Genomic DNA, 144,179 nt, shown 5'->3' on the forward strand with positions numbered 1-144,179 from the left:
GATTGTTACGTAGAGCCCCTTTAAACTAAGAACTTGTCCACACATACAGGGGTATTTTTAAACATGCTTTTTTTTAACAGTATTTTTAAAAAAAATATCTGTCTGCTGTCAAGCGATGTCAAAAGCAACAGGTGGCGATATAACCTCTATCATAAGGCCATGTTGGCCAATCAGAAGCCTGCCAAACAAAGGAGACAAGCCAAAAAACTCCTGTCTACACACAAACACTGAAAACAGCGTTTCTGGATATCTTCACCCCGGCAGGGCTGAGGCTGAAGCTTTGGCTTAATTAATTGGCACCTACCCTTTTTACACTAGTCATTTCTTTAAGGATCCCTTTACATTTATATGTAAAAATATGTATTTCTTTTTATTGCATATGTGCCCAAACGTCTTAAAACACCAATTCATATGCACACTTCATGTTCATCATCTTATCTTTTATATTTTTATTTTATATTTAGTGTATTACACATTTTTTAAATTCACTTTCCAGACTTTTCCATACATGAACTCCTTTAACTGTCTCTTTTTCACTTTTCTTGCTAATCTTTATTTTGTAAATATGCAAATTCCTCTGAGTTAACAGTGATGGGAAGCAGATCTCAAAATTTGAGAGCATGTGAGTTTATAAATGATAAGCTGGTCGACAATCAATGCTATAAATAATCCCTCTCAGTCATAACATATGACCCACTAAGTGTGTGGCGGTGCCTGCATCTGCAGAGACCTCCACGCTCTGACTGTATCTTTCTTATTTTCTAGTTTTGATGTGTTGGATGGTGGTTAGCCAACCCAAAGCATCAGTATGCCTATTTGACAACCTGGGAATGTGTCTCAACACCGCCGAGTCTTGGATGGTGTGTTAATGAACAGCAACCGCCAAATCTTGCTTTGTATGCCTTTAACATCTGGCAAGCAGACAAAATAAAACACAACGCTAATTTTGTTGACATTTACATGGGCCTGTAGGGCTCACTGATCCACACCGACATTATAATGATACATGGTAGGATTTCCTTTTAGGCTACAGTTGCCAGTAAATTTCTAGTTCATTTTCTTGCTCCTTTTTAGCCCTTCTGTCATAGTGTCAGGAGGAGTGTGGACTCATTTAAACCCTGGCAAGTGATAGAGTCATATATCCTGTTGACAAAAGTGATTAAAAGACAGCAGCCAACACATTTCGTTCCCAAGAGATAGTGGTTGCGCAAAGAATTTGTCATCCGGGGTTTAACATTCTTGAGGTCACAGTGAGAGCACAGTGTCTTGTGTCGCTGATTGAGGCTGACGGCCGAGTTTGCGTCGCGTTGTATGCATTCAAATTCATTTTTTCTGTCCCACACTCTCTGTCTTTGCTTCGCTGCTATCTCTACATTCCTCTGCACACCACAGGTAGGCGTGTCTGAGCTTTGAAAAGTGAAAGGGAGTGGGAATGACAGGGAGTAGGGAGGGTCAGACATGCCAGGGGGTCAGAGTGAGGCAATGTTTCAAAAAAAAGTGTGTGGGCTTAACCCAAAGGTTGAAGAGAAAACAATAATGTGAGAAAAGCAGCAAAGACAGATGATCCAAGTGAGGGAAAGATATGAAATATATAGCCACAGAAATGATCAAGAAATCATGCTTGTCTCATTATAAAGTTTTACAGCTTTTATGATTGACTTTGCCATAAAAACCTATTGTGCCCTCTGGTGTTGTCGCCCTGAGCTAAGACCATTGAACACACACAGCTACTACACTACCTTGCATATTAGTGTGAGAAGAGCGAGACACAGGAGGTGAGGGAGGCCTGAACTGCACTGACGACTTCATGAAACCAACGCCCCAAACTGGAATTTCCCAGTTAAGTTTCCATTTGAGCGTTACTTTCCTGTTTTAGTTCACAATCAAACTTTTCAACAAACTTGGCATGACTTTACCGTGCTGAATATTTTGGAGAAACCTCAAAACCTGCGATGATAGTCACGTCCGCTGTAGGGACAGTAACTTGTAAGACCAGCCTCGCACGCTGGACACACCCAGCCGCAGAGCAGACAACACCTTTACCTTTACTTAAGCTCAGGTGGGTTTGCTCTGTGTTTTCTTTCCAAACAAAAGACGCAGCAAGACCGAGCATGTGGGAAAATGTTCAAACATCGGTCTAAATATAAAAGCTCTCGTGCCATTACAGACGGAATGAGCAGTGGGACAGTGAACCTTACTGTACTGAGATGGTGAGAATTAAAGGTGGAGTCCACACTTCTGAAAGGTGGTTGATTGATTGAGTTTATTCCAGTTTACTCCACCTTTTATTTGAACCAGGCCATTAATCAAATCAGAAGATCTCCAACAGGGAGGGTTCGGCCTTATTACAAGAAAACCTCAAACTCACACTTGCCTTTAAGTTATTTTCTGAGGTAGTTGTGCGGGGCGTTCTTTACACATGTCTCAAAGGTGTGGCAAATACTACAGGGATGGATTATTTCTGCAAAGATTTAGTGATACTCATCACTGGAGCCACCCAATGACTTATCCTCCTTTATCCCTTCTTTCTATACAGTACTTTCTGTCTGTATTATCCTTTCAGGTGTACACAGGGCATTTTGATCTGAACAGGTAAAAGTTTACCGACTATCTCTGCAGCTGGGGAGTAAATATTTAACTTCACATTTGCTTTCTGAACTCTGCTCCAGTGTGGGTCCCTCCTACGTGCATTTCCTGGTTGCAAAGATGTGCAAAGATGAGTCTGTCACTCATGTTACCAACGTGACATCTGAAATACAAAACTGAAGCCAAAAAAGAGACACACTAATACATCTGATTAGTCAAAAACAATGCAAGGCCAACGGCAGGTTAACTCTCACACATCAGTGATTCACAGTGACGGAGAGAGACACGCTGACGCTTGTAGACCAGCATGTATGATATCATTTCCAGACACTCGCACTGACATCATTTACTGAGTAAACAGTGAAAAATACTCCTGACAGCTGGTTTATTAACGTGCAGAGACAATTAACATCGTCTCACTTATTAACGTTGTGTCGTGATCTGAGTTTCCCCGGCAGCCTGTTAACATGCAGGTGGTTCCTCAGACTTTCCACTGCTTCATAGAACAATACTGAAAAGGAGACGTTTCACGAGAGCACTGGTGGGTCTGTCATTAACCTCAGCACATGTGAAACTAAGGTCTTCACAGTGGGTAAACATACGTTTGGTAGGAAAGAGAGGATGTGATGTAATGGAGGAAGAAGTACCAATACTATGTCATAAAAAATAATCTGTTATAAGTGAAAGTCCTGCATTCAGAATCTTAAAGGAGACATATTATGCTCATTTTCAGGTTCATAATGTTATTATGGGGCACTACTGGGATAGGTTTACGTGCTTTAATGCTCAAACAAACGTCAGTCCCTGTATTTTATATGCTGATCCATAAAAATGCATCATAATGTTTTATGAAAATAATCTAAATCTGCAAAATAACTACACTGTACATTTTAAAAGTTGACTTTACTTTAAAAATAGTAAAGAAAAGTGAGTATAACCTCAGAATTACCAGTCAAAATAAATTTATTTTGGTTGTACAAGCTAAAAAGTTTTCACAACTTAAAGTTATTAGTCTATTTTATTTGGTAATTTGGAGGTAATCAGTTTATTTTAAGTAATGTCACTTTGTCAGCTTTTAGTTTAGTAACTAAAGCACTCAAAAAATAAATGTCGAAAAGTGAAAAGTACTTGATTTGTCTAGTAAAAGTACCTCAAATTATACTTTTAATTGCACTTACTTACTTTCACCACTGATCGATGCCATGAGTCCAGAAATAATACATCTTTAGTACATTTTATCTCAATGTAGTCCTGGTTAATAATACTAAAATCCCCCTTTTTTCTTTAATTAATACATTTATCTTTTCCCTGACACATTGTGAAATGAATAGTGTTAAAAATATCTGGATCAGCCTAAACTCCTCCGGTCATTAAACCCTCCTGAATTCCTCAGTATATTAGGGAGGACGTGACCTCTGTCCTCATCTGGGGAAAAAAAAATCAAAGGCGCTTTAAGAAAACTTTTCCTTTTACAGAATTTGCTTATCTGCAAGAGGATTAACTCAAGGCTTTTAACAGTATTTGTGCATGAGTGCGTGCATCTTTGTTTGGTCTTGCCCAGTTTGTGCACACTGCACATGAATCGATTGTTACCCCTCTTTATCTAAGGTGACATTAACCCCACAGAGTAATAAATCACATGACAGTGCACCACATCTCCTGGACTTTGAAACCAAAGTGCACTAAAACTGTTTATATAATTGCGACATTGTTCTCCTGTGGATGGCTGCGCTTTCATTTTATAACAAAACTTTATGATTCAGTTGAAATCTGTAAATCTATTGTTATGACGAGTAGGGGCTTGGATACAGATGCAGATACACGCTGTTATCTGTCTGTCTATTCTCACAGCCGAGCAGTTTCGAATTAGTCACTGCACAGTGAAAGCTCTGACAGGCACACCTCCTGATTTTCATTTGGTTTTACAGCTCATGTGTAACCAGCCGGTTTATGACACACAGACAGACGGACAGATAGATCATCACACGCACACACACACGCACAAGCACTGTGACTCATAGCAATGCCTAAGGGTGGGTCCTGGACACACCTGAATTAGTTGCTAGGGAGGGGAACAAGCAGATTTGAATGATAACAAACAGCAAGGTAAGATAGGACATGACGGTACAACAGTCGACTGGTTTCTGTTGGCGCACGGCCCAGTGATAAACTCTGCACACACTGAGAAAGCTGCACTGTCTGGCTGGCTGGTGAAATGAAAAGGTTGTAGATAAATATGTCTGGTTATTTAATGGGGTTTTTTTTATTGTTACCTTTCAAACAATTGAGCAGCAGCCAAAAGAAGGTGAGGACCATTTCATTTCACAAAAGACATTTATAACTGTAACACTAAAAGGAACATTATTTGCATCTAACAGCTTCATTTTACACATAACCTGAATTTTTTTTGTAGGATTTTTAAAACCTCCTTTCAACAAACAAAGTCTCCACTGCAAAAAATACATAAATTATAAAACTGTTTATGATGCATGATTGCTGCAAGATAAAAAAAAAAAATACAAAGGCTGCAATGACAATAGCAGTGCTGTTGCTGCAGTTGGCCTGCAGGGGTCATCAGTGTGTAACAAGACACAACAGGACACTGCAAGTCATTGAGGGGCCCTCAGGTCATCACTCATGGGACTGCTAATCTGCCATGGTTACCTGAGAGATGTGTGTTACTTCTAAAAATGTGTGTTAAATGAACTGGGACCACATCAAGGTCTGCTCCAATGTCACGTGTAACAATTGCAGCCTGTTTTTTCATAATGATTAATCAAAAAAAGAAGAAGAATCACAGTCTAAAATAATCAAAAACAACTACATGAAATGTCTTCACATGCAGATCTTTGAGAAGCTAATACAAAATTAAATGTACATGATTAAACACATTAAATCATGTTTAAAAATGTACTTCCACATGATGGCCAGGAGGGTGAAGCATTGCTAAACATACTGTTTGTGTAGCTGAAGCAGGAGTCCGCCGTCACATGTTCAGATAAATATAGGCTGTCAAGCTGGTGGGTGTAAATCAAACCTGACCGATATTGAGCTCTTTCTTGTCATAAATATTGTTCTGTTCATCTTATTCACATCAGGCTTCCTTAAATCCGTCGGAGAGTTGCGACACAAAATATGATTCAGGGCATCTGCGTTCAGGTCAAATCTGAGTGTTCATAAAAAATCAATGATTTAATTCATGACTATAACAAAGTGGAAAGTTTTGCGATGTGACGCCTTCATTATATTCACAATAATACAGTAGTTGTATTTCTTTCAGTGAAATGTGGGCAAGTGGTTGTAAATAAAAAAAATAATAATAATCTTATCTGATAAAGATCAACTTTATTCTGTTGATTAAATGTGTAAACAGCATGTGAGTGAAATGTGATGAGTTTCTGTCATGAATGGACCCTTGTTCTAATAGGGCGATCCTTATAAATGGTTTATACGTTGTGGCTTTTTGATGGGGAATCAATCATTTATCAATGCTTTAAAGATTCATTCATTAATAGAGAAAGCTTTAGGGCTGCCAGGTTGTAAAAAAAGGTTGTAATCCTCTTCCAGCATAACCTCTTCATTGTGTTTTTTAGTTGTTCAGGTCATTAGCAGGACTCCTCCACGTGTGTTTAGTTCATCCACTTACAGACTGCACAGCTGAAGATCATCTGGAACAAAATCAATTATTACTGATTAACATTTCCAGCTCCAGACTAGATCAATTATTATAGTAGAAGAACCTCATTATTAGTGACCTGCTGACATTTATAATCTCCTGATATGTTGGCTTATTATTAAAGAAGGCACTACGTCGTGAATGTATGAAGAAATACAAACTCAGAAATATTATTTTTTTCCATAACTGAATAAACAAGCTGTTGAGAAGACATACTTTTTCTAAGGCTCTCTAAGGAAGGTGACATATTTCCCCTCAACCGATACACATGCATTAACGTATGGAGTGACGTCAGAGTGAGAGGGCTGCCATGTTGTCAGGCGACCCTGAGCAGTTAGGGGTTCGGCCTCTTGCTCAGGGACGCCTCAGCAGCACACAGGAGGTTAACTGGCAACCTGCAGCTACCAGTCTCAGTATCAGTCTGACTGGTCCATGCACGACTTGAAACAGCCGAGCATAAAACCTTTGACTACCAACTAGAGCCTGACCGGTATATCGGCTGGATGATATTATCGGCCAATATCAGCTTATCACAGATGTATGAGTTTTAAGAGTTTTATGTAACTGAATGTTATTTAACATTATTTTAATTTTCATCAAATTATCTGACTTTGATTTTTTAAATGGCTTTGGATATTTTTACAAGCCTGTTGTGGGACTGCTTTTACTTTGACAGCATTTCTCCTTGTTATTGTTCTTCCTTTTCTTTGTTGTGTTTGACTCGATGTCTTTGTAAATGAGGGTTACACCTCAGTGATCTCTTGAGTATAAATAAAGGTTGATACTGATTGATATCGGTGTCAGAGTATATGTTGCCGCCTAAAACTTAAGTTTTTTTGTTAGAGATAATAACACAGAAAAAGATACTCATGGTAATATGTAATTCTTAAATTCACAGTAAGTTCACAGTTTGCAGTGCGCTGGTGTCATTTAAGCCAATAAAGTTTATTGTTAAACTGTAAGATATCCTGTCTCCAGTACATATCTCCTGAGGGTTAACTGTATATCAGCACATCTCTCGATATTTGAATCTTTACCCTCTAATTTCAGTATCAGTGTTGGCCCCCCAGTGTCAGTCGGCCACTGTTGTCTAAATCTAATGTTAACACACTGTCTGAATGCTGCCTCCACACAACAGACATAATTCATTTACGCCTGCATGAACCATTTTTGCTCACATCTGATATTTTATGAGTTATTACAATTTACATAAAGAATAATACAGTCATTTTGCATTGACCTTTGCTTTCATCTAAAGCAGAACTGCTGTTTTTTATAGTTTGATAGATAGAAATGGGCATGGACAGAGCTAGTTCCTCCTCCTCCTCCTACCACCTGCTGATCTGTACTGTGCATTAAAAATCTAATGTAGGCTGTGTGTGTGTGTGTGTTTATTCACTACTTATGTATCTTTAATGTACAGTATTTGGGGGAAATTACACAGAATCCAAAATGCTGATTCTTGTGAAATTCTTGCAAAATTGTTTTGGAATCCAAATCCCTCAATAATACTCAGAATTTGTGCCTATTTCTGGTTGGATTACTTTTTTGGCAGCACATACCACGGCTGCACAAACACAAGAACAGCGTGTTCTTTTATTCAAACACATGCAAATAAAACTTTTCGTGTCTTTTTTTTTTTTTTTTTGCTGGATATGATTAAAAACAGAAGGAATTGGGTCATAATAATGTTCATGACTTGCTCTCCTCCTGCAGAGAGAAAGAGAGTGAGCATTTTCCATTCAAAGTGGTTACCGGTGGTTACAGGTGGCCATATTGGGGTAGAGTCAACAGCACACGAGCCTTTATGGGCAGGTGTGTTACCTGTGGCTCCGTCAGGAAGCGCTTCTCAGAGCTCTCCTGCCACAGATGACCGACGGACAGAGGAAACCAGTGGATCAGACGACGGGGAAACACCATGAAATAGTTCTCCTCGTCTCTGCTCATCATTGCTGCAATCCGCCTTTTGTTGTCGGAGCTTGAGCCCCGCAGTCAGATCCCGCACGGGCTGTTTTTTTCCCCCTCTCTCTCAGTGGCAGACGGAGAGAGAGAGAGAGAGAGAGAGAGAGAGAGAGAGAGAGAGAGAGAGAGAGAGAGAGAGCGAGAGAGAGCGAGGGAAGCGCTTCCTGATAATAGAGAGGTGCGTCTTATTTCCATTCCAGTGATTGACTGCGCACGGCTTTCACCGCCGGAGCTGGGGGCATTGACGCATTGTGGAGTCGACAGGGGGGTAGCAGCACTGCAAACCCCGGCTTCGCAACACAACGGAGGCATCTATCGGTAAGACCGCGATGGCCGTGGTGCAGCTCGACACGGACGACCATCAACCGGAGAACGGCTTCGTGTCCCCCGAAACCACGTCGCCGGGGCTGCTGACACGCATCGACGGCTCCGTGCTGCCGTTCCTCGGGGGATTCGGGAAGTACCAGAAACAGCTGATCGTGCTGACATGGATCCCGGCGCTGTTCATTGGATTCAGCCAGTACTCTGATAATTTCCTCCTCGCCCAGCCGAACAACACATGCGTCCAGCCTTTGGCGAACCTGACCAACAGTAATCACACCGCGGGTCACTCCGCGTTGACGGACGGTCCGAGGCACCAAAAGCCGGCGTACATTTACGCCAATGGGAGTTACGGCAGCCACAACGACACGCACAACATGCAGTGTCGGTGCAGCGAGTGGACCTTCGAGCTGCACACGGGACTCATGCAGAATGTGGTCACCAAGGTAAGCTGTCCATCTTGAGGGATGGGCATCCCCCCCCCCCCCCTCTCCATCACATTGGGTTGTGTTGTGCATGTGTGTGATACCCCCATCCGCTCCAATCCTCTTTGGATCGAGCAGTACGAGGGAGAAATAGTGCCACTTATCAACACTGCACCCTTTCATTCTGCAGCAGCAGCAGCAGCAGCACTCAGATCATATTAATATACAACAATCGCCTTATTTGCCTCCATGATGTGCGTTTTTCCTCCACGCCGGCACTAGAGTCTCCTCTCACATTGAACCTGAATGCATCAGGATATTGTATAGGTGCTGCTGACAGTGAGTCATCATCGCAAAAGCATGACACAGAAGTGTGACCCGTCGCAGAGAGACGCCACCGTTGGCACACTGGGCACAACATGCCAGGGCTGGTGGAATCTGCCGGTTGTCGTAATGCACATAATAGACATGCAGCCCTTTTGATTTGGAGCAAAGGTCATTAGTGCGCTCTCTAGAATAGTGCAACCCCATCCCTGGCCAAACACCACCCGCCCTACAGCTGCCCTAAACAAACACCAGGGAGATATCCTTAAAGCTTTCATTCTGGGAGCTTTTTTTGTGTGCAAAGGAGTGATGCCTTTACCTCCTATCTGCAACAGAGCAGGCTGAGGAGACGGTGAAGGCCCCGCAGCCATTGTAGTTGGTCTGCAAGCTGGAGCAGGAAGGGGTTTTAATATCTCATTACGCCCATCAGCTCTTCTGAGGATGCTGCACGCTCAAGATATCAAGTTTTCATTCGGTGTGAGAAGAAAGGGGTGAGACTTTGATCCACAGGGCTCTCTGGGTGAACTTGACAGCGATATCGACAGGGTGATGTGATTAAAAGACACAGTAGAGTGCATACCTCCGCCAAGGCCCAACAGTCCAATTTTGTACTCGCTCGTAGATAACAGCCACCGAAATCTGAGAGATTAAAGGGGCACTATGATGTTTTCCAGAAGAAATTCACACTCAGAATTTTAATATTTACAATATTAATGAGGTGCTAATACAAACTCAGAAATATTTATTTTTTCCAGAACTGATTAAAGAAGCTGTTCTCAGAGTTGGAAGCTAGAAAGGTGGCAGGGTCCGCCACATGTGTTGTCCTTTAAGGTCAGTTTGTTTATTTGGTTTATTCAGTCATGAGACAAAGAGAGTTTTTTTATTTAGTTTGTTTAGGCATTAGTCGAGAAAAGATCTTTCTCTTTTGATTAAAATGTCCTCTCAAACTACATAGTGCACCTTTAACGTAAATGTTGAAACACACCCTATCTCCCAATGGTCAAGAAAGTGAGAACAAAATCCTGTATCTGTCCCTTTTTAATCTGGATCAGCACCAGAAGTTAAAGGGGTCTAATCTGGGCTGAGATCCATCCTCCATCCAAGTTTCAAGGAAACCCGTAGTTTTTGTGTAATCCTGCCCACAAACCAACCAACACTGGTGAAAACAGAAGAATAGATTTTATTCAACGTTCAGTTTTGCCGTCAAAAGTCTAAAATGTTGAGGCAAACTCACAATATAGTATTTTAATCTGCAGCATCTTCAGCACTGAAGAGTTTGGCATGCGTGCCATAATCAAAAGGCTTATCGGGGAGAGTTGGATCTGAAGCCGAGCTTTGAAGCCTCTCCGTGCTGTCGGAGGGGGTTGTGGCACCCTCAGCTCGCGTCCACTGTTATGCCAACAGCCCATCTGCTTATCGCTGATAATGTCCCCATTTAAATAAAGCAAATAAAATGCAGCTGCGGCTTTTTAATTCAGCTACGAGCCAGAGGGGACAGTTTAAGTGTTGATTTCATTTACTATCCGTAGGGTGATTTGGGAGGGGGTGGGGTTGCATGAACTAAGGCCAGGCTGATAAACTGTTCATATAAATGGATGCATTTGAACTACTCTGGACCTGCAGCTGAATGTGAAGTCATACATGACGGGGGAATCGATTGGGTGGGTTCGGCTTACTAAGAATCGAAAAATGTCAGTTCTCTCAAGGGTAAGAAAGGCAGAGAACTTTCCAGTACTTAAACACTGCTGGTCCTCCTCTCATGCTGGCGCTGTAACCTGTACATGCTAATATTTGTGTTGCTTTTGCACGCATACAGAGAATGTCATGTTGACACTACCACCACTGCAGATCGGTGACAGGCCCGAGCAGTTGGTATAAGTGTCTCTGGCTGTGTGCTCGTCTTCCCTGACCCGTGCAGTCCACATTCTGACAAGGTCGCTGTCAGGAGAAATTGAACCAGACGGCATCCAGACCAGTCCCAAAACAGGAGCCAAAGAATTGAGCAGAATCTACCTCTCTGACTTGTCTCTTTTGACAGCCCGTCCCTCACTCTTCCGAGGCCTCTTCTCTCCACCACATACAGCACAGAAACGTCACACTACAGCAGGAAGTGATGACTTGGCATTTCTCCCCGTGTTTGGATTGCATAGGCATAACTGCACATGACTGGGCTCGGCTATCTGTGACATACGATCCCTAAAAGGCAGAGCAGAGTGCCAACACTGAGGAAAATGTGTTGGTGTCTCTGTCAGAATGTACCAACGCATCCTAACCCCATACAGGACACTCCAAAGTGGGTTAAGCCCTCCAGAATCAGTGGCACAGGAATACGTTTTGGCTCGCAGGGGTCAGAAAGAAGGCTTTGGCGGAAGCGGTTGGAGGCTGAGGTGGTGAAGGATCCAAAGTGGTTAATGTGGAGACCCATCCTAATTGAGTCTGAGCTCTCCTCAGGGTCCATCTTAATTGGACTGAGCCTCAGAAATGAGAATGTATCATTACTCAGAGACAGATAGAGTCTCTCTGCAGCCTACCCTACTCAGCTCCCGTTCAGATGAGTAGCAGCTGCACACGCCGACCAAAATAGTGGCTTAGGAAACTCCTCAAGGCAAAGCTTCACCTCTACACTACTCCCTGTGAAACTTTGGTTCTTGTATATTGATCAGAGACACTAACTGATAGGGACTGATGATGATTATAACATCTAAACCTAAATATGGGATTCCCCTTTTGGACTAATATGACACCATCTTACATTTGAGCTCATTTTAATCTCGACTAATGACTAATGTTTTGTCAGTGATGAGAAAATAGTCAAGTTAATGTCTTCAAATTGCAAATTTTCATCCGACCACTGGAAACAGACAATGTTCTGCATTTTTGCTTTATTTTTTTATAAACAGAAATCTACAAATGCAAAAACCGTAGGCAAAGGACTGTATTTTTGTACCGGAAGTATTCTGGTTTCCGTTTATAGTCCTTTTGTAGTCCGAGTAGTATTGACCAATCACAGCCCAGTCACCAGGATAAAATGTTGGCAGTGCACATTTCTGCAAAAAACTGATATGCTCACATTTTTATGTGTCACAGTACCATATTAACATTTCTAAAATAACTATCATAATCAATCACATTACATTTTACAATCTGGATTTCATGTCTGGAGGTGGAGTTCAACTGGGTGGGAAGGCTTCCAAGCCAGTGACCGCAGTTCAAAGATCGGATAGAAACATATGTATGCGTGAAACCGCTGGATATTTTTGAGGAGACCTTGTTTGTGGTGCCAAGATATTTTTTCTTACAAAAAGTCTGAACACCTCCAGCCTGTAGTGATAAGAAAAAGGTGTTCTTAACGGGACCTCAGGACATCTCAGGCCGTGTTTGTGGCGACCAAAGCAGGTGTTTTAAGCCAAACCATGATGTTTTTCTAACCCTAACCAAGTGGATTTTTTTGCCTAAACCTAACCAGACCACAAGCACAGAGTTGTCAAAAGATAAAATAGAAAATTTAACCTAAAGAAATGTAAAGTTGGGATGGGCTTTAGGAAACCAAACTATTTTATTACATTTCATAGACCTAACAATTCATTAATCATGAGAATTAATGGGCTTCTTGGTCAAATTGGTTGTTTCATTGTTGTGTCATCAGTCCTTCAGTATATAGGTGGTAGGTCTGCAACTAAAGTTTATTTTCACTATCGATTAATCTGCAGATTTAATTATTTAGTCTCAAACCCAACGACTCTTCATTTACTGTCACAAACGACAAAGAAAAGCAGCAAATCCTGACATTTAAGAAAGTTGGAACCAGTAAATGTTGAAATAATTGACTCAAGCTATTAATCTTTCCTCAAGATAGGCTATTAATTTCAATCAATCAATTGTTGCAGGCCTAATATCTAGTACAGTTAAACAATATGCCAATACCATTTTTGTATGTTGAGCCAGACTATTGTCTGAGAATGATAAGGAGGATATGCTGTAAAAGCACACTAGTGGGTACACCCAGACCCGGTATCACTGTGCTGGAGGTTGCACACCCATAGATCTGAAAGATGATACTGTGGTCGAAAAACCCATGCGGGCCTCTCTGCTCTTGTGTCCCTTCATACTGTTTACCCAGCTGGTTGGCTCCTTCCACAGACCCCTGATCAGTGTGGGACACTTTGAAACGGTCTCAGCTGTCGCAAGGCGATGACCCCACCGCAGATACCCAGTCAGCACACAATGACGCTTGCAGCCAAGAGATAAAACTCTGTCTGAGGCCCAGTATGTGGTGTGTGCGTGTGCTGCAGGCTTGTTTCTGATAAGTTTTGCAACAGGGAGGGGTGAACATTATGGGGTGTCTGACCCTCGGCAGATGTTTAGTTTTGTTTGTAGGATTGTGTGATGGAATTCAAGCTGTAGGAGTGTCGCTCCATTGTCGATACATATCGGGTCTCTTTGGCGACAGATGTGTGTAGTTATGATTCTGAACTGTCAACAATAAGAGGCGATGAATAATTGATTGTTAAAGGATTGTTATTTAATCATGTGTCTCAGTTAGTCACTGTCAAATATGTGAGCATTTTCCATTTGATGAGTAGTGTAGGCCTGATGCTACAGTTGTATGACAGTTACTCGGTCACGCCTTGATAACATCAATGTGCTCTGAGGCTATAAGTCCCTAAAGCTACATGTGCATTGTCAGATAGCTTTGTATTGTTTCAGTCGTGACTTCTTTTTACCAAAACAACTGCAGTGGAAAAAAATATGTGTTGTTTAGATTAGAGCTGCAACGATTAATGGAGTAGTCATTTTCAACTTTTAAATGAATCCCCAACTATTTTGATCGATTTATCCTTTTTCTTTTGGGGGAAAAAGGCAAGAATTTGCTTTTAGAGAAGTATTTCACCACTGCAAAGATGGCTTTTGCATAAAATGTGGCTGTCTCTCTGGTAGAAAGACACAAATATTTTTGAAATTGGTGCTACAAGACCAGAGAAAACAGAGACAAAGGGCTGAGGTATTCACTTTTGCTCAAAAGGCAGAAAACCTACGATAACAGGAAACGCTAAGGTGGCCGGCTATTCGCACTACCAATATCCTATCACATCTAAACAGGACACTAAATATGTTTTTTCCTCCTCAGTAAAAAACAACATGGTGGCCCCTTCAGTTTTGGCTTCTATATTGCAGCTTAACTGCAATAAACCAGCTTTAACATTTTTTTTATATGAGCTGCTGAACAAAGGCGCACCTGTGCTACCAACGGAAACGTTCGGTTAACAGACTTTCGGGTCCATGTGCAACCAAAATAGTCGCACCCTGGAACCCTGGACTGGACTCTTTGTGCCCATGGATGCGCGCTTACAAAATGCGGAACAACATTGTAGCGATGCTAAGCTAGCTGAAAAAAGTTCCCGTTTAAATGAATATTTCCTGGTTTCATTACTTCTCCATGACAATAAACTGAATATCTTTGGATTGTGGACGCAAAAAGTCACGAGACATTTTTTCACCATTTTCTGGAATTTTTAACTAATCGATTAATCAAGAAAATAATTGGCAGATTAACTGACGATGAAAACAATTGTTAGTTGCAGCAGCCCTTGTATCGATTAATCTTTCCGCTCACCCTCCTTTCAAATCATTTCGTTATTCTCTCTTTCCCTCACCTAAGCTCCCACCACCACACTATAGGATTCCAACCCTTCAGTGAGGCAGCGATGCTAAAAACTTGCACTTGGAAGCAGAAAGAGTCTGTTGCTGGGCAGTAACTATGCAGCAGTCTCTCCATGTGTTTCCTGCCTTCCCCTCACACCTGCTTTTCAGCATCTCCATCCCTTTCTCTCTTTAACCGGCATCCTTTCCACGTTTTTCTCCATTCTTTGCGTCTCCATCCATCTTTTTGAATGTTCTGTTTCTGCATTGTATAATTCTCCCTCCGCTTTGTGTCTTCCTCCACCTCCCTCCTCACCCTTTTTCCTCCCCCTCCTTTGAACCCCCCAACCACCCACCCACCCACACTCTGTAGTTCAACGGGTGCAGAAATGTGCAGTTGTAGTCGAGAGCGTCTTCATCGGAGCTAATGAGTCTGGCTGGTGCACACCGATCATCGGTGGCCAGTCATTTGAGAGAGGTCTGCAGACACCCCGGGGATTTTAACTCATTTTTCTGTCTTTGGCCCCTCACTGTTCAGCATTTTTCATCCGCTAATGGATTTTATATGCTTCTGAACCCAACTCTGCACACTGACTTTCTATTCATTACTCCCAAAATGAGCAAGACAATAGCGAGGGAGCGACTGGCTGAAATAATAGGGGCATAGCAGACGAGCTGCGTGGATTTGACTCACGCTCAGCTTGCTGGGATTTCTCCGCTCTGCTATCGCTGAAAGCCTGTCCATATTTTTTCCACTTGTGCTAATAGCAGTGTGGAAGCCCATTAACGATGAGCTCGGTCAGAGTGTTGGCCTAGAGAGAAGCCCTGCTTAATAATATATGCTTATTGATGCTTTCAAATATAACACATTAATACTTTGCCTATTAAAGAAACTACCGTGCTCTGTCCGCTCTGCAACACATTCCAGCAGCACTTAGCACGCGTGCATCATGGCTATGTGACTTTTTATAATGCTCATGTGTTACAGCACCGGGTCATCTGTCTTCGGTTTCCCACAGATGTGTTTTCAGCGCAGTCATCCAGCCGTGCCGTGCCGTGCCTGTCCCCCGTATAATTGCAGACTCAGAGTTCAATTTTAGTGTATATGCCGGTTTGTCACAGTTCCGGGGGAGGGAGGCTTCAGCCTTTGCTTGTGCAGTGATTGTGCAACAGGAACTTGTTTGCCTCCCTCTGTCTTTTTCTCTGCTGACATCGATACTGAAACCATGAATGAGTGGCATGCGTGGATCATGTGATGGCTGGGGTGGCTCTGCGTAATCCTGGAGCGTTCCATTCTGAACAGGTCACTATGGCAGAGGTTATAAGAGGGTAGAGCCTCTCAGAGAAAAATGTAAGAATTGACTGCACTTTGTATTCGAAGTATTTTTTGCGACACGGCAGTACACGGTCCCATATTTCTTTGTAGCGATAATAGAGCTGCGACGATTAATCGATCAGAAGAAAATTAGATGCCGGCTATTTTGATAATCGACTAATCGTTCCAGCAATTCATCAATGTCTTTGGACAAAAGAGGCGATTTGAAGACGACACTTAGGGAAATTGTGATGAACATTTTCCCCATTTTCTGACATTTTATAGTCTTAATGATTAATCGTGAGGATAATCTGCAAATCAATCAATGACGGGAATAACCGTTGGTTATAAATCATGTAAGATTCACAGATGAGGCGCAGTTGAAATCAGCGTTGTTCAGCCGATACACTATGCACCTGCTATGGCTGCCACGCCCCTGTCTGCTTCTTCCCGCTGCTTGTGTCAGCAGACAGCTGGGAGTCATATGGTGCCAGAAAAGACCCCTGATGTCCGCCTCCTCGCTGAAATTCATCTTCTGCTCCTCTCTCGGGTTCAACCGCTCAACAGGGATCATTAAGTAATGATGTCAGTGGTAGCTGGAGTTACAGATTTAGATTTCTTTGGGTGTCGGGTTTCTTCCTCACATGCATAAGGAGTGCACATAGTCCACTGGGCTTTACATTTGCTCTCTCTCTCTCTCTCTGGTATTATTTGTCACAACTACTGTAAAAAAAACAACTCGGGGCACGCTTGATTCATGCAATAGCAGGCACACGCTGCATTGTTTGCACTCGGCGAATGGCTTTGCTGCTGCGGTGGAGAGTTTCAGTCACAGAGGAAAATAAAAGAGAGGCAGAGTGGACTGTAATACTGTAAACCATTCCGACACACAGCAGGGGAGGTATGAATAAATAATAGAAGAAAAAAACGTCAGATGGGGAAATAACTGGCATAAGTACAGATAATTTAATGCCTGATATTGATTTGCAGAGAGCACATAAGCTTCTCATACCTTTCTGGTGGCACTGTGAGGCATAATTTGGGCTTTTTTTAATAAACATGCATACATTTACCAGTGGAGGATAACCCTACTGCTCTTAATACTTATTGTAGAATCACTTTTTTTAAGACTACTTGTTTTTTTTTAATGCTAAACTAGCTGAAAACATATTAGCAGGCTAGGTGAGGCAACACTTAGGCTTTCACTCGCATGTTTGTTACCCAGCATACATTTTCTCAGCACTAACGTCTGTCTGTTTCTCAACAGTGGAGTCTGGTGTGCGACTCGGCATGGAAAGTCCACATCGCAAAGTTTTCTCTGTTGGTGGGATCCATCTTTGGATACCTGGTGTTTGGGATCCTCGCCGACTGGTAAGAGTTTTGTTCTTGCATGACAGCTTTTTTTCCCCACATTGGAGGTGTGAAAAAAATAATGTCTACCTTACCCGTTTTAGGTTTGGCCGCCACCCAGTGCTAATCATATCGGTGCTGTTCATGCTGGTGTTCGGTCTGACTGTGGCCTTCTCCGTCAATGTCCCCATGTTCAGCACCCTGCGCTTCTTCGAGGGCTTCTGCCTGGCGGGGATCACCCTCTCCCTCTACGTCCTCAGTAAGTGTTTATCTGTCCGCTAAAAGTTCTGTGCTAGGCTAATCGACCGTTAGCTAAGCCCTGCCCCGTTTGTTACTCTTGCTATATCTGTCAAGCTCTCCATTGTTGCACCGCACATATGCAAGTTTTATAATGAAAATGTCCATTTAAAATTTATAGCTATTTTTTTAAACACTTTTACACAGAAGTACACAGAAGCAGGGTTCACACTTCTAGCATGCGACTGTCGATTTTTGTCTGCTGAAATGACGACTTCAGCTAACAGATTTTACCTGTAGCTAGCTAGCTAGCTAGCTGTTTCATGTTAACTCAAAGTGGGTTGACAAATGACTTTTTAATGTTTCCAGTTGACTCGTTTTAAACTAAAACCTTGTAAAAAAAAAGTTCTAAATGTGCCTACATGATACGGCCAATGCTAACAGACTGAGGATAAAGCTAACAGGTCCTCGGCATGAGTCAGCATTTTAGAATAGAGGAGACTTGGACAAGAACAGCTAATTGATGTTTGGCTAGCTTATCAGGTATATTAGGTTGGAGTTGCACAGGTGTACCCGTCAAATCCAATAAAGAATACGGCAGACATACTATGATTACTTTAAACTCTGATGTAGTCAATGTCAACGCCAATGTCGCCAGTAATACAGCAATAGTGTAGTTAGCACAGCTCCCAGTAAGTTAGCAGAGCATGCTAACATAACATCTTCATGCATACCATTTTAGCATGTTGTGAAATGGACCATTGACAGAGACAGTCCTGCAAAGCCTACTTGTGGTTACGAGCTATAATTACGCATTTCGCTCGTACGTTTGCCAGCTGATCAATTGACAACTGAATGCTTGATAATTGACTTTGAACACTTAGTATTTAACGCCGACACTCTCACCTTTGGTAATGATGCTAAACTTGTCCTCCGAGAAGCAGAGACGTTTCGCCCAAGGCTAGAGGCAGATGTGCACAGCAGCGATGGCGATATACTGTAGAAAATGCAGGCCTGTTGCATGTAACATGATTTACCTCCTGTCCAAACTGGTTTGTTTGGGACTCCGTGTCTAGCAAGTAGCAGCTTTTGTTGCACTGCAGGTTGTCAGGAACAGTGTTCCTTGTTGAGGCTGAGTAAATAATAAAACAGTACCTTGGCTGCTGTCTGGCAAAAGATACAGAAGTATCCGCCGCTGTACCACCAGGCTAGGAAGCGGCTTCTTTCCTCAGGCTGTGAGACTCACGATTCATCCTCAGCACTCCAGCACAAACGATATTTTTTCTTGTGTAGCACGAAAGGCACTACAACTTGCATTTCGTTGTTGCAGAATGACAGTTTTATTGTGATAATGCTGTGCATTCTTGCAATATTAATTTTGCCCGTACCGCCCACTAATATCCTCCCACTGGTGCTGTTCTCATTAGGACCAGACACACCTAATCAAAAGGATATTCCACTTTAATTGTCTCTAGCTGAGGGTAGCATTCAGCTTAAAGAAGAGTAATTGTGTTGCATTGACCTCCTAACATTTATTAAACGAATGCCATTGTGGGATAAATTCTCATTACAGAACAACTATCGGCCTCCTTACCCTTGAAGCGAACTCTTTAATTTTCATTTAGGTGTACCAGCGTTGCGTCTCTCTCTGAGATTTTAATCCTCGTTACCGCTAATCAATAATGTGATAACGGCAGAGGGGGTGTCGGGGTAGAGACTGTAATATCCTCAGAGATGAATCCTCTCTGTAGATGTGACCTTCTCTCTGCACAGTAAAGGTTTAAATAATTACTTCTGTGGGGAAAGTTAGTTTCTGAAGCGTGGCAGGAAGGGGACTTTTTGACAGCGTCCTAATAATTGGCCATAGAGTCGATGCATATCCTGGTGTTGGCGATGGATCCTTTAAAAGCCTCTTTGGCCGCGGTAATTGACCAGTGCAGACAGAGGTTTGCATGAATGGAGGGGAAAGGGAAGATGAGAGGGAGCAAGGGCGAGATGATGGAGGAAGGGGCCCTCAGTGTCCTTGTCATTCTAATTTACTCCACACTGTATACCTTGAAAAGCTTCGCTGCGCTCCCAAAATAGAAGGACCGTTCAGTCTGCGCCCGGGACAAAGGAAAGAGGGTGGGGCAGGAGGAGGGGAAAGGGCGGAGTTCAGCTGTACAGTACGGTGTCGCATCAAAATTAAATGAACTTGACATCTGCATCCATTGTTTGCACATTAGCCTGCAGTTTATGGTTCAGTAAATCAGTGGTTCTCTGGAAACCAGGTGGTTGGAACCACACAGCAGGTGGTGGGGTTGCACAGTCACATTTCAACTGTACAAGCTTAAACCTGCAATGTTAAAGCAACTGAGAAAAAAGTCCTGGTTCAATCCTTTTTCTGGATCTGCACCAAAAGTTAATGGGGTCTGTTCATCAAAGTTTTGTGGAAATCTGCTCAGTAGTGTTTGTGTTATCTTGCTTACAACGCCAGCTGACAAACGGACACGGGCAAAAACATAACCTCCTTGGTTATGTATCAGCATCAGTGCGAAATTAACATTTAGAAAAGGATTATATGTCTGCATCTACGAGTGGGCCATCGCTGTAAGAGTAGCATAATATGTTAATTCCACTACAGGAGAGACTTTATGTTCTCTGCAGTTAGATGGAAAAGCTGTGTGCTTTTATAGATGTCGGCCTCGGCAATTGCCCAAAACGAGCTGAAAAATATTGGCATATCAGGTACCGGCAAAAATCCAATATCACGCCTTACTATGCTTTTTGCTTTTTATCCAATTTTTTGCTTCTATTCTACGAAATTTCGAATAGTATCCAGCCTGTAAATTATGTCTGAGGATGAAAGAATCCTTAATTGGTTGAATTATGAAGTTGTAAATAGGTATAGCTTCATTTTAAAAGGTCCACTGCAAAGTTTTACAGTTTATATTTGACACTGCAGTATTTGGTTTCTGTTTCCGTCTTGTGTTATCTCGACTTATACAAATATATGTTTCTGTAAAACACAAGATCCATCTGACATCTGCTCTCTATAGTGGTGCAGTAAACAATGCAGCTTGCTGTTATATGAAGTTAGAATTAAATGGGCTTCTGAAGGCATGAATCATACGCCTCTTTAATGGTCGTCTGCCAGAGCAGCTCAGCAGTATTTGACCTTTCTGACTGATAAAAATGAATGCGATATTTGGATGCATCTGCAGCGCAGTGATTATGCTTTCCGAGAAGACTACGTTTGTGTCGAGAGTCCAATTATTATGAGACAGAGTAAAGATTTACCCCTTCGTCCTCACTTTCCTCTCATTATTCTCTCCGTAGTTTTAACTTTTGTGATTCACCTTCCTTTTTCCGTCCTTCCTCTGTTTCTCCGTCATTCTCTACCCCGTTTTTACATTCTTTGCAGGCTGCATGGTGAGAATACAGTCCTCCAAACTACAATGCAGTGATTGCAAAGTAAATCAAGTGGTCACGAACAATCTTTCGCAATTTTCTTGGTATTCCATTCTTCATTCTTGTCTTATGAAAGGTTAACACAACACCTTACCCTCTGCAATCACGCTCAAGTACCTGTGCTTGTGGAACAATGGATCGGTGGGCTCAGACGCTGCCAAGAATATCTGAAATATTCGGTTTAAAGTTCCTGTAGCTTTATAGGAAGGTAACTCTAGACTTAGTAACCTTGTCTGCCCTGACATGTGAAAGCAGAGCGTTTAGAAGCGTGACGAGGATTGAGGATTGTGGTTAGACAACACGTGTTGATCCGTTTGCTTCAACGGCAACAAAGAGTTTACGTTTCCTTGCTTCAGGCTGAAACAGGTTGTTAAAAAATTCAGGCTACCGGTTCCTTATTTAAAGAGCGAGCAGCAACATAAACTGTCATCTAGTCACTCAAATATTTCCTCCTTGCAGGGTCAAGGTTACTAATCAACCGTGTCCTCATGATTCTCTGTCAATCTCGTTTATGAGCAGCTTGCTGTAGTGCAATATAATAAAGTCAACTTGTGCAGGGCTTGACTGGACGGATGTTTGTTTGAGCTTTATGTTGCTCTACCGCCGCCCTTATTTCTGATCATGTGTGGCCTCCGTCACATGCTATTTACCCTGCAGCTTCTCTCTGTACTGACAAAACTCCGTGAGAGCCGCTCCAAGAGAGGCAACACGATCGCTCAATAACACATTAGCGGGTGGAATCAATCGCTTTTCTATCCATGCTAAACGTGTCAGTCATATGACGTTATTGCATGTAACGTTATGAACCACATTACCCTCCTTTGTGGTTTGCTTTGTTTGACTCTGCTCGCAAAGGAAAGTCGGAGCCAAATCCCAGCTTCGGCTGTGTTTGCACTGGAGACTGCGCGCTAATCCTCCCTTTCCCATCAATCTGTGTGCAATTAAGTCTTAGTTCATGGATCTTGACGGCTCGGCGCCATTGAACGCCATATTTTAATCTAGAAAACGGCAATATGGTGATAGCAATCTGTTCAGTTTTCTACAACCTCGTGAGTAATTAGAAGACGGCGCCTTCCTGACTTCACTGTATGTTAGCACAAATTGTGGCGAAAGGCATCGAGTCCATCGAGTTTTCAGGATATGGCTGAGCCTTTTTTCAAGAGTGCAGAGCAATTTGCGCACAGCTACAATCCGTTCCGCCAGAATGGCCTGTCACAGTAGGGCCCAGCACCGGGCCCAACATGGCTGATATAATGTGACACTTATACGCTAACTGCCACATAGAGACAGAAAAAGAAACTGCATAAGAGAATTGGTGGCGGGGTGGTTTCAGACAAAGGGAGAGGACGGAGACTAGTGACTAACATGATCAGAAAATAAACTCTGCAGGGGATATTACAAAGAAAGCAAGATTTTTCACCTCTGATTCTGAGGAGTGCCAGACTGAAAGGGCGGTGTGATACAGTAAACACCACCATCGCAACTGATAGTGAAGTGTTTCTGTAACACTAAGCCCTTTTTGATAAACCAGGATGATCTTACTACTGCATTGATCTACGATATGCTGGCTCCAAAGTATAAGGGCAGAATGGCAAAGGCTATGGCTTCAGAGAGTCATCTGATGCGGCGCTGCTGTGTGTGCTAGCCTTTTTAGCATCACAACAGCAGGACAGGCAAGGCTCATTATCAGCTCAGCATCATTGTGCTGCTCACTATTGCATTTTTACAGTAAACACACACCCCCCACCCCCGACACTCACCTACTACCCCCTCACATACAAACGCACGCTGCACTCCAGCTTGCTGAGTCATGCTAACTGGCTGCGCTGTGTGTTTGTGTGAGAATTTTGTGATCGGCTTGAGACGAGGTGATTGTGTTATCGGGCAGTGGGCCAGAGCTCGCTTTTTGTTTACGCGGGTCATATCGTGCATCCATATCAGCTGCCTGGGCCTAAAATCAGACACTTTTCGAAGGCATAAATTGCTTTATTTCCCTGAAGTATTTATTCAGTTTAGCAAAATGATTTCAGTGACAGACGTACACAGGCCCACTGTGAGAGGCAGGCTGGAATAATAACTCAGGTCGGGGATCTAACATCAGTCCAGGCAGATCTCCACATTCACTCTTTTCACAACAGACCACTCATACTGCGCTTTTCTTGTATTATATTTAAGATTAGATATGCATTTCTTTGCTTTCCACAGCATGATTAAAGCCGCTGTAAGCATTGTTTTGTCGTTTTAGCTGACTTCCTGTCCGTTTTGCAGTTAGCAATCCCCTCTCTCCTCTAAGACACCACATGGACGCAGCGGTAATCTCCAGACAGGTGCATCTCTCTGGGCGTTCACTGGCACCGCCTCTTCATGGAGCTCTCTGTCATGATTGGATAAAGTGGGCAGGGATAACATAACATGAGGGGAGACATGGGTTACTGACCAACACTCTTGGAATAAAGAGCTATTTAACACTAATTCTAATAAAAAAATACCACTCACAGCAGCTTTAAGTTTTTATAACATGGACTCAACTCGTGCTGAGGGCCACCCTTCTACGTTTTTTTTCCTTTTTTGAACACCGACCACGTCCCCTGCTTGTGAAGATGTAATTTTACAGCATTTAGCGACACTTTCCACCTGAACTTTCCCTGCTTCCTTCTCAGCTCTCCTTTCTCTCTCTCTCTCTCTCTCGTTCGCCACTATACTGTAGATTTGTGGGTTAAAGTGTATGTGTTCGTGTGTCCCTATGCGCGAGCTCAATGTTTTTCATCCAACACCTTTCATTTCATAAAGGCAACTGTTCGACGCTGTTAAGAGGCGGGATATTTACGCAGAGAGATCCGTATAATTGCCTTACAGGAAAGAGCAAATGTCTCTACACTCCTCTCGAGTGGAGTTCTTGCTTACTTTCCGTGTCTGAATAAGAGATGGCAAGCCCGTACATGTCCTGGGTGTGTGGGAGAGGAGTCTTTTAAGAGAAGGATACAGTAGACGTTCACAGAGAGAGAGAGGAACAAACAGAGACAAACAGACAAACCACATGAGTTTGTCATAGTCTCGAGACGTACATCATCAAGAAAGTTGTGACTTTTCTGTCTCTAACCTTTGACATACATGCTCATGACTGTTTTGCCTGTTGTGATGTGGAGCTAATGGAGGTTGTTTTGGGGACAAACTGACGCTAATGGCCAGCTGAAATTGTTGACACTTGCTGTATTTTAATGAGGGATGGCATCTTCTACTCTTGATAATGACACATTAATGATTTCCAAGGTGCTACTTAAAATAGCCACGGGATACTTCCCATTAAAAATCTCCACATTTGTTTTCTATTATGTTGTCATGGATGGACAACATTGTAGTGAAATAAAATAGATTTACAGCTATAGGAAACTTGGAAAAACATGTGAGGTTTTAAAAAAAACATTAAGAAAACCTCCAGATTTCCAGACAATGTGATTGTAGGGACATCCAACGCCAGATCATGGCCGCGTAAATAAATGTAGTGACCACTGCAGGTCACGAAGAAGTAAACACGCTTTGTCAGATGACAGAGGCTGACACCGAGAGGTCATTTAGCTAATTTCATACTTACCGGTTCCAAATTAACTTGGATAACCTCACCTGTTGCTCTGTACCACAAAAGACCAATAAGGAGATGCCCTCTGCATTAAAATGAACTTGTTTTTCAAGCCGATTCTGTTCTGTGGTTGTGTATTGAGCCCTTGCTCTAATGCACACCGCATGCGTTATTTTGTTGTGCCAAAGGGGTTTGGATTTTGATTAATTAGTGATTCCAGTCGCTGCTTATAGAAACTCGTCACGTATGGGAGAGAAGATGGCAGACGAGGAGGGAGAAATGGACAAAATAGTAATGAGAGACACAGACGGAGTTATGAATGTTTCTTGACTGAGGAGAAAAAGCTTTCTCTGTATATTTGTGTCGATATGGTGATATTGCTGATGACACAGCTTTTATATAAGCTTTTATTTAGTGTGTAAAAGCTATAAGTTGACTGCCCTTAGGTTATGTATGTTAGTTATCACCTTAGCTCAGTGAGGACACTGTACTGTAGATTTTATTGCATTTCAGTGTGGCAGTTTTTTGCTCATGTTATGCTTCAGAACAAATCCGAGCTTGATACAGGCTGTCCCTTTATAGCGTTCGACCCCTCAGGCAGAGATCCACAACATTTATTGAACATGGACACATATGGGAAAGGGATTTAAAATTCATATAAATCTAAATGCTAATGCAGGAGGAGGCTGAGAAGTGAAACTGCCAAAAGCAGACAGCGTGTAGAAATCAGTGCCATGTAGAGATAGCTGGCGGTCACATATATAAGCACTTGACCACCAAACGACTTATGTGCCTTACTCAGCAACACTCCTTGTTTTTTTATTTCCTGTTTTTTGAGAATTTGCGTGTAAGTGAAAACCGTCAAAAAATAGAGCACAGTAAGGGCATTTTTAGAGCGTTTCCTCTTTTTTTTTTTTTTTTTTATTATTTGCATAAGAATTTACAGTTTGGAATAAAACGGACACAATCACTAATTTATACCTTCTGTGTGCGTGCTCCTTTACTCAGACAGGATGACCTGTGATGTATGCTTCCTGCCGCAGTGCTATGCTGTGTTTTGTCAGGTCAGCCATGCCAGGCCAGGCCAGGCCAGGTCAGTCTCACCCTCTTCACTGTTCCTGTGTTATTCTGTAATGAGGTGCTTTCTCTCTGTGGTGCTCTCTTGAAACCACAGGCATTAATCTCTCCGCACACAGTTGAGGCAACAGGGGCAGCGCAGAAAGACGGAAGCTTCACGTGTATTTATCTTCCTTTAAGTCAATGTCAGAGTCCCGTTGGTTTATACAGTTTGTCTGCATGCCGCTATGCATTTAAACTGTCTGTGTGAATACGCCATTGAAGGGTATCGCTCAGTCTGGCCTGACCCGATTGATGCGTGCCAGATCTGGACTCGGAAGATTTTCATTTCCCATCATATGGCAGCCAAGTCCACCTTACAAAACTGCATAGATGTTGTGCTACCTTACTGAGGCATTCATTCTGAATGCTGAGAATGGTCTGAAAAGGATGAAGTATACAGAGAGGCATGGTGGGATATATAGTGTGGGCTGCACACAGACAGCAACTGCATTTCAGCCAATGAGAGGTATTTTCCATGATACACAGGTTGACCCGTCCACATCCTTCCCCACAGTCCGCTCTAGCCGTCTCCTGATAAATGGGTTAAGGTGCAGACTCGTTTTTCTTTCCTCCATGCAGGGTTAAAGTTCCCTTTAGTGCAGAGTTTGCAATTTTGGTTGCTAAGCAGACTTCCTCTCCTTACACGCCAGGGTCATGTACACTAAATCCAACATCTGTGTCTTTGAGTCTTTATTTAAAGAGACCATTTCCCTCTTCCGAAAGAAAACAGGTTGTCCTAAAGGTTGTTGTCATTGTTAACCTTTGTTGTTTGTGAGGGATATTGTATGACATAATCTCAAGATATCTCAAGCCACACATTCCTGAGTGAAGTCCAGTGATTGTCAGCGTGGGGCAACCTTTGCAACTTTCTTTTGACGAGTGTAAAAACAAACGAACGCCGTTTCAGAGCTGATATATCTGTGGTGCTTGTGCAACCCGGAACGTGGTCTCGTGTTTATGCCAGAGTGTAAACTGTGCAACAAACGCTCTGTTCCCATCTGGTATTTCCCCGTGAGCCAATAGCTTGGTTTTGTGCTGATCTTCCCGTGTGTGGGAGGAAGGGGATGGGAATGGTGGAGTGGTGAGGTAGTTAGGACATACAAACAATTTTTAAAGGAATCATCAGAGGAAAATGGTCTCCTTGTGGTGTTTTACGTATGGTTTGATGGCTATGAAGTAGATCAAAGGAAAAGTGCCTGTGGCTAGTTGGGGCAAGTTGGCATTCTTTGTCAGCTCTAGATAAGAGACTAATCAATGAGTATGACCTTATTCTTAGTCAATAGCCCCTTTTCAGCGCTTGGAAGAAGGAATGATACCTCAGGATATTTGTGTGCTCACACAGTCACCCTATATATAAACAAAATAAGTGAAGAAATACTGTGGAATTTCCCTTCGGATCATTCTTTGGAAGTTATTTTTAATTGTAAACAAGCTGCAGTTTGACAATATGTACCCAGAATCTCAATGATCTGCCATCAGAGGGATCTTATCACTGCACCAACTCCAGAGAGAAAATGGCTGTTGACCTTGTCTGTTTGTGCACCGTCATGTATTGGCTTTCTGCCATACCTTTTTGGATGATTATTTTCCATCAAAATGTGAAGGGTGTCTTTTAAATGCAGTGTGTCGCATTCTCAGACACTCCAGTTAACAGTTAACCATGGGTTGAACAGGGCTGAGCACTCACCCCCACACAGTTTGATTTCTGCTCCTATGTGGTCACTATGTTCAACTGAGGGTAGGTCAGTCTCTTTAGTCTGCAGTAAATCCAGGCCAAGGTTCACTGGGTCCTTATCAGGGAAGTGCTGCTTGCTGACAATGCTGTGCCGGCTTGTCACTCAGCAGAAGCACTAAATGATGTTCCCATTTAGAGTAAATTAAGACAATAAAGCATACTTAAGGGCGTGGCTCCACAGCGTGTCCTCGCGTGCTTAGTCGGATCCAATCAGGATATGCTCCTAAGCGCCACCCTCTCGTCTAAATATGGTCACTTCTGGCTTCTTAAAAAACCAAGATGGCTACTGCTGTAATGCCAGACTCTAGGCTCGTGACCTCATGGCGGGTTAACACTTAGTCTGGATGAGTCCCGTGCAGACCACACACATGAAAGTGACCCAGGTCTGTGAAACGGGTGACAAATTAAAGACCTGAATACATTTCTGGTTAAACGAAACAAACACAGATGCCCTCTATTACACTCACACATTACTCTAAGTGCCCTGGTTTGATGAGTCTGAAAATGATGGAAATGATGGAAATTATGTGAATTATAGCTGTGGCCTTAACAGACACCAGATCTCCAACCAATTAAACCCACATTGGGGATTTTGGTGGGACGTATTAAGGCATCACTATGCTAGGGTCTGAAACCTGCACCTTTCCCAAAATCAAGACTGGGGAAGGCTGCATCCAAAAAGTTTCCTACCTTTCCATCTCTGAAAAATCTGTAAAGCGCATTCTTCGTGCATGCAGCAGTTGGAGTGTGGAGATGTCAACGTAAGGCAGAGTGAGTGCATCACCATAAATGGCTTCAAAGAGAGACTGTCGCCCCTTTATAATGGCAGGCTATAAACACTCTTGCCTTCATTACAAGGATACCACAATCTTTAGAGAGCGCTCTCTACCATCTTCGAAACGCAAAAATTCATCCCTTCAAGCAGAGCTTTTAGTGACTCCTTTCAGCTCGCAGATGTCCTTGTAGGGGTCTCTACACTTTGATTTTCAGGCTGTGTAAATGCAGGGTTGGTCAGGATGTTCAGACTGAATTGCCATCTTATTTTAGTTCCTTCATTCAGCCTGATATTGTGTTCATATTTGCCAATTTGGCTGGGAAGGGAGGCTATTTTGTTTTGTTTTGCCATAACCAATCAGACGCCATCAGCATGGAAGCTGCGGCGATGATTGCGAGGAACTGTCTGACGATAGAGGAAATGTGAATTCCAACAACCTGCACAGCTGTGTCGATGTAATCCATTCTTTTCTCCATTGTCGTGGTCATTTTTCTTTCACCATTTTTAATGGGTGTGGCTCGATAGTCCGCTCTTACCCGTTTGTAATTCCTCCCACAAAGCTGTAATCGCTCGGATGTTTCTCCAACTGGAGGAAACAGACATTAAGAAGCAAAACACCAGACATATTTTAATTTCTGAACATATCCGATATGTGGGTGGTGATTCAGAGGTCTGGAACTATTGATGCTGAGGCACTGGAATTCATCGCAGTAGAGGCAAAAGACGTGGGAGGAGAAGAGGGAACACAGCTGAGAGATGGTAACTGCAATACAGCTGCACTTTGCTTTTCACCTGTGACACCTGCAAGAGGGCCTGTAGCTCCAGACTTGGACTGCACAGTCCCTGCGGGTGCTACTAAAAATTAATCATAATTATGGCATAAAAATTAGTCACTGCAAAGCAAACAACCTCTGCTATTCTTCGGTATAGAGAAATACCACAGTCTCCTTAGTTTGAAGTGAAACGTACCAGCCCGAGTGGCCAGGATTAGGCAGTGAAATCATAGCATGGGGCCATAAGAACCTCATGTGATCAGGAAAAGGTCATGACATTAGCCTGCGGGTACAGGGAGTGGCTGCACTGAGTGCCTTTAGTGGTCAACCAATCTCTTTCACTTGCAAAACAATGGGCCTCCTTGACAGAGCCGTGTCCTCGACAGAAGGCCAGTGAGCTACTGTGGCGTGTACCAGAGCGTCTGATTCATATTCTTGTTTTGCCAAAGTCAGCGAATCAGCAAAAGCCTCTTTGGGGATTATCATCATTATTAATTAGCTATTGGCTTGATCATTGACGTCACAGTCACTGTGTACAGATACAGTATGTGTCCAAATGTGTTTGTTTTTTAATAGACTGTGTGTCCCAGTGCTTTTGTCACCTCACAGATCCCCGGTTTTTGCATCTTTTCTGAGTTTCCCTGATGTGACATCAGAAAAGTTAGTGGTAGATTTGTGTCAGTGGCACACAGGCTGCAGCAGGGCATTGTGGGAATGCTGATCTAGTGGGTTGTGGAGGATTAGGGTCAGCAGGAGTAAGGAGCTCAGGCCTCCTTTCCTTTCCACAAACTCTGTCGCACATGCTGCAGCTCCATCTACAGAACATGTGCCATATTTGATCTAAATATGTATCACGCTTACTTTATTGTTTTCATATTAATCATATAGCCTGGACCATCACATGTGTGTGTGTGTGTTAGCACTTTCTCCATAGCTCACCACAGGATGTACTTTTTTCCCAGTCACAATGCAGTGGCCTGTTCAGCGCACATGACGCCTTATACATAACTGAAGAATTCAAATCCCATGCAGTCCGTAACCAGTGAACTGTTACTTTCCCCCAGCAGCACACAGAGAAGGGGTCTCGGGGTTAGTTGGTTCAAACTCAGCAGGTCTTGCACCCATCGCCCTGCTCTCAGCTCATTGGCTTTGTCATTCCAGCTGCGATAGTGTCTGTGAACAGAGAGCATTATTCATGTCCTCAGAAGGGGGCAAGTCCTAATTGAAATTCCGGTCTTTTCCACTGGAATGAAGCGGGCCCGCCGACACCCACTGTATTATGCTGGCCTTGTCACCTTGAAAGGCCCATCTGGAGACTGCTCACATTCCTGGGCAGCAGAAAGGACCCATTAGGAAAAAAAATAGTGATGTACAACAAAAAGGGATGAATGAAGCGGGACAAAAGATTCGGGCAACGCGAGAATAGCAGCATTACAGTAGTGTTCGCTTTCTACGGTTTGATGTGAAGCCATCCCCTACACTGCAGTAACTAAAGGGCTGGACTGTCTGTGGTTGCTGGCTGCCAGTGTGGTGTGCATGCTAATGGAGGGGTGAATGAATCAGTGCCATTCTGATAGAGGAGAATTGAGTACAAGGAACCTCTTTCTAGCTAGTTCAGTCTCACAGCAGCCTACTGTCTTGGTCTGTCTACTGTCTCTGAACAACAACTGTACATGCTGATTTATTGCCTTGTATTTAATGTCAAACCGAATCTGACATGCACTGTTGCTCTAAAAGTGACTTTGTGTTTGATACAAGGACATATCAATAATTGTGTAGTCTATAAAATGTCAGAAATTTCCCAGAGTCCAAAGTAACACCTTTTATATTGCTTCTTTTGTCAAACCAAGAGTAAATTTCTACTGATAGAAACCAGAAAAGCAGTAAATCCTTCCATTTGAGAGGCCTAAACCAGAAAACTTTCAGGATAAGTGATAAACATTTTTAAAATTGATAAAATGTTGTTTAAAGTTGATTCATTTTAGGAGCAGAAATGGACTGTAATATTTATAATTATGTTTAAAGGTGTACTATGTGAGAATTGGCCGCCTGTCAGATTCATACTCAAAACAAATGTGGGGGCAGCATATCACCAGAGTAGCCGCTAACTGCTGCTAACTGTAGTTGCCCCAAGGTAGTTAGCTCAGTTAGCCATGCAGCTGAAAATACAGAATCGCTGCGTTTTCGTTAGCTTAGCATTAGCCTTTTACATCTACACAGGAAATGGGTCCTCCTCCAGTGAGTTCGCCATGTTGCACTGCCATGTTTCTACAGTAGCCCAGAACAGACGAACCAAACACTGACTCTAAAGAGCGTCTGCCACGTTTTTTTGGGCGTTTTTAGTTGCCACCTCAGGGGAAGGTGAGATAAGAGGTGTTCAGTTTCTTTACCTTAAACGTCACAGTATCAGTACAGTTGTTCATAATGTGCAATGGCCAGGGGGAATATATGTCTGTTATGCATCAGAAAAACGTACACCTCTCCTCATGAGTATCGTCATCACTGTCGGGATCCATGTTCGGGCCTGTCTGCCTCACCTAGTCACAGGTTGTGTTGTGTCCTGATGGTTGATTCATCAACTCTGGCCTGTTTCTGTCAGCATGAGGAAAGAATCAGCTGATGTTGGAGTTATAGTTTAAATAGGTTGTTAGGTCTGTAGCACAGTCCAATCGGAAGCAATCAGCTGTATATCATCAGTACAGAGTGTGCTAACCTAGCTGACGTTTGTCTGTTGAAGCCTAATATCACTGACATAATATTTTGTAATTTGAGTTATGTTGTGTTAGTCTTTTAAATCTTCCTAGATGACATTATTTGGTCAGATATGCCAAAAATATCCCAATGTTATTATTATCTCTCATTCTCGTTATGAAAGGGCAAGCTAACGTTAGCAGTTCCAACTGGTAGCGACTGGATATAAATACTTGACTAGTAACAAATCATCTCTACCTGATCATTTTTTGTTGTTGTCATTGTTGCCATAGGTTACATGCTCACTTTGTTTCTTCGTGGGTTACAGAAAACCTAATAACACTTGTGCTCCCTCTTTCTTCCCCTCCTCTCTTTATACTCTCTGCCAGGGATCGAGCTGTGCCTGCCAGGTTGGCGTTTTTCCATGACCATGGTGGCCAGTTTTGTGGTGTTGGGTGGTCAGCTGCTGATGCCCGGGGTGGCATACCTCTGCGGTGACTGGCAGGTCCTCCAAGCTGTCATCATCTGCCCCCTCCTGCTGATGCTGTCCTACATCTGGTGAGAAAAAGACCCGAGCATCTGCTGCACTTTGGCACCGGCGCGTCTTTTTTTAAAAAGCATTTCTGTATTCTGGTGAAGTTTAAAAGGTGTTTTTCAGTTTAAGTTCTACATGAGACCTTCTACTGCTGAAATATGTGGTGCCATCTGTGATCAAACTCTACGTGTTAGATCCTAAGCAACAGTGTTTTCCCAGTCTAAATAAAACCCTGTTAAACCAACAATCCTTTAGCAGATTTACTTGATTTAAACACAGAGGTGAAGAAAGTCTTACCTCGAAGGACATTTCTCAGCAATGAATTCCCCATTGAATTAAAGTAATGTCTTTCGCTGACTCATTTTCACTGACCTCTACCGTGACTGCAGTCCCTTTTGCTAAAGCTCAGGCTGTAAATACTTGTGTGTTCGCTTCCATTTACCCTACGATGCTCCACAGCACTGCTGATGTGTTCAAAGCCAGCAGAAGAAAATCGAGGAATATAGATTTTCTCACACACCAGAAGCCTTGGCTTTCTTTAGTGGTGTACCTGAAGAACAAAGGGGGTTTCCACTCAGAAACAGTCAGAAGTACTCACTAATCAACATCAATACTGCTGATATCATGCACTTCAATCAGTGTAGGGCACAGAGGGCAGAACCGAAGGGGGACTGATGGGTGTTTCCACCATGATTATGTGTAGGAGTCGGGAACCTAAAGAGCACTTGACTGTGACCCTGAGGAATGAAAAAGCTAAAAAGGGCTACAGAACTCAAGGACATGAAGCTGGTTGTGAAACTGATATTTCGCACAAATATTACTGGACATTGGACAGTGGACTCAAACTAGCCAACACTGTAGCCTCTTTCCACATATGTAACAGAGCTGTCCACACAGCACCCACTGCTGAGATACACAATTGCATAATCAAGCTTGAGTCAGCCTTCACAAGAGGATTCTGGGAATTTCAAAAGCATGGACCCATGTTGACTTTCATGATCAAGCCAGACAGCGTTTACGGGCGCAGCTTGGACTCATCACTGATAAAATGGCTGACGCTGCGGACATAAAAATACAGCTGATTGGGCTGAAGAGTTCAACACTGCAGGTGATCTTAGTCTGCTGATTTGGGGAAAAACACACTTGAAACCACACCAGTGCAACATCATGAATCATGCACTTTTACTCACGCAGACATCTGCTCCTGAGAAATTCAACCAACAGGGGCAAACGAGGCATTGTTTTTGCTGACTTGTCCTCAAATCAACATATTTCTGCGAGTAGAAACTCGACCGCTCGGAGGAATGTGTGCCACATAACGCAACACAGCTACCTGATAATGGAGTGTAACAAATAAAAGTAGTGATAACAATGGCCGGCAGCCATGTGCTTGTTTATTGTTCCCACTGTTCCCACTGTTAAGACCTATGTGAGACCTTTCCACCTGTAAATAGTATGCTGGTATGTCTAAGTGAAGTTCAGAATACACTTTATAATCTCGTCTTTCTACATTTAATCCAAAATGTGTTGAAATGACACAATGGTTGACAAAAAACAAGGTACAAACTCCGATTATGAGAGATTTCAATCAGCCGGCTAAAATGAGGATTCATTTAATCTCCACTCATTTTTCATGTCTTGTTAACAAGGACATCCCTCGTCTTTTTGACAGGATCTTCCCTGAGTCACTGCGTTGGCTGCTGGCCACGCAGCAGTACTGCCGCTCCAAGTGGATCATGGGACACATAGCAAAGAAGAACAGGGTGAACATGGAGCTTGACGCCGATAATATCCTCACAGGTAACAAAACACATTACTCATTTTTCAAGAAATCTTCTCTGATTCCTCTTCCAAGCTTTTTTTGTTTCTCCGTTCTTCGTTGTAGTATCCCCCGGCTGTGTTTTTCCCTAAATAAGCCAGATTGGCAAGGCTATATCACTTTCCTGTCTGGTTGCCATAGTAACAGGTGTCGAACATTGCATTATGACACCCTAGAAGGTTCATTAATTTCATTACAGCTTGGCTGGTTGGACATGAGCTGACGTGTTGGTGTGCAGACGGCAGATGGACTTAGGTCAGGCACTTTGACCCCGAGGTTAACTGTGTCTGGACTCAGACCTGCTGGAGGCAAAGAGCAGAGTGAACTGTGCCGGTTTTTAATGTCATAGTAGATTGCATTTGTGCTAAGTTTTAAAGGGTTAAAGGGTCCATTTTGTAATGTTGTCACACACTTAGAATAACAAGTGGACAAACTTTGACAAGCACTGAGGCAATCTACTGGACCAACTCTAAAACATTCCGTACCTATTAGTCATTTAGAGCCCAAAATATGACATAAAAATACCGAAATTACCCTTTAACAGTGTCGTTTACTATGCTATATTTTCTTCATCTCTGTCCTGTCATTGCTCATTGTATTTATCAATACACTTAGAAAAATAGTGCCACTGCGGGGAAGAGGAAAGGAGGAACCACTCGGTGTGAAATTGACTGCAGAACTCAAAGACTGTTTGCTGATGCAGCATTAAAGAAAAGTACGCTGCTATAGACATTAATTTACCCACTGTTGTTTTTATAGTAACTGGATGTCCCCGGCCCTTACTGTAATATTTCCCACTATAAACCGCTCGGTGATAAATAAAGTATTGGGTACTAAATGTTCTTATTGCTGTCCTACAAAGCCAAAAATATGTTTTAGTCAAGACCAAAATCTGATTTATTGACGTTTGTTTTGCCCTTTAGGTTATAAAATGTATAATTATAAAGACAAAAGCATTTTAAATGTGCAGATAAAACAAAACACAGCTAAAAGTCAAACCACACAGTCAACTACACAGTTAGCGAAAGCAAGAGAGCCAAATCCTGCTAAAGCTAGCTAGAGATAGCCACAGTTAGCCATGACTAAAGCTACATAACTGTTAAATGAATTGACACATTTTGGTAAAGTAACATCTTGGTAAATTAGTTTGTTATCTTGTGTAATAAGGCAGAAGATAATTGACATTAGCTAACATTAGCTTAGCAGAGTAACATCTGGATCATTTTCTGACAGTTTAGTGTGGTCAAGCTAATTTTGAATCACCTCTTTAAACATATTCATGTATAACTTAATTTATTATATGAATTTTAAGGTTATTGTTTAAAGAAATAGTAAATAAATAGTAGGTGGAAAGCTGGAAAAACACATTTTGATCATATTTCCTAAAGCTTGCATCAGTCATTTTGTACAAAAAGGCAAAACATGAAGGAATCCTATCCATCTGTTATAGTTTACCCAGCCATCTTGAAAACTTTAACTTAAGCTTTTCACGAGTTCTTGCTCTCTGCCTTTGTAGGGCAGTATAGCAGAGCGCTTTTTTCAAGCATTGAAACATGACAGATGCATGTGTAACTCCTGATGAGGTCATCTTAGGAAAGCGAGCGCATGGATTTACATACAGTAGATCCCAGGAGGGATAGTCTTACACAGAGGTTGGTAGCTCGGTAAGGGAATCACTGGAAAAGCCTGAGCGATACAGCCCGAGATAACCTTGAGGCGGTGGTGTGGAATGCCGTCACATGCCTGAGTCAACATGAATATACTGTACCGCAAAGCCAGAGGTGTGTTTCTGTGGCAACCCGCAGTCCGATACCAAAACATCCAGCCATGTGCAACGCCTCATATCACTCGCAGCTCTGGGGTGTTGTCCTCTAAGGCACTGTTCCTGTTCTTCAGTGAGCATTGTCATACCTGTCTCACAAAGCAGCGGGAGACCAGTCATGTGGGATGAAACGTGCTCATTAAAAATACATGTGGAGTTTTTTTTCTGTGGTCACAATAAATCAGGGACGTCCTTGTTTGACTCTTTAGAGAGAACCCAGACTGCTGTCGAACTTTCCTTTGAACTGAAAGCTATCTGACATGATGTATTAACTAGAGCCTGAAGGGTATATAAAGCTTATATAACCTGATTACAGATGTATTGGAATCCATGTATATGTTGGCAGATAGGCAAATAAAATGCATTTTTTATAGGCTGAACCTTTATGTTTCTAAATACACGTGACATTTTTATTTGCTTTTTATTTAAATCACAATTTAAAAGAGATCTATTATGCTATGTTTAATATACGTTCTTGTGCATATAAATGACACTGAAAGTTAAAAAGGTACACTGCTCCTGAAACGCCTCATAAGTGGCCCTGCCTTTAATCTGTGACTCTGACATCACACTGTGTCACATTTGCATAATTTATGCCTAGCGGCTAGTTTGGCATGTAAGAATTGATTTAGCACAGCTGCTCTGTTGTTGTTGTTAGTGATGCTGGGTCAGGCGTGTGTGAGCTGACCAATCAGAGCTGACTGGGTCTTCGGGAGGGCGGGCCTTAAAGAGACAGGAGCCAAGTGTTTCAGACAGAGGGGGAATACAATACAATAAGCTTGTAAATCTATTCTAGTAGTAACCCAAAATACAATGATGAACCTGAAAATTAGCATAATATGTCTCCTCTAATATAATCTAATTTCCAGTAGAGTTTATTGCTGATAGGTTGTTTTCATCTTATGTTAGAGTCTAAATATTCTGCCTCAGTAGATATCTTTGTCAGAGACCTTCAACCAAACTTTACGGGGTAACTGGCAAAAGTTTCTCAATATCTCAATAAAAGTTGTGTTTAGTGATTTAGAATTAATTATATGTGCTGATACGACAACATCAGGAAAAACACAGACCAAAAAAAAGTGTCCAAGAGCGACTGAGGCAGAAACCTGCCACTGTATCGCACTTCGGTATATTCAAAATGACCACCATTTGCATATATTTTTCAGGCTCTAATCTGAACTTGTTTGCTTTTTTTTCCAGAACTGCAGAGAGCTCTTCAAAAGAAACCCAAAAAGACGTGCATTGTGAAAATGGTCGGGACGAGGAACCTGTGGAAAAATATCGTGGTGCTCTGCGTCAACTCGTAAGTGCTCGTCTCATTAGTACTAAGAACGTTTGCGTGTCAAGTTAAGTGTGTGGGAGGATCTGAAAACTGAGCGAGGAGGAAAAAAAAGGGAAATGCTTGTGTGTGCTTGTGTGTCTATGCGGGGCGAGGCAATGCCAGTCAGAAGCGCCATTTTGTGCAGCTAAGATGCCACTATTAAACCTGCAGGCTCTATACAGCATTGATCAGTAGCCCTCAATGCTTTTGTCCTTCCATATTTGTACTGCTCTCTCTTTTCATCTCCACTGGGATCTCTCCTCCTCTCCAGCTAGGCGGACCCAGCTTTGGCTCTGCCTCGGCGGCGCACGGTGTCCCTGACTCTCCCAGTCAGCATAAATTTTGCATGAGCTGTGTCCTTATGAAACATTAGACAACCAGGGGAGAGGGTGTGAGTGTTTGCTGCCATTTTTTTTTTGTGTGTGTGTGTGTATGCTTGTGGGGCGTGTGCTTGTGTGTCAATGAGTCAGTGTTTACATGTGTGCATCAGTTGAAATGAGAGAAGATGTGATAAAAACCTGGTCCCGCTTCCTTTTCCGTCTCCTCCCAACCTCTTCATCTTTTGCTTGGATCTCTCTGTATCTTCTCCCTTTGTGTTTAATCCCCTCCCTCTTTGTTTTCTTATGTTTCTCCTACTCTACATACTTGGACTACTAATGTCCTCAATCCTAGCCACTGTATCCTCTTATATGTTTTCCTACCTCACCAGTTTGCCATGTGTCTCTTCTTTACACAGGCTAACAGGCTATGGGATCCACCACTGCTTCGCCCGCAGCATGATGGACAATGAGGCTCAGGAGACGACCATGTTCCATAACTTCTATGCAGATTATTACACCATGGCGGGCATCGCGGTGGCCTCCTGCATGGCGCTGTGCCCGGCGGTGGGCCTGATGGGCCGGCGTGGCGGCCTTCTCATGTTTATGATCATCACTGCTCTGGCGTCGCTGCTGCAGCTGGGCCTGCTCAATTGTGAGTACTTTATGAGGAACGCGTGCCGGCTTAAGCATTCGACAGGATGATGTTTATTGGATGTGAATATCAGATTTGAAGAAACTCTATAACAGGCTTTAAACTATTTAAGGGCTCTTGGCTTCTCTTTAAAGAAGGATTAAATGAAAAGGCTGGTGCTGTTGTATATTTCAAGTTGTCAACAAATCCAATGAAGACACAAAACTAACAAATAACCGATGCTTCCTGTACTACAAAGTAATGTCTGTGTATCCAAAGCCTCATATGTCATATTTTTTGTGACATAAAGCTCAATTATTGTCCAAAAACGATTATTTAGGAAGAAAATAGTCACCTAGAAATGCACTATTTACCCATATTTAGGTAGCGGAAGCTTAAAACAACAGTACCTCCCTGTTTCAGTGAATTGTTTAGCCTTTTTGAAAATTAAGTGACTCTTTTTTAAAGTGTTATTATTGAAACAACTTGAATTGACTGTTAAACATGAATGAATACATGAAATGTAAACGTTTTAATGAAGCTGTAGGCAGAGAAACCTCTTTCACAGAGGAGATGACCAACTAATGTCCCATTAAGACTGGGTGATGATGATTAATAGCGACATGTCATCACTATTGTTGATTGACTTTCGGTGCAAAAGTCCGCATCTGGTTGTTGTTTGGTTGGTTTGTCATCATGCAGAAACTTACATCCCGTCACGTGGGGAAAAACCTTTCAGAAGGGATTTGGAAAATAGTCTTTTGACTCTAAAAAATACATACTTTGACCAAATTTTTTGATGAGATCATATTGCATAGCGTCTTACAAAATTCTGGCCGAATGAATAATTAAATAGTAATAGAATAAGTTATCAGAATTATTTTTCACTTCTGTCTGATAACACATAACAGTGGAGCACAATTCATGATATTAAACACTGATTTGATTCCCCAACATGTCATTTTGAACACATATGATATATATGTTGACATATTAAACATTTGATTTCCGTCATCTTACTCATCCAACGTTAAAACGAAAAGAATTGAAAAAAGAATCAACAGTTTTTTTGTATTCATCACTAAAACTGACTCGTATTTGAGACAGCTTGAACATTAGCAGTCAAAGTCCTGCCTCTCCTACACATGTGCTTTAAATGCTAACAGTCAGCGTGGTGAGTGAACTATGTCAGGGCTCTGTTAGCTTTAGTTGTTTCTAATGGAGTCGGCGAACATGATTACAAACTGCTGTTTTAGTCAATGTGTACCAAAAGAGAGCTGCAGATCAAAACAGTAAACAAGTCAGTGTATTCAGTTACAAATGAGCGTGACTTAATGTTTAACCTGAGTCAACACATCAAGGTTATGCTCATGTTTCACGCCCCCGTCTGAAGTTGTTTACGTGGTGAAAGTGTGTTGACAGGCTTCTGCCAACATGTGTGCGTGTTTTTGTTTCTAATGTTTGACTCTGGATTAAATTTATATGTGAGTGCATGTGATGCTTTAACTGTTGTGCTTCTCACTGATCCATATCTGTTTCTCTTTCATTCTCCTCTAGTGCTGGGGAAGTACAGCAACCATCTGAATATAGGTAGGATCATCTCTTTATTTCTAGGTCTTGTATTTGGGTTGATAAGCTGATCAATAACTGTTCTGCTTCTATGTTATCCCACTGTCATTTTTATCAGCTTCACATTCTTTCAAAGTGTGAAATGAATTGTTTAGCCTGCTGCTTTATCTTGATGAGGTTTCAGAACATGTGCTGCATTCAGCCGTCCTGCAGTATTTCATTAGGCGTATACAAACCCTGTAGAGACACATAATGAAGTCCGAGATGTAATTATGGCTAGCTTTTCACTTATTTATCCCCTTTGTGTTGAAGAGGGCGAGCCTCTTTGTTATAGAAATCTCACAACCAGCCTTCCTTCACTGTTCTTCTCTCTTTATCAATCTCTTTATTCTCTCCTGTCTAATCCCCCTGTGGGAAGCACGAGCTGATCACAGAGCACTCTCCTCTGATCCGCTTTCTGCCATCTTCAGCATGTCTTACTCAGAGAAAAAACACTGTAATCAAACCATCTTGGGCCTAAATGGGTTATTTCTGTGCAAGGCAATTCCTCAAAAACTCATCAACATAAACATTAGTGCTGGAAAACCATTATCTTTTGTTTGGCCGAAGTTTATTGGCACTTTACGTCTAGGTTTTCCAAATGCAAAGTTTGAAATACTCAAGTTTCTTCTGTGTGTTCCAGTTTCAGGAACACCTCATTCATTTGCACACACAAATGATCATTTATAAGCAACTGAAATTTTATGCCCCCAATGTTGTGCCAATTTTTCCCCATTGTATCGAACATGGTATCGAATTGATATTTATCAAGGTATTGTATTGAAGTTAGAAATTCCAGTATCAGGACAACACTACTTTGAAGCGTGTCTATACTTTGATTTAAGTTTTTTTTTAAGGGTGCATAAATGTAAGTGTTTAAACAAACAAACAAATCTTTCAATTTCGGTCAAATTCTGATTGAAAACATAAAGTCAGTTCACCAAATCATGTTGCTATAAATTACATTCAGACACCAGAACTCAATATTAAAAATTCAAGCTTCAACAGAACAGAGAATAATGAACTGAGCCTGAGGGAATCAATCACAGACCTCTATCCTGTCAGATTACTTTGTGTCAGTCACATGATCAACGACAGAAGTTCAGTTGAGTCACTGGAAATCACGGTGACTTCCTGAATTTCTGAAATTGCACCACTTGAAAACCCTGTAACCACAACTATAAAATATGACACATGCATTTAGACTGCAGTTATTAAAAAACATTTGAATGATGTATTGTAAGTGTAACTGTGGTGTTTAAAATTGAACATGAATTATTCAGCAGTGGTTAGGTATACAGTGCAAATGATTATGGCCTCTTTCTGCTTCTGTATATCCTCTATTCTCACCATTAGAATTCCCAGCATTCCTTTCTCTTCTCTTCATATCGTTTAAAAACATTTTAAAAACACAATAATGTATTTTTATTATTCAAAATAGTGCATGCTGTGCTTTTGGGAAATACTCTTTCCCTAAAAAGCAGAGAAATTCAACCCTCCCTTGCCCTTTATGTGCATGGACAGCGCTCTTGTCCTTATAGATTAAGTGTAATGGCCACATGTGTGTTTCTCCTGCTTCGTCTGCAGATAGCTCAGGTACGCTGAATAAGAACTTCTCCATCGCCTTCTCCATCATCGGCATGTTTTCCTCCCACGCAGTGAGCAACTTGAGCATCTTCTTCTGTGCTGAGATCACACCCACTGTGATCAGGTAAGCCCACTGGAACACAGGGACTGTACCGAAAATGTGCTTTTTACAGGAGAGTAAAACAGCTGTGTTAATGTGTAGCACATTCTTTGTCATAATAATGTTTCCATGTTCAGTAAAGTTATATACAGCATGTCATCAGTTCACAAGCACTGAGTAAATGTTTTAAGGCAGAAGCATTGCAGAAATTGAAAGTGCTCTTTCAACGCTTGTTTTATTGTCCTGATAAGCTTATAATTCAGTTTACACAGAGGTTGGTTTCCATTGCATCACATGTTCCTGCAGATGGATTAGCTGCTCCACCTCCTGTTAAACGAGGGTATGAAATTATTGAACTCCTGGAAACGACACTCCTCATGACTCTCACAGTTCAGTGTCAAATGTAATCCACATCTTGTACAAATTAGCAATGTCCGCTGAGAATATATGACACAGCACTGGATGTTCATTATCTGGGGGTTATGTAAAGGGTGTTGTTGCTCTGCTGACAGCGCTCCAAGGGCGACCTCTGGTGGTAAACTCAGTCAACTACGGGAAAGGAATGGCCCTGCATGTAAAGGGGGGCGTTTGGTGGTACTGCAGCACACTCTGCTGCTGTTTGATAAAATGGCAGAGAATCAACAGAAGCATACAGCAGAAATAAGGGCTTCTCTTTCTGGAAATGATTTAGGTGACAGTTTGTTAGGACAACATGTAATTCATGATTTACTGTAATGTTAGTGAACCATCCTCCCCTTTAGTTCTCAGGAGGTTTATGAGGTTTTTAGATATGTGTGATCATAAATCCTGAATCCTCCCCTGTAATAACATGTTCCATCTCATTGTAGGGGTGGTGGTCTGGGCCTGGTCCTAGCCAGCGCCGGATTCGGCATGCTGACGGCCCCCATCATGGAGCTCCACAATCAGAAGGGCTACTTCCTTCACCACATCATCTTTGCCTGCTGCACACTCATCTGCATCATCTGCATTCTCCTGCTCCCGGAGACACGCTACCAGCCCCTCCCTGAGACCCTGGCTGACGGCGAGAGCTACACTCGCCAACCCCTCCTTCCCCCAAGGAAACCTGGAGAACAGCGCCTCTTGCTGGCTCAGTCGGAGAGCAGCAGGGACTACACCAGGGTGCATGACACACCCCTCCACGAGGCTGCCACCACTGTAGTGTCCACCATGGACTCCACCGCCTCTTCAGCTGTCGACTTGACCGCTCCGTCGGTCGCGGATGTGTCCGCTCCAGCGTTCATGGAGGTGCACCCCTGCAAGACGCAACCTAAAGACCCCAACGGTCACTCAGTGCCATCTTTACCCACGACCGCCCTGGGTAAAGACGGAGCCATACATGCCAGTAAGGAGCACCTGCTGTCTTCCACTCCTTTACACAAACCATGCGTCACAGACCCACTTTTAGCCGATGCCGAAGAACCTCCAGCAACAGTCTTAAATCCTGTTGATCCACTGACGGATTCTGCCATTCCTGAAATGAACGACATTGGTCCTTCCCCGACAAAGGAGTCAGCTGTTGCCCCTGCCCCTCTAGTAGACTCCTCCGCTCCCTGTGGAACTGTGCCTGCCTCCTTATTGATCTGCACCACACCCATCATCGAACCCCCGCCAAGCTACACATTAGAATCCCCCGACCTGCTGGACAACGACATCGAGATTATCACCCCGAAATTCGATGTGCCTTTGCCCGAGGATGCCCACGCCACGTTAGCAGACTCCCCTACTCCATCTATGCACGACAGTCTCCCTCCATCCCCGACTCCCTCTCCCGTTCCCATGACAGACTGCAACATCACCACTGACCCTCCCCCCTCCATTAGCCCACACTCTGACATTCCCATCCAGTTAGAAATAGTAGACGAATCTATATCTAGAGACTCCCCCGTACCTCCTGTCATAGACTCCCAACCACCACAGTTAGACTCTACCTCTCCCTGTGTTAATGATATATCTCCTCCTTCCCCTACTCCCCCTAGTCCCATCTCGGTTTCCCCTTCACCCACTCCCCCTCCACCCATTGACCCCATGCCCTCAGCGGACTCTTCCACTCCCCCCATTGTAGATACTGTCAACACCGCTGCGCCGATTCCTACCATCCTCCCCGTCACGGACATTGTGCACACCTCCACTCCAGAATCGACCACACTCACAGACATTGTCGAGCCCGCGCAGGATTCAGCTGCTCCCCTCGCCATAGAGTCCATCACAGATTCAGGCTCTACAGAAGCAACTCCACCCTCTTTAATTGACTGCACCGTCTCCTCCCCCATAGACTCTGGTGTCCTCTCCATCAGGGATAGCGCCAGCACAGAAAACAACACTGTCAACGGCGTGGCGTCATCATGATGCAGGAAAAAAGAAGCTTTACGGCTGCAGAGGAAGCAGCCCCCACGCCACACGAATGACCGAGAAGGGGGGGGGGGGCGCGAACTGTCCTGCTCAGACTTCAGGAGTTGGAGTTGAGCAGACACGTCTTCTTAGGGAGCTGCTGTACGTTTCTTGATGTCCCCCCCTTCCCGAAATTTAGCCAATAAACGAGACCACGCAAGTGAGAGAGTGCCAGAGGCTGGTTTGTGACAATGTGACAGTATCTTCTGCTCTTTTTGAATGTCACTGGAAATCACCAGCCTATAAACTACTTTGATGTAAATGAATGGGAAATCACTGTCTGTCGAAGAGACTTACAACTATACCCACAATCACTGAGAGGACTGGTGAAAAATGCAATGATGCTAAAAACAAACAAAAAAAAAAAAAAATCGAATCACTGGTACTTTTGCTCAAATCAAGTGTCCGTCTAACATATTTGTATAAAAATATCGCCTTACCTGTATGGACAACAAAAAATCTGAATGTTACAAGTATTTTTTGCCGTTACAGAGGTAAACAATCCAAATTGGGGTTTTTCTAAATACAAACGCCAAAAAACAACTCTGACCAAAATTAAATGTAGACATAGTGCCAAAAAAAATTAGTATAAATGCAGTATTTGCCTGTTTGGGGAAATACTGTTTAGTGCAGTCCCCCTGCCATAGACTGAAGTGTGGTTCACTTTAATCCACATACAAAGTTCAGAAATACAAAAGAACTAAAATCATTTATCGAATGAATAGAAGACTGAAATGTTGATAAATTTGAATTGAAAAATGAGAATTGCTTTCATCAACACATGGTTCATCGTGTGAACAGCGACATTTGAGAAAAGAATGACCCATATTTTGTCGGTCTGAAAAAACTTTTATTTTTCCAATCGTTTCGGTCAATGAAATATATGGTATGCAAATGCTTTTATTTGTAAATGTGATATTGTAAGTAAATGCCTAATTAGTTGTTGAGCTTGATTCAGTCTTTTTTCTAAAAAAAAAAAAAATTCTAAGTATTATTTTGAATAATCTCCCATGGCGTGCCCTTATTGTACAAACCTATACTTCATTCTTACAGTATTTGTGGCACCTCTGTGTGGTGGCACCTTTATTCCTTTGCAGTTGGGACAAAAGCATGAAAATAATCGTGAACGTGTCAGTAAAACAAACCTTAAAGCAAACCTTGAAAAGACACAAAAAGCTATTTTTGAAATGAAAACCAATGGATGACAAAATGTTTCGACAGCATCGCTAACCTTCAGTGTGTTTTTCCGAATCATGGATTATGTATGTCGGTGTGTTCATACATTCACAAGTTTACCTTACAAAAAATGCAATAGTTCATATAGTTGTCGAATTGACATTTAAATGCAGGTGAAATCTTTTAAAGGGGCAGTATGTAAGAATTTTAGCTGAAAACGTCATCAAAGGCGGCGGTTTTGAAGTTACGATGTCTGTGTATGGTGTTGCAGAGATATCCACTAAGGTTAGCATGCTAACCAGCTAGCCCTGGCCCGTCCTGGTCCAAAGCTCTTGTGCTAGTGGTGTAAACTTGAACCCTCCCCCGGTCCCCGAGCTCCCAGTCCAAACCGGTAGCTGCACCGCTAACTGAGCTAACGGCAGCTACAGTTAGGAGCAGCAAGCGGGTGCCCGGGTGATATGCCGCCCCCTATTTGTTCTGCGTATGATTCTTACATATTGCACCTTTTTTAATTATAGATAGATTAACCTATTCATATTCTTGAATTTGACGGACTCTTGCTTAAGGAGGCACTTTCTCTTCCAAAGCCTGTGTCCATCTGTGGACAGCGTTGTACTTGACTCAATACTGTGTGTAACTCGACAGTTGTAGTTACATACTTCATGCATCAGAGGTTGTAAAGACATATGATTACTGATAGACCACTGTTTACAATAATAATAATAATAATAATGCTAAATAATAATAACTACACGTTACTGTAAAACTTAAGAGCCAACTGAATGATGTCTTGTCATTTCAAATGTGATTAAACTCTCCCACACTTACCATATTACATTCATCCAGGAAGTATTGGTGATCTATGAGGGTGTCATTCAGGAGTTGACAGAAGACTTTCTGTTATTCACACCTTCTTGTGGTACACTCACGAGAGCCTTACAGGTACTTTACTCACCAAAATTCAAAGTGTGCACTGACAAAAGCTACATATCTTTTGGTCTGCTAATGATTGAGCAAACCTGCCTGTGTTTGTTTTTCCCTCAAATGCAAGTACGAGAGCTCTATTTTCGGTCATCGCGTCAACGAACTTCCATTTAGTGAAAGATTCATTTGAACCATTAAATGTGTAACATGCCATGCTGCTAAGCCTCAAAGCACAATGCCCTGCAATCATGTGATGTCAAATATTGGTGGAGCTTGGCGTCTTGACATTAAAAAAAAAAAAAGAAAAAAAAAAGGGAAAGTGGAGTGGGATTTTGACTACAGAAACACACATTAACTTTTGCAATAGACCCACATGTAATCTACTTTGTGGAACAGGATGTTGACACTGGATTTAATGAGGAATTTCTTGGCATCTGCTGTAGCGAGTGTGGTGACTGCAGTGGTCGGTATCGTCACATCACTCGGAGTACTCGTTGTCTGTTGTCTCTCTGTCTCAATGTGCATATTGCAGAAATTGAACTGTGTATTGCCAAAAAAGCCCCATGCAACACCAGTGTAAAGACAAAAAACACAGCACAATACATCCAGTGTCTTCTCTGAGATCTGTTGCTTCCATCTTCACAACTCCCATGCAGCTATTTAACGGTGCTGATTGGAGCTATGACACCCGTAAGCATTTGGTTTGACTTTATTTGGAGTAAAAATTAAAGTAAAAGCAATCCAAAGCAATGTTAGCACCAGCGGTAGGGTAGACTTGAAGACAGTGGAAAAGCAAAAAAAATAAATAAAAAAAGCAACAAAAAAAAATTAAAAAAAAAAAAAGAAGAAGAAGAATGGGTTATGCCTTTGTAAATAGTAAATGTGTGGACTGGACACCCAGTTTTGATAAGATGAAGGATCATAGATCATAATGGACTGGTGAATAGTTCTGAACTTGGTAGATAAGTCTCAGAGACATGAAGTCCCCAGTGTACACATTTCAGGTTTTGCTTCTCTCAACCGTGCGACTCAGAATCTCTCGATGAGAGACTTGAATGAATGTAAAAACCATGGATTGTACCATTTATAATTTCCAATTGTTTGGTTTCATTTTGTTTTTGTTTTAACAGACATAATGCACTTGTATATAAGCCATACCTGTTGTTAAAATAAACCACTATTTATTGATCAACTGTGGATATCAGTGAGTCCTTCATTTTTCAGACTTTTCATGGATTTTTTATTAAAAGTAGATCCCAGTCAAATATAGGGAATATTTGACTGGGCTGGCTTGAGGCTTTGTATCTAAAGATCACTTTTTAAAGACAAGAAAAACAGGGGATGCATGACTGTTTTTTTATTACAGCTTTATTGTACTCATCCAACAGGGTTGCAGAAATCCCAAGGGTTGTAGCCAAAGCTGGATTACCAACGGAGCAGAACAAGCAAATAGTCCAGACAAAAAGCAAATGCTCCAGACATGCCCCAGGGATCCTGAAGGTTGTCTGTGCGGTAATAACTTTGTGGCGATAGGATTAATACACATTAGGGTAACACTTTATATTAACCATAATAAATACATGGTAAAGTATGCTCTATTAATCATTTATCAAACAATTGCTAATGTTTATAAAGATTAATTGCAACTTTAAGGCCATCCAAATACTGTTTATAGAGAACTACACCGTATTCACACATTTGCAAAGTTTAATTGCAACTTAACACTAAACAATTGCATAATAAATGGTTTGTAAAGCATTTCTTTGTTTATTAACAGTAAAATGACTAGTTTCAGTGATGGTTATTATAAAGTGCTGCCCACATTTGTTTGTTGAAATGCTTCCCTAAAGCCAAAATGAACAATGCTATCCTGAGTCATTCTAGCCATTTAGCACGGAGAAGACTTTGACCTAAATGCTAATGTCAACATGCTAATATGCTCACAGTGACAATGCTAAGATGCAGATGCTCACCTAACCACTAAGTGAATGTTCTGTTGCAAATATTGGACACATTTAAAGCATCATTATGTAGAAATTAGCATTTTGTGTGATTTGGTGAGGCTGTAATTTTAATGTAAAAAAAAAGTTACATAATGTTGCTTTAATGCTGGTTATTATAAAGTGGTACCTGCATTTGTTTGGTGAAATGCACTAAACTAAATTTCACTGAAGTAGAAATCAATAATGTGAGAGTCTTGAGTCATGAGTCTCCTAAAATTTGGATAAAATGTAGGATTCACCTCGGACACGGCCGTTAGTTTTCCGTTTTTATCCACAGCTTGACGAGGCTTGATGAGTCTCTCACAGTCTCTCTGTGCCATTTAGCACAGAGAGACTTTGACCTAAATGCTAACGTCAACATGCTAATATGCTCGTAGTGACGATGCTTACATGCAGATATTATTATTATTAATTTTTCAACATCTACTTTTAACATGTTGGCATCCTGACAACTGCAAATTAAATCTAAACACTAGGTGACTTGCAAATATATTTGGCCATTGGACAAATTTGATGACAATCTGATACTTAAGGAGAATCCACTTCTCATCACAGATCTGAACATCATGGTGGCACGAGAGGTAAACAAATATATATCTCAATATGTAAGAATTTTAGTCGAAAACATTCAAAAAGTACCTAAAACTATCAACAGAACGTGAATAAATAACGGTTTTGACATTAAGACGTCTCTGTATTGTGTTACAGAGATATTTACTGCAGTTAGTATGCTAACCAGATAGCCCTAGCCCCAGCCCGTCCCGGGCCAAAGCTCCCTTGCTTAAGATGTAAACACCAACACTCCTGCGGTGCTCCAAGTTCACAGTCTTGACCGCTAGCCGCACGGCTAACTGAGCTAACTAGCAAACGGCAGCTACAGTTAGCATTAGTTTGCAGATATCCTGGTGATATGCTGCCCCGTATACCTTTAATCTATTTTTAGATATTTCTGTCTGGATCAAAGTGGTGGACCGGCTGTCAAGCCTCGTCAAGCTGTGGATAAAAACGGAAAATTAACGGCCGTGTCCAAGGTGAATCCTACATTTTATCCAAATTTTAGGAGCTGTCTTTCAGAAAGGGCCCTCTTTTAAAAATCCAGTTTTCATATCTCACTTGATTGTTTATCCTTCAACAATGTTATGGTTCATCAAAATATCACAGCTGCAGAGGAGCTGAGTGTTGATTTTAGAAACAAAGGAGGCAAAGGCACACAAAGACCCCTGTCCTGGAGCTGAGGTGGAGCAGGTGAACAGTTGTAGGTTCCTTGGAATAAACCATCACTGAGGACTAATCTTGGTCACTACACATCACTGCCCTGGTTAAGAAAGCACAGAAAAGGGCTCCACTTCCTATGGAAACTAAAATCCAGAGTAAGATTCTGGTCCACTTTTACAAAGGGGCTATAGAAAGCATCCTGAGTGGTTCGTGCATGGCCCAGGAGAGGAAGGCTCTACAGCGGGTGATTAAAACCGCCCAGAACATCACTCACAAATGCAGCAAATCTGGGGACATGGTGGAAGCATAAAAAAAAAAAAAATCTGTTTTTTCATGAATGGGTGGGGTGTGGTTTTGGCTTTATAAAGGACCACATATCATTTTCGCCCCTGGGTCCCTGAGAGAGTTAGTACGGCCCTGTTTTTTCATCTTATCTGCATTATTCAAGCTAAAACAAGAACATCTATGAGTTTATAGTCCGGGTTATATATCTAATCTAATCAGAAAATCAGATCATATTTTTCAACCTACAATTTGAGACAACTCTTCTGAACAGGACAGCTTATAGCTGCACACCACTCAGCCCTGATTGAAACAGCACATTTTTAGGATTTTACTGATAAAGTCTGACGATTACCCGAGCTTCACAGAACAAGCTCAGTCCATCCAGCGATACAGTAGAAAGGCAACATTTCTCCTGCATGGGACAGGGTGATGTCAGGGTACAGCCAGGAGGGATGATGCGGCATGATCCTCCAAGTCCACTGCATCAAACCGGGGCGCTCCTATTGGCTGACGGGGATACAGGGATGCTGCGCTGTGCGCGACGTCATCTGACCAGCAGCACGTTTATCTATCTCGCCGGCTCCACACTCGACCTGGAAATGAGGCAAGCGCTGATTTTGAGAAACACAGCGGCAAGAGACTGAAGACTGGACGCAGGTGAAGTCGAGACAGCCGAGACACGCTCTCTGCCCGCATCCGCAGCGCACCATGAGGGAAATCGTTCACATCCAGGCTGGACAGTGTGGGAATCAGATTGGGGCGAAGGTATAGATATTATCAATTAAGTTTTAAAAAGATGGGGAATTAATGGAGTAGCCTTATTGTTGTTTTGTTTTGTTTTTCAATGCGTAACGCCACACGTGTTATTCACCGGGGGGATTTGTATGTAGAACGATTAACCTTTCATTTGGCGTCTTTTTTGAGATCAATAGATGAATTTCTCTTCACAGAAAGTTTGAGATTTGGATATTAATTGTTCATTGCTCAAGGGTGCGGTTCGGTCGGGCTGGGCTTTGCTCTGCAGTGATGTGGCCTCCCTCTGCCGCTGCTGCTGCTGCTGCGTGTCATTTTCTCTCCAAGCAGATACGCAGTGACTGAAAAAAAAAAAACAAGACCCGACGCTCTTATCCGTCTTCACAGCACGTTTTGGTGAAACAACTCAAGTTCATATCATGATCATGTTTGTCCCCATCTTTAGTTCTGGGAGGTGATAAGTGATGAGCATGGCATCGATCCCACCGGGAGCTACCAAGGTGATAGTGACCTGCAGCTGGAGAGGATAAATGTCTACTACAATGAGGCATCAGGTACAAAACTATATGTATTTAGCAAAGTTTGTTTCAAATAAAACACATGTGTGCTGTTTCCATTGCTTATTAACCTTGCATGACCTTACCGCTACACAGACCTCGTTTGAATGTCCCTAAATTAGCTGCAAGGGGAAAGTAGGTCCCACCATGAGTGCAGGAAAAAATTAGGACAGTGAATCTGCTAAAATCTCTCTCTCTCTCCATCGCTCTGTCTCCCTCTGTGTCTCTCTCCCTCTCTCTGTCTCTCTCTCTATAGGGAGTACAGGTATCTGCAGTCTCTGTATAACTGACCCACAGCTCTGATTTTCTTGGCATGGCATGTTGAAGGTCATCCCGTGTGCGTCGTGTGTCATTTCCCCACAGCTGCTGTACATTGAAACAGTCACACAGTGAGGTTCGGTACTGCTGTGTGTCCAGTGCTTCACAACAGGACAAGTCAGTGCAGAGCTCAATCCATGTGCAGCCAGGATTGAGATCAAACAGCGTCCACTCATCTGCTTTGGAGGCCATATGGGCCTGAATAGCATATCCACCATTATGTCAGCACAGCAGGCGTTATTGATTCCTTGTTTCCATGTTGCACGCTTGCATCAGTGTCACCTACTGGGTCATAGTGCATGTGAATTGACTGTGCATCCCATGAATAAATGTTAAGGACAGACAGACGCTTATAAGAGAGGGAAAACAGGTATAGAAGGGGGAAGATAGCACCTTTGTTTGACTCTGCAGGGATCAGCATTTTGAAGGCCCCACTGGTCTTGAATAAGCAGTGCAGCATGCTGAAGCTTTTTTTGCTTGCGAGAGGGGTTACAGACAGAGAGGGTGGAGCAGACGAAAGTGCAACAGACAAACAATAGGATGCATGAAGCGGTCTTTAAATGTCCATCTTGATGGATAGGCTGTAGTTTCCTTTAAGAGAACGTTACCAAACGGCACAGCTGTATTAATATTCCTTTAATCAGTATTCTTAATATGGAGGGTTTTTTTCCTTGGTTCCCTACAAATGTGCTGACATCATGCACACCGAGACTGTCGATATCCTACTCCACCCTTCCATCCTTTACCTCTCTCTATCCCTCTATCTTTTGCTCTTTTTTCGTCCACAGGCAGCAAATTTGTGCCTCGTGCCATTCTGGTCGACCTGGAGCCAGGTACCATGGATTCAGTTCGCTCCGGCCCGTTCGGACAGCTATTCAGACCTGACAACTTTGTCTTTGGTGAGCGAACAATAAATCTTGGTGTCACCGCTCATCCTGAACCAACCGCACATCCGTACAATATGTGTATAAGTCAGCAGCTGCTGTCACATCCTGTTAAGCTGTGCTTAGTTTCACCTGCGAGCACTGTACGGTGCAGCCTCTCAGCGATGTGCCAGCAGTGTGATGCATTGTCCATGTGCAGCTGTGTCAGACTGAGACAGCTCTCGTGGTGACTCAGCGAAAAAGAAATCTACCAGGAGATGATGCTGCAGTGCTGGGCACAAGTGAGGATACAGGGGCGGAAAACTCTGAATGACTCATTTCTATTTTTCCTCACCAGAAAATACACAACCAAAAGAACTTATGATAATATAGGTAATTAATTCTGACCCAAAGAATTATAACTCACAAGGAATATAAATTACTATATCCTGACCATGTAAGAGCCAAAGAGCAAATGTACATTTAGTACTAAAGATTCATGTTTAATTTTCAGATTTGTTCATTTATAATAAATAACTTAAAAGATACAGTAAGTCCACCCAGAAATGAAAATTCAGTCATTGCAGGTGGAAAGTCGGGGATGTTTCATATACGCAAAACATTTCTTCACAATAAAGCAGCTTTGCAGCCTTCTCCAAAACAACTGAAGTAGATGGGGACTTGTTTTAAAACAAAACAAATGGCTCCATACATCTTAATCCAAGTTTTCGGAAGCACTAAGATCCCACATCGATTTGAAAAGACATTAAAACCCTTTTTTTAAACCAAAATCTTTTTAATTCACTTTGGCACCTCTGGGCCTCTGGGGACTTGGATTATACTGGACAAGCTGTATGGAGCCATTTTCTGTTTATTTTCAGTTTTTTTTTCTTCCATTGCTGTTTTGCTGTGAAGCTCCAGAAATGTTTTGTGGACTGTGAAACTCCACCTGCCTTTCCACTGGCATGGGGCTGACTAGATAATTAGATTTACCTATAGTTAATATCTGCTTTATTAATGCGTTGCAGATTAGTGGTAAGACATTAAAAACAGTGTTAGGGTTGCCAGGTTGTTATAAAGTATGCAATACTATAATTTGCCCAACATGATTTGTCTCTAAACACTACATCCATCATGCAGGTCAAAGTGGAGCAGGAAATAACTGGGCCAAGGGTCACTACACCGAGGGAGCTGAGCTGGTGGACTCGGTACTGGATGTGGTGAGGAAGGAGTCCGAGAACTGCGACTGCCTCCAGGGCTTTCAGCTCACCCACTCACTGGGTGGAGGCACAGGTTCAGGAATGGGTACGCTGCTCATCAGCAAGATCCGCGAGGAGTACCCTGACCGCATCATGAACACCTTCAGCGTCATGCCTTCCCCCAAGGTGTCCGACACTGTGGTGGAGCCCTACAACGCCACTCTCTCTGTTCACCAGCTCGTGGAAAACACAGATGAGACCTTCAGCATTGACAATGAGGCCCTATACGACATTTGCTTCCGCACCCTGAAGCTGACCACACCCACCTACGGAGATCTTAACCACCTGGTATCAGCCACCATGAGTGGGGTGACCACCTGTCTCCGCTTCCCTGGCCAACTCAACGCTGACCTCCGTAAGCTGGCTGTCAACATGGTGCCCTTCCCCCGCCTACATTTCTTCATGCCGGGCTTTGCACCCCTCACAAGCCGGGGCAGTCAGCAGTACCGTGCCCTCTCTGTGCCAGAGCTTACACAGCAAATGTTCGATGCCAAGAACATGATGGCGGCCTGTGACCCCCGTCACGGGCGCTACCTCACTGTGGCAGCCATCTTCCGCGGCCGTATGTCAATGAAGGAAGTGGACGAGCAGATGTTGAGCGTGCAGAACAAGAACAGCAGCTACTTTGTCGAATGGATTCCCAACAATGTCAAGACGGCCGTTTGCGACATCCCTCCCCGTGGCCTCAAGATGTCCGCCACCTTCATCGGCAACAGCACGGCCATCCAGGAGCTGTTCAGGCGGATCTCTGAGCAGTTCACAGCCATGTTCCGCCGCAAGGCCTTCCTCCACTGGTACACCGGAGAGGGAATGGATGAGATGGAGTTCACTGAGGCCGAGAGCAACATGAACGACCTGGTGTCTGAGTATCAGCAGTACCAGGACGCCACCGCTGATGAGATGGGCGAATATGAAGAAGACGAAATGGAGGATGAGGAAGAAGTCCGCCACGATGTTCGCCACTGATTGTAAAACACTGACCTGACACTGAGTGAACCAGTCCCTCTTCAACTAACTATCACAGTGTGCTGACAAAATATTGCTGTTTAGCCGAAATTATATTGCAGATAGATATGGCTTCTTCTGACAAAGATCACGAGTGGCGTTAGAAGCTAAAATTATGCAAGAACCATAGAAATGGGTTTTCCAAGTCATGCTTTGCTAGTATCAAAAATAAGTATTGTCCAAAATACAGTTTTGTAACATTCACTTCAACATGCATTCACTATCTCAAGTCTTGAAATAAAGATCCAGTCTGGTCAATACTTAATGTCATGTTTTTATTTCATACATCAAAACTGTCCTTGTTTTAGCTGCAATGTATGATCTGTTTGCTCTCTTGTCACCCTATGTTGAAGGAAGGGAAGGCAATTCTGGAAAAAGATAGTTGATTGTTGAGGTTTTGAACCCCAAAACCAACAAAAATCTGCTGCTACCTGTACTAAGTATTCTATGTGTATCCAAAAGCCCGATATAGCTTATTCCTTTGTGCCATAGACCATCCAGGTGCACCAGGTGACATGTTCCTTCCTAACAATAAACATGGAAGTAATAGTTTGAGTCAGTCCCACAAGGACAGTGCAGTAAATATTCACTAGCACACAAAATGCCCCCAACAAATGCACTGTTTACTCTTTTTTGAGTAGCTTTTGCTCAACCATGGTAACCAGTTATTAATTATTCAGCACTCCTAAAGATACATGAGACCTGTTTTTAAATATTTACATCTGCGGTTGGAAAGAAAAGGCCTGTGGCTGAGTGCAACAGACAGGGTGAGGAAGTCTGACAGCACTTAAGGACAGACAACTTCCTTATAGTGTTTGGTCTTTTCATGGAATTTGCTGACAGTATTATACATTAGACACGGAGTTCCTTTAAGATGACTAATAATCTCTTAACACACATCTTGCAATATATGAAGTTGAGCAACCAGACGACCTGAAGAATCTAGTTTGAGCTTCGTATACGTATGGAGACCATTGTGAAATCTTTTTCATTTCTATTGCATTAATCGGCAGCATCAGATTGGCGCATGTCCAAACAATCAGGGTGTAGCCTAGAAACAATAAACAACGCAGAGAAAGTTAAAGGATTTCACAACACACATTAATCACCGGCAATCTAAGAACGTAATGCACACCAGGACTGTGACATGATGCAACATGTTGATACGAAGCTTTGGGCTTCACGACAAACACTTGAGCTTATGTTGGTATCCAGACACTTAAGGCGGCTGGCTGTTGAACAGCTCTCTCAGAGCGATTGAGCTGAAATATGTTACACTTCCAGCCACACCCAAGTCACGGCTGTCAAGGCAAGAATTTTATTTTTGACGGTTGATGGAAAACATCTGCTTTGACATGACTGATGGCCAAACCAGCAAATCCTCGAAGATATGTAAACCAGAGGGAGCAGTGCAGCCGTGAGAGAAAAAATAGAAAAAAATATTTGCGAGATAGAACAGAGAGTTACAGGTCTGATCCAAGCTGTAAGTCAAACCACCTCAAGGATGCCAGTAAGTCTTACAAATTATATGTTTGTGGGCTGACGTGTTATCTGGAGGACATATCTGTTTTGGCTAACAGCAATAAAACGGAAGTTAAAGAAGCCTCTCTTTTGGATATTCCTTTACTCTTTAATTACTGTCTAACCAGTTCTGGCTTGAGTCATTACCGCGTCCCCAGATTCATTACTGATTCATTCTTGCTCTGACAGAGATGGACACATACCACAGTGACAGAGAGATAACGAACTACCTTCTTCACCTGCCCTGATGAGGTGACTGAGTGGCCTCTGTGGCCAGCACTCACATTTTCTATTAGAACAGTGGCGTGCTTCTTACCGTGGATGATATTTAAAGAAGATGCATTAGAGAACTGCAGTGGACATACGAACTCTAATGTATTTTTATATACATCACCTTCATCTGTGCACCATCAAACCCACAACATACCCCTGTCTACTGACTGAAAGACTGATTGTCTGACAGATGAGATAGCGGTAGAACTTGTTCTTTGACTTTTGTGCATCCTTCCATGGCTAAGTGAGAACCAAAGGGCAGTATGTGACATTTGACCTACTTTACGAGAGAGCCAAACCACCATATGACCATACTTGTGGATTGTGCATTGCTTTTGCACTTGTTTGCTCCCACTTCACTTCAGTTGAGTAAACAACTTTCTGCTGGACACTTTTAAACTCCTTTAGACACATTTCCTGTACTGCAAATTCTTTTTTTATGTATGGACCAACATATATGTCAAAGCCATCATCAATATCCCTCCTCTTCCTCCCTTTTTTCTCTTTTTCTTAAGCCTTTCCATTCTGTGCATTGCAATAAAATCAGCAGATGATCAAAACTTTTTTACTTCCTTTACACATGAGTGGGAGGCGAATGCTGATTTTGCTGTGTGTCACTGGGTGTTAATTAATTAATTTAGGTGTGACAAGCACACCCAGGTGAACCACAATGCTGGCTGATGGCAAATTCACTGTAAACCACAAATGCCAGCGTAAACACATGCACAAATTGTTGAGTGTTGAGTGATTGAACAATACGAGGAGTGTCACCAACTGGAGCGTGAACTACTACAGGAGCAATTTTGAGTGTTTTGTCAGCAGTAGCATCACAAGCGTGCATGGGGGTTTGACATCAAAATGAAGGCTAAGTTCGAAGATGGGAGGGAGGAGGCCGGAAGTAAGGGGGTGGACTCATACAGTTTAAGCCCCTGTCCCACCCTTACAAGTGCGTAGTTGAGATCAAAATGAAGGCTGGGTTTGAAGATGGGTGTTGTTCCACCCATGAGTATCGAGTAGTCATGAAATAACGTAGAAATGAATACTGAGTAGTCATGGGTCAGAATTTCAACATGTTGATCGCTGTCGTTGCTGATGTGACTCCGTGACTATCATCGATAGTAGTAACTTATTCCACATTATACTACAACCTAATTACATTTTCCACCCTGAGAGCCTATATGTGCATGTGCCTGCTAACAGCCACATAGCTGACAGCAGTAGATCAAATCAATTTTATTTATATAGCCCCAAATCACAATCACATTGCCTCAATGGGCTTTACAATCTGTACAATGAATGACATCCTCTGTCCTTAGACCCTTAGATGGAAAAAACAACAACCTTTTAACAGGAAAAAAGAAGAAGATGGAAGAAACCTCAGGAAGAGCCACAGAGGAGGGATCCCTCTCCCAGGATGCACAGACATGCAGTAGATGTACAGAAAAGAACAAGAAAATCACAGTTTACAAGTTGCATTGACAGAATATCAGTAAGAGTTTGCTGGTCTGTAGTTGAAGTAGGGAAGTTGACTGCGAGTGGGTGAAATGGCATTATAGAGATTAGGATAAGCAATTTCACATCTTGTGTGTCAAAACAACACATCCATTTATCGAGCCATTTTCGAAAGAGCGTTACAGCAAAAGGATTTATTTGTTTACACCTGACTGGCAGTGCGAACTGTATAGACCAACATATATGCCAAAACCAATATCAATATCCCTCCTCTTCCTCCCTTTTTTCTCTTAAGCCTTTCCATTCTGTGTATTGCATTAAAATCAGCAGATGATTTTGATGACTTTTTTACCCCCTTTGCACTTGAGTGAAAGGTGGGCGAACGTTGATTTGGTTGGGGTGTTCTTGTGATTTCTCGAGAGGTGTGTCCCTGGGTGCAACCATCAAGATAAGGTTGCGTCAACAGCAGAAGTCAGACCAAAGAGCACAGTACGTTTTCCATTTGTAAAAAGCAATAGGAATTTAGGTGTGACAAACACACTGTGGCCAGCCACGATGCCAGCCGTTGGCAAATTCATGTTAGACCGCAAATGCCAGCGTAAACACATGCACAAGTCGTGTTGAGTGAATGAACAGTGCAAGAAGTGGCACCAACTGGAACGTGAACTACTACAGGAGCAATTTTTAGTGTTTTATGTCCGTCTGTGGACAGATTTTGTCAGCAGTAGCATCACAGCCGTGCATGAGGGTTTGACATGTTCAGTGACAAATGAAAATTGAGAGGACTTTCAGAGAACAGCAACCTAGTTTTGAGAATGTGTATTTCTATGCCGAAACAGTTGCTGATAATGTATTCACCTTGTGAGTTTGCGGGTGTGTATGTGTGTGTTATCGTGGCAAAATGCGGTCCAGGAGACACCAACTGGAGCGTGAGTGTTTTCTGTCTGTCTGTGGACAGATTTTGTCGCCCCAGTAGCATCACAACAGTGCAAGAGTGTTTGACATCAAAATGAAGGCTAAGTTCGAAGATGGACCCGATCCCGGCGAGGAGGCCAGATATAGGGGGGTGGACTCACACAGTTTAAGCCCCTGGCCCACATTTAATTTTAAATCAGGAAATTCAGGAACCCTTACAAGTGCGTAGTTGAGATCAAAATGAAGGTTGGGTTTGAAGATGGGTGTGGTTCCACCCATGAGTATCGAGGAGTCATGAAATAACGTAGAAATTGAGTAGTCATGGGTCGGAATTTCAACATGTTGATCGCTGCTGATGTGACTCCGTGACTATCATTGATAGTAGTTACCTATTCCACATTATACTACAACCCTAATTACATTTTCCACCCCGAGGGCCTATATGCGCATGTGCCTGCTAACAGCCACATAGCTAACAGCAGTAAGAGTTTGCTGGTCTGTAGTTGAAGTAGGGAAGTTGACTGTGAGTGGAGGAAATGGCATCATAGAGATTAGGATAAAGAATTTCACATCTTGCGTGTCAAAACAACACATCCATTTATCGAACGATTTTGCGAAAGAGCGTTACAGCAAAATGATTCATATGTTTACACCTGACAGGCAGTGCAAACAAATACACACGTCATTTGAATGAAACACTAATGCCTCTGCCCTTTCTGCTTCCTTGTTACAACATACATGTAGGTGTGCACCGCAGTTCCATTTTAATACACGCAACAGTGTTGGGAAAACTCAAATATGCATTTCCATGTATTCTACTCGTTATTGTGAAATATCCACACAAGGTCATATCTGATTTCTGATATGCAATACTAACATGTTCCTGCATTATCTCTTCATATCTGGGTCGTGTGAAATCAGAAAAAACGGGGTCGACACAACAGCTTTATTTTTCTATTTTATTTTATTTTATTTTATTATCACAGCAGGTGAAAAATACAAGGAAAACATCATTATCATGTCTAATACCACTACTTTACTAGTGCACTGTTCTAAAAGCAACACATGCCATAGCACAGCATGCAGCAACAAGAAATACAGCATCAGATACTAGAGATGATAATACATATATATCAAAGCAAGACCGGCAATATCAAACAGTGTCATTCTATCAAATGTTTGTCAGTGCTTGGCAAGCTCATCCTTGATTACCTTTCCACGTATCCAAATTATGTTACCTTCAAACCCACACATAAAACACTCACACAATAAAAACATCATCTTAAAAGTATATCTGGTAATAATGGCACACTGTACATTTGTAAAAAATAGGGCCATTATACACAATCTTTACAGCTTTGGCACTTGGGTTAATTCAGAACATGTTCTGTAGAAATAATAAAAAAACAAGTGCAACAATAAAATAGAGACTTTGTGGAGTACTGTTTTCTTCCGTTTATGGTCTGTAATGACTGTGATAAAAAGTCAGCAGATAAAAGGAGTCCAATCTTTTCTTGGAGCGCTAAATCAAACACTTTGGCGTTGCGGAGGGTGTTTTCCTAGGTTTTACAGTACATGCAGCATTTATCTAGTTTCCAAGGAAGGCCACCCATATAACAGCACCACACTGGTTACAGTATAACTAACTTAAAAACTCTCAAGGTCAGCAGAACAGTTTGTGGCATGACTGAATGCTAAAATATTACAAAGAAGAATCACACCACACTAAATAAAACAAAAAAAAGCTACAGAAACCTTGTTCCACCTCTCTCAAAACAATTGTGTGCTTCTCAAGACTAAGGGCTGACGGTATCATTATATTTACACTATAAATGTATTATATTGCATTTCAACAGGCACTTTGGTGCGTGATTAAGGATTAGGAACTAATTTCATGAACACATTCGAAAATGATCAGCCATGTCATGAAAACTTGAGCATAAGATACGAATCAATGACAAGACCATTTTTCAGGTGCTGTCGGCTTCTAACACACAGGTTATAAAATCCTTGTGAGATTTTTAGGAGCACATAAGTGTCATCACTGGCTTAGAGATTAAATGTTCCCACGAGCTGTCTAGTGTTGCAGCCTATTTTATTTTTCCGCATACTAGTAAATAATATGTTTTGTGCTTCTTCTCTTTCTTATTAAGGTGCAGATCTGTTTGAGCTGTGACTTGGTGGTAATTTATTGCGCAGGTGAGTGCTTTGCTCGTAACTGGTTCCCTAATTGCAGCCTCCAGTAATATAAAGACCTGCTGCAACCAGTGAAGTGCGTCCCTTCCTTCTCCAGCTGGCAGGTTTCGAACGGGACTAGAAAGGGATCGTCAAATTGTAAATAACGTTGTTGACACTTACTTATTGGTGCCCTGTGAGATGGAGGGGCATATAGCCTTTTTTGTTTGTACTCGACTTTTTCTACGGTCTCTTTGTATACGCTGTTGGTCAGACTGGTTGAGCTCTGTAATGTTTACCTGGGTGTTCCCCAACTGAAGCCATGCTAGTTGTGTACCTGAAATAAATACAGTGCTTTTAGGGCTGTCATTTGGTGCAAAACTGGTAAATCCTGGGACTGAATAAAGAGGGAAAACTTCAATAAATGATGGAATGCCTCTTAAAATCTGTTGCTTTGTCCCAAGTCTATACTTTATACTAATACTGTAAAGTATGTGAAGAAATCCAAAGCCTTTTATGGCCATGGTCATGTAGTCAATACCCTGTTTTAACTACTTTAGGCAGAAGTGTTAATCATGAGATGAGGACATATATAATTACAGTCTTGCACTTTTGGTCAAGCAGGCCAAACTGTCCTTTTAGCAGTGTTACCACAATTAGCTACATTCTCTCTATCTGAATGAACATAAATGTATTTATTTATCGCAGTACTATTAGTATACTGAAATATATTTCAGTACGTATCATAATTAGTGCATATGCTGAACAAAAGTGCTGCTTTACGCTACTGTGCTGGATTCAATATTCCTCACTGACACCTTCTTATGTTGCACAACCACTCTCTGGCTTCCTTGTATCTTGGGTGTGGCTGTCATTGCAAATTCTTCATTTGACCCTGCAGAACCACTTGAACCTACTGAAAAACCTTGAGTTTTCACCTGCATACCTTGACCTCTGACCTCCAACCCTTGCTCTGCAGCAGACCCATGTCTTGTCTGGACAAAGCCCTGTGCTATGTGTGCGACTTGCTCTCCACCTGATGACCCGTTCTCCACCAACACTTGTCTGGTCCTGGAGAGGGTTCCCTGTGAAAGGCCTTGTGCTACCTGCCCTGTCATCCCACCCATTCCTACTTGCCTATCTACAAGGACCACACCCTGAGAACCTTGGAGGCCACCAACCTGCACCAGCCCTTGAGTCATCCCAACATGGCCAATTGGTACTTGACCCACTGCCTGCTGGGTGCCACCTGAGACCAGCACCATTTGGGGCTTAGCGTCGACTACGTACATGGGTGTGGCAGCATAGTACATAGTGGGCTGCTGTATGAGCATCGTCTGACTGGGAATCACAAGCTTGTCCTGGACATGTACATTGGGAACAGTGGCTCTTTCAGTGATACGTTCTTCCTGGACGATGGCGGAGGATCCAGACACTACATTGGAGGTGTTGAGGGTGTTGATGCTGGCGTGGTCCCTGTCCCTGATCGTTTCTCTGTGAGTGTGAACATGCGTGTGGGTGGAAGTGGAGGGCCTGGCAGGAGACACTGGTCTGGGTGGCGAGATAGAAACCCCAGCATCCACAGACTCAGTCACCAAGGTTGACCCGTGACAGATCTCAGCCAGGGTTTTGAATTTGGGCCCGAGATCATCGAGGAACGCAAGATCATCCTCATTCTCAAGAAGGCTGCAGCAACCTACAGAACCTGCCAGGGACTCCTGACCCTCATAGTCATAGATAGCCAGAGCATCCTTCTGCTGGGATTGTTGAGTGGCATGGTTGGATTTCTGTAAACAAATAGCACCAGAATATATTAAGTACAAAGTCAATTATACTTAACAGTTCGATTGTGACTGTATGATACAGCTTTTACTTGTCCTAATGTGCTGTATGATATATATAAAAAAGCTTTTTTGGTTAAGTTTTGGTTTAAAACCATTATTCCTTGATCAGATTGGTGTTTTCAGTGACGTTTTATATACTTACACTTGAATAATACTCCCCCAGGAACTCGTCAGACAGGGCCATCCCATCAAAGGCCCCAGTCCTGTATCTGGAGTAAAGATGCTCTTGTCCTGTCATCATCCCAGCACCTGTGTAGTCCGTCTCCACTTGCCCACCGGAATAGTTATACTGGTTGTACTGGTGCATGTTCTCGGCTGTTAAGGTCGACATTTTTACAGCACCACCTGAGGCTGCTCCTCCTAAGGGTAAGCCGCCTACTTCTGCCAGTCCTCCGTGGTACCCCCGGTTATAAGTGTTGATGTTCTGGGTAGTTACTTGGCCACCATCAACTTCCACTGGGATATTCAGAAGAGGAACATCCTGTGGGAAAGAGATTAGATCTCGTCAGGAGATGCAGCATTTCAGGCTAATTTAATTTATTTTTAAAAAAATGTAAAAATATGTATTGTTACAGACCCATTCATACCAAGACTATGCTAATCAAAGTACCTTGTCTTCACCCTGTCCCTCGGTGTGATACGGGATCAGCTGTTGCTTAGTATCATACGGAATGGACTTGAAAGCTCCAACAGCTGCCGCATCTCCACACAGGCAGAACAGCAGCAGCAGGGGCACCACTGAAACACACATTTGACAGTATGTCAACAGAAATTCTTATAAAGAATACTTGTCAGGCCAAATTAAGTCCAACCATCAATCAGTGAATAGCTCATATTCATCAAAGGGATTTAACTCAAGTGGAAAAAATGACCAAATAGTTGTGTAATCCATGATCTCTCTCTCTCTCTCTGTCTCTCAATCCAAAACTGCCTGTGACCCACCCCTTCTTTTTATGTGTACCTCTCCAAGCACGTTACAACATGTATGGTGAGGCAACTTAGCGGGGAAAATTTAATGATTCTTATTGAAATAAGCAAGGGAGAGAAAGGAAGACAGTTATACTCTACTCACACAGCAGTAGCAGCAGTCCCAGAAGTAGTACCAGGATACCTGAAGCCCCAAACACAGCTCCTGGACCGTCTGTTATGCGCGACCGACAGGCTTTAGTGTTCTCGTCGCAGGTGCACACAGTAATGTCCAACATCTGCACCTCATCACATGTCTTTCCCTGCTGGTCTTTGACGTCCACTGCCACTTTGTAAAAGCCTGGCCAAAATTTGGCATGGTTCCGCAGAAGGGCCGTGGTATCTGAAAGAAGATGAGACCAACATTTTTAAAAACATGCTGCACGAGTTATAAAGAAGTTTGTTTGTACCTTGTAACCCATCCTTTACGTTATCCAGAAGTGATAAAACCAAGATGGACCGTTGTTAAGACAGACTTATTATGGCAGGAAAAGCAAAGATGGGGGTAATAAAATAAATGATGCTTCAGTCTGTTTTGATTGTTTCAGCAATCCCTGCCAGTGACTCCATGGAACTGGAAGGCTTACATGGTAGGCAGTCTTTTATAAAGCTGTTCCCAAGAAAATAATAAAACATGCGCAGAATAAAAATATCATAAAAAATGTGATAAAAATGTGTGCAATTATTTCAATGGAATGAACAATAAACACGTATGTGGCATTGAAATGATCGACACCATCAACATCAAGTCTTTTCAAATCGAATGTTTTTAAAGTCGAAAATACTGAATTTGTCAAAAAATGCCCTTTTAATGCAAACCTTGACAAGATTAGGTCAAATTCTCATTTACCGTTGATTTTCAGGACATTTACCAAGACATAATTGGAATCTCACCATTAAATGGCTCCAGTTGCCATTCCCCCTTGCTGAGCGCCTTAATCATAGTGAACTCAAATGGTGCTGCATTTGGGCGCTCATCTCTGTCCACGGCTGTGAGGTAGACGACACTATCCCCGCGGCACATTGTGTGACTTTTAGTAGTCAGTTCAGGACAGTGATCATTGGAGTCCTCCACCTGAATGGCTATGGTCCCTGTGGCAGTTTTTGAAGGAGTATCTGAAAGCCAAGAGATTAATATTTAACTGCTGTGCACCGTGTTAGTCCACTGGGGAATAATGACAACTGTCATATGTACAGAACTCACCGTTGGTGATGCATATAATTTCTGCATAGTACGTTCCATTGATCAAGAACTTGGACTCTCTGTCAGGCAGTTTATTCAGCCTAATATCTGCTGTCCTCTCATCAATAATCAACCAGTTGTCTCTGTCGCGGAGTTTGGCATACCTATCAATATGAAAATCCACATGTGAGCTCAAAAATAAGCCGTTAATGTAATGAAGGTGTTTATACAACTGCAGTTCAATTCACTTTGTGGCCATACCTCACGTTGGTGGCCGTCTTTAGTGTGTCACTGTCAATCGCAGCGTATCTGCTGATGACTTTGCCGAGGGTGATGGTCTTGTGGTCCTCAGAGACAGTCACCACTTTGACATTTGGTTGGAAACGGGGGCCTTCCTTCTGATTGACCACGTTGATTTTAATGGGGTATCTTTTTTGAGTTATGGAGGTGTGCGAGCTGCCAAAATTGTACTCTGCTTTGTTGGAAACGCCCACTTCCAGGTTGAGCACCTTTAGTTCTTCATAGTCCAACGCCTGTGGATTCATGATAGGGAGTTCACATTAGCCTTCATTGTTTAATCAGGCTCATTCACTTCACCGTTTACAATTTCAGTTCAGAAAAACGAGGCTACCTTGTTAATCATGATGATTCCCTCGTTAGTTTTAGAATCAGTAGTAATAGTGAAGTAGCCAGCCTCATTCCCTGAAATTAATTCAAAGACAGCCAGCCAGTTTTCAGTGTACATCATATCCATGTCAAGAGCTTTGATCCTCATCACTTCCACACCGATGGTGTTCTCCTCCACGCTCCCTTCATACTGAAATTAAAACACAAACCACCAGTTTCTTTAGAACAACTGTGAAACATAATTACACAGGCCATTTAAAGAAAAACTGGAATGTTGCCTGTGGTTATTGTGTCACACATACCGACTCTTTTTCCAGGGTTGGAATATTGTCATTTATGTCCAGAATCTTGATCACAATTTCTCCGGTTCCTTTGAGTCCTCCTCCCTGTCCATCCATGTCTGACGCTTCTATGGTCAACCTATATGTATCTTGTTTCTAAAAAAACAAAGAGACAGGAGCTAAAACAGAACGTCTCGGACAGAGGGGGAATACAGCACTGCAGCAGTGGCCAGTTTGAGAAAATGGACGCATTTTCGGAGCATTAAAGCATGTAAGCCTATTCTAGAAGTAACCGAAAAGTAAATTAAGACACTTTTCACAAAAATACCTAAGTATAGTGACCCGACTCCTGTGTTCAAACCTTCAATTAACACAATTAGTTCAACTGGCCAACAAAAGAAGACTTTCAGGTCGGTCAAGTGACTCACCTCGCGATCTAGAGTCCTCTGTCCAACCCTGACCTCTCCAGTCTGACGGTCGATTGTGAACATCCCAGCACTGCTACTCTGCACAATTCTGTAGCTGATCTTGGAGTGCATTGTGTTCTCTTGATCTGCATCAGTAGCTATTACTCTCATCACAACAGTACCTAGAAATCACAGACATGAACGAAACAATGCATCAGTTCAGCACAGGTAAAATAAAATGGCACAAATACACTTTAGAAGACTTAAAATACCTTCTGCACTTGATTCATTGACAGATCCAACTTGCTGTGCTGTAATGACTGGCAGGTTGTCATTGATATCCAGAACAGTAATAATCAGGTAAACATCCTTTTCAGCGAGGGTCCCATTAAGGAATTTCGCAATACCTTTTAACTAAAAAAAAAAAGAAAAGATAACACAGCTATTTTAACATTGAGGACATGGCTGTAATGCATCAGATTCTGCAAAAAGGATGTATGTATATGCTCTTACACGATAGGAGGAAATCTCCTCTCGGTCCAGAATGGTGTGGATTCTGACTTTGCCAGTGTCCCGGTCAACACTGAATCTGTTCATAGGGGGCTCGTCACAACCAGGCCCTGATAGGAAATAATTAATCGTTGTGTAGTTCTCCTTATCAGAGCGAATCTGAAAAACAAATACACAAACAAAATGAATCCACCTGATCTGGAAATATAACACAACGAAGCGTTTAATCATAACTATTTACGGTCACTTTTTCTGAATTTCATCCAAACTGTTTTCTCACAGGTCTGCATTATTGTTTGTTAGCAACCTAGCAACATGTGTATCTAGCTGAGGTATGAAACCAGATACGCTTTAGAACAATCAAACACAGGTGTGTGTGTGTCTCAATATCAGAAAAGGTTGCACTTCTCATCATATACTCCATCTGAGTCATTATGGAAGTCTGCCAATGTCTGGTGAGCTGAACGCACTCACACTCACAGTCTAACTTAGGCTTTGAACAACACAAAGGGAGAGGAGGTGGACACAATAATTAACTTGACAATCTTGTAATTAGTTCAAGGATTGTTGCTGTAAACATTTGTAAAATAATTCTAAACTGACAGGACTTTCTGTTTTAATCGAATTCTTTAGACAAAAAAAAAATAAAAAAAGTACACACTATAGCGATATACTCATAGCCGGTGTAGTCCTGTCCCTCATACAGCTGCCTAGGGGGTACGATCCACTCTCTCTTATGTCTCCGCAGCACTTGGCCATTTCCTTTCGCCGTCACTGGAACAAACTGCAGGTAAACAAAAGGAGGAAAAACTTGATCATAGTTCATATGAAACAATTACAAAATCACGACATATTGTTGCTTCTGACTCACGCACACTTGGCATTAGTTTACACCTTATTTCTTTTACATCTCAGGGTAATATATGATTTTTGTTCACCATTTTCATGGCTTTATTGACAGTGCAGAGGTAGATTGACAGGAAAAGGGATGAGAGAGGGGGGGGACACCGGAAGTCAGTCACAGTTGAGGGTGCCGAGGGGTCGGTCTGCATAATAATGACATAATGGGGCGCAACATTCATGTTTTTGCATTAACTTGAGTGGCCAGGATGACATGAACTGACAATAATTTACAACATTTTGAGTACGCTTTGCACTAAAGCAGAGGGCAAACTTAAAAACCAACATAGCACAGGTCAAAGCAGCTTCATCAAGTACAGTCAACAACAGCAGGGAGGTGAAGAGGGAGAGAAAGACCCCAGACTCCTTTAAAAAAAAAAATAAACTGAGTTTTTGAGTGAGGAGAAACTTTATAAACTTTGTGAAATGCTGTCAATGACAAATTCTTAATCATTTGGGCCTTCTTGTATATTTGGCATATGTTTAAGCCTCGTTTTGGGGTGCTGCAGCCTCATGAGCACCCCAAGTTCACGCATCCATGGCCGGATTCGAACCCGGGGCCGCTGTGGCGAGGACACAGCCTCAGTACAGTACATGGGGCTCCCCAAAACTTATACAAAAACTTAAAAACACAACTAAAAAGTCTTCTCATAGCAAAATGATTATATTATTGTAGTCCATAAATTATAAATAAATAAATGCGCAGTCTCTTTACGCAACATTATCACCATCCATTGTGCCAATGCTTAAATCTCCCCTATAGTTTGACTTGTTGGCTATAAAGTTTTCCCACATCCTGTATTTTAGGGAAATAAATACGAGGAGGAAATAAAGACAGAGCTTTACGGTCACATAAACACGGTCAGGACTCATTTACTTCTGATCCCGCTGTTTTAACTGTGCCAACACGCACAAACGCATCCCGATGATCTCAAACGCAACACGGCAGAGGTGCCACACCTGTTTGAGATCACTTATTCAGCTCGATAATCACTCTGAATTCAACAATGGTGAAAAGGCATGTCGGGTCGTTCTTCACTCACCGTTAGGACGACGGCCAGTAGAATAAACACGGCGCATTTCAGCAGAGGAGCCATCGGCTTCAGAAAGAAAAGAAAAATGTTCCCGTTGAAGTGAAATCGCGTCAAGTTGAGTCTGATCTGAAGTCCTGCCTCGGTCTCGTACAAGACTTTGACCCTTTTGAGGGGTAGGGACTTTTACAGCGATAGGCGGTTCCTCTCTCGGGTTGATTGCTCACCAGCCACTGCTGATAACAGGCAGAGAGAGAGAGAGAGAGAGAGAGAGAGAGAGGGAGAGAGAGAAAAAAACACAAAGAGGCGGTGTGTCCACTTTGTGCATAGCTGTGTGTAGTCTATTGTCTCAGGCAGAGAGGGAAGAAAAAGGTAGACTGGACCGAGAGGAAGTCCACTCCAGAAGTGAGTGGGATCTAAACAAAGGCAGAGACAGACATGCTTTTGTTGTGACTGTGGAGCCAGAATGCTGAAAATAAAGTTGTTTTTGTCAATGAGAAGATAAAATGTCCCTCACTTTATTTATTTATGATTTTGATATTCAGCTTTTAAAAAAACAAAAATGTCTTGGGAGTGCTTTTGGATCAACTTTCTCACTCATCTGTAAAACTTCCCCCGTGCCTGTGACATTCCCAAGTAGTGCATCTGTGTTTCTGGGGTCACCACACTTTGGACTGCCAGAGACAGAGAGGGGGGGGGAGTGAGAGAGTGTGTGTGTGTGTGTGTAAATATTGGCACAGTGTGTGAGTTTGTGTTGCCAAGTTACATGAAACTTTCACTCCCCGTGTCCAAAGGTGTGTGGGAGAGGACATGATCTTGTCTGATTGGACCCATTTCTTCCGCAAAAAAAGGAATTGTAGTGAAGTTATCTAACAGCAAATCTCACACTGGGAGTCTGCAGCCCTTGTGTCGTCTGTTTGTACACTTTTTCAGAGAGCGGTTGTTTTGTGATCGACAATTTTATCGCTCCTCATTCATGGCTCTCTCTCAGCAGTATGAGCACAAAGGTGAATGGGCGGTTTCGATGGTGGCGTATGACAAATACAAGGGTTGCATGTCAGAGAAAAGGTGGCTGGACTCGTGCTTGTGCCGAGATTGAAGCTACCAAGTTTCTTAGTCATGGTATCCTAGATTTAACAGAGATTAAACAAGATAAAAGATCAACAAAAGATTACAACTAGAAACCAGCCACAACACCAGCATGTTGACATTTCGAGCTGTGCATACTAGTCACTACAACATAATTACACAAGTGCTCAGTGCTGATGAGTCGGATTACGTTTATCTTCAATCTCGACTGCACACCTGTAAAGTTTCCTCCAAACCACTTCTGTGATAGTTCCCCCGCTACAACAGGTGTCTCCACGACCACATTTCCAAGATTCACAAAGTCAAAAACTTCAATTTTTGGTTGCGTACATTCTGAAAATGCAGCAGAGCATGTTTTTACCACAACATGAACCAGGGTGTGTCGTATGTGTGTCCACTTTGAGTGACCAAACTGCTTTTACAGGATTCACGCGTCAACATTGCTGTAAAAACCGCCAAGCTGTTTGCTGTCGTTACCGACCGATACGTGCCTACGCTGGGGTATCGGTGCGGTGTATTAGTCAGGATATTTTCTCAGGCATTAGTTGCAGCCCTTTAATGAATGAGTCCATGACATGAGAGCTGAATTAAAAACTAATATAGATGATACAGATCAAGAATAAATTGTGTATCTGTTAGTTTAATCTGACAGGTTTATGGTGTGTGCCTCTTTAAAACTAATGCAGCTCTACAATAAATCCTCCTTTTGTTGAAACTCTTTTTAAAAGGTGTTGACTCAACTCTCGGGTCATTTTGGGGATGCTGTCAAATTGTGTTATAACGAGATGAGAAGCCTAGTCGTCTGAAAGAACATGTTAACGTCTCATACATATCAATAGACATTATATTGCAATATTTTTGGGCTTTATCTTGACACACTTTATAAACTGCTAGGAGTGGGAGATCCGACAATATTGTAGAGATGACTATTGGTTCCTTCATAATAAAATATTAACACAATGAGATTTTTGCTCAATAATCATCAATAATGCGGATTCAATGACCAAGTGGGTAAAGGCAAGTATTGAAACAAGTACAGTCTGGTAAGTTCAGGAAAAATGGCATCACTTTACTGTCATGCAGCCTTTATAAACAGGAAACACTTGTGACATATCATAATCTAATCTAAGACCTCACCACCAGACAGCTCAAGGCAAGACTGTAAGCCGAGAGTTGATGGCCTTTGTGATATGTCGGAGAGAAAATGAAAAGAAGCTTGTTGCTGCTTGATGCACTAATCTAGTCTCCATGTCCTGTCTAGTTAGACAAAACCAAAGACGGACAGTTATGGGCATGTGTGGAGACGAAGACGCTTTTAAAGCCACCACTCAGAGGTTTGCCAATTTTGTGGACATAAACCCGAATATGTGCTCAGATTACATGAGAGCGGACTTTCTCATCAGGAAAGGAGGGGTGGTAAGACCCTATGCGCAACCTTGTCACACAACATAAAACTGAAAACTAAAAAATGTAAAGTTTATACATTTGACTGGTTGGCAGAAATGTATAATGCCACAATTAATGGAAACATGTTTTATATAAACACGTGTGTCAACACCTCTGTTTATTAAGACAGGAGTTTATCCAGCTGTTGTAGTAGGCTGCTCCCAGGTGTGCCTCTCCTGAATTAACAAGTAAATTACTGTATGTTTCGTCATGCTTGATGTCACTTTCACAGAACCAAGTACTACACATTACTCAATAATAATCAGGTGGCCATTACTCACATCATTCTCGAAAAAGACGGCACTCAGCAATCTGTCTCACCCAAACATGAACTGAAACACATGACGCGCACACTCCACCCTGCCTATCCCTGGCGCTCAGCCAACGGGAGTGGAGAGGGAAGGGTGGAGTGCATTATGCACTCAGAAAACTTTCTTACCTCAGGGACACATATGTCGTCGTCATAATCTGATTGGAAACGCTCTGCTGTCGCACATTTCGTCTGAAAACACCTGTCATGTGCCCTCTGGCATTGACACCAAACAGCACACCTTTCTTAAGCAGGCTTTGATCCAAGTTGAATGTTATAATGACGCTGAAAGACATTTTCTGCAGAAACACACACTTCCTACTAACTGCACTTCTCAGGAAAAATAAAAGGAAATAAAATTGAGCAATTCTGTTATTTACAGGATCTTACAACTATCAGCTGTGGCTCATTTATTCTAGTGAGTGTACAGTGTGGGAGACAGAGGTCAGACTTAGTGTCACCAGGAGAAAGAGTAGAAACATTAACGGGTTTACATGTGCGCTTGTGTGCAAACACTAAAGCCTGAGCACGACAATAATTCACTTTCATTTCAGCTTTGGGAGTGACAGGAGGGTATTTTACTCAGTCTGTTTTACATTTGCCGTGCAGCCTCTCAGCCCAAACAGCCTTTTCGTTTACGTCCACGCCCATGGCTCACACGTCTTCCTGACATTTTTCTCACCTTTCCTGTTGCAGCCCCCACGTACTGTACTCTGGCTTCCTAAACAACACCCCCTCCCCAGCACAGTAGATGCAAGTTGGATGCCTTTAAGGACACAGACCTCATGTTGCTGTGGCTGTTGACCGCCCTCACTTTTTTTTTTTTATCAGCAGTTTATAGAGATAGAGATTGCCTCGCTGTGGGAGAAGAGCCTCCTCCACAGCAGGCTTCATTCAGCAGCACATTCCTGTGGTGTTAAGTGAGGAGCCCGATTGTGTTCCTCCTGCCCTGAATGCTTCACTGGAGCTGCAAGACAAGAGAGGAGGAGGCACAAGGGGGTCCATCTGCTTACCTAAGGTGGATTTCTCAGACCAGAATGTCCTGTAAAACAAGCAGACACATGCAATTACCTAATACCTGGACACAAATCAATGCAATATCCCTATAAAAGTGGGTTTTAAAGGCTTATTTTTTTTGGATCTCATGTGGCAGAGCAATAACTCTCCCATGAGAAATTATATGGTGTGCAGCTTTTTTGTTTTGGTGTCTTGCAACATTCAACAGTTGATTCCAGCTGGAGGAATATGTGAGCAATGTGTCCCCCTGCTGGCAGAAAAAAAATGAAATATATATATGTGCAAAAACTTTGAGGGAGTGTTGGGTGCGTTGAGCATACCGCTTTGTAAGGTGCTTCGCCCGGAGGCTCTCACAGTCCAGTCTGGGTGGGGCAGTCCCTATCAAGGTGTGTCCTCTGTGTTCTGACTCACCGTCGGTAGCAGCTATCACAGTCCTGCTGGGTAGGGAGTGTGGGAGTACACCACTTGTTAATTTTGAGTTTTTAACACCGACGCTAATTCTTCACCTCTCACTTTGAGGTCGGTAAACCTCCGGTGAGTTTACAGCCAAGAGGAGTTTGTCAAAAAAAATGGCGAGTGTTTTATTTTTGAACATCTGCCTGCTGCTGGTGAGTGCTTCCACTTTTTGTTTTATGTCCTTTAAAAGTATCAAATGTGGCGTTTAAGCTCTTTTCCCCCCCCCTTTTTACCTTGTTTCCTGTCAGTAGTAAGTAAAGAGGAGTGCGGTTATTTTTGTAATTAAGGGGGAGCTTTGGGTACATTTCTACGCAGTTTTTATTCGATTAAAACTCTCCATCGACCTTTCTCCAGGTCCTGTCCGCCGCGGAGTCGTGTTTTCTCCCGCAGTCTCTCTACGTACATGTGCCACAAACAGTCGAGGCCGGACGACACATCACACAAGGTATATATTACTTTTTTACTCTTCCTCTCCCACATTTTACTCTTCCTCCTTCACATTTTTTCACCCCCTTTTCTCGTGTTTTTCAGTGAATCTCGCCGACTGCGACGGCAAATCAACGCTCTTATCCGTGTCGGACCCGAGTTTTACAATAAACAGTAATGGAGAAATAGTAGCGCTGCAGTCTGTGTCCGTGTCGGCGAGAGGGCAGACATTTTCTGTGGAGGCTTGGGACAGCACAGGACACAAGCGTGAGATGGAAGTTCACCTTATCCGCGATGCAATGCAGCAACGGAAGGTAAGACAAGGGGATTGTGTCCTCCTACAGGTCTTTATGTTGCTGGATCTTTGTCTTTTTCCTGATCTGGTCGCATGTCTCAGCAGAAAGGAGGCCAAGGCTTACTGAGGCGCTTCAAGAGGCGGTGGAGCCCCCCAACCTTTCATATATTGGAGGAAGTTGATGGATTTTATCCAAAAGACATTGAAAGGGTAAGATTGTCTTTTTTCCCACCCTAGATTAACTTTATTCACACACCCAGACACACCTGTTAATCATGACATGACTTTCAGATGACTTTCTGCAGTGATTAATCTCTTCAGTGTGTTTGTACCTGCCTGTAAGAGATTGTCAGCCAGGTATGAGTTTTATGAGAAAAGATATTTATCTCAGAACACATTGTGTTGCGCAACTTTTATTATTATTATCATCATCAGTTAGAATGATGCCTAAAAGAACGAGTTTGTTTTTAGGTTGAACAAATGTGTTATTATAATTTCAGTCCTGTATTCAGAGGTGGGAAGTACAAATACTTTGTTACTGTACTTGAGTAGATTCTTCAGGTATCTAGTACTTCACTTGAGTTGCCAAATTTACTTTTACTCCCCGCATTTTAAAACAGATACCTGTACTTTCCACGCCTCACAATGTGAGAACATGCTCGTCACTTTAGTTTAATGCTTATGAGAAGGATTCATCGATTATTTGCTACTTTTTACCAACCCGAAATGTCGCATTTTATGTCTCAACAATCAACTATCTTTCTGGTGCGTTTACAAAAACAACTCAGACAAATCCTACTGATTCTACCTTTTTAGGTTTAATAGTCTTTGAATTATACTAATATGACATGAGCTTCAGTTAGCTTTGCACAGAAATGCCTGTACTTTTGCCACCTCTGCCTATATTTTTTTAATAACAGTAACACAGTGTTATTACATTTTCTATAAACACTAATATGGCAGAATTCAATACCCTATTCAAATGTCCATGCTGTAATAGTTGTCAATTTTCACAGCGTGTTATACCACCGCAATCCTAATTGGAATCTGCCTAAATGGGTTTCCTTAACTTTGAGAGATGATTTATGAATAACAGAATCTGTGTGCAACTGTTTACTTGTATCTCTTTTAATCATTTATTTTCTATTTTTTTTTAGATTGCTTCAGATACAGAAGCCAACTACAGTGTTTACTACAGCTTCAGTGGACCTGGTTTCGATGAGTATCCAACGGGTGTGTTCGAACTTGACCGGGTGACAGGGATGTTAAGGGTGCTCAAGAAGGTTGATCGTGAGGAGATTAATTCATTTACAGTGAGTGTGAACTAGGCCTGAAACCAGCTATTGTATTCCTCGCCGATTAATCTGACGAGTATTTCCCTCAAAGACTTGATTAATCGTTTGGTCTATGAAATTAACCAGTGGACTTTTTTTTTTCTCTAAACAGTTAGTGACCAGAGTGACCGACCAAAGAACAGGAAAGGAGACAGACAAGCCTTTGCCCATCACCATAGAGGTAGACGACATTAACGACAACGCTCCGACATTCGTTGGCCAGCTGCAGTTCAGTGTGCCAGAGCAAAGCAAAGCAGGTGAGGAGTATGAAAATATACACCAGAAATTCTGTGGTGTTTGACGTTCCAAGTGTGAATGACGCTCCATGACCATGTTTTAAACCACAGGTACACAGGTGGGCTTGGTGAACGCTACAGACCGAGACAAAATAGGGACCGATCACGTCAAGATCAGATATACTCTCTTGTCTGGATCAGACCTGTTTGCCATCCACCCAGAGACAGGTGTCATCACTACAAAAACCAACACCCTGGACAGAGAGGTGAGCGCCATCGAATCCGTGATTGACTTATAAATACGATGGTATAAATGCTTTATCATGGCCTCTTGCGTCATCATAACATCTTGCTTAAATTTTCATGTATCATTTTGTCATGTTTCTTTCTTTAGACAAAAGACAAGCACATGGTGATAGTACAAATCAAAGACATGAACGGTGCAAACAATGGTCTGTCCAACACCGGAACAGCAACCATTACTTTGACTGATATCAACGACAACCCACCGACTTTCACAAAAACACCTGTAAGTGATCAGCAGTTACACATCTGGAAATAATGTCTTTAAGTGTGGTGTCAATTAGGCCTGTCACAATAATTATATTATGGACTTATCGCACATATTTTATTGTACATATTTTAGGTACATGACCTCGATCACACTTGCCCGATGAGTTTACATGCAATTTGTGTCAACAAGGGCCCAAGAGTCCATTTTATTCCCTTTTTATTGTTTTTTATTTTTTATATTTGTTTCACATTGGGACAATATATTGTCTAACAGAAGTAGTTATTGTGACAGGCCTTTTAACACAACAGGTGTCAATTTATAGAAAGTCTTTGTTATCACTGTACAGGGCATTAAACCAATGTGTTTTGAAGCTGTTTGACAAAAAAAAAAAAAATGGATGTCTAATTTAAGTGTTTTCACTTTTTGTTTCCCTCAGTACAAAGCCACTGTCAAAGAAAATGAAAATGATCAACTTATCCTACGAATTCCCGTTGAAGATAAGGATCTGATAAACACTCCAAACTGGATCTCTAAGTTCATCATAACTAAAGGAAACGAGAATGGAAATTTCAGAATCGATACCGACCCCAAAACAAACGAGGGGCTTCTGTATGTCACGAAGGTGAGTACGATTTTTCCTTTTTATGGAAAGCCAAGACCTATATCACAGCATTTGTATTTACAACACAATCCCTCCCTGTTTTTCCAGGGCTTAGATCATGAGAAGAACAAAAAAATAACGCTTGAGATCATGGCACGTAATGAAGCTGACCTGAGCAGCACCAACGCCCAGTGGGAGTCCATCCCTGTGGATGTGACTGTCACCAACGTCGACGAGGGTCCACAATTCACAGCTCCTACCGTTACCTTCACTGTCAAAGAGAACGTACCGAACGGCACGCTGATAGGAAGTTACACAGCTGTAGACCCGGAGTCCCAGAATAGCAACGGCATCAGGTGAGCCATCTTACTTAGTAACAGTAACAGACAGAATTGCAGCTAATCCTGAAGACCCCAGCTATATTTTCTGTTACTCCTCTCAAACACTGGAGGGCAGACTTTCACTGCTGAATGGAAGAATGTGCTGCTAATACACAAGTACTTTTTCTCCCTTGTTTCTCAGTTATTACAAGGTCACAGACCCAGCCTCCTGGATCAATGTGGACAAGAACAGCGGAGAGCTGAGGGTTGCAAACACAATTGACAGAGAGTCACACTTCGTCCAGGATGGAAAGTACAACATCACCATGAAGGCTGTTGATGCCAGTAAGTTTGTACATTTCCTCTTCCGTTGACTCCACACAGCTGTTACTTTAATCACCCAAAAAAATGCATGTATATTGCTTAGAGCTCAAGTTTACCTCCTGTGCTTTCATAACACTGCTAAGCCTTATATAACCACTGGACTGATAAAGAAACCACAGGCTTCAAACGTGCGCTGTTATCTTATTCTTTACCACATCTCTTACCTGGTTTCATATTTGGCGATACCCATCATACTGCCACCAAGACAACTGTGGTTTGAGAAGGTGTTGTGTTTACAAATGGAATAACCACTGACGACACCTTTGTCAGCTCCACACCTTTCAATGGTATTGTTACACCAGCGGAAGATTATAGGGGACATCAGCTCCACCCTTACCAGTATCTGTCTGAACAAACTGCCAGCTATGTTCTGACTAGTTGTATACAGTGACTCACAGTTGTTTGGTGGAAATTGGGCTTATCTCAGCATATCAGAGTTTCACATTTCCAGGGAAATGACAAGTGTAGTTCCAGCACAACTAGGTCCATCGGTTTTTTTCTCTGTACTGACAATTACTAATGTAATTCTGATGTATTTCAGGCTCCAAGACAGGCACAGGAACAGTGATCATTGTGGTGGAGGATGAAAACGACAACATGCCAAAGGTCCCCGGTGGTTCCTCCCTGGTGATTTGTGAGAAGCCGGGAGAGCTTGGCTCTGTGATTGTTGTGGCTGAAGACCCCGACCAGGCCCCCTATTCTGCCCCCTTTAGCTTTAGTCTTACATCTAATAATGATGGCATATGGTCGTTGACACCATTTAATGGTAGGTGGTTGCATATTTACCCATTTGATCTATGTTTGGTAAAGAGCTGCAGTTAGTTTTGTTATTGGACCTTTTGGATAAAAACTTTTTGTATATCAGATACTCACACCATGTAGCCTCGAATAGTGACTCAAGTTGACAGGAGACATGTTTAACAACAGCAGAACATTACTGAAAAAGCTCTGCAAGACGTGTTCAGGACTCACACAGTATATTTTGTGTGTGTGTGTGTGTGTGTGTGTGTGTGTGTGTGTGTGTGTGTGTGTGTGTGTGTGTGTGTGTGAGAAAGCTGTCAAAACAAACCACTAAACACAAAATCTAACAGAAGCATTCATGGCCAGTCAACGAGCCAGAGGCAGGCATAACATCGATTGTTTACCACTTGACTGATAATGATTTTTTGAGCCTGAAACCGACTGTGGTGGAAGAGGAATTCAGATCATTTATTCAAAGTAGCAGTATCACACTGTACAAATACTCCATTACAAATTAAAGTCCTGCACTTTTACTTAAGTTCAGAAGTATTTTCAGCAAAAGCTTGTCGACATGCAGCAGAATGATCCCTGTTAGTTATATATATTACATTACTGGATCAGGTTTCAGTAGCATTTTAATGTTAACACACTTTGAGGTTGTACTCATTGTAACTTCTGTTTTCATAACTAACTGTCACAAAAATGGTCAAGTAGAAATCTAAAGTAGCAAAAAATTAAAATGCTTAAGTACTTAAGTGAAGTACTTTTGTAAATGTAACTACTCCAACATATTAAAAGCTAAAAGAAGCTATAAAAAATCTGATGACTGCATATTGGCTGAAACGATTTTAAAGGTGTGGTTTTCTTTATCCCTAAACAAACAAAATAAACAAACTCTTCGTTTTCATGACTGAATAAACTGAATAAACAAACTGACCTTAAAAGGACAACACAGTTTTTTTTTTACTGTTTTACTTTGTTTATATTTGGCAGACCCTGCCACCTTTCTAGCTTCAAACAGTGTTCTGGGGACCTTATTTTCCTCTGGGAACAGCTTGTTTATTCAGTCATGGATATAATAAATATTTCAGAGTTTGTATCATTACCTCATTAATAGTGTAAATATTAAAATTCTTTATTTTAACTACATGGTGACCCTTAAACATATCATAACATAACATAAATGCAAAAATCAAGCATTCTTTAAGGCTAAACCCAAAACACACTTTCAAAAGAATCATGACCACGATATGTACTCAGTGGGACATTTTTCAGCTGAAAAATAAACTTGCTCTCCCTGGTGGACAAACAAAATTGATTCTTGAGACAGATTTTTCTAAATGGCAACATAAGAATATAAAAAATATTATGTACTGTACATTTTGACATTGTTTTGCTATTGTTTTAGTGGGTTTAAAAGTTTTTTGTCCTATTTGTGATGGCAACCAATTTTAACCTTGTTAGACTTTTTGTGCTGACAGTTATAGAGGGTAATTATTTTCATACAAAAGGATATATTTGTTTTTTGTTAAAAGCATCATATTTACAACACCTAACCCTGCTCTGCCCTGAAAAAAAGGTTTAAAGTGTTCTGTGAATTGTTAAGTTGCTGTTTCTCAGAGAAAAACGTAAGTCTCTTCATGCTTTCTGCACCTGTGTTTCCTCCTCAGATACAGCAGCTACGTTAAGACAGATCAAAGGGCTTCATTTGGGGATTCACGACGTTGAGGTCATGATTACGGATCTGCAGGGCAAAGGTGAAAAACAGATAGTGCCTGTAAGGATCTGCGAGTGCAGGAATGGAGCCTGCTTGTCCCAGGATCGCTCTGTGTCATTAGGGGGACTGGGTATACTGGCTCTACTGTTGCCTCTGGCCCTCCTCCTACTGCTCGGTGAGTCTCGCACTGCTATACTCTTTGCCTGCAGAGTTGTGTAGGCTACACTCTGTAGATAATAAAACAGGCCTTTTGTGCTCTAGGACTGATAGAACTATAGAAGTTTAAGCATTGTATGCATTATTTGGCACTTGCTAGTATTATAAAGTGTGTAATGTCATTATGTTCACTCTCACTCCACACGTGAAGCACTGTTGATTAAGAAATGCACTTCTTGCGCACTCATTTCTTACATACTTGCTTTGTTGTTGCAGGCTTACTGCTCGCCTTTTTCTGCGTGACAAAGGATAAGCCGAGTACATTTCCTGATGGAGAAGACTGTGGTGGAATCCTGATAAAATCAAACACTGAAGCCCCAGGGGATGAAGTGGTAAGGACGTAATAATAAAAGCATTGCCTAGTCTCATACCCTCATAAAGAAATTGTATTTTTATCTTTCCCCCCCTCAGTTTGCTTCATTTATTTAATTGTAGCTCAACTTTTTTTCTTTTTGTTGTCTTGCTCGACAGGATCTCATCACTGTTCCCTCTATTGCGGTTGACCAAGTGACGAAGGGCTCAGTTAAGGGTCTTGCGGTGAATCCAGGATGGCTCGGGAACAAGAGCTCCAGCACGATTGGAGGCCATAGCGTACATGAGAACGGGATGTATACGTCCGGTGTTGTCACAGGTGACGCGCAAGAGTACTACTCAGGCCAATACGACAGTAACCTGTACGGTGCTAACCAGTTGAATGGAGGCCATCTTGTTGGTAGTTGCGTGGACATTGACAGCAGATACATGCAGGACTCAGCTTTTCTTCAAACCTGGCAAACAAACGGGCGCTACCTACACCAGGTAAGGCTGTTTTATAGTTCAAAGCATGCTAATATTAATGTACGTAGAGGTAGAAAAAAACATGTCTGTGAGTGTAAGTGGGAGAGTGTGGCAGAATTAAATATGTCCAGAAGTGTACACCTTTTATTCTCTGTGGTTTAATAACTTCTTTGTTATCTGGAAGAGCTTCGGTAACTCTCATGTGTAATATAATCTTGTTCTCTAAGCCGTGATAGTATCCTCTGTAAACTTTAATATTTCTCAGCTTCTTGCAGAGAAATAATAGTTCTTTCTAACTTGTTTGTGTTTGTTCGCCGTGTAATATCTGGCTGCCAGTCATATCCTGAGCAGACTTACGTTATCACACAGTGGAGAATCTCGCCTCCTGTAGCTCAGGCTTTAGTCTACAGCAAGTAATAACATGATTTCTCTCCCTTCCTCTTTGTTTCGTAGAAACTGTCCTTCATGGGAACAGAGGAGGATGGGCGGTACGCAGACGACATCATCCACGCCTACGGCTTCGAGGGCGCGGGCTCCGCAGCCGGCTCCGTCGGATGCTGCAGTGACTACGCCGACAACAACGACCTGGACTTCCTAAACACCCTCGGACCGAAGTTCAAAACTCTAGCAGATGTTTGCACAAAGTCATGAACAATAACGCTCAGGAAGAATGGTGTTTACTTTTAACTGTACAGGATGCGGAATGATTCGGATGCCCCTGAACAAGAATGACAAACAGAACAAGCAGGTGGTGACAGAGTGTGTGCAGTGCCCTGCTTTGCTTTTTGTTGTTAGATTTTTTTTGTCTTTATTTTTCTTGATGCTTTTTGGTAAAAAGTCTTTTGCACTGAAAACTATGTTGATGCAATCCGTTGTACATACTTTGTGTTTTGTATCGAGTGTTTTTTGCCTGTAGATTCTTGTTTTTTCCATCGATCCACCCATCAGCTTCACCCGCTTTTTGAGGGTGATGGGCTGGTTTTGCAGGTTCATAATGGAAGCTGTATAGATATATGCAGTGAAGGGCTGTGGGGTTTTCTATCAATTAGTAACAAACTTTGGGTATTTTGGTTATTATTGATAAACTAGTCACAGTTTTGCATTTGTGTGGCTGATTTTCAAATGTTTGTTGAGTTTTGATATTTTTTTTTAAGAAAAAGAAAACTAAAATATGAAACAATAAAATAAGTGCCTTTTTAAATATGTCACATGAAAATACCTTCTTGCTCACAATCATTTATCTCTTTTAAACAAAAGTGTTGACTGTTCACCGGTTTTCCAAAACACACTGTAATTATCTGCGCAAACACATTCCAGTGCGGCTCTTGACCTCCGACTGGGCGTAGCTTCAGCCCTCGGTGTCATCGAGGTTGTTGCGACATTCTGACAGTAATCCTGTGAAAGTCAGCACAAGGGCGTGAACGGGCGGAGCAGGGTGTCACTGACACCTTATGCAACCGTCTGAACACAACAATGATCTGATACAAGAAAAGCCAAAGCAGAGCAGGAAAATATGCTGGAACCTGTAAATGAAAAGGGAATCTGACATTCTCACGTGTATATATAAATTGTTCAAGTTGTAATTTTGCATGTCATTAAAGAATGTGGTGACCTTAATTTAATGGAAATAAATGCATTATTGAACAGGCTATTTAAGCTGACTCAACTACATGCACTTTGGCTTTGCTTACAGCTGGGCTCTCATGTTATGGTTTGCTTTCTGATACACATTAACTTGTGAAATTAAAAAAAAGCTTCCTCTCACTGTTTCGACTTTGTACTTTGGTGGACTGCTAAAACAGAATAATAGAGCAGAGCACAGTCGTTCATTGTGCTCAGTCTCTGAGTGTACTGTGGTGAATGATTTACTGGGTGTGGCACTTTGAGCCTGCACAAACTGGCTCCTAGCTAATATTTACCCTCGGTAGATCAAGTTGATGCACTTGAACATACAGTACTGCTGCGCCTTTCTTGTAATTATCCTCTTTTCTCTGTGCCAGCAGTGCCGTAGGCTACCTGTTGCGTCAACTGAATTGAATTGTAGTCCCTTTTTTTAGTCTCCAGTAAAATGATCTTTGGAGAACATCTTCCAGCAACAAGAGTTTCATTGCACGGTCCAATCAGCGTCACTTTGAATGAATTATTGATAAAAAAGATGAGATTCTGTAGAAAAAAACAAGCTAAGCTGCATAATGCACAGACCTCCATAAATTAATAAAGCAGTATAACAAACGTACTGAAAGACAAATTGAATTCCCCTATGAGCTGGTGATCCTATTACACAGGCTGATAATGGATTATTAATTCATAGATGATATTAAAAAAGAAATGCTGCTCGTAAACAATTCCCCCAACTTTTGTTTAGATGACAAAAGAATTACAAATCTGGAAGCTGGAAATATAATTACAGGATCCAGAAAAAGGAACCATCTGTCATGTGATTGCGGTGATGAGTATCAAAGATGACAACAGAGAGCAGGGCGGGTTAGGGAGGATTAAATCTTGGAATTAAATCGGTCTCGAGCTACCATCAAACACTGGAATCTCGTTAAAAAAAATACAACAACATTATCTGCACAGATTACAATAATACTGTCACAATTATGGGAGGATGTGAACGAGATGTGAACATCAAAGGGCTTTTGCTCAAAATCCCACTGGGACCAATTAGGGAGGAATCTTGAAAAGTCACTTAACTCCAAATGATGAAAAATAAGCAGTTAACCCAAATATCTAAAAGAAGGCACTCCAACCACAGGCAGCAGCTCTATTAGCCCTACTTTACCAATAAGTAGTCTTTTTTTTTCTTTTTAATTAGTATCCTCTGCAGAAATAAGAGCTGCTGTGTTTGACTAGTATTCTAGAAATCTGCTACAATGATTTAAATGATGAGGTTTTTCAGAGTTGCATTAAACTACAGGCCCTGATATTTAGCATGGTGTGGAGAGTTCACACTCTCTGCTGTGCCGTCAGGGAATTTCTGACTCACAAACTGGTCACAGTGATGACACAGCATTGTGACCCAGGAGTTACTTGAGTTGCAAAAAAAAAAAAAAATCACTTGACAGACAGTTTATTTATAGACGCTTACAAATCAAACGGGTGTGAAATGTATCAGGGAGGTCCAAACTGAGGAACCAGGGGAGGTAGGGGGAAGAGTTTGACAGCACTGGAATCTCAAATGATAAGATGCCTCATGTTTTTCCATGCAAAAACATTGTTGCACAGTGCAGAAGAAGCTTGGAAACATGCAAAACAATGTCCTCAGCTGTCCCAACATATGGTGTGTGTGTGTGTGTGCACCATGGGAGCTGCATGACAAAAAAAATACCTTAGCAGCAATTAAAACAACAAACAAATGGGAATTTTTAGATAATTTCTTTACGGATTATCAAGTGCATCCTTATGTAAAGTAATGGCACTGATAAGCCACCTAATTCAATAGACCACTTTGTGTGTCCAACCCTTATCTGAGCTGCTTGAGCCATCACTTCCACTCACTTCTGTAAAAGATGCAATTAATTCTAAAGCAGTAGCGTGAAATTAATTTATTGCTTGTAATTAGTTTTCGGCACACTGTGAAAACAATCTCTTCAGATAGGGTGTGTTTTCACCCTCCACCAGAGGAGTCTGAGGACACTTGGCTCCATCTGAGTTCAATATGGAGTGGTGTCTTTCGGCTGCCAAGAAAATGTGGAGCTGCAGGAACTTCTTAACCCCCTGTTGACTTTGGCTTCAGGATTTATAGTTTTAAACAGCACGTGTGAGGTATTTTAGTTGCTATCAACGCACATGACAAAGTGATTTTCTTTGTGGCGTGTCTTGGGGAAAGCACAAAACCAGGTCATGTATATATGGAATCGAGGTTGGGTTTGTGAATAATTTAATCACTGAACGTGCGACAGGCCCCTGTTTCAAATTACTGTGATGCATTCACAAAAAGCGACAGCAATTACCTATTGTTCAAAACGATCCTCGTGTCACTAATCATGCATGATTCATTTGTGGTTTTCCTCATGAGAAGGAAACACAAATCTTACTGCCTCTGCCACTAGGTGTCACACTTACCCTCTTATCTGAGTTTAAAGCCACTCCAGGGAGGCGGAATATTAATAGAAGGTGGCTGATTCCAGTCAAGACACTTCCCTGTCTGTCACTTGTGTAACCAAACACCTGAAATCACTTCAATTAAGCTGTGAAGTCACGACAGCTCAGTTAAAGTGAAGTGATGGGACAATTTGTGGCAGGAGGCCCTCATTGTGCTGTGATGTGGCATACGCAAAGACTGTACAGTTATTATCACATTGCTCTTAAGTCACCTTCACTGATATTTGGTGTCACTTATCCAACACGATCAGGATTCTCTCTTTGCACCGCGGTGCTCATTGTAACTAAAGTGAGATAGGAGCTGACCGCCAGCTCTTTAGGATGGTGCTCTAATGAATCTGCCAGGAGTAATGATAGCTTATTTAAAACTCTCTTTAAATGATTTTTAATATTTAAACGTGTCTCGGGGATCATATTGTTTTTACGCCTTTTCACAGTTCAAAGAAGGATTATGTTCTGTTCTTATCAGTGTTTTATTTACAGTAATCCAGCAGGAGGTAACAAAAAGACAAGAAGTTGATCTCAAAGGCTGTTTTCCATGAGCATTAAATGGTATCTCCCACATCACTAAAAATATGATTTAATTAAGAGAAGAAAGTTGCAAGATTTGACTAATTCTATACATGTGGGGCTTTACAGTCATCACATACCTCCTAGTACCATATGGCAGAATGCATTGCACCTAAATTAAGTATGCAAGAGCTCAGTTGACTCGTTACATTGTTTGTTTGAGGTGTTGCTCTTTCTGTCCATCTATCTCTTTTTCACACTCAATTGAAACGTGCAGCTCACATATTAATTAGATAAATCTGTTAAGTAGCGGAAAGCCTCAGTGAGACATCTGGGTCCTAATTAGTCAAAAGGATTTCCAGTGATAAACAGTCTGAAGAATATGAGTGTAAATGCCAAATTAACCCATTCAATTAAATCCATAATTATTAACAGTAGAATACCCGCGTACAGTCTCAATAATCGGTCTGACATTTTATTTCTCTGATGTTTATTTTGTGCCACGCAGATAGTTTTTATTTTTTATGATTCCAAATCTGATTAACTGCTTTCTAATACGATTTTTTTCACATTGACATTTGATCGTTATCTCATAGATATCACTGCAATCTCCAAAATGCTAGTCTCGCTTAGTAAGACCTATCTGCGCACATTGTTTTAGCTTGGATTCATTTCCCTGACTTTTCAGCGAAATTTAACTAGTCGACTAGACTGAAAGGGGCAATTTTCATGTGTTAATCACTTTTTCATTGGCCATATGTGAGTGCATTGTGACATGAAGTGAAAAATAAGAGGTGATTTGCTTAAGTATGTTTAATGCTGCTGGACTGTGGATTTGTTTGCGAAGGACTCATGTCGGATTTTCTGCAACAGTCCAAAGGATGTGACGAACAACTGAGGCTAACGTTAGTTCAGAAATGGAGTCCGCTAACATGAACAAACAACTGGCTTCAAGCACAACAGAGAAGTTCAACTGAGCCCCTTTACGGTAAGAAAACACTCAGAAAACAGTCAAAAGCAAGCACAGCTTATGCTGTTGTGAAGACGACTGCAATTATAGCCTTTTGAAACTGCTGGAGTCACACCCTTCGGTAACCAAACTGTGTTCTGAGCGCCGCCAAAATGTGTGGCACTTGGCGCCTTGCCTTATGAACACTGCACATTACACCACAAAACCTGACAGCAACTCACTAAATATAAAGGTGAAAATAACGTCTGTTGAAAATTGAAAACATCTATCAGGGGAAACATGCCTGATCACTACGATGGCATTTTCATCGGGGGAGTGCCATCGCATAGCAACAAATGCTTCGATACATCGAAGATGAACCAGCCGACCGATGTTGTTCACTTCGCTTGTTTTCTTTAAGTCAATTTATTAAAAACATGAGCTGACCAAAGCCCTTCACAAACAAGGACAAAGACAAAGAAGATAAGGTCAGACAATAAAACAAACTGCATAAACCCCCAGTTCAAGATTAAATCCCTGAGCAATGTAAAAACCAGTAAAACAACCATTACGAGAGGCCACTGAGTGGTCGCAGATTACAATAAACACACATAAAACAACACTTGACCAGGGAGACATGACATTACAGTGCAAATTATGTTAATATGTAATTTGAATGTATACATTAATAAAATGATTACAAGTAGTACTTCTGGTGCTGACTAGTGATGGTAGCAACCAGGGATGCAAATCTTAAGCTATCGGTTGCCTTGACAATCGATTTTGGGTTAATCATTAATAATATATGACATATGTAGGACTTTTTTTCCATTAGAAACCTGTTTTAACCACCGACTTGATCTATGTCGATGCAACATTAGAGAAGGCTACATTAAGAGTTAAAAGAACAGGTCAAGTTACTTGAATAATAAATGAAATAACACAAAATAAAGACAACAGCTGGCCCCACAAAATCCAGCCCATACTGAGGCGACTTAATGACTAGAATATAATAATAAGTCTTTTTTATTTCTTGAATTACAAATGACTTGTATTTTCATTAAATACACATTCTCATACCAGTATGTTGTGTTTCATTTTGATAAATTTAATAAACAAGTATTTGCAATTTGAAAACAAGATACTTTACGATGTAATAAATTGAGACGTTATTCTGTTGAAGGGGAGTTTAAATGCTCTGGCTGGTTTTAGTTTCTTTAATTCGATCGCAGTCGTAGCAGTCGAGGACGCAGCGACAGTCTTGCAAATGGCGGAAGGAGGAGAATTCCTACTAGTCAGACTACCAAAAGACTGTCATTGACTGTTTGTTGAACTCAGTCCCTTTACCCTCCCTGTTTTTAATGTGGTTGTTTTATTTTGATTTGTATTATCTGATCTGTCTGCTATATGCTTTATCCTAATGTAAAGTGTATTGGGACCATACTGGAAGCCATTAGTCCCCCTGATTTAAGTGGCGAGTCCATGTGATTATTACTGAACAGAGGCCCTTTTTCATCAGTCGGTGGACACAAGGACACGAGTGACGCACAAGGTAAAAGCATAGGCGGGGGGAGTTGAGAGGATACTGGTAAATTTTTTTTTTTTCTTTTTCTTCAAACAATAAATGGTAGACCATATATGAAAGAGAGCCTGACTTTCATCTTATTGGGAATTTAACGAGGAGGACCGAGCCACTGCATTCATCAAACTTGTGTTTCGCCGCCGAGTGTCCACCGGTTGAAAGAAAAGCCTCAGACTCATTACTGTATCGAATGAATGGCTGAGGTTGACCGCGCTGAGGCCATTCATCTCCACCGTCGCACCTCTGAACCACATCACAAGACTGTTTAGGTGTGTGGTGTGAGACATCCGCTTGTGTTTGTCTCTCCTGGAAAGAACTGCAATAAACTAGCAGAGGTCAGCGGACTTAGCCCGTGCAGAAATCATCAAATATGGCTCCCGTTCATTAGCGCTCATCCAGCCGAGGCTCACGCCGCAGATCACACTCTGGCTTAGGTGGTTAGGCTTTGAACAGTGTTCTGAGAGAAATTCACAGCTTGTCTTGGTCTTGCTGGTGTGAGGTTGAAATCACTTCTGCAAAAGTAGTGTGTGGGAATGTACAACGCTGCTTAATGAACACACTCATACAATATAAAAAAAGAAAGAAAACAGAATCAAACAAAAAGATTACAGAGAATAGCTGCGAACTCAAAGGGGCGTTGTTGCTGCCTGAAAGCCTTCAGAGAATAAAGAGTTTCTGTTACTGCCTGACGCCCGTGACGTCGTAGCTCGTCAGAGGCGCCGCGTATTAGCACAGTGGCCTCGTTACATTCATCTGACAGAAACAGGAAAAAAGAGGGACCTGACAAAGTGTTTTTCTCTGTAGTTATCGTAATCAAAGCGAGCCCTCTGCAAAATCTTACTGTCATGTTTCACCGACTGCTGGAATTTAACAGTTGAACTGCCTGGATTTAACAGCTGAACACGCAAGGATCAACAAAGTGCAAGTTGCCTGAGTAGAAAGAAAAAGAAACAGACGGGGGTTAGACAGGCTGAGGAGGAGGAGGAGGAGGAGGATGAGGAGGAGGAGGAGGAGGAGGGGGGTAAACAGGTAGATTAAGAGCGTAAAGAAGAGTGGCAGGGTGTCTTGACACACACACAAAGAGGTAAGACAATTTTCATGTGGGTGTGAGTTGATTTCGGGGACTGATGTTGGGCATTAAGTCGGCACAAGGACGGAGGCTCACTCCGGCTCCCGGTGTGAAACCTCCTGTAGTGAAGATCTATAGGGCTGCTCAGACCGCCTTCTGTGTGAGCGGCCGCTTCTGGCTCACCGCCTGTCTCTTGGCTGGGTGCAGAGCGAGGCTTCAGCAGACTACAAAACACACTCTCGCACAGGGGTTATGCCCTGATAACCACACACAGTCTTAGTGAGGAGTTTAATTGGCCCGCTGCACGTTTGACTTCAGGGAATGTTTTGACACTGTAGGTGTCAAAACAGGATGAGCTAAAGGTTGGAGGCACAGATACAGAGCGTGCAAACCGAAATCTCGGCCCCCTCAGTCCTCTGAGCTCAATGGCCATAACGGGAAATTTGCATATTGATGAGGATACTTGGAAAGCCATGAGTAAAACATTCAAAATCAAAAATGAGGATTATTGGGCTAAACGTAAACATCGCCATTTTTAGGGAAACATTTTCTTTCCCTCACATATATTAAAATAACAAAAAAACATGGCAAAGCAGAGCTGTGTATCACTCATTGAGGATCTGTATCAGCAAATGCTGCAAAAATGCATACTCTGCATGTACAAGAGAATACAACTTCATTATTTTTGAATAAATACATCCACAGAGTAGTCAAAAAATCCAATACTGCACAGCAGCAAATCTCTTACTAAGCCCTGTGACCACTTTGTTGTTTATTTATACCGAAATCTGGAGAAGTTAAACCACACCGACACCCCTTACATGCCGATCCCTTTCATGTTCTAAGACTGAGCTCTGAAGACATTTTTTATATCCAGCAACACTGATGCAGAGGGAATACATTGTATTGATTTGCTGTCAGGCTTGGATCAACATGGTCCTATCAGGAGGCTCGGTGCACAACAACACAGGCGGCGGACGGCGAGCCGAGCACAAATAGACCAGCAAATGATGATGTGTACCGTGGAAAACACAGAAGTTGACCCCATATCTCATGCAGCCGGCTCAAAAGAAGTCACATCACACAAATCTGCCGCGCTCCGTCGAGCTCACTTGGCTTGTATTCCCAGACAATTGGCAGCCGAGTGATAGATATCAGTGTCTGGACCTGATTTAACTGAGTTAGTAAATCAGATAATCAATACAAAAACTGAATCACAGCAGCACACTGTGCTATCATATATCTATCTCGTGTGCCACACTGAAAACTGTAGCATCCCCCAGCAAAATTCATTTGGTTTCGCATTTGGCAAACTTTTTATACAATCCTGAAGATCTATCTAAACTCCCGAACATGAATTTACACAATGTTAACTAAGTCTGAAAGCACTGTTTACATGTGAAGAAGAAGTGCCTCCGTATTTCAGCTTGTTTTTCACCTCTGCTACACTGAAATGCCAAAACAGCAGGAAATCAGTGAAAATCTCAGTCTTCTTCATCTTTCGGTCGGGGTTCGTCTTTTATTGGAGAGGTTTGAAAAGCCAAGTTTTTAGACTCCAGCTTAGTGATAAAAAAATTACTCATTTTGGGAATTATGTCTTCTTCTTTTTCTGACGAGACTTCTGATACTTGTCCGTTAAATACATCTCATTTGTTTAATCCTTATTAAAATCAAAGTGTACGGACAATAATTTGCCATTTTACACGGGGTTATGTGTTGGACTGTTTCTTGGCTTAACTTCTTTGAGTCTCAGCAGTTGGGACTCCAGAAGTGGTCATTTTTAAACTTAAAACGAGATTATTTTGTATATTAGTGATGTGCTTGCACACAGATTTTGTAACTGTTGTGCTGTTTCCTCCTGTTTCTAGTCTTTTCTAACTGGCTCCTGGCTGTAGCCTTGTATTTTAGTAGAGTAGATCTTTTAAAAACAAGAATATAAATACAACAACCAATATGAATATAGATTTCAGAGAAGATATAATAAGAATTGAATTAAAACAGGTACAAACAGTAACTGAGTGGTTTCAAAATCATGGATTAAATTCACCAAATGGTATCAAAGTGCTTTGTAACAAGTGGAGGCATAGAAACTAAAAGCAGATTTTATCAAGTTCAGTACAAACTGGAGGGACCTGCAATGACAGGCAGTCATTAGACTAGAGTTTTTATAAACGTTTTACCCAAAATGATCAACTGTTCCTTCAAAAAAGATCATAAAAAACACGCATAGAGAATGCATAAGAAAAAACACTACCCAGGAAACCCAAGTTCGTAAGTTCATCTTTCGTCTCAGCGATAACAATGTGAACAGTGTTCATGTGATCTGCCAGAAGGTCCTCTGGTATTCATTGTCATACAATGTTGCATTGTGCTGAAGCAATGGTTGAGCGAGATTCAACCTTCTCGCTGGACAGACTCAAGTGTCTTTTCTTGGAAGCCCTCTCTATCGTAGGTGTTCATTGAAAATGAATGAGAAGGTTGTGTGTCGCAGTGCTTTTGTCAGTGAGTACACGACCTTAGTGCTCATGCACTGTCACAGTGTTGCCACAATGTTTCATTTTTAACACCTGCTCACAACGCACACCTCATTCAGCAGACACGCAACCTTGACCTGTTTGCTTTACATGCAGGATCACCTGTTCCGCTGCTGTTCCCCGGCTCACCGTGTGCGGCGAACTTCACGCTTTACCTTTAAATAAGGGCGAGGTTCCCTTTTCTCCCCCCCCCATGTTGTATACCGACCAAATCACCTCTTCTTCTTCTTCCTCTCTCATCGATTGCTACCCCAACATCACAGAAAACACTCCATTGTGAGTGGCAGGTAAAGGAATGACGGAGGAGGATAAATCGATGCAAGTACATTTGGCAGTCATTCCTTTCCTCTAACCTTTCATCCTCTCCACCAAGAGGCCAAATCAAAGGCCGGTCATCAGCGATTCCAACCATGTGGAAGGAATTGTTGCATGTTTTCTTTTTTTATTCCACTCAAATGTGTGAACTTTGTCTAAAAAGACATTTGTGTGGCCTTTTTTTACAGAATTGGAAAAGCTTTTTAACTTTTTTCTGCTATCGTGAATAAACGGCAAAACATTTATCTTAATATTGAACAAATATTGTGTAATAATTGTGATTATTTCCTGTCACACAATGAATTTTCCTCGGTAAAATCATTTCTTATTTCTATCTCAAACACATTTTAAATTCAATCTTGGTTCTGACTCATTTAATATGTGCATAGTGATTAACTAGTATTGACCAGAGGACCCCCCCACCCCATGCATCCTGCAAATACAGGTCTCAAAGAATGACCAACACCTGGGGAGTTTGACCTTTTTGGTGGGGGGTGGGGTGGGGTCACTGCCCTGCCCGATGAATCCCTCGAGGATCGGATGAATGTATTACCAGGCGCCTGTGATTAATTACTAACAGGTCCTGCAGCAAATTGCTGCCACAGATGACAGCTCGTGTGATAACATTTCTTATCTGTGACCTCTATCACCCCTTCCATAAGTCACATAGATCACACAGCGCTGATTTAGACCTTCTTTCATGGATGGTATTAATGGAGCCATTGATGTTTCATGATTTCCTAAAGAAGAATTAGAACCCTTATTTTTTTAGGGCATATTACATGTCTTTATAACGTAACACCATAACAGATGTCGCCTTACTTCCTACTTTGGCGCTTAATGTTAATATAGAGTATTTAGCCTAGTTTTAAAACCATGACAAATGGTTGTTTTTCTGGTGTGGACAAAATTTTACATTCCTCGTGTTTTTTTTGTAGCTTGACATCTGTATTATCACCGTACACTCTGAGATCTTCACTAGAATCTAAAATGATGCTCTGTGGGGTTTGTTGTCCACGCAACATGAATTTAGAATGAATGAATTCAGAATGAGCGAGCCATCGGCAGGTCAGCAGAGTTGAAGAGGATGAGATAATACAACCGACAAAGCACGTACACCGACATCCATATTAAAGTGTGCATAAGTTATGAGATCACTTTCAAGTCTGTCCACACACGTACACGGAATATTTGCAAAACAAACAATTCCCCCCCGCGTTTTCGCCTCTCGTTCGCACGTAAACAACATTTTAGGACACGTTGTGGAGTGCAGATATCTTTAAAACCAAAGTTTCTGTGCATCTGTGTTCATGTTAAACGGAGCGTTTGGGAGACAATTTCATTACATCAATTTGCGGCCGTCTAATGAGCATAATGAGCATGTGTCTGACATGTTTTGTTCACGTTTTACATGTAAAAATCTTTGTCAGCACTGCTCGGTCTGTTGACAATTGAATTTAGCAGCTTTTCTACAGATTTGAATCAATTTGAAGAGAATAAGCTCACCAAAGATGCTCAGAATGTTCTTCTCTTGTGTTTGCTATGCAGACTTTATCACCACGTACTAGCTTGGCATGCTCGTTTAAGCATTTTTGGGTTCTGGTGTGTACAGAGATATTTATAAAAGATATTTATTACGAATGCACAATATAGTATATGGGACCAAAAATTGGAAATTTATATTATCAACTATTTATCGTATCAGGGAAGTTCTGTCTGATAAATAGAGCTGATAATATGAAGTTAAACTGCTTTCATAGATTTTACAAGTGCATTGTAAAGAAGAAGAAGAAGAAGAAGAAGAAGAAGAAGCTTGTTTATCATCCCCACTGCAGCAGAAACCGCTTGTATTAAAGCAGCTCAAGGGTTACATGGTGAAAAGCATTACATGTACTCCCAGTTGTGGACAGTATATTTATGAGGAAAAAACATTTTCCATTAATAACCTGGAGACTAATGGCCAGCGCTGTTGCCAGGAGAAAGCAGCTAAAGCTTTGTATACAGGAGCACATCTCATCTCCTCCTCATGGAAGTCACACTCGTCTAAAAAAACACAAGACAACCTGAATTATTCATCTGAATAATTATTTTATAACTTGCCATTATCAAACCAAGAGAAGAGGCTTTAATGTGAGCTCATATACAATTCCATGAAATAGTAAATGGAATATTAAGGCAGCATGAAGGCCTAAATGTATCTCTTTAGAGCTTTATAAGTGATATTTGCGTCTCTGTGGATTCATACAGCTAATGCATTGAGAAATCCCTTGGCGGCAGCAGCATCGGCACATGGTGACTCAGTCCATAGGCAGCGAGTAGCCATAACAATAGAGAATAGGGCAGATGAAGGTTGCATGTAATTACACCTACCCTCAGGCTTAATTAGGTCACCCTTAAGTGAGTGTTGTGTGATAGTGTGCCTGTGTGTGCGGCCCGCTGGCGAATGTGTGTGTGAATGCTATCCCCAAACAGACCAGAGGTTTCATGAGTCACAGCATCAAGGTGAATATACAGGAGGCTGCTGAAACGTGCCTCTCTGCCCAGCTGAGAGAAAATGGCTCAATGCTATTTACAATTTTTACCCCCACCTCTCGTTTTTCTGAGTGTCCCCTTCCCACTCAGAACAGAGTAACAAGGGGGGAGTGATGGGAATCTTAAACCCTGAAATGGGACAAGACCCTCATACGTCATCAGCAGTCGTGGTGTTGTGTACGTTAACAAATGCAACTGGACGTTTTCAGTATGACGTCTTCAGCTGTGGTGATTTCTCTCTTTCACAACTTCATCTTATCAATCAAGTCATCACAAAAAAAACAAAGACCACTGTGTCGTTAACTTGCCACTAGCGGTGGAACATTAGCAGCCCCTGCTCCTACCCTGTCAGTCTGCACTGATATCATAGGAGTGGTACCGAGTGCAGCAACTCCGCTGCTGAACTTTACTTGTATTTTGGCCTTATGAAAGCTGATGCCTTCACTGTCCAGACACACGTCCGTCTCTTTAGCTGCCCAGGTAGGAAAAGGACGTGACGACAAAATGAACATTTCAATCTCAAACTATATTATCACATTCCCAAAGTTACAAATATATATATATACAGTATATATTGATAAATGTATATATATTGTTGTTTTATAATTTCTGTTCATAGTGTCATCAATAACCACAGGTTATATTGTTTATCCATCAGTAAACCCTATCTTCTCATATTGATCACCTATTTGGCTTTAATAGGGTTTTAGTAACCGGGGGTTACACACATCACACAGTAGAAATACACAGCACAAAGTAGAAATAAACAAGAGAAATACACATCACACAGTAGAAATACACAGCACAAAGTAGAAATAAACAAGAGAAATACACATCACACAGTAGAAATACACAGCACAAAGTAGAAATAAACAAGAGCAATACACATCACACAATAGAAATACACAGCAAACAGTAGAAAAACACAGCAGAAATCCACAGCACACAGTACAAATACACTAGAAATACAGAGCACAGTAGACATACACAGTAGAAAAGCACATCACACAGTAGAAATACACTGTAGAAATACACAGTAGAAATACAGAGCAAAGAGTAGAAATACACATCACAGTAGAAATACACTGTAGAAATACACAGTACATAGAAATACACTGTAGAAAAACAGAGCAAACAGTCGAAATACACATCACACAGTAGAAATACACTGCAGAAATACACATCACACAGTAGAAATACACTGCAGAAATACACAGCAGACAGTAGAAATGCACTGTAGAAACACACAGTACATAGTAGAAATACACTGTAGAAATACAGAGCAAACAGTAGAAATACACTGTAGAAATACACATCAGACAGTAGAAATACACACTAGAAATACACATAACAGTAGAAATACACATCACAGTAGAAACACACAACACACAGTAGAAATACACAGCACATAGTAGAAATACACAGTAGAAATACACAGCACACAGTTGAAATACACAGTAGAATTACACATCACATAGTAGAAATACACTGTAGAAATACAGCGCACACAGTAGATATACACATTAGAAATACACATCACACAGTAGAAATACACTGTAAAAATACAAAGTAGCAATACACATCACACAGTAGAAATGCACAGCACACAGTAGAAATACAGGGTAGAAATACAAAGTAGAAATACACAAAACACAGTAGAAATACACAGTAGCAATACACATCACACAATAGAAATACAAATCACACAGTAGAAATAGACTGTAGAAATACACATCACAGTAGAAATACACAGTAGCAATACACATCACACAGTAGAAATACACTAGAAATACAGATCACACAGTAGAAATAGACTGTAGAAATACAGAGCACACATTAGAAATACACATCACACAGTAGAAATACACTGTAGAAATACACAGTACATAGTAGAAATACACTGTAGAAATACACAGCACAGAGAAGAAATACACATCGCACAGTATAAGTACACAGCACACAGTAGAAAAACACAGTAGAAATAGACATCACACAGTATAAATACACAGTAGAAATACACAGCACACAGTTGAAATACACAGTAGAAATACAGAGCACACCGTAGAAATACACTGCAGAAATACACAGCACACAGTAGAAATACACTGCAGAAATACACATCACACCGTAGAAATACACTGTAGAAACACACAGTACATAGTAGAAATACACTGTAGAAATACAGAGCAAACAGTAGAAATACACTGTAGCAATACACATCACACAATAGAAATACACATCACAGTAGAAATACACATCACGATAGAAATACACATTAGAAATACACAGCTATGAAAGGGGCGGAAGGCAATATTGAACTACATCAAAATGTGGGATTCTCCAGCACATATGTGCACTAAAAATTTAACGTTAACTAGCTAGCTAGTTAGCTATGGTGACACCAACAAACTAGTAGCCATCGTTTTATGCTTCTTATAGAGAATAGGACCATCATACATTGAGAAGACGGAGTTATCATAACCCTCAGTTTGAAATGTGCCTCTGAAAAACCTCCGTTTGGAGAAACATGTAGCCCTAACACTTCGCCCTACCCCTCTATCCCACCAAGAATTGGTACACACTACCTTAGGTGTGAGCACGCATGATGAAGGAGTAGGGCTCAGTGGTAAAAGCATAGAGCCTATTGAGATTGGGCCCATATCTGGAAAAACATACTCAAGTGTGTTTTCATGAGTCAAATCCAGATTTGTATCTTTCTTTGGGTCGCAGTGCTTACATGGAAACATGGTTATTAAAGGGGCAGTTTATCCTAAATCAAAAATACATATTTCTACTCTTATCCTTTTTTTTCTACTGAACTACACCTGCTAACCATATCTACAGTTTCTGGAGAGAGACATTACTGTTTTTTTTTTTTTTACTTGAGCGAAGGCAGATATCTCCAAAACTCTGCAACTCACACCGAAACAATCTAGATGGATAAATAGCACTACAGGAAAGAAAAATACTTTTTTTGATTTTAGGGTGAACTGTCCCTTTAATATGCCCGTTTACAGGACTGTCCACATGTTTGATCACTGCTCCTTGTCCGTGCAGACGAGTACTTTCACTCCTCAACATCACAGTCAGTCTACGTCATTTTTACGGGCCTACTGATTACATTATCTCAACGTCTGAGCACGGAGCCACTTTAGTTTATAACTGCCAGGAGACTGCTGCATTGTGAGGCTGTGTCATGGATTTGACTGTTTCATCTTATCGCCAGTCATGGAAGTTTGGAGCTTATCGTCATATGTTTCGGTTTTTTTTAAAACTGCTGTGTGACTCCATTTGAAGAAAAGTCAGATAACAAACAGGGAACAGATACCTGCATTGGAGCACACTAGCTTCTGCAAGTGCTTATCCATCTTTCTGTAACACACGTTAGTACTACAGTTGTGGCATCATTTTTATGTTTAATATTCTGTTAAAAACTAGTTATTGTTTAGAGCACCTCTGTACACAAGTCCAGTCATGTTTGAGCACACGCAGCACTCCTACGTTCCAGTGTCAAATTCAAGTGTTTTCAAGCATTTTCCAAATCCATATTCAACTTCTCTTTAGACAAAGTATTTTGGTATAAAAAACAGCTTTTTAAATTTAACTAAGTATTCTGTATCATCCAAAATCCGAGCACATTAAAGCAACATCATGTAGAAATTGGCATTTTTTGGGATTTGGCGCCCCCCACAGTTCCTGAGTGCAACACCACTGTTGTAAATACAAATCCCAGGTCTGTAACAATCTGTCAGATGTAATGTAGCTGCTGACTTCAAACAAAACTCATTACGTCATAACAGTGTTATGTGTTGAAAACTTGCATCTTGAAGTAAACATGTATGTAACGCTGTGATCCTCTCACTGAAGTTACATAGTGCAGAAACAAGTGATGGGGGGGCGGAGTGGCTGAGACAGAGACACTTCACCTTATTACAAGACACTTTACCATCAACATGATTCTGAAGACATTCAACATAAAGAAAACTTATATAATATTGCTTTAACATTCAAGCGTGTCAAGGGTTTCCAGCATCTGTACAAACCCTGTTTATAATCTTATCCTACCTGTTGGAGTGACCAAAACTTCACACCAAACTACTTTTCAGGATTCAGGTGTATTGACCCTTTTCAGATACTGTCATCACAGAGGAATGGCTGGAGCAACTCATTTAATCATACTGAAATTATTCCAAGGTGACATTACTGCCTGCATTCCACATGTTATGCTGTTTTTTTCTTCCACTGCTTCCATTTTTCATTGTCATTTTAAACTGTCAACCTTGTGTCCTGCGCTCCTCTCCCCCCCTCTTGCTGTGTCCTTGATATAAGTACCCACTGCTTCTGTCTGAAAACACCATTATTACCATGCACGGCTGTTTGCTGGAGAAAAAAAAAAAAAAAGGGAGAGTGAGAAAAGCTAATGATGTTGGCTTGAGCTCAGAGCTAATTAAAATTCTATAAATATGGTGGAGGTAGGTGGCGTGATGGATGTAGTGTGTCAGAAGTCCGGTGAGCGGGGAGGTGCGCGGAGATGTCCGGTCGATCAATACTTGCATAGAGAATGCATGACACTGCATATGCATTTAATGAACCAACAGTTTTATCTGTTAATTACACACCGGGACACACACCTTCACATTCCTCACACTGCGCTAAACCTTCCTGGCTGTCCAGATAATGGGCAAGCTATTTCACACAACAAATCTGCAAACTGCGAGCACATTCCTCTATTTTTACCCGCTCACTTTATCTCCCCCTCTCCTGCCTGCGCTTTCATTTGTTGTAGGTAATTCTCCACGCAACACACTCCGCACGGTATCAGTAAATGTAATGCATTTCTTCTTTTGTCCCTTGACCACCTATTTTAGAGTAGCATCGGCATTCATTCTGCAAACGCTGTATCTCTGAAAAAAGCCAGCAGTTTCTCAATGTGCTGGGAAAATAGTGCAGGCAAGGCAGAGGGGGTATGGGTTAATTGGCCTAACACGTGATGTTGGTAAATCGAGAAATAAAACCCTCATGTTTAAGCCCACGCAGCAATCATCTTCAGCAGCTGAAGAAAAAAAACTCAATTTTACTGTCCAAACTCAGTCGGGAGCGCTTATGTGAAACTGAAACAAAGCAATACTTCAATGCCTCTCTTTGCACATCCAAGCCACGACCGCAATGAGATAATTGCTGGTAGTGGAGTCGTAAAAAATATCTATCTATCAATGCTTCTATTACACTATACTAATTCTTCTTTTCAGAAGAACTTTAGTGCCATTTCAGCTTATGGCTTTCAAAAATCCTGTGGAGAAAGCTGCAGTATAATCCCTTATTACAGGAGAAATCCTTCTGTGATGGTGAATTATTTTGAGAGTTAAGCTTTGAATATTATCTCACGCAAAGTGGTTTGTTGTGGGGTGAAGAGGTGCCATTGGTCGCAGACAGTTATGTAATTTACTGTGAAATGTAAATAACGGATAGAGGTGAAACGTTGACCTCTGCTATGTTGTAGCTGCCGCTCACGGGTCGGAAAACCAGCTGTTTCACATCATCTACTCGATGGTAGGGTTACCATTGATACCTACAGTGACTATGAATAGTGACTGTGCTGTTTTATTGGTTTTTCTGTAAACATTCTGACATTTCTTTTGGTAATTATCTTACATGGCCTGTCTCCTCTTCGAGGTCACCGCGGTGGAGAGGAGGTTGTGTGGCTCAGGCACCACTTCAGTCATCCTCCTGGATCCACACTCACATTCACATATCTTGACTTGGAGGGGGGGGGGGCTTCTTCCTTATTCGAACCAGGGATCTAAGGTCAGAGGGTGTCATTCACTGCACAGACTGTAGCAAGCAAGCAAACTGAGGCAATGTGATTTGAGATTTTGAGCTATATAAATAAAATTGACTTGACTCGCCCAAAGTTGGCCCATTAGTTATTTCGAGTGCACACCAGGATACAATTGATACATTTTATTAACAATAACAAGGAGCTAAACTATGCCTTTAGCATGTTGCTTTATCAGATTTCCTCTGTCCTTGTCATTGTCAATAAAATAATGTCAATCATATCCTGGTGTGCGCTGGAACTGTGGTTCATCCTGTACTGGCTGCACCCAGGAGAGAAGCACTGCTGTGGACATCTGTGCATATCTTCCATTTTGCTTTTTTTATTTGATAATATTTATGTTTTATTGTTTTGTGTGAGGTAAAACTGCCCTTTAAACATATAGTATCCCTAATTATTATTATTATAGGGCCAGTAGAGTGACACCATGCAGGACGTCAGTCGAACATGAGAACTTAGGATCTGAGTTGGGCCATTTAGCATCATAACAATCCAATCCAAGACAATACAATACAAAAGGTGTATGCTTTTAGACCATGCCTACCATTAAGTCACAGTTTTGGCCCTCCACATACAATTTTTCAAAATGAACATGACATGAGGTTAAAGTGACGACTGTCAGGTTAAATTTCAGCATGTTTACATCCACATCCAAGACATTTTATTACCGTTTTATATACATTTAAAGGTTCCTGCAATGGTCACCTCCACCCTTAAAGGGGCTCGAAGGCAACACTTCACACCTCACAGTTATAGTTGACTCTAACATCCAGCGTACTGAGTACAAAGCACGATGAAAAACACGACTGCCTTCAAAATTGTAGACTGTAAGTTATCCATGACATACTGTATCCGACACACATACAGTACCGGAGGTTTCTTAAGCTGCGATAGGTAAAGATAGCGAGCACGGGGACTTTGGGACGGTGACTCAGCCGCTGTGAACGCCTTGGCTGCAGTCAAAGAGCAGGGCGCTGGTGAAAAGTTACTATGCTTACTGCAATTCTTTCAACACGTCTCCCTCGGCTTACATTATCAGAGGAGTATCTTGACAGCTGCCAGAACACCCCTCATGTACGATATGAAAGCTTTTTATTTTGTTAGTTTTACATCAGCACATAGTGGGCTGCAGCAGAATCCTAATAAGACTCGATAAAAACGTTTCTCATTTATCGCCGAATCTTAGCTGGTAAGCCGGGACTGGTCCTGCATAATCTTGAATAGTGATAAAGAGATAAAAACAAATGAATAAATGAGTGAATGCTGTTTTCAGGAAGCTCTCCTTTCACCATTTTTTTAGACACACAAACAATATAACTTAAACTGGAGTAATGTTATGAGTTTGATGTTGGAGAGCGTGAATTTTAACATGTTTGTATTGTTTCTTTTTTTCTTTTCACTCTCATAGTTTCAGTTGTGTTTTGTGATTGTAATGTTCTCGTATTCTCTGGGACTTTCCAAATCTCCCTCCCTCTGTCTCTCTTTCTCTTTCTCTCTCTCAGACACACACACACACACACACACAGTGCAGTGACCTCCGGACCATTAGGTTGACCTCTTGAAGCCCTCTCTTCAGCTCTCTCCAGCTCTCTTCCCGTAAGTACAGTTTCTGTTTATTTTTAACTCTGGCAGCTGCAGTTTGTCTTTTCTCTCACTCTTGGTTGAAACTCGGACACGCTGTATGTCCAGATGGGCTCAGATGGAGGAGGCAAAGATAACATTCCTCAGCTTAAGACACTCCTCCCACGAACGAGCAAGCGGCTTTGTGTTTGTATGCAGCGCTGCTGGTAGTTATCGACAACAAACGATCTTATGCGACTGTGTTTTTTCTCTGCACAGCAGGGGCGCTGTTTGCTGCTTAACTAGTGAGTCATGAGGCACTGAAGGTGAGCAACATGTGCCTCCTGCGGACTGTAGGTGAGATAGCATGCATGGGGTGGAGTCGTGGTTTGACTTGAGCACAAGGGACAACGAACATACTGATAAACAATAATCCTATGAAACAAAATGGAAAAATTAATACAAACCTACACTTACACATTTTTCCCTAGACAGACTGGGTATGAAAAACAGATTTCATGAATAAGGTTCATCATTAACAACATGTGTGTCAGTTTTGCTCTCCTCAAAATATCCCGTCTTGCGAGGATTATGACTTCAATATTTTTGTAATTCAGCTGTGGTTTACATAAAGTAATTAAAATAATCAATGCCTCTTAGTCATTTTGTTTTTCTTTCATTGATGCTCGGGGCTAGCACGCAGTCAGAGTTGATAGAAAGTGATTCCTAGATGTTGAACATTTAATATGATACACAATTTAAAAAATGCACTGCATGTTTTTCCATTTATGTATTTAAATATCTGTAGTTGTGTTTGTGTTGCACGCAGGAGTTTGCAAACTTTCACTTTGTTATCCAGCCGTGTTGTAATGACAAATAAATCACCTTGAACCTTGAATCTTGTCACAATGTGTCTACAGCATTGTTATCAGGTTGTACTAGAAACATAAACCCGACTCAAAATTCTTCATGCTAGAATATTCACCCTGCTTAGCAGGTCAGAAAACCCGCCTCTGGCAAAAACTACCTGCCCATCAATTATTATTCTTTGCATGGCAGAAATATCGCCCCATCTTTGTTAAAGCGGCCAGGTGAACGGGCAGAATCACCCTGCGTGGGGCAGAAATCTTGGCCCGCCTGTGGCAAATCGCCAGGGAGAACAGAGTGAAGATCAGTTGGCTGATGGTTTAGCCAGAGGCAGGGCATTAAGGCTGTGGTTGGCAGGTCATTTTTACAAAAAAGCAGAGCTATACTACCTGGAGCAGGTTAGTCAACTAGGTCCAGGGCCATATCTCTACCATTATTGTCCCTGGTTGGTGAGTTGTTTGTCCAGAGGCAGAGATTATTTCTGCTATGCAAGGCATCTCTGCCTGGTCGGCAGGCTGTTCTTCAGAAGGCAGAGCAACAGGGCACGAAGGCTGATTCTTCAACAGTTGTAGCCGAAGTTTCATTTCTACACAGGGTTTGGACACAAAGAGCGGTTCAGCCATTACGGTTACTGTTGGTGTCTTGACATCACATTCCTGCGGCAAAAAGAATCTTGCTTAAAATGGCGGTCAGTGGAGTTGATAATGGATACTGCAGGCGACCTGCGGAATAAGAAAGCCACAGGCAATTAGGAGAGGTGCCAAAGAGGGCTTACTGCACTCCATTATGTGCGAGTGTGGTCCAAATTAAAATCTAATTTAAGGTAGCATCAAGATTTAAAAAAAAAAAAAGTGTGTTTCATTTCTTCAATTTGCACAACTATTCCATTCCATTAGACATGTAATTTCTGCTCATCAGACACTGGGTGAAATTGGTGCCCCTAAGGAGAGCTTTTTTCATTTAAAGTAATTAGTCCTGGAGAACGGGGATGAGCAAGCATGCAAGCATGTGTGCATTTTTGTACATGTGGAGGGAGAGAAAAAGAGACGGAAAGGAGCAGGGGAGATTGCGATAAGGAGACACTAATTATTTTGTGATTTAGTTTTGAGGGATTGATTCCAGTGTATCATCCTCCGAAATATTGGATAAAATCTCTTGATGTTTGATCCTTCTGGTTCGATTAAAAGATCTTTATTTGACTTAATGATGTAAAACCTTTGAATGTTTTCCTCCCTTTTACAGCTTTAGGCTCCACTTGTGTGTGTCTGAAGGTCTCACCTGCTTTTATTGTTCGCCTTTTATAATCTCTCACAGTTGACACTAAAGAGACCTTCAGATGACACTGTACTGTCAGTGTCCCCATCACAGATACAATGTACTGGATTGTAGTGTCAAAGAAGTGAGATCCTGCAGAGATGGCCTGACTGCTGCCTACTCACTTGCAAAGCTTATTAGACTGACTCACTATGGGGATAACGATACCCATGCCCATTTACCAGCATCCAGAGGCTATCCAGGCAGGGTGACCATGGTGGGCGGGCAGATCTGAGTTTCGCCTTTTGTCCTCAGCCCACCAGCCATGACTCTGCTTGGAATTATTGTGCTCCTCTCTGTATGGGGCTTCACTGATTGGGGCTTGTGACTCACAATATAAACAGGAAGAAACTAGTTAAAAACTAGCTTAAATCTCATAACTGATCTTATAGTCTGACCAGCTAAAGCTGTTCATCAGAGACCAGAGAACTGCACAACAGTGATTGCTTAAAATAGAAAGCTCATCTACCAGAGCTCCAGAACCGACATCAGTGTGATCCCAAAAAGGAGGGCACCTCTGCAGAGCAGCTGAAATGAGTAGCCACATAAAAATACCCACAAATACCAATTAGGCTGCAGCACAAACAGAAAAATCAAACAGATGAGATTGTTTTTATTTTCCAAAAAGAAATGAAAAAGAGGTGGTGATAATGTTTCAACCTAGAATCTTTTTTTTCTGTCTTTTTTCTTATTACAGTGCAACAACTGAAAGTTCTTGCATCATGATTTCAACACAAACTCCTCTGACCTGCAGGCACAAACAGGCAGGTTAGAAGCGAAGAGCCTGCAAGTTCTGGGCTCTCTTAAAACGTTATTAAAAATCACAATTACTTTCAATTACAAAGACGGTCTTAATGGTTCAACTAATGTATACAGGGCTGCAAAATGAATTAACTGTAATATGGCTCTGCGCAATATTTGATAAAGGTTAAATGTGACAAACAACATTATAATGAAGTACTACAGCGCTGCAGAGATGCTCTGAGATACACATCTCGTGTGTTTGTTTGGCACAGCAGCACAGCAATATCTTTAAAAAATAATTGCAATATGATTTTGAGACCATATCGTGCCACCTTAGTGAATGGCATCAGTATTTTCATATTTTATATTATCAAAGTGCCACTTCTGAATTATTTGCAATTGTGGATGTGGAAAACAGACTGACGTACACAACATACATTTCACTGTGTGAGGCAACTGTGAGGCACAACAGCATCCTTTTTATTGTGTAGAGGGAAGATCCACAAGCACAAACAGACCAGCTCTCAACTAAGAGCATTTTTGGCATACCATAGACAGCAGATTCAAATGCACTATATATTTCAAGGCTACACAATTTAAAAGAAAAAGTTTCCCACATACACGTTCCTTCAATCTAAAGACAAAGAGCAGTATTCTTCCACATTCTCAGGTATTTTTTTGTTAGGGTGTTCTTTCATGTTCAACAAGATCAAACGCAGAGTGCTGCAATTAGTGAACAAAGCATGAAAGGCTCGAGCATTTACTCAAACCGCAGGTATCGAACGTAGTCGTTTAAAAATTCTTTCTCTTGTTAATCCCAGTTTTCACCCACTGTGTCACCACCAGTCTCCCGTGCGCTGAAGTGGTTGTCACTGCTGTCGGGGCCAAGCTACTGGCAGACACGTGTCACCTCCGTAACGCATGGGTGTTGCCAGCCGTCTCCTTTCACCTGCTGGCGATGAGCTTCACCAGGAGTGCCTAACACATGAGAGGCTCACGCTATCTCCCACGTTTCCACTCCCAACTATGCAGGCGCCCGCACCAAGTACAGCAACTAGGACGCCCAACCGTACACTCCATAAAATGTTTCCATTGGAACGCACAAGACGCTGGAGGGTCAATAGATTCTCAATGATATACAATAGTAAAATAATACCTACAACTACATGTCTGATGCCCAGAAGAAGCCACACATATATATATTTTTTTACAGATAATTAAAAGATCTTATTGATAACATGTTTATTCAGACAAATAATTTCATAAAAATAATACATCTACAGAGCTTGTAGAAAGGGTGCCAGATAAAACTTTTCCTTAAAAACATCATTATGGATGTGAAATAATAATCTTATGTCCAAAATGATTGTTTTGTTTATCTCCGTGTAAGCCAGTAGATGAGTTTGCCTTTCTTTTTTTTTTTTTTTCCTCTCATGTTTCACGTTCAATACGCACCAGAAAAACAGGACAGTATGTGTATGAGTTGGGAATGTGACTCAAAATTCAGCAATTTTAGTTCACCGAGCATTATTGCATTGCACCAGAAAAGGGGCTGAAAATTAGTGTGTCCACCTTGGTGTCATGTTTCTATCAAAGCTGATCTAAGCTGGCGTAGATAACTACCCGTGACTGCTGAGGAGTCATCTGACCCAGGAACGAATGCCAACCGTACCCTTTCCCACTGAAAACATAAGCCATATGTCAGTGGTGTTAGTGGGTTTTTTTTGTCCAGTGTGAAAGTTGTATTTGGAAATGTGAAGAACCAGAATAAATAATCAAGTGATAATTAATTGAAGACCGTCAGAGTCTTACTGGAGTAGTGTTTTAGCTGTAGATTGATGCACCGCAAAACAAGAAACAGTCGCTTTCTGTAGCACCGATCACTAACTCCCATGTTAAGGAAAGCAGGGAGTGGGACGGCCGGCCACAGAGAGCCATGGCTCAAATAACACACCCTGTCAGCGCAGGCTGCCCTGCCAGTTTGATTAAACTATGTACATCAACAGGCCTGCACCCCAGAGGCCTGGGATAACAGAAGAGCATGGCTCGATGGAGTGGGTAAAGGGTATACACTGCTGCCTTTTAACATTACTTTCCACTGCAGGTTTGTGTCAGGGTAAAAAAAAAAAAAACACACACAGACAGACACAGGCAGGCACAAGTGGTAAGATCTCAAGTGCAATTCCGTGGCGTCAGAGCTGTGAGAGTGTACCAGCTGGTCTGTGAATGTTTTAGACCCACTGTGCTGTTGATGAATCTCTGCTCAGCTGTCTTACCAGGGACAGTTTGATCAACCGTGCCACACCTGCGAAACCAGATATTCTCAAAATCCATCTCTTTCTCGCCCATGTTGAAGCTAAAGAGTACTCCCTGTAGAATCCCGCATGATGCCGCCTGAACCAGGCTGGGAGGCCTGACCCAGATATGGCATCCCAGCGTCGCACACACAGCAGCCAGGCAATATCAGTTAAGCTCGACATCTCTCTCACGGTAGCAGACGGCTCTTTCTTTTTCCCGTTTCTCCTTCCAACACCCCCACCCCCACCCCTCCTTTCCCTCCTTTAAAAAAAAAAAGTGTGGAGAGCCACAGAAAAAGCTCTCCAGGGGAATAAGAATGAGAAGTTTGCAGAAAGAGTTAGTGCGTGTGAAGAAAAATGTGCAAGCGTACACTAAACAGTGTGGCAGTGGAGATATTGCTCCTGTTGTTCAGCAAATTTGCTTTTTACAGTATATAATTACGGTAATTATAGCAATGTTCTGGAAAACCATTGGGAGAATAATGGTGTTCATTTACATCAATGGCAATGCTTTAAAGAGTTTGAGTCTCCTAGGTAAAAATTAGCGGCCCTGGTGTTGCTCTAAATGCAATAAACAGCTCCAGTATTTATTCCTTTTAACATTTTAGAGCGTTTTCCTGCAGACAGAACATAAAAATAGAAGCTGAAATATGCATTTTTGGGTGTGAGCAAGTAAAAGGTGCCGCCTTTGTGTCTGCGAGCTTAAATGATCCCCTTTCGCTGAGACGTTCTTGTCAAGTTAGTGTCGACAGTGAATGACCTTCGCTAAGACTGCACCACCAGAACCTTTTTTCGTCCTTGTGACTGACTCCACAATGAAAAGGAAGGAGCCAGACACTGTGAAGTATGCACCAGTAAATCCAGCCGGGGCCACTCAGAATGAGAAGCGCGAGGGGTAAGAAGGGGCTAATTTATCAGCATTAAGTCAAATAAGGAAGAGATAGAGAGGAGTGGTGGTATAGTGGAGGGTTGGTGGGGAGATAGTGTGGGTTGAGTACACATCAGTAGGACAGAAGCATTTAAAAGAGACATCAATAGATAATGACTTCATCCCCTTCATCTCCAGTAAGTGTACAGCGGCTCGTGGTACCCCAACAGGCTCTTCAGATTCTTCAAAAAGAAGACAACGGAAAAACTGACTGTACACCAGTACGAGTATGCTTCCTTAAGTTAGTCCTTACTCTTTTAATTTTCACTAAATGGCCTGTATATAGAAAATGAGATTATGTTCAAGCACTCAAAACAGTGAAGAGGATTCATCATGTCAGGCTAACACAGATTTACTGCCTCTTTCTGCCTCTCTTATGCACACGAGATAAATACATACACGTGCTCTGTGCCTCTCTTTCTCTCTCGCTAACACAATCGCACACACACACGCTTGAAAACGCGCACACTCCTGCTCATCCACCAGAGTAAAGGGACCGCCATTGATAGCAGCCGTGACAGATTCGTCAGTGGGTGGTGGGCGTGGGTGAGCTGATGTAGTGTGCGTGGGTGGACATGATTTAGGAGACACTGAAGCTTACCGCAGTGAGACATGATGGCACTGCTGGGGGTATAAAATTGTCTAAGTCTAAGTTAAAGTCAGCATTAGATTATAGCTCTTCATCCTCAACTAGTCTTTATTCTTGCTTTTGGTATGCTGTTATTTAGTACCTCGCTGCTCCTCGTGAGTTCTTGTCCTCTTTAAGGTTTTTTTTTATTGCACCATTGTTCTTTCACTTTATAACTCTTGTTCTTGTTAAGATGGTTTTATGGTTGGAGAGAAGAAATAATGAGAAACAAAAAACATTCATTGGGATGTCTGAAATTTGCTGTCACGGAGTTTGGTATTGATGTTCTTCTGTGCTTTGCTATGACGAGGAAAAGAAAAGTTTTCCCAGTATCCCTCAGGCCAAATCAGCAACTGTGTACAGAGGACATCCCATAATCTATGAAGGAGGCAACAGTAAAATTATTTTGGATCTTCTAAATCAACAACTTGCAAAATTGAGCGATTTTATTATGGAGTCTGGGGAATTTCTCTCCTTACTGTAGTGTATTGGTGTTCAAGTTTGCTGTCTGACCCCTGGCTTCCTGCATCCCTGCTTGGATGGAGGATGGGTCTCGGCCCAGAATAGACCCTATTTACTTTTGGTGCTGATCTGGATAAAGGAAAAGATTTTGGATGTTTTTTTCTCACTTTCCTAAATAAACGTTTTTCATCATTGTCCTTACTTTCTCAAGGTCTGCAGGTAAACATCAACAAATAACTAAGAAATATTTGGACATATTAAGACAAATTAAATTACCTTCTCTTAATAAATTCATAAATCAACATTTTAATGATATAATTATAAGAAAGAACGGATCTTGATGAAAAAAAAAATCAGGCATATTCAGGTGGCTGTATTTTTTTTTTTTCGGTTATTTAATGCGCCTCAAATGTTTTTAATCATTTATACGCCTTACATAAAGCACTTTAAATTAACCTTGGTTTGAAAGGCGATAAACACATAAACTTGCCTGCCAGGAAATATAATTACTGTAAGACATTCTTACAGAGGTATGCAGGTTTTAAGTGGATTGTTCACCATTCAATATGTCTTATGGATTTAATGGAATGTCCTACTTGCATACTGTCCCATAGAGGAACATATATATAAAAAAAGTACAATCATTAAATCAAAATCACCAAAATAGGGTGATTTTCGTTGGACTGCAGCAGTATGTATAGCTTAGCTTTGATTAAAGGTCAACTCCCTCCTTTGTGTCTGTGATAGCGTTTGCTCCTGGCTCCAGCTGGGGTTCCTGACACCATCATACCACGGTTTATTCCCCTGTTCAGGAGAACAATCATCTTTCAACCCTGCGGTGCTCCTTGTTGTGAGGGCACAGAGAATAAATCACCGCTGCCTGGCCCAGAGACATGGGAAGGCTGTTAACAAGTTCAATAGGGGCCCGAGGTGCTGTCCAGAGAGGGAGTCCAGGGTCAGAGCTTCACTGCTGGGTTAGTAGGTCAACTCCTGACCACGTAGACTGGTATTTGCTCGAGCACTGGCCAGCTCGCTGGAACACACATCAAAGTACTGTGTGAAAGTACCGTGCTACTTCAACAGCAGTGTTGGATTAGTAGGGCAAATAATTATGTGACCACATAGCCACATTAGAACCAATAAAGGGATTAAACAGGGATGTCAATCACATCGGCATTTAAGAGAAGTTAAGTTAATGCTTTTTAAATTAAATCAGTGCATTCTTTGGCCATAGAAAAAATAGAGGAAACTAGCATTGCTTATTAGCTGTGCTGCACCGTCCATTTTTATTTAACCCTCCACTGTCAGAAAATAAACTATTATGTTTGTAAAAAAAAAAACGTTGATGTATGTATGTATGTAATATATGTACTGTGTGTGTTTTGGATCAACTGAAGTTACTTCCTGTTCGCAACCAAGCTTATTAGCTTGCTAACTAGATTGGAAAGCTTTTTGCCTTCCTCGATTTAATGACGTACAATCCTGGGAACAAAATGCAAGGCGGAGTAAACAGATCAGTACAGATAAAACTGAAAGAAGCTCTGTAACTGACTAGTGTTACCATATTTCCTACTAGCTAGTGTGTTAGCGGTGAGCTTGAGAGTTACAGCGATTACTATCTAGCCCTGAGAGAAGTCACCAAGCTATCAGAACCAAATATTTTGTGATTTTGCTGTGTCACTGCATTATTGGACTTTAAAAAAGACATCTTGATTTTAGCTTGAACATCAAAGCTCTATCTTGACTAACGTTTAACATGGGAGTCAGCAAAAATCCCATGAAGGAGGGGATGTTGTGGGGACCTGTTCCCTAAAAGTTCTCTAAGAGTGTCTCCAACCTTTACAGAACAGTGGGGACGATCATAAAATGTTCTCTTTTGGTTATGAAAGTGCTGCAGTTCAAAGTTCCCTATATTACCTCAGGTTGACATTCCCACCCTGGTCTACGTTGGTCATATAATAATGTTCTTTATATGACTTTAGGGGGACATTACAGAATTCTCGCCAATGATGAATAGGATTAAATTCCAGCATTGTGAGCGCTTGCTTTAGGTTAGTCAGTGTTTTATTTCTTTGTTAGGAGAAGCACTTTGTGCTGCCTCATTCAGATTCTTCAAATTACTGTAAAACGATGGGCAGTGATAATGCAGCACAAAAGCGATATAATGGCTTTATTTTGAAAAATTACAAGCCGTGGATTAGTGCTTCCAGTTCCATTTGACCATTAAATTCTGCCTTTAGACAGTGGTTTAAAAGCTTTCACAGATAACAGCGCATTTTCTCAGATATTCCAAAGTTAGCAATTACCAAGCACGGCCCATTTATATATATATATAAAAAAGTCATACTCTCCATTTGCAGTCAGAACAATTTACATCCAGTAGGCAGTTACAGTACAAACACTGCCCGGTCATTTGCTATTAAAGCAAAGAGAAAGCCTTGCAAAACTTTCTCAGCCAAAGAAGTTATTTCAATCACAGGGCTCTAATGAAAGCGTTTGAAAACTAATTCCCAGCCTGCACTGAGACATGCATCTTCCCACTTGTCTAATACCCGGATTAACATTTTTTAGGCACGGCAGTTTTTTTTTTCTTATCAGCAGAAGACAGTGGGAGATAATTACATGCCATGGCACTCCATTGCCTGTACAAAACACTTTTTCAGCTACTTCAATCAATATCTGTCATATTGAGATGGATAAACAATTCGCCTGTTTAGAAAATAGGAAGAGCTTCTTGGATGTCACTGCAGGTGGAAACTTAATTCATTTCAAACTTTAATGAAAACACAGTGGTATGTCTTAACATCAATTGCAATTCAGACTGTAAGGGTTTTAAAGGCTCTCAGACAGACTCTCTGTAGACTGCTCTCTCTATAAATAAATCTATGAATATCTACCTGGACAGGTATAGATAAGTATGTGTGCTTTAAGAACCCAACAGATTGATTTATTTGAGTAAACACTCAGAGAGGAATGTATTGAATTGCAAACCAGCATATCTGGTCTTTCTCCGCCTTAAACTTTGACCTCCTGACCTGTCTCTCTGGTATTCATTCCTCTGCTTCGCTAACCCCTTTCATTCTGAACTCATGTTGTCTGATCCCGCTAATACATTCAGACTTAGGCATTGGACTGTTTGATTAGAAGTGACCTTATTAATTCATGATCAATTTGTTATCTTGCCACGTGCCTGAACCTGCCAGGGCAACTCAATATCACGTATACTGAAAAAAATATTAAAAAGGATGTCAATCGGGTAAAAAGTGTTCGCTGAAACCTGGTCGAAAGCACATTCTTATCCCCTGAACCCGAGCATGTCGATGATGTGCTGCACACTAATGAATAGTGACACGAGCACGATGTCTTTTCATAGATCTTTCTCATGGTTTGTCACTTGTGACACTGATGTGCAACTGAATTACTTTTGAGTCGTTTCCTTTGAAAACACGCTAGCTGTTGGAAACTCAAGTGTTTTGAGGTTATTTCTTTGCATGGCCTTTGCATTATTTTCTCATGAATCCATGAATTTGCCACCATATATTTCCAAGCGTGCTTCCCGTTGTGTTTAAAGGCTTGCCTCTTTTAACACTGCACCATATTAAATCAATCATACGGCTAGAGCCGAGAGTATTATACGCACTCATGTATACTGGCTGTGATGAAGCTCCTCTTTTAAAAGGTCGAGAACTCTTGCTCTCAATTCTATTTGACCGGCCAGTTGCTTTGGTGGGCAGCACGAATTGAAATATGTGTACAAAACAGTCAGATTTTTCCAGGCATTGATTTTGCAAGGTGCTGCAAAGGTTCTCTATTGGCTTGAGATTGAGGGCTGTGCAGACCATGTGAGTAAATCAAAGTCACTGGCAAGGTTTTGGACCCATGTTTAAATTATGCCATTTGCATGACAGTGCATATTATCCATGGAAAGATCCACTTCGTCAAATGATGCTGAATAGACACAGCCGGGATCAACATTGCTGAATCATCTCCTACACCTCCGGTTTGGACAGCAGGTACGGTGTTGTGTAACCTGATAATCCAAATGGATTGTTACACAGAACTATTTGGGAAGTCGCCCTTAGACACTGTTTGGAAAACAGCAGGCAACTTCAAAAAATACTTCATAGATCACCCTTTATCACGTGCTAACTTCAACCGATCAGCTCAATGAACCATATGATGTAGCAGGAGAGCGCAACCAGTGGAGACACATTGATAAATCAAACTCTTTGCTGAAGCCAGAGGAGCAAAAACATATTTTCCATCGAGAAAAGCCTTCAGTGCCATTCTTTGCTCTTCTGTCAATGAAAAAAATCCTCTTCAGTTTTGATATAACTGATGCTATAGCAACATCTTCACTTACCTCTTCAGGAGCAGCCATTGTTGTTTTCAAACAGCTGCCAGTAGTTCCTCATAGTACACACAATATGGACCTGCGAGATGAGACGATCATGCCATTTCTCAAATCCAGCTGCCTCACAAGGTAAGATCTTGTGGGCATCGATAACCGTTTTGTCTGTTTGGAGAAACAGTTGACCAATAAGAGCGGATACTAGCCAGTGAGCTACATTCAGAATTCTACATTGTAGAATAGTGACAGAAAAATGACCACAAAAACAGCCACAAACACGTGGACGAGGTTACAGGTTGTTGTACACTGATTTTCAGAAATATCCTATCTTAAATTGGCATTTTGTTTGTAAACAATGTGATAAACATTAGGTTAAAGGGGCAATGTGTAAATATTTTAGTTCAAAACATTCAAAAATTAATTAAAAATATCAACAGACTGTGACGAAATTACAGTTTTGATAACATCTATGTTTTGTGTTGAAGACATACAGTATCTCCTGAAGTTAGCATGCTAACCAGCTAGCCCCAGGCCTGAAAACCTCTTCCTCCCAACGGTCCGAAGCTCCTTTGCTAGTGGTGTAAACGCCAACGCTCCCCAATTAGTCTAGCTAGCTGCATGGCTAATTGAGCTAACGAGCTAACAGTAGCTACAGCCATGGATGTTTAAAAAGAACAAAGTTTGCAGCAGTTAGCAGTAACTCTGGTGATATGCTGCCCCTCTTCGTTGGAGTATGAATACAATTCCACTAATTCTTATGCACCTTTAATTGCTAAAGCTACGGCATTTCCCGTTCCTTATAAGAAATCACGCACACAACATCAGGCTGACTGAAAGAAGTGGCACAAAGGCTTCAATACTGTTGTGAGCATGTAGCAGGATAACAATCTTGTATTTCCCTATTCTAGTTTATGTTCTACAAAGCTCCTCTGAACATCACTCTCGTATTAAGCTGTCTGCTATTTACTTGCGGCCTGCATTTAGCTTGAACGGCTCTCTCCGCTCTCCTCTGACTTCTCTTCTCCACAACAAAGCAGAGCTGCTACCGACTGGATGTTTTTTAATATCTCTTTCTCTGTAAATGCTAGAAGCATAATGCATGAAGCTCCCAAGGGGCGCTTGTGGTCACAGGGTTGCTGAGATGCTGGAGGCATATCAGGCACCTGTCAACATACCAAGTTCAAATCACTTACAGTCGATCACATCTTGAACATTTTAGTCAAGTAGTAAATGAACCGGCCCAACCTGTCTGCATGCTTCGTACTTGCAATTTATTTATGAGAAGCTGACTGACTGGAGGAGTGAGCTGTGTGTGTAGAGGAGGACACTACAAACAAATGACAGCCTATTGCATCCTTCCTCACTTCAAAATCGTTTTCATTGCTTGAGACGTTAAATAACCTTCTTTCAGAGCTCAGAAAACACAAACATTTTCAATTGCCCATCATGATGCATTAACCATCCAATGTCTTGTCCTTGGATATGCTCATTTTCTGAAATGTATAAATGATGTATTGAATTTGCCTTGAGACCGAGTGTGAATATCAAATGTGATCAAATTGCAAGCGAGCACGGCCCCGGCCAGCGACACACACACATCGACACAAAGAGACCATCTTCATTCAGAGTAGGTTTCAAATTATTCAACAGTTGTCAGAGAATACTAAACAGAAGCAGGGCATCTGCGGGCATCCAACATGAAATGAACACCACATCCGACCAAATCATCCATGTTTAATGTAGCAGAAGAAACCTTCAAATCCAAGCGCTTCATGAAATTCTTATTATATTGTTAGATTATGATTTTCTAAAATACGTTCTGTACGTTAAGGCACAAACATCTGTACCAAAATGTTGTTGTTTTTTTCCTAAGAGCACATCGTTGGCACAGGTTTATTTATAAAATCTGAAAATGAGTTTCTTTCACACTGGCAGGCGACCGGCAAGATTAATGCGAAGTTAACCGACAGGTCGCGAGTGCCAAATCAACAAGTGAGGGAGTCTTGGTCTCTGTAGACTGCAGCGCTAAGTTTAGAAATTCACAACAGATTGTTCAGATATTCACGGCTTGAAAATCTGAGTAGCAATGCTGCCATGACCAAGAAGTGGAAAGCACAAGCAGCCAGCCAAAACTCCCCTCAGTCCAAGAACACATGCAACCCCGGTAAGGCAAAGCTATTAACATAAACACTGATAATGACTTCTCACTGAGAAACAGGGGCCCACAACGTGTTTTCCACAATAGCTACACCATCCAATTATCCACAGATGTTAACTTCACAGAATGCTGGTTCGCCACATCTGTTTGTTGGTGGGAGATCTCATTATAACAAGCCTGTTTTAAACCCCAGCATCAAGCACTGCTTGGCACATTTTATTGCAGTGTGTTGAGCATTTACAACAAGCATTCCTGACTGCTGTAAAAGTTTGCATGTTAGACTTGATGACTTCCAACAGCCGATAAAATTCCCCTCATCGCTGACGATCAGAGTTTCCATGTCGACCTTTCCTCCATGTTGTATCACTTAGTAAGATTTGCTTTTACCCAAACATTGTATTCCGATTTATATAATAGAAGATATTCGGGGAAAGATATGAGGCTGTGTCTGTAAATAAACTAGGGCTTAAACTAATGATTCTATTCATTATTTTTTCAATTACGCAATGTATTCACTACTTGCTGTACCCCAGGGTCAAGTCTCCAAATTGCTTGCTTTCTCCGAGATACAGTTTACAAGGATATACCGCAGAGAAGACTAGCAGCAAATCCTCACATTGGACAGGCTGGAAGCACAGAGCGATAGGCAGTTTCGCTAGATAAATTCCTTAATCAATTATCAGAATTGCTGCAAATTAATTTTCTGCAGATCCCAACCAATCCATTAAGCTCCAAATTAAACTGATTTTTATTAAACATGTAAGTCAGTTACATGTACGGTCATGTGGAACACTGAGCCAAAACAATGTGTTACCTGCTGACAAGAGCTGCAGGTAGTTGCCGAAGAAGAATTCTGGTTTATTACAATTTGTCCTCTGACCATCATTTTCATTATTTAAAATGTCGTTTCAGCCGGTTTTCAGCATAACAGTCTAGTCGAACCGAAAAAAAAGTAAAAACAAAATAGTTTATATTGGTTACCTAAAAATATGTGCACTTGTTTCATTTACAGGTCAGTTTGAGAGTCTTTACCGCATTTTGCCGTCATTTACAGTGGCGCTTTCTAAGGCCATCCTCCTCTCCTCTCTGTGTCCACACAGACACAGAGCGGAGCAGAGACAGGGACGTTAACACGACTGGACGTCAGGATGTGTTGTGATCTGTTGCACCTGTTTTCTTTTGGGAAAGTAAAACATTGTAGCCGAGGATTACGAATTGCGCATTTTACTTTGAGGGTAAGGATCCGTTGTCTGAACCAGAGCAGCGAGTTGTTTATTCCGCTCGCGTGTAATTTGCAGCGAATTAAAGGCAGACTCCTTCCGTTTTTACCTTTCTCAATAAGAGTCCCAGACATACTAGTGTACAAACCACATATCTGGAGGTAGAACAGAAAGCAGACATCTGTGTGCACATACATTGATAGGTAAACAGTGATGAATGTTTAAAATGGCCAGTTTGTGGAAAGATTTTGATGTCCACCTTCGATCTCTACTCCTGTTTTCCTATTTTTGTCTGCACTGACCCAAACTTTCACTACATTTTTATTATTACCAATAGGATTTATGACCAAAACTCTGAGTTTGCACAGTAATTATCCTTCTTCTGTGGGCTCACCAGTTCTAGTATTCCTCTCACATTACAGAGATTCTTCTGATTCAATCTTAATACAAAAAAATATGTCCTAATGGAGCTTTAACTAGTATTCAGGAAAACCCAAAGGCGACTCTCACAATGTGAAATACCCCATTGGAATATTCTCTCCTTCTCTTCACAGAGACACCCGTTGAAATGGAGGACGGGGTTGCCTATCCCCCACAGAGAACATTCAACACCATGGTATGTTTGAAAATATACCTCTCATCCAAATTACAGAAATTGCAAAGTAGACATTTCCGCACGTCAAGGACACAGTGGGGGAATGTGTGTGAAACCTCTTTTATTTCATTATATCATCAGGACATGCGATGTCAAGCGGAGATCCCATGCTGATAGCATAATTGTCTCCTTGTATGGCAGATGCAAAAGCATGACACTGTGCTCCCCGTGAGAAAGATGGGGAAATTCAAAAGGAGTAGGAAAAAAAACGTGTTGACGTGCACATGCGCATACATTTGTGAAAATTTACAGCGTAAGCGAGTAATTACTGTGTGTCTGCTAACCGGAGGAAAAACGAGTGAACGGTGAAACGAGAGTTTGCAGGTCAGATAGCTGTAATGTCGGTGCAATTTTAACAGACGTTTCAACTTCTTTGAGCGCAGATTTCACAAACAGGACCTTAGAGACGCCACGATGCATTTTACACTCCCATTCTGTGTCAAAAGCGAGTTCCCTCAGGTTCACAGCATAAATCACTGTTGAGTTGGAGGTTTGTGATGAATTTACATACACTGCTCGCAAAGGGTGCCCTCTATAAGGATCTGGTGGGCACGGAGGCAGCAAAAACATGACCTTTAAAAGCTGCTTTGTTGAGCAATCCCTTCTTGCATACACTGCAGTACCCAGCCTCTGTGTCCCCTGTAGAATTAGGTTGATTGAGCATGGCCTAAATTGGATCAACCATATCTTGCATGCTGGAGCTCAGGGTCCGTTAAATCGCCTGGAATATGAGGTGGCCAAATGCTTGGCTATTTCGTAGGTGGGACCGTTTCCAATCCAAAGACTGGGTGAGTTATAAACCCATGGGCCTCTGTGACTGACTGCTGTTACAGTGCATTGCTGCTGTTACAGGGATGCAAATTTGTAGTAATTACTTGAATTGATAATCGGATGCTTTAACAATTGTTTATCGATAATCATTAATAATATATGAAATATGTTGGACGTTCTTACCAGTAGAACATTGTTTTAACCCTGACATGATCTATGTTTGATGTTAAATCAGAGCAGGCTACATTAAGAGTTAGAGGAACAGATAAAATAAACAAGTTACTTGATTGATAAACTTAATAACACTGGCTCAATAAAAATCCAACCTACATTGACATTGATTATGATGTATTTGTGCCCAACTATGACTGTTGATTAATATATATATTTAAATCGGTTAAATTCTTAACAGTGTTTAATCGATTAATCATTAATCATTAACATCCCTAGCACTTAGTCCAGACTTAGACATTAGTAGTTGCTTCAATCTACCTACAAATAACACGGCTATTAAGTGCAGTCCAATTTTACATGCAGTTGATATGACAATCCTCCAAGTTCAGTGTGAAGGAGGTGCATCCCAATAACAAGCATAAAAAATGTCAGTGACGTAATATAAAGAGCGATAAAAATGCCCGAGAAAGCTTTCTATTCATCCCAAACATATTTTCTATTGTTAGCCGTTAGTCTCAAGCCCTTCACCTGACTATGGATCTGCTCTCCACAGATGTTAATGAGAAGGACTGGGGTAACATCTGCACGCAAATTAGGTCTTTGGCGTATACAGTACACTGCACGCAATTTCAAAGTGGTGTTCAGTCTAAAATTGGTATGCAGATTGATGAGACCAGGTATATACAGCCTACACCTACACTCAACCATCTGTTATTGTCTCACATTATTGTGCCATTAAACCTCCTGCAGACTGGAAAAATTACTACTTTTTCATGCATTTGAAACATTAAAATCATTTCTGTCAAATATAAAGCATCAAAAACAAGGTTTTGCCTTCCCCAGAAAAAGTGACAAAATTTTGTGTCTGTTTATGAGATTTAAGAATTTACTCATCTCATTAGTATTGAACATCCACGGGGCAAGTGTAGATGGATGACGGTAGTGTTTCACAAGCTATCAACCTAACCACCCTCAAGAGTCACATTATGTGAAAGAGAGCCAAATTTACAATCTTCCTTGGTGCTGCACTTACAACTGTCTGCACCAATAAAGAAAGACTCCGACCCTCCCTAAATGTAACCGCTGTGGAAGCTATTAGTATCAATCAGATCTCAGTGGAGAAGGCCATTTGAGCGAAAATGAGGCTCAAATCAGCTCTGCAAAATAAAATTGATGTGAAATATTAAGATTTATCGCTGCTATTCAACCCCCCCTCTCCTCTCTTTCTCTCTCTCCCTCTCTCTCTCTTTTCTGCCACTTCCTTCCCAAGTGTCCCCCCTATACGGCGTGCTAGGCCTGGGCTGGGCAGACAGTTGCACAGCTGGGGGCTAATGCAGAGAGGGATGTGCTGATGATCCAGGCTGCAGATGGAGATGTGCCATGGGAGATTAATCCCCAGCACAGTCAGGGAGCTCCTGAGATTTTAATTATGCCCCCCACAAAAACGAGAGAGAAACAAGAAGAAAAAAATAGGTGAGAAATTCTGTCACGTTAATTATTTATAAGCAACAACAGAGAAATGTTTTTTATTTCAGCCGAGGGACCGTCATTTTCCCAACTGCACGGCACTTCTGTCAGACCTGTCCTCGATGTGAGGGATGACTGGTTGAGGGTTATGGTGTGATGGTGGCATGCAATGTATTAGTCGGGGGGGAGAGGGACGTGAGAACAGGAGGGAGCAATTGGCGTTGGTGCTGTATTAGGTGTTAATGGCTGCACATGGCCATCTTTTTTTTTCTTTTTCGTTAACAGAGTTAACGGAGTAGTACTGCTGTCTCCATTAATATGTTTTGTAACCTGTTGGCAGTCGAGACAAATAATTACATAACATTATATACTGACTTCAAGCCATTTTTAGAGAGATTAATGTTGACCACTGATCCCACTTTGTTGAGTGTTGGATCAGTATGGAAATATGGCGCCCCGAGGCACGTGCGCAGGCTACTTGTTTAATTCACTTGGTTGACAAAAAACTCTCCAGAAAATTGTAAAATCATTTTGCCTGAAGCGGACATCGATCAGTATTCAAATTGTCGCTTAGAAATAAAACTTCTGCTCTGACAAACTGACAAATCTGCTGTAAAGATGTTTAGCAAATAGCAAACATATGTATGTAATGGTGCATGATATGATTTGCAATGCAAAATTTCATATTAAGACTGCGTGCGAGTGGCTAATGACATTCTTACTAATTGTTTCCACTATATGGTGTCTGATTGCATGTTATTAATATTAAATGCAAAGTCATTTAAAATGGAAAACAGTATGTGCTGCACATCTCATCCACTTGCGCGCTGCTTAGGAAAGGTTTCTGAAAGTATATTGCATCTCTGTGAGGGATAAACGCATGAATAAGTGCTATTTTTACTCCAGTAATTTGTAATATTGGAAACAGGCTTTCAAGTACAAATGAGCTCATTTGTTTCTCCATTGAAAGTCACACAAACTGCTGCTCGCAGAAATAATCTAACCATGCCTCTAGTCTGTGTGAAGCTATCTGAATCTATTGAGCTGTATTTATTTGGTCAATTACCGATAACAATTATCTTCATCGTGTTATTAAACCATCAAAAATGTAGTCAATATGTATCGGAGATATTCCTCATTGTACAGTATGTGGGTTGCCTGCTGAACAGCCTTCTGCTTGATTTATTCCAAAGGGCAATTGTGGCAATAATGGTGTAATGGACTGAAGATAAATAGACAAATAATGAGACAAAGAAATCAATAAAATAGAAATGGCCATGAAATGAGCACATACACACATAATTACTGAGACACACACACACACACACACACACACACACACACACACACACCACACACACACACATTCACAGGGTAAAAAAAAAAACAACAGGATTTTGGAGTTGAAGCTGGCAGACCGCCCTGTCCTGTATTCAGCAGTGTGACGTGCAGACTGACAAAGGCAGACAAAAAGAGGTTGTTTTAGAGCGCCTGACTCATGCAATTACACGTATCTGCCTGCTGGGGGCCCCCATTATTCCACATGAATAGGGGGGTGAGACATAAGGAGCAGTGTTAGCTTTTGAGATGCCAAGTGAACAAGTCATCCCTGCCATCATCCTCTCAACAAAGGAGATGTTTGGTCATGTTTAGTCACAGTTTAATCAGAAAAACTTGAACAACACCTCTTTACTTTCAGTCGTGGGAAAAAAACGAGTTTAACACTGATCAAAATGTGCACGGGGCAGGCATATAATCACACCACTGCAAGAAGAATAAAACATCTAGCTTTTTATAATTCTCAAACAGCTGCTTATCAATTCTAATTTATTTTTCAGCAAGTGAGCAGCACCAGGCATTGTGAAACCGCCTGCATGTGTGAAAGAGGGTTGTGAAGTTTTAATGAACACAACGTGGAGCTTTGTCTACCGAGAAAAAATACATTTTATACACGCATTTTTGACACTGAAGCTGACACAAAGTCAAGCAGTCTAAGCTAGTTTGCATAAGGGTATCAAAGCAAAGCACTAGGAGGCACGTCTTTGTCCCTCCTGCCTTGCCGATCCCTCTGATGTTACATGTAAAGGTAGTGGCTATTAATTTGACCGGTAGGGATGATAAAAAGGGCAGAGGACTCTGTCTGGTTAAAGTGAGACTCCAGAATTTAAATTGGTTGAGGGGATAGGATCAGGGGCAAACCGATTGGTTGTGGAGATAAGGTAAAGGAGCACTAGATTGGATGGAATAAGGAGTCCACAGTTCAGGCTGACAGAGGTGATGGAGTGCTGTGCTGTGTATGATGGGGGTGGATATGTCACCTGCCCTGGCTTCACTCTCCACAGGGGAAAAACATTACTGTGGTCGATTCCTCCTCGGCGGTGGTTCTCTAATTTTCCTGCCCAAGACAGAAGGGTGCTGATAGGCTTGGAGGTGGATGTGTGCACCCTGTTGCTACCACAATTTCAAGTATCAGCCCAGGCACCAGGATATTATATTAGCAGTTAACGTTTCTGCAAACTACAGATACGTCCAAGGTTGACATTTGTACCACACATGACATATCACAATAATTTTATATGCATATTAGCTGACTTTCACATTAGGAGGTGGCGTTATTACAAGATACAAAGCTGCCAAAAGGGCGACCGCTGTGCGAGTCTGTGGACACATTTTCGGGCCATCTCCAGGCGTTTTTTGTGACGACCAAGGACTTGTGTTTTTTCACAGAAAGGCATGTCCAGCCGTGTTACTGGCAGCCAAAATCAGCTATGTTTCACGCCAATTCCAGGTATTTTTTGTGGCGACAAACTGGGTGTTTTTCACAGGAAGGCAGATTTTCGACAGCAATGTGACTGGCGACCAAAACTGGGTGGTTTCACGGGAAGTCTGACCATCTGCAGCCATTTTATAGACGTCCTCAACCAGCAATTTTTTTCCAGGAAGTCGGACCATCTACAGGCGTTTATGTGGCGAAAAAAAAAAAACGGCATTTCTTCCCGGGAAGTTGTATCAATTTATCTGTCAATTTTTTCTTTGATTAAGAGATTAGCTGTTTGGTCTATAAAATGTCAAAAATATAATATAATATTGTTTCCCAAAGTCCAAGATGATGTCCTCAAATGTCTACTGGAATCAGCCTTCTTATAAATGTACTCAAATCAATTAATCAAATATCCAAACTGTTGGTGATTCATTTGATAGCTGACAACTAATCTATTTATTGTAGCAGCTCTATTGTCAAGTCAGGACTGCTGCTAAAAGATATAAGGACGGCAGTGGAACAATTATGGTGTCTCCATTTAATCTTCATCGACATCAGTGCTGTCACTGCGATCATTATTGCCCTCTTCATCGTCACCATCAAAGTCAGCTCAGTTTGAAATATCACCAGTGATATAACATTGGTATTTGTAATGGTATATATTAAATACATTATATATTATATATGGTATATTTACATGCTTGTCACTCCATATTGTGCTGTATTTTCTACAGCTCAAAAACATTCACTTTTTGACTCAAGCACAGTTGAACCTTGAAATCATAAAAGGATAAAAACTGCTGCAACCGAACGTTGGTATGTCTCACAGATAACAATGCAGTGTTTATAATGCCCGAGCAAGGACCATATGAAAAGCCTTCAAGACGAGGTATTGTATGGGAGCATTAGTCGAGGCCAACATTTTCTCCTGCTGAAAAGAAAAGGGAAACAAAGCATTCCTACAACTGGGTCAGGCAGACTAACCCCACCAATGAAAATGAATCACTGTCAGAGGTGACAAAGAAAACAATTCAGAAACTAAATTCAGAATCTATTGAGATGCACACAGAGAACTACTTTTAATTAGCCTGGTGACTTGTATAAGCGTCACCTGGTTGTAGGTCTCTTACAAAAGTATCTCTCTCAATCAAAAGTGAAAGAATTACTTTCTTTTTCTTCAAGAACTGCATCTCTTCATCATCTGCTGGGAGCTGAAATTGCATGAAATGGTGATGATTCACTGACTCTGGGTGGGTTATATGAACAGATAAATCCCTTTGATTTAACCATCTGCTCATGATCTCTTCTCCTTTGGCCGTCCAGCACCACTGTCCTGCCTCCGGGGAATGCCGCAAGCAATCTGTGCAGCCCAAGAAGACCCGAGGAGATCAGCCTGAACAATGCTCCACTGCTTCTTTCTTTCTTTTTTTTTTTTACATCTTGTGGATGTATAGAGCTTAATTATATACCGCAGCCCACAAGCAATTCCTTCGAGCTGTCAAAGATCCACTGTACATGGCTGTATGTATTTGTCTGTCTCTTTTTGCCTCTCTTTTGCTTTTTTATGTTATATAAATAATCTAGCTAGTTTAGGATGTTTCTTTGTCTAAATTATGAATAAGAAAAGGTATCCATGGATTTTTTTTCGTATTTATGTTATGCCAAGCCTCTGCCATTTTTCTGTGCGACTTGCTCGTAAAAGTCAGACACAAAACCCCCTCAAACGCACAAGGTAACCTCTAAACTAAACAATGAAAATGTTGTTTGCCCATGCGCTTGACAATGAAGTAGTTCTTGCCACAATGAAAAAATCTAATCCATTTGCATGGTTTCTTTGTCTCTCCTACTTCTTGACAGGCAGTGTGAAGCCACCCGAGTATCTGTAGGTAGGTTTTGTGTTGTGTGAGCAGAGATGGCAGGACACAGCCGTTACGTTGTGCACTTCTGTATTTTGTAAGTGTTGACCTCGTTAACTGGTTCGTTGATTGCATGTTGAAAGTTGATGTAGGTAGGGCAGGTGCTGTTATGCTATTAGGTGCGATGGAAGATGTTCCCTGTGACCTGCATACACACCCTGAGGCGTCAGAATGAGAGAGTTTTTCTAATGACTGAAGTGTGCCAAAATATGCTGATGAAATCATAAAAGTAAACTTCAGTTAACTTCAAAATTCTCAGTTAATTGGCAAGCCGTGCCCATGTTAGAAAGACAACTAATTTTGCATTAATTAATAAATTCATTCGTTATTCTAGTTGAATGCTGTATCATAATTGAACTGCAAATTCATTCAGATTAAAGTGGTGTAATTCTGTGCGCAGAGGTAGACATGACTCGTACAGCAGGTGTTGACCACTTGTAAATATAATTTACTGAAGAGAAACTCCAAGTGCGGGAAAATCGGTGGATACCACAAATTCTACATGTCTACGTGCCACTTACGCACAGATCTGCTGGGATGAGTAGTGTAGCACGAGGCCCTCTCCTTGATGAGATTTTCTCTGCTTATGTGCACCACTGTTTTCACATTCTTTCATCACAGCGTGTGGATTCCAGCGGGCCTCTCTGCTTTATTTTTCTTGGATAAAAACACAGGTTTGCTGTTTATCTGTACCATCAGCATCTGGCACTTATTATAGAGGGATGGGAGTGCAAGCTTGGATTATTAGGATTACTGGTGGATAGGTAGAAGGACAGGATTCATAGCAGGGTTAATAATAGCAAACTCTCCTTTTACCCATATAACAGCAGATAGGCAGGCCTGCGGGCTTTTCCCTACATTACAAGCGTCTGAGTCAACCCCCCACTTTTGGAATATGGTCCATGAGAAAAATCCCCCCAGCAGTCTCCTCTGAAGCTGTTTCACAGGGCTAACACCCCTGCAGACGAGCATGATAACATAGCAGACAAAGTAAATACAGGTGTTTTGGTTTTTTTTGTACATAAACATGAAGATGACTCATAATTTACTGTAATTCAGAAACACCTGTGTGTTCGTTAAGCACATTTACAGCTTCAACACCTCTCCATTACATTCTTACCATCTCGCTATCCTGTCAGCATGTTTATCTGTATCCGCCATGGTGTGTGAGAGTGCGTGTGTGTGTTTGTGTTAAGAGTGTGTACTGTATGTGCTATTCCTCAAGGCAGATATAAAAGGACCACTAATCCAGAGCGACAGAGGAATAAACACAATCCCTAATCTCATTGATCCCTCGCAAAATCATTCAATTATACTCAGCCACCGAGTATGGCACCATACACAGAGGGAGAGGCAGTGGAGGTAACAATCTCTTTCTCTCATTACAGAACGAGAGAGCCGGAACTCAATGAAACATGATAATAAAATACCTCACGCAAGCACACAGATATTCAAAAGAGGCCGTGCTGTTTTATGACCATGGAAAACATGGCAGTCCGACGATGTGCTGTATAACCGGCAGCGGTAATACTTGAGAGGAATGTAGTTACTGTTATCAGGACCGGGTGGCAGTGCAAGAGTGGAGTACTCGGGGCGTCAGCGCTCTGTAGGAGGGTGAGCGTTGGGTGAGGAGTGAGAAAAAGACAGGGAAAAAAAAAAGAGACAAAGGATGTGAGAGGAGAGGAGGAAAAAAATTTAGAGAGTTCCACAGATACATGCACCACTAAGTGACCCAGTTTAACAGCCTAAAGCCTGCTACCTATTATCACAGGGGAAGCCTGTTTTTCTCCTGCAGCTTCAGCGTGGTGGGCAGACCCGCTCTGATATCAGTGTGACAGCTACAGGCTTGCCGCTGCCTGCTCATTGATTTAGGGGTTGTGTTTTTATCCTGTTCATTAGAGCTTCCTAAGCGGTTGGAGCGCTTGTAGGTTCGTGACATTTCAGCTCGTCACATCAAAGACTTTGGCAAAGTGGGGGATGCACGACAGAGCAGCTGGGGGTACGAGGGCCGGGAGGTGGGATTGGTTACATACACACACACAAAAATAAAATGGATGAGCAAGCATTCCTACGCACTCTTTTCCTCCGTCTCTAATCTTCCCCTAAAACCAAAAATAAGTTGCCTTTCTTGGACTGGCAGTGACCTTTGGAAAACAGGTACAAGAACCTGTTCAGCCTCAGGACCTCGTGAGCCCCCTTTTTCCCCCCTGTAAAGCAAATGTTAGTTTTAGAAGTTAGTTTGATCAGGCCAACATTCAGTGTGTGGGGCGTGGAACGTGGAGGAGCTAGTTTGATGTATGGCACCAGATGCCCGCTGCCAGATGTTGTACGGGCTGACATGCAGGTCTGGCATGAGGCTAGTTTTCAGGGCTGGCCGTGAACTAATTAATCTGCTCCCGCCCTGGTTTCGCAGAAGGTCACACTAGAAATATGTGAGTTTGTGAATATCTGAATGTTTGAGTATGCATGGGCTAAGTCTGCACCGTATGAAACGCATACTTTAACAAAAGCTTTTGTGTCTGAGAATGTGCGCCGTATCCGAACACGGCTCAGTTATTGATGCGTGATTGTGCGAGCCGAGTATCCTCTTTGTGGGAGTATATAATGGCCAAAGAGCATGTCTGCCAGTGAGAGGATAAATTGAAACAAGATGTGCTGGCCTCTCGCTCCTTTGAAGGTGTTCCACATCATACCTCTGATTCTGCGGAGGGTAGGAGTACTACCATAAAAGGACACTCTGTTTACCTTAACCTGCCAGCGTCTGCTTGCCAGATGTTCCAAAGTTTTTCTTTCATCTCCTCACACGAACCCTATTTTTTATTTTTTTAACGGCAAGTTTGTTGCTCTACATTTTAAACTGATGAGAAACAAGAACTTTCTTTTGCTGGAGGGAGGAGAGGCTAAATTTGAACATTGTTTCATTTGCCTTAGAAAGCTTGCTGAGATTGAAGGATTTTGGGTGGAGGAGGCAGAAAAGGTTCACTGGTCTCTCCTTCAAGCCTGCCTGTACTGATGAAGACGTTGATACCGCGGAGACCGGAGAGGCTGGGACCTATAAACGTGGCCTCCATTAAGTCCTCGGCTTTGGTGAACTCATCTACACATGTCAGACTTTCTCTCAGAGTCCCTGTTATTCTAACAGAAGTGTTTCCTTTGGATTACTCACTAGCTGATTGCTGATGACTGCTAATAGCCATTTAAAGTCATTTTCTTTTCATTTAGCACAAGGACACATTGAGAAAAGGAAGCGGAGAATGTATGGAAAATGTGCCTTATCAGAGAAGCAAATCATTTGACTCAACCAAAGTACATTCCGCAATGTCTGAATTAAGAAATAGTGATATGTATGACTACAATGTGGAGTAGATTAGCCTTGTATTTCCTGTCAGCAGTGTTATTCTATTCGAAAAGATGCCGTGCTGCGTGCCCTCTCTCTCTTTTTTTTTATAACATTTCATGGAGTTGATGGTTAATGTTCTGATGCAAGACTTGGGTTGCTAACGTTATAGAGAGGGGAATGACATCTTGATTCGAAATGTTTTTTCGATGATTGCTTTTGAAATGAAGGAACATGTGTTTTGAGGCACGATGCACTCAATATTTTCCAGAAACACTGGCACAAGCCAGTAGGAAAGGACCGAGCTTGTTTATAGGCTGTTATTTAATGTTTAACAGAAAAACTAGGGCAATTCAGAGGCACACCCTCAGACAAGTACACGCTCCATTGTAACTTAAAACAAATACAGTATTGTCCAGTTTTGTCTGTGAACATTCTGCCCGAATTCCTCTTTAAAGGGCTGTTTAAATACTTTCAGCAAATTTCCTCCTGTTTAATGTAATGGAGAGAGACGTTTCTCATGGAAACGGCTTTAATGTAATTATTTATAATAAATTCTTAACCTTGAACCTCCAGTTATTTTGATTTGAAAGAGGGTCATTGAAATGCAGTGGCAGTTAAGACCAGTAATTACGAGGCCCTTAACTGGATGGAGGAGGGAAAAAAAAAGAATAAGAGTAGAAGGTCACTCGCTCTCGCTGCCTCGCAACATCGCTACCGCCATCTCCTCCGAAAACACTGATGGAAAAAAGCTTTGCATGAATGAAGGTCTAACAAAAGGATTTGATACATTTCAATAGTAGAGAATAGTAATAATTATAGTATATATTACAGTCTAAGTTTTATATAATTAAACAGGAATATGTTAATCTTTTTACATTTGCACACTTCTGGCATAAGCTACAGGTAATAACTGCCTAGAAACACGGTTCATTATTTTTGTGCTAATTATGGTCCAGTTTTTAAAAACAGGATACAGTTTTAACAGAAGCGCTTTCAAGTATGGATTTTAGAAATGAGCTCAAGTGTGAAGATGAGTCTGGTAATCAGCCTCTATTAATAATGCAACGATAACATCTAAAAGACGTTTGAGAGAGGAGGTAATTGTGGAATATTTTCTTAAGTCGGAGATTAATATTTCTGCTGTATAGTTGAAAGGTTCATCATTTCTTTTGCATGTTTACAGAGAGGATACTTCCGAGAAAGGAATGTTAGTTCTGCTTTGATCCAAAAGGTAATGAATGTAAGCTATTGTTTGGTCGACAAGAACATATGTCAGATTTTTGAGGACGCGTGGCCACCCAAGTTTGCTTTGAATCTTCACACGGTTTCTCACCACTCACATTTGCAGTGGGTATAAGGGTGGCATGTCCATCATTACTGAGCTACTCAGTGTAGTCTTATTCCTTCCCAATCAAGGTCAGATAGAGACACTGTTAATTGCCTGCCATTCAGTGCCCACATGACCATATTCAGGAGAAAACATTTATATCTAAATAAATAAACTTAGCCACTATTCACCTGGGGTCCGAGGAGGTGAATGGGTGTACCATTATAAAAAATGTGTTTGACACGAACAGAGATCTTCAATGAGACTACAATGGGGCGCATCTTCTTATGCTGTTACTATAGTTACTATCACTGGCGGGCTACTTAACATGAGACCTAAGAAAAATAAGACACTTTAAAATCTGAGAGGAGACAGTATCCACTGGCAACGCAGCATATTTTGTTACCTGATAATGCTACATCATGCATAACAAATCTGTGTTGAAATCATCGGGTTAGCGATTGGTGGGCAGCAGAGTGTGTTTTGGCTAAGAAAGCTAACGGCTAACAGAGCAAACGCAGCTAACAGCTGAACACACGGCAGAACTGAGACTTTCTATTCAGAGTTAAACCGTAAAACTGCAATTGTTAATTAACAACTCGATAAGTTTACAGTAAATAAGGGATGCACGATATTACACTTTTGCTAATATCCTATTTGCAGATATTTTCCCATTCATTTTTGCTGATTGCCAATACATGCACGTATTTTTTCCACCTATTCACAGAGAACATCAACTGTCTCCTACAATGAATTAACATATTGTTATGCCAACTTATATCGTGATGGCCCACTGACAGATACGGACATACAATGCAGGGCTCCTGACTCAACACGTTTTCATTTAGGTGAACCCATATTTGGAAATACATATTTTATTCATTTAAATCACAGGCAACAAGAAACTGAGATGATCTCAAATGTTTAAAAAAATAAACCTCTAAATCTCAGGCGCACTGGTGCGACCAGTGAAAATGTTTAATCGCACTTTACAGATTTTTGGGTGCATGAGCCACCAGAACAGTCACACCCTGGAGCCCTGCAATGCTTTTCAAAATGAGAACTACCTATGCCGATGTTTCATTTCAATAGTGCATCCCTATGGTGATTAAATGTATAGGTAAAAGTACTTCAGATGATAATAACAAAGTAATGAAACAACGTATTATTTTTGGTACTGTTAACAGTCAGACCGCTTACAACTGTTTTGAGATAATGATGAAAAAGTTAGACTACTGCCCTTCTGGGATCATTTAGCGGTGGCTTAAATGCTCACAGCAATGAATCAATTATTCTGCAAGACAGCTGTACCCTTCTGCTTCCTACACAGTATGCTCTGCTGTATTTTGTTTTCTGCTACATTCTTGCACAACACCTGAAAAGCGGATATTCAAAACAAAACCAAAAAAAAAAAAAAAAAAAAATGAAAGGAAGAAATCTTTCCCTCCTTCGTCTTCCTGTTGTTAGCGATGCCACCTGAAACCCTGCTCTCACTCTCACTCCTCTTCTTTGCCAGGAATAAAGTGACAACGTTTTCAAAGGGCTGCTTGATTAGGCAGAGTGCAGCAGTCGCTGGGCCCCGCGGCTGTTGTCAGGCTCGTCTCTGCACCACTGCCTCTGCTGGTGAGATTTATCCTGTTTGTTTTGGTACAGTAGCAAACATGTTTCCCTTTCTGAGCAGATATGCACCTTCACTCCCTCGAAAGAAAAACATTTTCGCAGGAGGAGAAGAAGAGAAGGCACTGAGGCAGGGACCTGTTTCGTGGAAGGATTTTTCACTGGCAGGCAGCACATAACACATTTGGTGTTCCTTTATCTGCTCTGCTTTGAAGGCGCTTCCACACCTTTATTTATGTGAACATTGATTCATACAGTAACACCTGCTACATGATTATACAGCACAAGCACAAAATGCTACCATAGCTACACATCCTTCTCAACGATCTCAGCTAAGACCGTGGTACTGGGAGTTATTACGCTGTGAGTGACTCAGTGTGTGAGTTTCAGGGGTATTCACACATGGATATATGTTGTGACTGAATATTTTCTACCCACACGTGAGTGTATCCATGTATGAGTGCTTGTTTTGCCTATATTCATTCATAGCCACACGTAATATCATTGTGTGTATAGCATTTTGCTCGCTAAATGCAAACATTGCTCTGAATAAAGCAGGATGCTCAGATAAAACCTGAATCCATAGTTTCATGCTTGTCACCTTCTCCCGCGACAACAGGTAATTAAAGTAATGTTTGAATTGTTGAGCTTCACTCGCTGTGGATGGTTGCCGGGAAGCCTGATGTTTATTTAAATCAGCCATCGCAGAAAAAATACATAAAAGACACACCAGCTAGCAAAGCATGATATCAATGTGCTCACGCAGCTTATTTTGATGCAGGAGAATACAAACGTGGTTTGAAAGGTGTTCCTCTCCATGTATTGGATGTTTTGAAGCCTTTACTGGCATTGTCAACCAGGACGGGTGCAACCCAACAAGCCAAGTAACATTTCTCAATTGCAAAGGACAGAAACACAACAAAACACAATAAATGTGCCTTTTCAAAATACAAATAGATATTATAAGACTGTACTAATTGAATTATATTAAAGGAGACCTATTGTGCTTTTTCATTTTTTGCCATTTCCTTCAGTGTTTTTATATGTTCTTGTGTATGTTACAGATCTTAAAAAGGTCAAAGTTCACACCAACAGAAGCTCCTTTCTCCCACAGAAAACACTGCTCCTGAAACGCCTCACCAATAGTCCCGCCTTTAATTCCGTGACTTTGTGACATCACACTACGTCACCATGTCACATATTTGTATACTTTATGCCTAGCGGCTAGTTTGGCACGTAATAACTGATTTAGCACAGCTGCTCTCTTGTTATAAGCTGTGCTGGCCTCAGGCATGTGCAGTATCTCAGTATCCAGGAGGGGGGCCTTAAAGACACAGGAGCTAAAACAGAGTGTTTCAGACGGAGCGGGATTATAATGCCGCAGCACTGGACAGTATGAGGAAACTGATGTGTTTTTCGAGCATTAAAATACGTAGACCTATTCTAATAGTAAACCCAAAATGAAATTATGAACCTGAAAATGAGCATAATATGTCTAAGAATACTACAGATACGAGCTCTAGGCAGGACATAATTGGCTGAAAATGGGGAGAGAACATGTACTAAATGAGTCTGTCTGCTTTCTAAATGGATTCACATTCTTCAGAAGAATGTCGCATGTTATCGGCTGAAGCTGAATTCAGCGAGAGGAACGTTAATCTACCTTCCATATCTGCCATTCTGTGCATTTTTATAATGATGGAGATTTTGGGGCTGATAGAGTAGAACAGATCATTTAAGGTAACCGGTTTCACTTGTGGCAGTTGTTCCTAACAGAGAATGCCTCAAGAGAAACCATCTGTCCAGGCCTTCTCTCCCTTTCCTGATAATCATTAAAACCACAGTGTGCCGTGCGCAGCGTGAGAACTCCCTATGATTCATATCACACACAGCTAGCGTCTCTCATTAATGGTGCCACCACGGTCATTGATGTTGCACTGGCCTGGGTTGCCTTTCGGGCAAGCGCCTGCCTGCTTACTGCAGGGGTTCAACAAGCAGTTGAAAATACTGTTTCCATCCAATGGCACACTGATGAAAATGAATGAGAGTCGCTTTAATATCTGGCCTGCTCCAGGAACGAGAGCTGGGCACTTAGCATAGAGCATAAAAGGAGAAGGTGTATTGCCTCTTTGCATGCATTCACAAATCAGGACAAAGTGTGATGGACTGAGAGAGGGAAGGAAAGAAGACAGGCTTATTGCTTTGTGTGGCTGATCTTGCAAGGCTGACAGTCTGTGTCCACAGAGTGTGAATTTGTTATGGCACAGAAAGCTTAGCAGCTGCTCGACGCTAATTATGGGCCTCAGGTGAGTTGGCAGCTGATGCTTTCTCAGACACCTGAACAACGCAAGTCAGAGTAAAGTCATCATCTGAGTACTGGAGGAGAACTTATTTAAAACCAGCTTTAAATGCAAACATGTATCATCTCACTGCAAAATAAAAGACTGAGCTTACTGTCACTTCTTCTGTGCTGTATGTCTTTATCAGTGCGTAGCCATGGTTACAAGCTTGTTTTAGCTCGATACTGCAAAAATATTCATTTTGACAGATCAAATTCATTTCCCGTTGAGTCCTCTTCCTGCATTAATGAAAAAAAGGTGTCACCTCTCACCTCATCAGATTAGCATTTATTTTCATCTTTGAAATATTAAGATTAGATCTTATTTCTCATCTGACTACCGTTAAAATAACAAAAGTGTGACAAAAAAATGTCCAAAATGTGTCCCAAAACACAACCTGCTTGTACAATTGTAAATGCAAAAGCGGTATGATAACAAAGACAAGAATGCAGGTCTATCCTCGTGTAACACCTGTCGCGTAGGCCGGTGCCACCGAGAATGATGGCACAACCAAATGTCATGGTGAAAATGTTCGCTGAAAAGCCAGAACTTTATGGTGAAACAATTCAAGAAAACAACTTGATAGCAAGTACTGACAGTGAACCAATGTGATGCTACGTAATCAGCCCATTGCCAGAGCGGTGCAGTCTATTAGTTACATTATTGCGTGATGTTCGTACCTGGAATGCAGGGTAGGTTTTGGGAGTTTTACATGCGGCACACCAAAGACAAAGGTGATTTCGCCACATCATTTGGTACGTCGTGTTTTCCTGAGGCAAAGTTTTCGTTCTGGCAACGCATACGCAAGCACAAAACATCATGCACTGACCACAGTTTCAAACCATTTCGTCAACACATTTTCTGTTGCTTCCGAATAAATGGAACCTGACAGAGCAGTGCGTGTGAGCAGAACAAAATACGTAATTGCTTATTTGCTCTCAAAAGTCAAATAAATTGCATATGCTAAAAACTGTAATAAGCTTTCTAATCGAGTATGACCTTTCCTGTGTGGGTGTATGTTTTTTGTCTGTATGAAAGAGAACAGAGGAAAAGACGGAGAGAGAGGGGAGAAAGAAGTAGTACTGTTTTGTATCCGCTACCCTGTTGCCCTGTGGCGATGACATGGTCTGGAGGAGCTTCTCCATTAGTACGCACTGACCTAATGTAATAAACATCCAGGGCTGATTCCTCCCAGAGCATGGGTACTTTATCACAGATGATAAACCCTGTTCTGGTAAGGCTGGCGGGGAGAGCTAGAGGAGCGGGGGGGTCTAGGAGGGATGCTTAGAGGGTGAGCACAGCCATTACAAAGGGCAGAGACGGGCTGTCAAGCCTTTGCGTCAACCTCAACCCCTCCTTTCTCTCGCTCTGTCTGCATTCTGCTTCAGTTGTCAGGAAAATTGGCAAGCAGTGGGAATGAAAAAAGCGGATCAAGTTGAGCAAGCTCCCAACTCGGAGGCCATGCTCAGGCGTTGGAAAAGAAAAGTCAAGGTCCTCCCACTTGACAAAACAAGTCGAGAGGGAAAAGAAAAGAAGAAACAGACAGGTTATTTTTAGACCAGCCTTTACAGCTGTGAATATTTTATACGGCAACACAAAAGTTGTCAGTTTTGACTGCACTGGCATCAACATCTGAGCACTCGTGACCATAAAAGGAATCATGAAAGATGATGAGGGCAGATTACATTAGTTTCTGTGGTGAGAAGTTAAATTCTCTTGTAGACAGCTGAGTTGTGTTCAAATGGATTAATATTGACCAGGGGTGGGTGGGTGCCTCTGTTCTGTCCCTTGAGCAGCTGAAATTCACAGTAAGCTGTCCTCTGCATGAATGCTAAATGAGCTGTTGACGATTATCACACTGCTCATCTCTCCTTTGTGCCTCTCGCTCTACCAACTGAGGCTGCGATACAAAGTGTGTGGTATCTGTCAGGAAGAGAAGGTGTTTATCTAACATGGGATTTTGCCAGTATGTGCACAAGGAGAAAAAAGGTTTAAGCTCACAAACCTGAGGCACAGTCTGAACTTTACTCACACACACACACACACACACACACACACACACACACACACACACACACACACACACACACACACACACACACACACACACTTTGAGCACTGTATCAATAAAAACACTCTGCCTTGTGCTGCTAAAGCCTGACCCTTAGTGCTATAAAAACTAGCCAGGTGGGCTCAGTATAAAAGCAAAGGAGGATTTTGTGTCTCAGTGTTGCTACAGCAACACTGAGCTTTAGTGATTAGTGATTAATATACCTCCCACAGTGTGCTCTCATTTATCAGACAGCTAGTGAGAACCGTGGGAACATTTGCGATTCGGTCAAGTACTGGGCTGCTACTAGTATTTTTTACTCTTGCTGTTTTAACTTACCTTGAGTCCACTCACAGGAAGACATTAAATATACAACTTATTGAACTGTGTGTAACACACAGCTTCTTGGATGTTATGATTTGTTACTGTCAGGGTTAGTGCACTGCCATACTTGCAGCTTTGCTTAAGTGAGAAAAAGATCAAATGATTCCTCCTAACAAATTGAAAGTGATGGAAATGTTACTACCTCTACCAAGAGGGGTATGATTTCACCCATGTCTTTCGGTTGATTAGTTGGTTGGTTGGTTGGTTGGTTGGTGAAAAAGGGACGAATCCATGGTTGTTTTTTCTCATTTTCTCTAACATTGCGACTTTGTGAGCATTTTTTAAATATATTTTTCAATATCTCAACTAATAATGCATGGATCTTTATTTGAAAAACAGGCCTGGAACAAGGTTATTACATTAGTAGGTTTGTCCAAAGTGGAGTCTTTGCTCAGATATAACTAGGAGCATGCCTCTCTGTACAGTGACGTTTCAGTCAAATGGAAAAAGACTGCTTGTCATCCAGCTGACAACTGCTGACAGAGAGACCGGAGCTGACAGTGGACTTCCACTCATTACGCACCAGCACTTAAGGTGTGCACTCAAGGACCCTGAAGGCGTGCAGGTAAGATTGCTGTCGACCCCTCCCATCCCGGACACAAACTTTTTGAGACTCTCCCCTCTTGGCAGGAGGCTGCGGTCCATCAGGACAAAACCTCTCGCCAAAAGAACAGTTTCTTCCTATCTGCAAATGGCCTCATTAACAAGGCCCGTGACCCCCACTGACACTGAACCCCCTCCCTCCCCCTTCACTTACATTAATGTAAAGTTTTAGTCACCAGACACTCTTATTTTGCACATTGCAATATCTCTCTCTACTGTGACTTTGCACACTCCATGTCAAACGTGTTATTGTCTATTCTATATTTTTATATTGTTCATCTCTTTCTATATATATTTTTTTATTATATCTTTCAATTATTTTTAGTATCGTTTGTTGTTTAGCACCTACAGTACAGATCACACCAAATTCCTTGTATGTGAAAACTTCCTTGCAATAAAAATGATTCTAATTCTGATTCTGATTAAGTGATGGCATCTGATAAACAACCAGGATGTCTGGGTTTCACTCAGTTCTAGCTTTCCAAAGGAGACCATAATGGTTTGTATTATTCCTGGTGAGAGCTGGGCTGGGTAATTAGAGTAGGATGGTGCCAGGTAATACATTGTGGTAAACCCATTAGGAGCCATTGGTAACTGATTGTCTGATAGGGGGCCAATGCCCTGGAGGAGTTCACTCCTAATGGGATTGGCTGAGTTTTCTCAACCCCCATGTGCGTGTGTTTGCTGTTGTACTGTATGTGTGCAGCCAACACAAGCAAAGGATAGCCTTGAACTTTTGCTCCATTAAATACACAGCAAGCTGACAGTGAGGGAGATTAGCAGGACCGAAAGATGTAATTAAACGGATTGCCATGGAGGCAAAAAGTGAAGGAGCAAAGGATGTTCAGGTCTGAAAAGGAGGTGCGTGTGTGTCTATGCATGCATGGGCGTGGGGATTTGTTGCCCCTGAAAGGATAATAAAATCCAGTAATATAATCTGTGATTAAAAGTTCTCTTAAAAGTTACCCTGTGTCTTTACATTGACAAAAAAGGCCATTTATATCTTAGAAAATTAAGCAATTTTAAATCGCACTAAGAAAATAGCCTTACACCTTAGTTGACACAGAACCAGCTGAAACACAGCCAAGTTTAGAAGAGGCAACAGAAATGTGTTTACTCTCGTCTGTGTGTGTTCATTTGATAACACTTTATTTGTACAGTTCACCAACGGAAAGTTTACAGAGTGTCTGTAACATTTCAATGCAGAGTGAAATCCACCTCAGGAGGTTGTTTGAGACACAGCTCGATGTCTAAAAGCTGTCTTTTCATTGACAAAACCCCTCCCCCAGTTTAGGAATAGTGATAGATAGAAGGATGCTACCTACTGTTGCTTTTTCTGGTGTTTTCCAACATCCTTAAGACTGGTATCCAATTGCCAATCAGATTTCTGATCTGACACGTGGATAAGTGTAAACAGACGTGTATTAAATCACATATGAAGGGCAGAAGGGCAAAATTTCAGACTCAACCTCGAACTATAAGAATGATAAGAATTTACAGCATTACTACAGTTTTACTGAACTGCTATAATACCGTATTTACAAAGGCAGTACATTTGACAGTCTACAGTTATTATACATCTATAAAGCACTCAAAATCTGCCATTAGTTGAAGTCAGAGAAACTACTGCTGACTATATCATAACAAGTTTGACAGTGTGATAACACATTATTAGTAAGACTGCCATGATAGATTACGTCTTCTAAACTTATGTCAGAATGTCATAACAGACTTTAACAAACTTGGCATTAGAAGTGACCAATCAAACAAATGACACTTAACCACAACAGTCATAATCATTCATAAAGTTTAATTTATGTTCCTGTCAGTGTGTTAATGTTATGACTGTGTTATGGCAGCCGTATGCACGTCCCTTCAGATGAAGTGTTGCCCAACAGTTCAGTGCTAAAAACCAGCTAAAGGCTCCCTGTGCCAGAATTTTTACTGCAATTCCAACAAATCGGACGCCATGCCGAGAGAGCTGGGTGCACTTCCTGCTGATGTATTTGAATTTTCATACATCTTCTGACAAATCCCTGGGGATACAGGCCATTAGGAACCTGGGCTAAAGGTACTATACATGAATGCTAAATGAGCTGTTAAATAAAATCACCCTCCTCGTATTTCCTATCTGGGGAGCTTGGCACGCCTTGTCCTACAGTGACATATTGCTCCAGCCTCGCTGTCTATGTTGTGCATACATTATCTCTTTATGTTCTAGTGATCAAGCGGTCATGCTTTATGTTTGAAGTGATAGAATTATGGATGAAAATGTGTATTATACATGTAAAAATGTAACTTTCTCATGTGTTAATTTACATTTATACTAGTGCAGAGCCTTACAAAACATGCTGTTCAAAAAGGGGCCGACTGGTGGGGCTGAGGTATTGCTGCTTGCAGCTTTTGAGAAAAGCTAATGAAAAACAAAACCACACCTGACACTGTGCTTCCATGGGTACAGGGCAATACACCTGCCATGACTTATTTGCATCCCCTAGCAGAGCCTAAGTGTGGGCATCATTTGCGATGTTGGCCACAGATTATCTAGAATTGTGAGGGGTTTACTGATCCAGTCTTAAGCCTCCTGAACTGCTCGCAGACCCACTGGGGCCACTCCGATAATATCAAACAAGTTTGATATTCTAAGATTTAAGATTTTGACTGTTACATCTGTACTTCCCAAGCCGGACCACAACAAACAATGCTCGAGGCATCCTGTAGCAGCTGACAGTGCGGTAAAGATTGTTGCCCTTGAGTCTCACGTTAGCTAACATACAACTGTTAAAGGAAACTTAAAATCTCACATCCAGTTCTCGCTGAAGAATAGAAAACCTGTGTTGACAGCCTCTCCCCACTCATCCAGAGTTGTCTAACCTACTGATTTTGATTTTTTTTTATCACTGCAATGCGTTACTACAGCTGGTTGTTGCACCATGCTAATCTCTGTTTTGTTCACGTCTGCTTACCCATGAGATCACGCGAGAGGGATCACATGAGGTAGTGCATTGCTCCCTCTGGTACGATAACCTTATCCGTAGCGTGTGATGCGCTATCATTTTAAAATCTTGTAGCGTGTGCATGTTTAAGATTAGAGAGAAGAAAAACACAACCCGATTTCAAAATCGGGTTAGGATTTTAAGTCTGCAGAGTCATGAAGCCAAAGACAGAACACAACATGCAGACAGACGGAAAGATTTCTTACTTTATAGTTAGATATTAAAAAAGCCAATTACTCGCGATGACGTCTCATTCACGTGTTAGTTTATATTCACATTACAATTTTGGTTCATATGAGAAAATATCCAATCACGTGAAAATGTGTGAAAATGTGGAAATGCACATGCAAATAAGCAAATTTCATGTGATTTCATGTGCTGTGCTTTGCTTACTCATTTGGAAATTCTAATTCACACGTGAAAAAAGCCAAATCTCGCATGTCAAACTTTTGTTCACATGTGAAAATGGCCGATGAAATGTGAAAACATTTCATTCGATATTTGATGCTCTAATCAATTGAGTTGACCCGTTTGGTTTATATTTCAGCTGATCTGTTCATTTGTATTTCCCTGATTGAATCTTGGTATCATTTTAAATGAAGGTCACCCGGACAAGGATCTTAAATAAAAGGTTGAATTGAATTGAAAAATGTACATGTGAAAAGGCAAATTTCTACTTTCAAAGAGGATGCATGATTTTTTTCTTTTTTTTTCCAAAGCCACAGAGAATATCTTTCACTGCCCGCTGCTCCTTTATTATTACTATTTATGTGTTTTTATACATAAATATGAAAGGAATATGGATTTAGTCCTGCTCATGACTTTTTTAGAAGAAACTTTTCAAAAGAAAAAAAAAAAACAGCACTTGTTTTTGAAGACTTCTGCAACATGAAACTCCTTATAAATGTACTGTGAATCTGAGAGTCATCGCCCAAACTTCAGAACAAACACAGATACCTCTGGTTTAGGTCTGAGGCATCCCTTTTACATTTGCAAAAAAATGCGAGGCTGCCCGTGTTTTCATTGTGCTCAGTGTCTGAACACCAATAATTAAAGGTTTATGAAAACGACCTTTGGCGTGATTAGACTTTCACGGCGCTGATGCGATCTCCAGTGACTTTCCTTCAATGCTGTTCTCAACTTTGAAAGGCCGTTCTCGAGCTTGAAAGTGTGAATTCAAAACTTGGCCTTGAACTTAATACTTTCTTGCTCTCTCTCTCTCTCTCTCTATCGCTTGCTGCTTCTGTGCCTCTCTCTACGTCTACCCATCTAACCACACATCAAAGCACGGGCTGTTAAAGCCCTGTGGTGAGTACTCCAGAGGCCCAGCATAGTGCACATCCACTGAGGTGTCTGCATGTGAGAGAAGTTTAGAGAATCACCGGGACTTTCAACAACTTAAAATCTTGTGTAAGTGGGATTATCATTTCTGATTCTCTTTTATATCCCTGAGTTTGACAGCGCTGCTGGCCTAATACCAATCAAAACAACCGATTGTTGAGTCAACGGATAACTTTATTCTCCAGGCGGTATTGCAGCCTACTAAGGAAACTGGATGGGCAGAATTTCCACAGAATAAAGCTATTCAGACACTGTAGGCAGAGAGTGCTGGTTAATCGTAGCCAGGTTTATATATACAGTATATATATATATATATATATATATATATATATATACATACATATATATATATTATATATTTGGTAGCTTGTCTTTTGTTGATGAACGATGCACATTCCTGCATTCTGCGCAGGTTGGTGCAGGGCAGTGTATTGAGAAAGAGCTGCAATATACTGAAATAAAAGCCAAAAGAAAAATATTTTATTTTCCCTGTTACTCCCTGTGCGTTACCCATCTCTGCTTAAAGCGATTCATAAAGCGTTTTGAGGGAAAGGACCTCATGACAATTGCATTTCAAAATTGCATACAGATACAAGTAACCGGAAGGCATCAGAACGTGGTGTAAGAAATGTATAGTAATCAGGTAGCAAATGAGAAAATATTTTCTTTCTGCTACAGACTTTAGAGCCAGACTGATGATGAATAAGTCTACCTACATTCAGGAAATTTTATATTGTTCATTTCAAGGAGGATGATTATTTTCATACAGCGCATAGTGCCCAATTAACAGCTTCATGTTTTAATATTTTATATTACTGTAATTGTCTAGATATGGTGGGTGTGAAAACATACAGCATACGCGTAAAACAAGCAAAGCAAGGAAGGTATTAAAGTCCTCATGTGTGCCTTGAGGCTTGCATAATCTCCAACTCTTGAAATATTCCTTTAATTGTGTTTCATAAGCATTACTATGCTAACCAAACAACGACGAGAGGTGAGAGGAGATAAAATGCATTCCCTGTACACATCTGTTTATGACGCATTTGATGAATGTAAAACCTGACCATATGGACACATAATAACACCTACAGTCATATTTCTGTGCCCTTTTGCAACCATAACTCCTGTATAGTATATGCAACACATCCTCATATGTAAACAACTCAACGGGATGATTGTCAGCGTCCCTGAAAAATGACACATATCATTGTTCCCAAAACAACATGACCAAACACAGAGGGTGATTTCATCGCTCTGAAGCTGTATGTTACCGGCACAACATTGTGGATAACAATGCAGTCAGAGCGCATTTGTTGTGTAAGGGGCTGAGTGTCTGGGAGAAATACCAGCACGTTGCCACAGCCACAGAGAAGTACATGCTGTTGGGAGCACTATAGTCAGCTGTAAAGTGCTTGGATAAGCTTAGATTGCCGAATAATAGTCAGGCTACTGAAGGCTGCGTATTGTGTTCGCTGCCGCAGAGGAGAATGCAGCGTTACTATGATGTCCATCCATCTTCTTCCGCCTATCCGGGGTGGGGTTGCTGTGGCAGCAGGGTGAGCAGGGTATTCGAGACCTTCCTCTCCCCAGCAACACTTTCCAGCTCTTCCTGCAGGATCCCAGAGGCGTTCCCAGGCCAGATGAGATGTATAATCCCTCCAGCGATTTCTGGGTCTACCCCTGGGTCTTCTCCCAGTTGGTTGTTCCCCTCCAAAGGGAGGCGCCAAGGAGGCGTCCTAATCAGATACCCAAACCACCTCAGCTGGCTCCTTTTCGACGAGACAGAGCAGCGACTCTACTTCAAGCTCCCTCCGGATGTCCGAGATCATTACTCTATTTCTAAGCCCAGCCACCCTACGGAGGAAACTAATTTGGCCAATTGTATCCGCGATCTCATGCTTTTGGTCACTACCCACAGCTCAGGTGAAGGTTGGTCTGGTAAATTGAAAGCTTTGCCTTCCATCTCAGCCCACTCTTCACTACAAGGGTGCATCCTGTCCATCTCACACTCCACTTTCCTGTCACTCTTGACCCCAAGATACTTGAACTCCTTCCCTTGGGGCTTTGATGGCTTCCTGCATTGTTCACAGCAAAGTTGGTCCAGACTGTGTAAAGCTAGTTACAAGGTACATGACATGCCGAAGTTATAACCAGAGGTCTCCTCCAGAATGTACTCTACCCATGAAGTGGCTGCTTCAAAGTCACCTTGGACAAAACAGCTGGGTGGTGCCTGTGGAGTGGGAAGTGCAACCGAGTGATCAAAAGTCATTAATGGAAAAAGTGGTACGACTCTGTGCTTTATGCTGATAAGTTGAGAATATTTCAACTTCTAAAAACTGCTAGAAAACATGAAGCGTGAATTAAGACAGGAGCACAAATGATCTACTCTGCCATGAGGACAGGCTTTGTTTGATGGTAGCCAGAACTGTGTACTCTGGATTTAAACATTTACTAAGTACTATTGTATCTTATGTTAGGATAGTTTTTACAGAGCAATATCTTTTATATATTTATTAAATGGTAGAGATCTTAGAAGACACTGTTGTTGGGCTATTTTGTACACATGTCGACTTATTCTTTGTGTCCTCACAAAACTTCCTGTGTACTCTAAAAAGCTGGTGCCTGCTGACCTACACATATCAACTTGTTTTGCTGCATTTGTAGAGAAAAACATCAGTCACTTGACTGCATTCGCCTGCATCTTTAGACGGCCGAAAATAGCCGAAAACATTCCTAAAATCTTCAGAATGCTCTTCAGACCTTCAAAAGCCCCTGGGAGTGGATTATATTTTTAGTAATAAGAGATACGTTTTCTGTTTCTGAGCAGCAAAAAAAGGTAAATTATATCAAAGACACCACGAGCGACCGTGGTTGTTATGTATTTTTCATGTGGTTATCTTGGGCTCCTGTCTTAAAGCTGAGGGGCGCTGCTCTCGTAGTGACCAGCAGCAGGATTTTCAGAGTGTTTTACTGCAGTGAGTCTTTTGTGTGTATTGATGTTTTGTTGCTGCCTGCTCTAAGAAAAAATGTGCCTTCAAGGGATAACAGCAGTATGAAGTGAAAAGAACGACTTTAAAGTATCTTGTTACCTTGACATTTCGATATAATCGTTTGCAAATGTTATTACAGAGTGATGATTAAAAGGTTTCCACTACATCAACACATAATTAAGTTACGACTAAAATAGAATTCACTTCATTTATTTACATGTCTAGATCAAGCTCTGTATCAGAAAGACATCTCTGCTAAGTCTCAAAGGGTTCATTTAATTTCACAAGGGCTATACAATGAAATGTAAGTCGTAGTCCCTTTACGCTACACAAGAAAAAGACATGTTTTGTTGTGGGTTCAGGAGTCTCAAAGCCTTATGAAAGAAGCTGCTTCGTAGTCTGTTGGTATGGCAGCAGATAACTTCTGTATCAAATTGCAAGATTGTGGATCTCATCCTGATGTGAACTCCTATGTTGTTCCTAACGCGGCTGATAATGGCGGCGGCGTCCACACACTTGTGAAGAGGAGGGGGCTGAGCACACAGCCCTGGGCAGCTCCCGTGTTGAGCACTAAAGTAGAGGAGGCGTCACTGCCTATCTGAACTCCCTGTTTGTGAGGAAGTTCAATACCCAGTTACAGAGTGCGGTACTCAAACTCAGAGTGTTAAGTTTTACAATCAGTTTTTCAATCAGTTATAATGGGGACAAGTATCACTTTTGACTCCACATCCTGATTATGGCTGTTTGTAATCTTGTTTTCTCAAGATTACAACTTAATTTTCTATTTGCTCTCCATCTCAATATAAAAAGTAATTGTGCGTGTGTGTGTGTGTGCGTGTGTGTATTAAAAACAAAACCACTTTCCTAACATAATTACGTCGTCAAAGATTCCCTTGTTCACCTCACAAATTTGAGTATTTAGGACACATTATGCAACGTATCCCAATTTCCCTGCAGGGATTGTTGAAGTTGAATCTAATTTAGTCTCAGACGGGTAGATGATTCTCAAAATGTTGTGCATAACAACAGAACTTTAATTCACCATCCTTAATCAA

General features: G+C 41.6%; 4 protein-coding genes and 1 long non-coding RNA gene across 7 annotated transcripts; 4 read left to right on the top strand and 1 right to left on the bottom strand.

Annotated features, from left to right (window-relative positions):
* Positions 1-8,310: 8,310 nt before the first annotated feature.
* LOC141016328 (solute carrier family 22 member 23-like) lies at positions 8,311-44,460 on the top strand. The gene is made up of 10 exons (XM_073490624.1): positions 8,311-8,991; positions 17,517-17,620; positions 17,704-17,858; positions 32,346-32,514; positions 34,164-34,291; positions 37,333-37,435; positions 38,190-38,425; positions 39,962-39,994; positions 41,600-41,723; positions 42,548-44,460. The coding sequence occupies exons 1-10, from the start codon at positions 8,554-8,556 to the stop codon at positions 44,064-44,066; spliced, it is 3,009 nt and encodes a 1,002-aa protein (XP_073346725.1). The 5' UTR covers positions 8,311-8,553; the 3' UTR covers positions 44,067-44,460.
* A 5,959-nt stretch (positions 44,461-50,419) lies between these two features.
* On the top strand, positions 50,420-54,427 carry LOC141016721 (tubulin beta-2A chain). 2 transcript variants are annotated; one of them, XM_073491247.1, is made up of 5 exons: positions 50,420-50,476; positions 50,910-51,018; positions 51,278-51,286; positions 52,128-52,238; positions 53,343-54,427. In XM_073491247.1, the coding sequence occupies exons 1-5, from the start codon at positions 50,420-50,422 to the stop codon at positions 54,425-54,427; spliced, it is 1,371 nt and encodes a 456-aa protein (XP_073347348.1). The 2 variants fall into 2 exon arrangements, with proteins under 2 accessions (XP_073347348.1, XP_073347347.1); XM_073491246.1 differs by lacking the exon at positions 51,278-51,286.
* Positions 54,428-59,572: 5,145 nt separating this feature from the next.
* LOC141016351 (desmoglein-2-like protein) lies at positions 59,573-68,717 on the bottom strand. The gene is made up of 14 exons (XM_073490645.1): positions 68,564-68,717; positions 67,282-67,404; positions 66,624-66,779; positions 66,383-66,524; positions 66,132-66,292; positions 65,725-65,859; positions 65,427-65,612; positions 65,057-65,328; positions 64,817-64,959; positions 64,507-64,728; positions 63,719-63,955; positions 63,257-63,384; positions 62,789-63,127; positions 59,573-62,589 (listed from the first exon to the last, which is right to left on the bottom strand). Exons 1-14 carry the CDS (start codon positions 68,615-68,617, stop codon positions 61,582-61,584), a joined length of 3,306 nt encoding a protein of 1,101 aa, XP_073346746.1. The 5' UTR covers positions 68,618-68,717; the 3' UTR covers positions 59,573-61,581.
* A 4,124-nt stretch (positions 68,718-72,841) lies between these two features.
* On the top strand, positions 72,842-82,194 carry dsc2l (desmocollin 2 like). 2 transcript variants are annotated; one of them, XM_073491087.1, is made up of 16 exons: positions 72,842-73,021; positions 73,224-73,314; positions 73,401-73,609; positions 73,696-73,800; positions 74,748-74,903; positions 75,037-75,181; positions 75,272-75,426; positions 75,555-75,689; positions 76,111-76,296; positions 76,384-76,631; positions 76,798-76,940; positions 77,521-77,745; positions 79,391-79,612; positions 79,870-79,985; positions 80,125-80,451; positions 80,884-82,194. In XM_073491087.1, exons 1-16 carry the CDS (start codon positions 72,983-72,985, stop codon positions 81,079-81,081), a joined length of 2,700 nt encoding a protein of 899 aa, XP_073347188.1. In that variant the 5' UTR covers positions 72,842-72,982; the 3' UTR covers positions 81,082-82,194. The 2 variants fall into 2 exon arrangements, with proteins under 2 accessions (XP_073347188.1, XP_073347186.1); XM_073491085.1 differs by having other exon boundaries at positions 72,894-73,021; positions 73,693-73,800.
* Positions 82,195-101,401: 19,207 nt separating this feature from the next.
* On the top strand, positions 101,402-123,859 carry LOC141017339 (uncharacterized). Its single transcript, XR_012180642.1, has 4 exons — positions 101,402-101,460; positions 116,948-117,009; positions 119,264-119,466; positions 123,545-123,859. It is a non-coding gene; the product is annotated as an uncharacterized lncRNA (long non-coding RNA).
* The last annotated feature ends 20,320 nt before the right edge of the window (positions 123,860-144,179 follow it).

Source organism: Pagrus major, chromosome 21, assembly GCF_040436345.1.
Source record: "Pagrus major chromosome 21, Pma_NU_1.0".
Classification (NCBI taxonomy): Eukaryota; Metazoa; Chordata; class Actinopteri; order Spariformes; family Sparidae; genus Pagrus; species Pagrus major.

Coding starts and splice junctions, on each gene's coding strand:
- LOC141016328 (XM_073490624.1), top strand. CDS start 8,554: ATGGCCGTGGTGCAGCTCGACACGGACGACCATCAACCGGAGAACGGC. Junction 37,436..38,189: donor GTGGTGCTCTGCGTCAACTC/GTAAGTGCTCGT, acceptor TTCTTTACACAG/GCTAACAGGCTATGGGATCC. Junction 39,995..41,599: donor CAGCAACCATCTGAATATAG/GTAGGATCATCT, acceptor CTTCGTCTGCAG/ATAGCTCAGGTACGCTGAAT.
- LOC141016721 (XM_073491247.1), top strand. CDS start 50,420: ATGAGGGAAATCGTTCACATCCAGGCTGGACAGTGTGGGAATCAGATT. Junction 50,477..50,909: donor GGAATCAGATTGGGGCGAAG/GTATAGATATTA, acceptor CCCCATCTTTAG/TTCTGGGAGGTGATAAGTGA. Junction 52,239..53,342: donor ACCTGACAACTTTGTCTTTG/GTGAGCGAACAA, acceptor TCCATCATGCAG/GTCAAAGTGGAGCAGGAAAT.
- LOC141016351 (XM_073490645.1), bottom strand. CDS start 68,617: ATGGCTCCTCTGCTGAAATGCGCCGTGTTTATTCTACTGGCCGTCGTC. Junction 64,960..65,056: donor AAGACGGCCACCAACGTGAG/GTATGGCCACAA, acceptor TCATATTGATAG/GTATGCCAAACTCCGCGACA. Junction 63,385..63,718: donor GGGACTGCTGCTACTGCTGT/GTGAGTAGAGTA, acceptor TGTGTGTTTCAG/TGGTGCCCCTGCTGCTGCTG.
- dsc2l (XM_073491085.1), top strand. CDS start 72,983: ATGGCGAGTGTTTTATTTTTGAACATCTGCCTGCTGCTG. Junction 74,904..75,036: donor AGGAGATTAATTCATTTACA/GTGAGTGTGAAC, acceptor TTCTCTAAACAG/TTAGTGACCAGAGTGACCGA. Junction 75,690..76,110: donor CGACTTTCACAAAAACACCT/GTAAGTGATCAG, acceptor TGTTTCCCTCAG/TACAAAGCCACTGTCAAAGA.